The sequence below is a fragment of the Poecilia mexicana genome, unplaced genomic scaffold (assembly GCF_051168715.1).
Source record: "Poecilia mexicana isolate PSO_F unplaced genomic scaffold, ASM5116871v1 scaffold_4, whole genome shotgun sequence".
Classification (NCBI taxonomy): Eukaryota; Metazoa; Chordata; class Actinopteri; order Cyprinodontiformes; family Poeciliidae; genus Poecilia; species Poecilia mexicana.
Window position 1 is genome coordinate 29,912,423 of NW_028263373.1, and position 139,793 is coordinate 30,052,215.

At 41.0% G+C, this 139,793-nt stretch overlaps 10 protein-coding genes and 1 long non-coding RNA gene across 17 annotated transcripts; 6 read left to right on the forward strand and 5 right to left on the reverse strand.

The window, feature by feature from the left end:
• The first annotated feature begins 6,957 nt into the window (after positions 1–6,957).
• Positions 6,958–19,283, forward strand: exoc1 (exocyst complex component 1). Of its 2 annotated transcripts, XM_014997619.2 has the most exons (19): positions 6,958–7,059; positions 8,362–8,493; positions 8,572–8,702; positions 8,778–8,937; positions 10,460–10,647; positions 10,758–10,985; positions 11,090–11,222; positions 11,611–11,720; positions 13,457–13,606; positions 14,282–14,390; positions 14,961–15,005; positions 15,348–15,511; positions 16,220–16,333; positions 16,561–16,640; positions 17,519–17,747; positions 17,858–18,041; positions 18,129–18,328; positions 18,408–18,602; positions 18,685–19,283. In XM_014997619.2, exons 2-19 carry the CDS (start codon positions 8,370–8,372, stop codon positions 18,835–18,837), a joined length of 2,697 nt encoding a protein of 898 aa, XP_014853105.1. In that variant the 5' UTR covers positions 6,958–7,059; positions 8,362–8,369; the 3' UTR covers positions 18,838–19,283. The 2 variants fall into 2 exon arrangements, with proteins under 2 accessions (XP_014853105.1, XP_014853122.1); XM_014997636.2 differs by lacking the exon at positions 14,961–15,005.
• Positions 19,284–19,590: 307 nt separating this feature from the next.
• On the forward strand, positions 19,591–30,406 carry cep135 (centrosomal protein 135). The gene is made up of 25 exons (XM_014997575.2): positions 19,591–20,206; positions 20,313–20,503; positions 20,596–20,763; positions 20,840–20,981; positions 21,089–21,173; positions 22,019–22,147; positions 22,251–22,466; positions 22,555–22,620; positions 22,710–22,860; positions 22,943–23,172; positions 23,780–23,935; positions 24,025–24,159; positions 24,278–24,355; positions 24,437–24,588; positions 25,464–25,579; positions 25,698–25,852; positions 26,508–26,563; positions 26,673–26,841; positions 26,924–27,034; positions 27,130–27,315; positions 27,815–28,024; positions 28,150–28,352; positions 28,466–28,570; positions 29,815–29,940; positions 30,082–30,406. Exons 1-25 carry the CDS (start codon positions 20,094–20,096, stop codon positions 30,101–30,103), a joined length of 3,471 nt encoding a protein of 1,156 aa, XP_014853061.2. The 5' UTR covers positions 19,591–20,093; the 3' UTR covers positions 30,104–30,406.
• Positions 28,684–34,043, reverse strand: chst14 (carbohydrate (N-acetylgalactosamine 4-0) sulfotransferase 14). Its single transcript, XM_014997648.2, has 2 exons — positions 33,376–34,043; positions 28,684–32,258 (listed from the first exon to the last, which is right to left on the reverse strand). The coding sequence occupies exons 1-2, from the start codon at positions 33,670–33,672 to the stop codon at positions 31,431–31,433; spliced, it is 1,125 nt and encodes a 374-aa protein (XP_014853134.1). The 5' UTR covers positions 33,673–34,043; the 3' UTR covers positions 28,684–31,430.
• Positions 34,044–34,382: 339 nt separating this feature from the next.
• Positions 34,383–57,594, forward strand: cracd (capping protein inhibiting regulator of actin dynamics). Of its 3 annotated transcripts, none has more exons than XM_088005174.1 (10): positions 34,383–34,896; positions 46,451–46,536; positions 50,048–50,216; positions 50,459–50,591; positions 51,812–51,967; positions 52,614–52,826; positions 52,910–55,361; positions 55,622–55,812; positions 55,885–56,047; positions 56,278–57,594. In XM_088005174.1, exons 2-10 carry the CDS (start codon positions 46,470–46,472, stop codon positions 56,436–56,438), a joined length of 3,705 nt encoding a protein of 1,234 aa, XP_087861300.1. In that variant the 5' UTR covers positions 34,383–34,896; positions 46,451–46,469; the 3' UTR covers positions 56,439–57,594. The 3 variants fall into 3 exon arrangements, with proteins under 3 accessions (XP_087861300.1, XP_087861302.1, XP_087861301.1); XM_088005176.1 differs by having other exon boundaries at positions 50,459–50,576; XM_088005175.1 differs by lacking the exon at positions 34,383–34,896 and adding an exon at positions 34,964–35,583.
• Positions 57,595–57,633: 39 nt separating this feature from the next.
• Positions 57,634–65,619, reverse strand: aasdh (aminoadipate-semialdehyde dehydrogenase). Of its 2 annotated transcripts, none has more exons than XM_014990142.2 (14): positions 65,293–65,619; positions 65,094–65,214; positions 64,409–64,683; positions 64,145–64,337; positions 63,831–64,072; positions 63,301–63,407; positions 63,028–63,200; positions 62,063–62,297; positions 61,866–61,978; positions 60,639–61,281; positions 60,402–60,565; positions 60,137–60,262; positions 59,872–60,003; positions 57,634–59,135 (listed from the first exon to the last, which is right to left on the reverse strand). In XM_014990142.2, the coding sequence occupies exons 1-14, from the start codon at positions 65,526–65,528 to the stop codon at positions 58,746–58,748; spliced, it is 3,150 nt and encodes a 1,049-aa protein (XP_014845628.2). In that variant the 5' UTR covers positions 65,529–65,619; the 3' UTR covers positions 57,634–58,745. The 2 variants fall into 2 exon arrangements, with proteins under 2 accessions (XP_014845628.2, XP_014845627.2); XM_014990141.2 differs by having other exon boundaries at positions 63,301–63,437.
• Positions 65,620–65,685: 66 nt separating this feature from the next.
• LOC148160030 (uncharacterized) lies at positions 65,686–66,533 on the forward strand. Its single transcript, XR_015762730.1, has 2 exons — positions 65,686–65,824; positions 66,186–66,533. It is a non-coding gene; the product is annotated as an uncharacterized LOC148160030 (long non-coding RNA).
• A 22,062-nt stretch (positions 66,534–88,595) lies between these two features.
• Positions 88,596–92,472, forward strand: hjurp (Holliday junction recognition protein). 2 transcript variants are annotated; one of them, XM_014990133.2, is made up of 9 exons: positions 88,596–89,166; positions 89,274–89,337; positions 89,567–89,622; positions 89,708–89,741; positions 89,827–89,849; positions 89,933–89,996; positions 90,335–91,786; positions 92,066–92,108; positions 92,187–92,472. In XM_014990133.2, the coding sequence occupies exons 1-9, from the start codon at positions 89,071–89,073 to the stop codon at positions 92,197–92,199; spliced, it is 1,845 nt and encodes a 614-aa protein (XP_014845619.2). In that variant the 5' UTR covers positions 88,596–89,070; the 3' UTR covers positions 92,200–92,472. The 2 variants fall into 2 exon arrangements, with proteins under 2 accessions (XP_014845619.2, XP_014845618.2); XM_014990132.2 differs by having other exon boundaries at positions 88,600–89,166; positions 90,332–91,786.
• ppat (phosphoribosyl pyrophosphate amidotransferase) lies at positions 92,459–104,671 on the reverse strand. 2 transcript variants are annotated; one of them, XM_014990135.2, is made up of 11 exons: positions 104,061–104,671; positions 97,565–97,631; positions 97,175–97,381; positions 96,144–96,256; positions 95,916–96,061; positions 95,561–95,633; positions 95,331–95,482; positions 94,742–94,869; positions 94,441–94,662; positions 93,168–93,288; positions 92,459–93,075 (listed from the first exon to the last, which is right to left on the reverse strand). In XM_014990135.2, the coding sequence occupies exons 1-11, from the start codon at positions 104,186–104,188 to the stop codon at positions 92,918–92,920; spliced, it is 1,515 nt and encodes a 504-aa protein (XP_014845621.2). In that variant the 5' UTR covers positions 104,189–104,671; the 3' UTR covers positions 92,459–92,917. The 2 variants fall into 2 exon arrangements, with proteins under 2 accessions (XP_014845621.2, XP_087861304.1); XM_088005178.1 differs by lacking the exon at positions 104,061–104,671 and adding an exon at positions 97,815–98,005.
• Positions 98,093–108,932, forward strand: paics (phosphoribosylaminoimidazole carboxylase, phosphoribosylaminoimidazole succinocarboxamide synthetase). Its single transcript, XM_014990130.2, has 15 exons — positions 98,093–98,468; positions 99,139–99,636; positions 99,711–99,770; positions 100,785–101,375; positions 102,056–102,133; positions 102,379–102,527; positions 104,796–104,835; positions 104,920–105,117; positions 106,630–106,808; positions 106,887–107,066; positions 107,149–107,262; positions 107,355–107,438; positions 108,145–108,325; positions 108,409–108,567; positions 108,668–108,932. Exons 1-15 carry the CDS (start codon positions 98,108–98,110, stop codon positions 108,832–108,834), a joined length of 3,039 nt encoding a protein of 1,012 aa, XP_014845616.2. The 5' UTR covers positions 98,093–98,107; the 3' UTR covers positions 108,835–108,932.
• Positions 108,933–110,462: 1,530 nt separating this feature from the next.
• On the reverse strand, positions 110,463–118,679 carry LOC106919643 (GTP-binding protein REM 2-like). Its single transcript, XM_088005292.1, has 5 exons — positions 118,626–118,679; positions 116,731–117,040; positions 116,576–116,649; positions 114,272–114,449; positions 110,463–111,044 (listed from the first exon to the last, which is right to left on the reverse strand). Exons 1-5 carry the CDS (start codon positions 118,677–118,679, stop codon positions 110,752–110,754), a joined length of 909 nt encoding a protein of 302 aa, XP_087861418.1. The 3' UTR covers positions 110,463–110,751.
• Positions 118,680–121,601: 2,922 nt separating this feature from the next.
• Positions 121,602–128,967, reverse strand: nrl (neural retina leucine zipper). Its single transcript, XM_088005179.1, has 4 exons — positions 128,162–128,967; positions 127,790–128,071; positions 125,635–125,853; positions 121,602–123,285 (listed from the first exon to the last, which is right to left on the reverse strand). Exons 1-4 carry the CDS (start codon positions 128,777–128,779, stop codon positions 123,121–123,123), a joined length of 1,284 nt encoding a protein of 427 aa, XP_087861305.1. The 5' UTR covers positions 128,780–128,967; the 3' UTR covers positions 121,602–123,120.
• Between the last annotated feature and the right edge of the window lie 10,826 nt (positions 128,968–139,793).

Here is a 139,793-nt window from a genome sequence, read left to right on the forward strand (position 1 = left end):
AAATAAAGAAAACCACTTTGACCAGTATGAGCCAAATTATGTCACCAATATGCTGCAAATTATTCTATTACAAAAAGAAAGATTCCTTTATATACAGTTAAAGTACAGTTTGCTTGATATGAAACATGTTCACTAAAAAGTAAAATATTATTTGGTCTATTATTGTGTAAGATGGAAGCTGGCACCTTCAATACAAAGCCTTGTTGTTTGTTTTACTTTCTTTTCTCTCATGTTTGCAAGTTTGTTTCGTCTCCTAAAAGGATGACAACAGTGCACGATCAGCGTCCTCACACACTAATAAATATGATCTGCACAATGCAGCAAATTCGACAGCAATTTTTTCTTCCTGATTCTTTCCCGCTGCAATCAAGTCCAGCTTTCATCGAGATCTAGGACAAGATTATCCAAATTTGGGGATTTATGACCATCAAAAGAATATTTTAATAACATACTGCCTGTATAAAGGATCCAGACCCACCTGCATTTAGGGACTGAAGGCTCTGAATACTGCAGTGTGCTATGATTTCCTGTTTATGTGATTAGTTATCTCTTTGTGCATCATGAGTTAATGGACATTAACACAGAGTGATTTCGTGCTGTGATTTATGTGGCACCAGATTTGCTGAATATTATACTATTTTTGCAGTATTACAGACGTGCGCAACGTGCGACATGTTGCATTAGAGGTGAGGGCAGACAATTACCTGAAGGGCTGTATTTCTTCTTTTTTAATCTGGTACACATTTATTTCCATAAATAGCGGTTACTTCTGTAGAAGTAATTCAGAAATAATAAGCTCATTGTTGTAGATCTTTATTGAGTTCTTCTTGGTGGTTATTTACAGTTTTTTTTTTCAGTCGCTTCTCCGTCACATACTCAACATTTGCAAAAAAGTAAATTAATTTCTCAACATCTAAACATCTGTGTAGTAAAACATGTCAGAGCCTCAGAATGACATGGCCTTGTTTCATTGTGTAAGGATATGATTGATTAGTCATGTTGTCAATATGGCAGAGCACTCTGGAGGGATATTCTGTCATAAACTAAGACAGGTTTTAATGACAAGTACTGTAAATTGTAATTTTGGGAGATCAATGGTAGGAGATTGGACAAGAGTCACATTTGTGGTTTTGCTGTAATTTGTTGACAGACCGTGTCATTGTGATACAGAAATTAAAATACAGCACTGCAGAGCACAAAGGGAGAAAAAAACAAAAGTAGAAATGGGAACATAAGAAAATCTCCTTATGGAAAACATTGTTGTAGGAAAATCAGTTCAGTCTTCCTATGCTTTCCATCTCCATGCTGAGAAAAAATAGGGTGAGAAAAACGCAATCACCATCTTTTTAGAGGTAGCAAACCATTGCCTGGTGATGTTGGATGCCAAGAGAGAAATGAAGGGGGCATTGAGGTGGAAAGTCACCTCCATGCCAAACGGTAGATGTCCTGGACTTGTGTAGCGATTTAGCAAGTCTGAGGACTCCAAAGCAGTTTACTCTACAATCAGTCATCATCCCATTCAAACACACATTCACTCAACGATGGTGGTGAAGCTACAGCAGACCGACAGAAGTGAGGCTGGCATTCAGCCAGATCACCGATAATCAGAAGCTTTACCTGTAAAGTACAGTATAATCATTATTAAGTTGTACTGTCACTTATTTTCAATACCTTTCGTAGTGTACTCTTTGTGAATACACTTGATATTTTAGATGAAAAACGTTTGTTATTAAATCACATGTGGGAGTTTTAGGACCAAAACATTCGAACAAAGAAATACCAATAAATGAAAGGTACTGCAAAAATTGCTGGGTATATACAGTCAATAATGCAATAAAGATTTTTTTTTATATAAATCTCATAGAACAATAGAAAAATTGAAGAAGTTCATGTAAATGTAAAAATAAATAAGATTCCCCTCCATCACTAAAAAAGCCATTATGATATAAAAAAAGTCATTATGAAATGAGTGACTATAGATCATGACAGAACTGTTATAGCTGATGATGGTGCTAAAACACACAGTGAACAGCGCTGTTAATGAGTGGCAACACCAAACGAGCAATGCACAGACACGCCACATATAGTCCTGCTGACGGAAGAGGAAATAGAAATCATCAACATAACAAATAACCCCATCTCTAATGCATGCATTTCTGCCTTGAGCAAATGGTTATCTTTTTGCCCCAGCAACTTTTTGCAAAGACTGATGGGTCCATTGACAAAAATTTGCATTTAAATTATTTTTTTTAAGTCATGGGACTTGTAGCACTAATAGTAACAACGCTCCCAAAGATACACATATTATGAACTCTTCGAGCAAATCTAAGTCTTTTACTAAATGTCATGGACAAGTTAGAGGCAGATCCACTTTTATACCTCCTTGAAATAGAATTTCATCTGTTGAAACATATTGTACAAAGAGAGAGATCTGTTTTTCTCAAAAGATGTCAAAAGAAGCTATCTCCAGTGCTGAATCAAAGGATGTTGGGCCAGTATGACCTAGTTTTTAGAGATGATGGTGACATACTGCTACCAACATGGTACACCTTGGACGAAACACAGGCTATTGTCTTCTGCCACAAAGATGATATTATTTGTGTCACCGGACAGAGCTGCGGTGAAATCTTTCTCGCTAGTAAACTGAATTTAATTCTAAAATACCTTATTAATACAGAAAAATTGATAATAGTTGTAACTCAAGCTATTATACCTGAAAACTGTCTTTACAGATTTATAGGTGGTTGGGTCTTGAAAGGATCTTCTGTAGCGGCCTGTGTTACAGGAAGTCATCTCTTTCTGAAGTATTCAAACCAGCCCATCAACAACAAAGTTATTTACCTTTCACATCTCAGTAAATTCTCTAAACCACATATCTAGATCTGCTACCGTATGATTGACTGATTGGCTGATTTGCTATTTGCGTCACACACAAAAGTATCAAACTTATTAATATGTTTGTTCCCTTTAATTCATCTCAGTTTGATTTAAATTTAAAAATACTGTATTGTGCACTTGTGATAACCAGTACTAAATTTAATTCAGTTCAGTTTATTTGTATTATTATTAGCACCAATTCACAGCATGCCACACATACATTCCAGTTGATTCTACTTATCACACAGTCCGTTGAGTTCAGGTTATTATTCAGATTAGATTTCTATCTAAAGAAATCCAAGAGGCAGCGTTTACTCCTGGACTTTACAGCAATCCCTCATACTGAGCATGCATGTAGTGACAGTGGAGAGGAAAAACTCTCCAGCACAGCTTGGGGTCCGGCCATCTGCCACGACCAGTGTTCTGTCTTTGTAGGATCAACAACAAATCATGTCTTACACCAGTTTTATTCTCTTACTCTATCACATTGTAAAGGCATGCGAGTTTACATAAATTGCCTTTAGACAAATCACTTTTGAGGAGAAATTAAGCATTGCTTGAATGTGCTGTTAAAGGGTATCAACACATTTGTTTCATGAAAACAATATTTGTGATCTAATTCTGTGATTTCTCTTCCTCTATTGCTCTTTCTCTCTCTCTCAGATATCTATTCAAAAATTTTATAATTGTTTTATCTACCCTTTTGGCTCTGCCTTGCAGGCTATGTAAACTTATTTCATTTTATATAAATAGTGTGTTTTTAGCTTTTATTTTATTTTTTTGTACCTTTGTGTAATTTGGAGTGAAGAAATTACACCAAGTCAGAGCTGGTTGTCATTAGTCTACAAAGTTGTATTTACAAAAGTATTGCAGTGGTTGGGCATAATTTATCTGTTTAAAGTCACTAAGTGTTTGTCTGACATTGTCATCTAGGATTTTCTGGTAGAAAGCAGAATTCATCATTCAGGTCTTCCAGATTCTATTTAAGTGATTTCACAGGTCTGGCAGTAATTAGTCCTGTTGTGGTGGATAAAATTGACCTAAAAATAGAGTTAATTACTGTTAAATTCATTATATTAAACAATTTTTAAGTATGTTATTACACAAAGCTGCGTTGGGTTATATTTTTCCCCTTTATTGGTTGAAATCATCGATTTGTTTTCATTTTCTCATTGATATTTGTTTGATCTGAAACATTTATGTTACAAATACATCTTTGCCTGGCTGTATATTTTGTCGTAACCTACATGCAGAAGCTTTTATATCCACACAGGTGCAGAAAATCCAACAAATCAAGTCTAAAACAGCACCGATCATCTCTTATTCCAGCATATTAAAGGCTGACGAAAATGCCACCCAGATAGCAACTCCAATGTTTCTGATTCCAAGCAAAATTAGAAAATGCTATCTGCCTTTAATCACCGGGATGAATGTCAAATGTAGATTATACAGATGTAATCGCCTTCCCCTGACACTGCAGCACATCAGTGAAATGCTCTTTTGTTCATGTGTCACATCTGCATGTCACCTGGCATGCATGTAACTGGGACTCTCTCGTCGGTCTACTGGCCCAGTGATACGACAGGTTTATTTCGAGAGGAAACCTCTCACCTGCTAGAGCCGCTCTGTTTGCCTCACTCCACCAGTCGACAAACAGTTTGTCTGAAGGGTTTTTTTGTTTTTTTGTGTTGTCATTTTCTTGCGTGTCAGAATGTCAGTGTCAACACTTTTGGACGCTGCGAAGAAATGCGTGCTTGTTTAAACGTTTGTTTCTCAGACAGAGGTGGAAAAGTTTGTTGTAAGGGTAAGTTAAATTTATTGCTTTTATTGTAGTAACCTAATCGGACACTGATCCCTTTTGGAAAAAGGAAAAGCATCACATCCCCTTTGGCAGGTTTGGTGGAGGAACTGTGATGCTGTGGGCCAGATTTCTCTTCCACTGAAACATTGTGTGAGTGCATGTTACTATGAACTCTTTGACAAATCAGGACATTGGGTCATTAATAGCTGCACTTTTCCCCAAAAAATATATGGCTAAACCAGCACAGAAAGGTTTCATCAAATACAAAATCAACTTTCTTCCATAACTGTCCCTAAATCTCATGAGGTGAGCTGAAAAGAAGAGGACTTTTGAAACAAGCCTCTCTCTTTGCTCCAACAAAAGTGTTAACAATAATCACAATTGTGCCACCGATGATTTTATCAAAAACAAATATTTCAAGTATGAGTTTTTTTTAATAAACTAAAAGTTAGAATATTTCCATAAATCATTACCAATAAAATAAGTTCAGAAATGTTTTAGGCTTCTAGGAACTTCTAAATAGAAATTCATGATCTGTATTTCTCTAGGCTGGAAATGATCATTTGTTCATCTTATTATGAGATGGACAAATGGACATCATTTGGACATGAAGTCCAAAACAGATGCAGCTGTCACCTTTTTTGATTTCTTTTTATTATTAGCTTTACAGAGAACAACTTACTTTCTTATCTGTTCAAGTAAATACATGAGTATCTTTATGTATGTGTTGATCTACAGTCTGTGGATTTGAAATCCTCTCCTATTACCTGTATATTAACACCATAAATCAGTTACCAGGTGGCATATGATGTAGGTGAAACTTACAACTCATATGAATTGCATTATGGTTCAACATCCCAGAGGAGTGGGGGGAAATAAACGGAGCGCATTAAAGCTAAAAGACGCCAAAGAGACCTTTTGACACCTCAGTGACGCTATTGTGCTTGGATTAATAATGCATGATCTTTCTGGTTACAGCGTGAACATCTAAGATCACTCTACATGACAAGTAAAGAAAATGGAATAAAAACTTCCCCTGTTTTGAAATATCTCCACTGTGGTGCCTTGTCCATAAGCCAGCGTCACACACAAGAACGAGGCCGTGACTTTAACTATGCGTGACAGAGCATGACACATTGAGCAGCTGGGAAATCCAACAATGTCTCTGCACAATAACTTCAAACACAGAAGTTGGACCTCAAGGCATTGTGTGCAGATCACTGGTTAATCCCTTATTTCCGTCTACATCTCACGTATGACTCAGTGTGTTGACACTTGGTTGGTTCTTCCTGTCCTGTGGACTTTGAAACAAACTTGAAACAACTTTAGCATTTTTTGCTGTCTAAAAAACATGATCTATAAGTGGAACATCAACAGCACACATACACAGACATGTAGCAGGGAATAAACCAAACTATTTCTGGAAATACTAACAATTTTGTGGATTAACAATGCCACCTGGTGTTGTGAACAGATCATGTTGGTTTGACGTAGCGTGGGCTTTACAGCATGTGATTATTTACCAACATCAGGAGATCCCTGACTTGACACAGAAATGTAAAACTTCATTCACCTGAAGAAAGAAGCAGAATGTTATATGAATGATATCCTGAAAGAAGGATTTAGCAGAGAAGACAGCAGCTGTGTTGTTGTTCAGTTCTTTATTTTCATTAGTCTGCTCTGTATGTTTCCTTGCTGATTGGATTAAATTATGCTTTACTAAAGTCCTGCCTATGTGAATCCATGCTTAACTTATTAGACTTTAATAACCAATCAAAAAAGACGAACATCCTCTGATCCAGTCTTGTTAATTTAGCATTTTTTCATTATTACTCTCACTGTAGATATTACAAAGCTTGGGGCAAGAGGGCATGGGATTGCTATTTCATTACTTTTGTGTACAGCCCTTTGGTCTTGCGGGTGTTCAAAGTACTCTATAAATGAAGCTGGAATGGTATCAATTGACACCAACATGGTTTAGTTGCTGTTATTTTACTGGAATTATAGGGGGTGCTGAAATTGGAGCATCAATGATTTTATATATTGCTTAGCTGTTTTTGTTGCTAATAATAAGAAGCTCCTGCCAATAAAAGAAGAAAGAGAATGTTTAATATTATGTAAAAGTTGTTTTGCTGGACAAGATAGAAAAGATGCCCTCTAAAGTTATAATCTTAAGATTATCCTTAAAAATCATTGGTTAATACAAAGACTCATACCTTTTTGCTTAGCCCTTAGTTTTTATTTGTTAAATAAAGATACGGAAGGATGGTGTCAGTGGGAGTGGTTTCGGGTTGGAGGGCGTCACGTGACGGCTCAGCTCGTCAACCAGGAAGTGAGAGGGCGGTGCTTTGAAGGGCTGGTGGGTTGATAAAAAAAATAAGGTAACCATTGCGTTTTGTTTTTATTCTTTAAAAGGTTTGAAAGATGGTATTTTGCTCGACAAATTTTAAGGGACTCTAGTTACTCTCTCGTTTAAGTTGACGTGCTTTTTGCTCTGTATCTGCAAGCTGCGCAGCTGATGCTAATCGCTGTTAGCTCAGCAGAGCTAATCCGAAAAATTAGCAGAGAAGACAGCAGCTGTGTTGTTGTTATTAGTTGAGCTCTTGTGCTAAAATCGAGTCTAAACAGGTGTTGAATTGTCTAAAAAAAATAGGCTTTTTATTTCTTCCTGCGCACTTTGTTGTACCAATAGTCTGAGCTTTTTCCTGATAACATCATAATACAAGGTAGCGGAAAAGTACCAAATTCATAAAGCAAGATACATCCAATTAATCCCTAAACTAACTAGCATTTATAGCGGAGAATTTCCTGTATTCAAGAAGAAAACAAAAACATTCAAATGGGTGGGGAAGCAACATCAGAGCCAGTGACTTAAAAAGCTGAACAAACTAATAAAGAAGGTTGACTCTTTTCTTAGGACTTCATTCGTGGCTCACTGTGCAAAGAAGAATGCATGCAAAATAGAGCGTAATTATTCAACAAGATGCCATGTTCAGAACTAATGCAACACAAACAGGAGAATAACTACACCATTGGTTTTTCTTAAGGATTAAAAAGGTGTTATTGAATTGAATACTATTCGTTTTTGGTAATTTATGTTCTATTGGACATTCAAAGCCCTTTTATTATGATGCAAAACATAACCTTTAAAGAGTGATTTGAGAGGTTTCTTTCTGATTTTGACCAATTTAAATGTTACTTCTAAGGATTACACATAAAAGATGGGAAGTTATGAAGTAATACTTGCAATCAATCAGAAAATAAAGCTATTGCTAAAATAATCCTCATTCATCCGTTAACAATTAGGAAAAGAGAACCTCACTTTCATTAGCATTTGACTTACCAAAAGGTCGTTCAAATCTGATCTCAGGCCGATTGATTTGTTGATTATTTCTAATAAAGCTAAGCATAGTATTATAATTCGTGATTTGAATTACAAATTAAACATGTGGCAGCATTAAAGTTTTGATGTGTGTGTGTTCCTACTCTGTCCTTTGGTTTCTCCTTCGCTGTGTGCCACTGATGTCGTTCTGACGTGGTCAGAATGTTCTCACAGTCGTGGCTTATTGCTATGTTTTACTCTTCAGGGCCAATCAGCTGCCTGTGCTATGTATAAAACTTGAGGGCTTGTATTGATGGACACTGTGGTTCCTAGTAATCTTTTTTTTTTTTCTGTATGACAGCATCCACCATGACAGCCATCAAGCATGCTCTCCAGAGGGACATCTTCACGCCCAACGATGAGCGTCTCCTTGGCATAGTAAATGTCTGCAAGGCAGGAAAGAAAAAGAAAAACTGCTTCCTGTGCGCCACAGGTACGAGAACCATCTGTGAGTAATGAATTAATATAAGAAAAACTACATGTTTATAATAAATCAAATGTGTGCTTGCAGTAACCACAGAGAGGCCTGTACAAGTTAAAGTGGTTAAAGTGAAAAAATCTGACAAAGGCGACTTCTACAAGAGGCAGCAGATGTGGGAACTCCGAGACCTGACAGTAGTGGATGCTAAAGATGCAAGCAAGGTCAGAGTCTGCTCTCGTCCTACTGTGCTCAAATGTCATGGAGTCAGACGTAACGTACTTTGTGTTACATTTCAGGAGAATCCTGAGTTTGATCTCCATTTCGAGAAGGTCTACAAGTGGTTGGCTAGCAGCACAGCAGAGAAGAACTCCTTCATTTCCTGCATTTGGAAGCTGAACCAGCGTTATCTGAGGAAGAAGCTGGAGTTTGTCAATGTCAGTTCTCAGCTTCTTGAAGGTTTGTTAGTCACTCTGTTAGCAGCCATCGCTGGGACTGTGTTCCCCTTTTTGTAATACGAATTATATTTCTTTTAAAGTTGCATCTTTCTCCCAAGATGATTGCTTTAAGTTAAAATTCAGTCTGCCTCTTCAGTTTTAGTGAAAGGGGACAACTTTTCTGGATTATGTTTGAGTTTCTTTATTTGTAGCATGCTTAGTAAATCTGCTTTGTGTCTCAATTTATGTTTATTTTACATGTTAAATTCTTCTTTATTCTCACTTTTTTTCCTCTTAAACTTCTCTGGCCAGAACTTCCTAAAGCGGAAGGTTGGTAGGACTAAATTTCCCCTTCCTCATTTCTTTCCATTGTACTTTTCATAACATCAAACCATCATCCTCATCAGAGACCCTCACCGTTATATAGCTCCAGTAATATGACATGTGTAACTAAACATGGAAGGCTTTTATTTTATCTTTGTTTATTCTTATTTTTTTATATAAATGTTCTGTAGAACAATTTCATTTTTAATTACTTACGGACTTTTTCCCTTTTTCTTTTTTTCTTTCTTTTTTTTTTTTTTGCTATTTCACCTTAATTATTAGAATCTTTAGTGGTTTCATGCATTGTATGTTTAGTTTATCTTGACTTTTTTCAGTTTATTATTTGAGTGTATAAAGTGCCCTGCCAAAAAACATTTGTAGGACTTAAACTTTCCCTTGATTTGTCCCATTGCCATCACAAACTTTACTGCATTTTATTGGGAATTTAGTGACAAACACAAAGTAGAGCATGATTTTTGAAATAGAAGCAAAAAAAAAACAAAACAACAGCAGCATGGTTTTCAAAATAAAAAAGAAAAGGTATAGTCCATTACAACTAGTTACTTTCAGTGTTGAGAAACTCCACTTTCTCAACACCCGGTAGAGTCACATTTACTGGGATATCTTTTGTTAACAGCAATTTTGAAGACTGAAATTTTGCTGATTTTTCTTAAAATATCTTAAGCTCAGTCCGACTGGATGCAGAACATCTGTAAACATGTGGTTACAGATTTCCAGTTGGATTTAGGGTGAGACGTTTCCCGTCACTTCTCCAATAAGAGCATGCTTTTGTTTTTGTTTCGTAATGTTAATAACAAACTAGGTGCTGTGTCCTTTTCTGCTTTCTGTTGCTCTATTGCATGAAATCAAAATAAAATATATTGAAGTTTGTGGTTGTAAAGTGACAAAATGTGGAAGAGTTTAAAAGCTATGAGAACATTTTCAACCTTTCTTCATGCTACTACCAAATTTTGCTTTCCCCTTAACCCTACATTTTCATCAGTGGTTGGAAAAATGTCCTATCAAGATATAGTTTGGTAAAACAAGAAATCCATCAGAATAGTAGTACTTCCTTCTACTCAACACGACTTTTATTGTGGTTTTGCTGTTTAGAAATTTGAAACGTACGACTCCCAAAATACCCAGTTTTAAAAAGATTCACTCTTTGTTCTTTTTGATTTCACATCGTTTCTGTTTCATGGCCTTTTTTTTTTTTTTAGAGTCGGTGCCGAGCGGTGAGAGTCAGAGCGTTGCAGGCGGTGATGAAGACGCCCTGGAAGAGTACCAGGAGCTCAGCACGCGTGAGGAGCAGGACATCGAGAGCATGATGGAGATGTGCGAGTTCGCCGTCTCCAACGCGGAAGCTTTCGCAGAGAAGCTCTTCAAGGAGCTGCAGGTTTTAGACGGGGTGAGCAAAGTGACTTCCTGATAGTCTTGACACAGAGATCCAGAATGATGTTTGTTTGTTGTTGTGTTTTTTTTTGTTTTTTACTGGGTCTTATCTCTTTTTACTCCAAGGCCAACATTCAGTCCATCATGGCATCGGAGAAGCAGGTGAACATCCTGATGCAGCTCCTGGACGAGGCTCTGGCCGAGGTGGACACCATCGAGGGGAAGCTGAGCAGCTATGAGGAGATGCTGCAGAGCGTCAAGGACCAGATGGACCAGATCTCTCAGAGCAACCGCCTCATTCAGATCAGCAACACCAACAACGGCAAACTGCTGGATGAGATCCAGTTCTTAGTGGTGAGGCGTTTTTTTTATTTGTTTGTTTGTTTGTTTTGTTTTGTTCCCCTCTGACCAAAAGTTATCAAGTGTTTTAATGGAGAAATCTGATTGTCCTTTTGCAGAACTACATGGACTTGTCAAAGGGACACATCAGGGCCTTGCAGGAGGGAGACCTGACCTCGCCTAGAGGTATAGAGGCATGCATCAGTGCCTCTGAAGCTCTGCTGCAGTGCATGAATGTGGCTCTACGACCAGGTCAGTGACCACTAAACACTAGAAAGTCATCTAGTGGTTGTTGCGTCTGTCGCGTTAACAATTTCTGGATGGAAAATTGCTCCAGAAGTTATTGGAGCTTCTGGAGCAATAACTTCTGGAGCAATTTTTTGTCTGAAACAAAAAATTGTTTCAGACAATTTTTTGTTCATTAATGCAAGTACACCCTCTCCAAGATCAATAAACCTTTAACTGTTAAACATTTAAGACTGAAACTGGAAAACATTTTAAACATCCAAAATAAATAACCAGGAGAAAAGTCAAATCAATTTATCATGCGATTAATTGATTTATTGCTAATTACGTCAGGTTTTGTTGTAGTTTGGTTTTTATGTAATCAGCTGTAATGGTTAATATTTTCTTCCTACAGGCCATGAGCAGCTGGCGGCCGTTAACCAGCAGCAGAAGCTGTTCGCCGAGCTGAGAGATACTTTTGCTCGTCGCCTCACCAATCATCTCAATAATGTGTTTGTTCACCAGGTAACGGCCTCAGTGTCATTTTGACATCGCCGTCAGAGCCTTCTAGTGATTGACATTCAGTAAATGGTCCACATGATGTGACTACTCAGCATTATTCCCTTAAGCTAAGGTTTTATTTTGTGATATATATATATATATATATATATATATATATATATATATATATATATATATATATATATATATATACATATATATGAAAAATCTAGACTGACGGGCAAAGAAAGTGAATAGAGAAGTAAACCTGAAGGTTACGTGAAAAATACCTGACGAGGACGATGCACCATTAAAATTAGCGTATAACATCACTACTACAAGTTTTTATGTATTTTGCTACAATTTTTTGTGATGGACCAAGATGAAATGGTGGATGACTGTTTTTACAAATGAAAATCTGACGTGTGTGGTCCTGAAAAGTGATGTTCATAGATGATCTGTGTTCAGTTTGAATTCCATATGACGCTGCTGGGATGTTATACAGGAAAAGATTAACAGCGCCAAGACCCGCCTCCTGGCCCCGATTGGTTGTTTGTAGTTAGTGCTGGACGATGAGTGACATTTTTAACAAATATATAAAAAATATATTTTTTATAAGAGTTACACACTCTAGGTTTAAGGAACGTACTAGAAATGCACACCTCAGCGTTCAGATTTTTATTTGAAAAACATATCGAGAAACATGTTTGTGATTTTACACAACTTTGTTTTGGTTTAACACATAAAATCCCTTTAAAATACATTGAAGTTTTTGGTTAAAATGTGGCAATATGTGAAAAAGTTAAAGTGTTATGGATACTTCTCAAAGGCATTTCATAGTAGACCTGACAATCCTGAAATATAACTTCAAATGCATTCCTTTCCTCATTCTTTGACATATTTAAACACAAAAGCAAAATTGTGGGAATAAAAGTTTAAAACTTTGTGGTTTCCCCCACATCCACCCTGTACGTGTTTGAGCTGTGAAGCCACAGTCGCACCCCAGCTGCTCTGTTTCCAGGCTCTTTTCCTCTGCCGCTCATGAACGTCCTGTTTAGCGAGCACGCTCTTCCTGAGCTTCCTGTGTTTTTTTCCAGCCTGTTCTTGACTCTGTGTTTTGCTCACTTTGAATCATCCCACTCTGCTCTCTGTCTCTGTGTCAGTTCAACCACTTCAGTTACTTCAAAATGACCATCCCTCAGTATTATAGGTCTTCCTGTCTGTCACTTCCAGTGAGTACCCTCACGGCAACCCCGCCCCTCACCCCCTGCCCCACTTGCCCTCCTCTTGCTAATGTTTTCGCCTCACAATCCACTCCAGTTTCCATGAGATTCCAGGCTTTCCCGTCACACAGAACAACATTGCATGGGGTGTTTTTCTAATTCCTTAACATCTCCCATCTGATCTCAAAGCTAAAGAGGCTTGGTCCATTTTCCTCCCCCCCTACTGACTGTCTTGGCTGAGGACTTTTCATGTTTGGGTGCTCACATTAGCTTACTTGCAATGAACTCATGTCATAAAATGCTCTGCCTGTTTTATGCTCCGTGTGCATGTCCAGCAGTGAAAAACAGTAGAGAACAAACATGCTAACAGATTGAAGCAGAGATGAGGCCCGTGAGAGTTAAACACTTGGAAAGTTATGAGTCCAAAAGTTTGGGATTAAAAGCAACAGCGTGAGGCTAAAATGGATCTAAAAGAAAATGAGGATTTACACTTTTAATGGGGTGTTTTTGTTTGTTTTTCCCCGATCCTTTCCTCAGGGGCACGATCAGAGCTCCACCTTGTCTCAGAACACGGCAGAGCTGAGCCTGCCCAAACACAGCCCCCTCCACAGGGACCTGCTGCGCTACGCCAAGCTGATGGAGTGGCTGAAGAACACCCACAGGGAGAAGTATGAAGGCCTGTCGAGGGTCAGTTTACATTCACAGCACACCCATGTTGTCAATTGTGGTTATAAGCATCAAAAATGTAACTCGATAGTTTGATGATGTTGAACATTTCAAAAATGATGGCAGTGAGACTTTCCAAAACCATGATGCTTCCAACACAAAGTTCAACTTTTAGAACAGTCCTCATGGGAAGCATTCGTTTTACTATGGTCGCCACATAACTATATCTGTGACTCATCTCACCACAGAAAACCATTCCTGTCTGCATGTCCAGCTGTATGCCTCACTTGACTTAATGTTTTACTTTCTGTAACATGAATTTTTAAAAACCATGAATTATGGAAACATGATTTTTTTTTTAGCACGCTTCTTGATTTTTACTATTTTCTCCACAGTTTAATCAGAGATAATAGTAAGTACTGCAAAACTCTTCAGATACTTATTCTAAATCTGCTAAAGTCTACTTATAAAATAAGATTAAATAAATGTTCAAAACAACACTGCAGCTCCTATTTTATTGTCATATTACTTTAGCAGCAGTATGAATAATTGTTGCGTTTCTGCTTGAAATAAAAGCACTAAGATCACACTTTTGTTTTCAGGTTTCGTGTAAATACTGTCAAGCTGTCATTTCTGTTCTATTATGTCATACAGTACAAGTATAGCATATTAAGTTGGTGACATTTTACCTTTCAGACTTATGTCGATTATATGAACCGACTGTACGAGCGGGAAATCAAAGACTTCTTCGAAGTTGCCAAAATAAAGATGGCAGGTACATCCAAGGAAGCAAAGGGAAAGTTTGGTAAGAGCTTCTACCTCTCGTCACAGTCTGAATGGTGAAGCATGCCTCGTTTCTTCAGTACATTAACTTGTGTGTGAATGGAACTCTCTTCTTATATCATTTAGTCAAATAAATGTGAAAGAAACAAGCTACGCCTCACTCTTTTAGAGCTTTTTTCGCATAAGTTCTGTTTTCAAAGTATATTTCACCGACTTATACATGTCATCCCAGGGGCTAAAGTCTTGCTTTGTGTTTTATCTTTTAATAATGTCTTCTTTTCCCTTTGCACAGGCTCTTTTCATGCTCAGCTCTGAATATTTAATATCTGCATAGGATCCTCGGTTGAGCTTTGATGTTTGGCAGAAATGTACATCTCTGCTTCCTGCGCTCTTTATTAGCTTCTTTTTTCTTTTTTTTTTGGCCTATGAAAACAAGAATTTGTTTTCAAAAGGTTTGTCTGAACTACTGCAGCGTTTGTGAGCGTTAACATGAACTGGTACAGCTAACACCTAGCCCTCCTCTGTCCCATGCTGCATGTTTTAAGCCTAACCTGTGTCTGTCTTTGATGCCTGCCTTTCTAACTGGCTGCAGCCACGCTTCCTCGGAAAGAGAGTGCGCTCAAACAGGAAACGGAAAGTAAGTATGAGATTTGGATTGAGCTGTCTGTTACAATGTGTGCTTTTAATCACTGCACTAAAGAAAGAAGAAAAAAGTAATCCTATCTTCACACTCCACCTAATACAGTCCATTACCTTGCAGTGTAATTGCTTGGTTTATGTTGAAGCCTCTCAATGCTGTTTAATCGCTCAACGCACTTTGTAATTCTGTGGTTAATGCCAAAAGGACCCAACAAAATGACACTTTGTGTTAAAATAATTGCTGCTTGAGTTGTGCATTTTAAAAACAAATGTGTAGAACTCAAGATTGAACATTTTTCTTGCTAAACACCGACTTACTGTGTTGACCGTGCTGCGTCAGGCCTGCATGGCAGCTCTGGGAAGCTCACGGGCTCCACCTCCAGCCTGAACAAGCTGACTGTTCAAGGCTCCAACAGCCGCCGATCTCAGTCTTCCTCCCTGTTGGACATGGGCAACATGTCTGCCTCCGACCTGGATGTGGCCGACAGGACCAAGTTTGACAAGGTGATGGTGCATTTTTCAGTCTACAACAGGGAAAAGCTTACCGGGGGAAGAAAGTTAGCTGGTTCTTCCTGGAAGTTATTTAAACAAGTGCAGTTTAAATGAAGATCAAATACATAATTTATTTAACAATTATAGGGCTGAAATGATTCATCGAATAAATTGTGATTAATCGATGATTAAAAAGAATCAACTAATTTAGTAAGCGATTAATCATTAACGTATTAGTGATTATACAGACTCAAAAAATTGCCATTTGCTGAAATAACAAAATATTCAGAGCAGTGATTAAGCCAAAGCTGTACAAAAATATACATTTTGCAGAAATAAAAAAACTCTGTATATGTGCTACCCAGAACTGTAAAGGTACAATCAGTAAAAAATTGTACTTAGCTTCACTTGGTTCAAATTCTATGAAGAAAAAAATAATCTCCAATTAAGCAGCTTTTGCTATCTAGTTATTATGTGCCAGTTTTTTAATTGGATTAATTGATTAATCATTGGAACAATCGATAGTACGATTGATTACTAAAATAATTATTAGTTGTAGCTTTGAATAATGACAAAAAAAGACTAAGTGAACTTATCATTTCTGAGGCAGTATTTACATAGATTAAAACGTAATAAAATCAGAGTGTTCTTCTTTTCATTCATTTATTGTGTGCGTCTTGTTTTGTACTTGAGTTAAATGGAGTGTGGTTGTTTTCGCAGATATTTGAGCAGGTCCTCAGTGAGCTGGAGCCTCTGTGTCTCGCAGAACAAGACTTCATCAGCAAGTTCTTTAAACTGCAGCAGCACCAGACCGTTTTGCCGCCTCTCGCACAGGTGCGTCTGATGCCACACAAGACAAACCTCTCTCACATCCAAATGAATGACGAGCCAACGGCAGCATTCCTACGTTTTCGTCTCATGCCAGGACCTGCATCTCCTCTCAAAACAGAAAATATTGCAGTAGCGGATATTGCCATGTCGATAGTGACAGCAGCATTCGATACTTGTCACTAGACGCTTAATATGACTTGTCATTGTTTTATTTCTGTTCGTCCTGTCAGCCTGAAACAGAAGAGGTGGATGGAAGCGTCCCGTCAAGAGTGCCTCCCCAGGCTGACCACCGACACTCCGTATCATCTGAGTGAGTACTTTGACAAGCTTGTAGTAAAAATACCATCAATCCCTTGTTATTATATTTCATGATGTATTTTGTTGTTTTGTAGCAGGGAGGCAGATAGTGAGATCTTTCTTGTTCTTCCTGCTCCATATTTCTCAAGGAATTTTGTTTATTTTGTTCGTATTTGTCATAAGATGTGCTAAGGCAGTATTATGCAAAAGCTGCTTTTTTTTTTTTTTTTACTTTACATCATGTTGTGATGTTATTCCCTCATCAAAATCATACCTGGAGTGTTGATTTGATTCCTCCATGTATGTTTGAGAAATCCTTTAATCTCCCATGGCAACCATTCATGGCTGGACTTAGCTCCACCTTTGAGGTGCAGTTCCTCCTTAAAGCTGCAGTTTCCGAGCTTAAGCCTCACAGAGCTGCCCTCCCTTGCACCTCCTCCTCTCAGCTCCTTCAGACTAGCCAGCGGCAATTAGCAAACAGCTGATGGAACTGAAGATCTGCTGAACTCATTATAGGAGCTACTTCTCAGTGTAGTGCTGGTTAAAAACATTCCTGAAGGAGGAGTTTCAGAGAAAGCAGGAGCTTTTAAAGAGACAGAGGCCCAAATCCAAAGCGTCAAATTACAAATTCAGTTTTCTTCTAAGTCATATTTGATATATACAGCATTTTTTATAACAACTGAAGGTAACATGGTTACTTGATTGAGCTATAAAATGACTCTATGTGCTTGAAAAATACATAATAGTGCCCCTTTAATATATATATATATATATATATATATATATATATATATATATATATATATATATATATATATATATACACACATTGAAACGGGGGATGGAGGGGTGAAATGAAGTTAATTCAAACTTTTCCGTTTGTGATTAAAGGAAAGACCTGGTTCGGCTGATGATGAATAAAATCTTCCAGAGCATCGAACCCGAACTCAACAGCCTGATCGCCCTGGGCGACAAGATCGACAGCTTCCACTCTCTGTACATGCTGGTGAAGATGAGTCACCACGTGTGGACAGCTGAGAACGTTGATCCAGCCTCTTTCCTCAGCACCACCCTGGGAAATGTGCTGGTCACCGTAAAGAGGAACTTTGACAAATGCATTGTGAGTAGAGTCCGTTCTAGGCAGGAACAGTCCAGTCTTTTACTTACTTACTTATTTATTTATTTATATTGAATGGCTGTAGCCAGTTGAAATCTGTGTTCTTGATACAGTCAGGTCAGATTAAACAGATGGAAGAAGTGAAGATTTCGAAGAAAAGCAAAGTTGGGATCCTGCCTTTTGTCACAAGATTCGAGGAGTTTGCGGAACTGGCTGAGACGATCTTCCGTAACGCAGAGCGCAGAGGGGACCTGGATAAAGCCTACGTGAAGCTTATCAGAGCTGTTTTCATGAATGGTCAGACTTCTGGTGGCATTTAAAAAAAATAAAAAATCTCCTTGTAATGCCTGGAAGCAGAATATCTAACATTAGCTGTCTTTTCAGTGGAGAAAGTTGCCAGCGAAAGCCAGAAAACGCCCCGGGACGTTGTCATGATGGAAAACTTCCACCACATCTTTTCTACGTTATCACGCCTAAAGATTTCCTGCCTGGACGCAGAGAGACGGGAGGCCAAGCACAAATACACCGACCACCTGCAGTCTTATGTAATCAACTCCCTTGGTCAGCCACTGGAGAAGCTCAATGTAAGAATTATCTTCCAGTTCTACACAGATGTACATGTCCAGAGATGTTATAGTGGGTAAGATGTCGTCTCTCTCGCAGCATTTCTTTGAAGGAGTTGAGGCGCGTGTGGCTCAGGGCGTACGTGAAGAGGAGGTGAGCTACCAGCTGGCTTTCAACAAACAGGAGCTGCGCAAGGTCATCAAAGAGTATCCCGGTAAGGAGGTGAAGAAGGGTCTGGACAACCTTTACAAAAAGGTGGACAAACATCTGTGTGAGGAAGAAAGTTTGCTGCAGGTGAGAAACGTTCAGCGTTGTGAGATTTCAACGTCCACCCTGCTACTTCTAAAATGCTGCACTTTCTCATCTCCTCCACCAGGTGGTGTGGCACTCCATGCAAGATGAGTTTATCCGTCAGTATAAGCACTTTGAAGGTTTGATAGGGAGGTGTTATCCTGGTTCTGGGATCACCATGGAGTTCACCATCCAGGACATGTTGGAGTATTTCTCCAGCATTGCCCAGTCCCATTAGTTTGCCTGCTGAAAACTGTTCTCTGATGATTCACTACTGCCTCACTTTGGCTGAATATTCATTAACTATCGTGCTTGAAGTATGAACATTTCATGTGAGTGACTGTTTTATTAAAAGTGAGTTGTACAACAAGCGGTTACGCAGATGTTGCAGCACTACTTGTGTGCCTGTATGTTCCTTAAGCAGTTTTTCCATACACACTAAATTGTCACATTTTTATTTCACCATGTCATGTGTACAAAATAAATTTGCACTTGAAGCTTCCCAGAAATGATCTGTCAAAGTTTCATCATAGACATAGAAGGATACACCTTGCGCCTTTTTTGTTTGCCCGTAGAAAGTGCATGATAGCAGGTCCGCCATATTGTGAGTGGAAAGTATAACAGGTATGCTTGTAAAAGAACTATGAATAAAATAAACATGCAAACTTAGCTACTTTAAAAAAATGTTTTGTGAAACTATTACTTTTTATTAACAGTGTCTCAGACAGGAAAGGGACAATAAGAAGGGAGCAGGGAGTTTCTTTTTTATGTTTCAACTGCGTATAATGCCATACTGCCTCAACACTGACATGAACGGATTTTTTTAATGAAAAGGCATAGATACGCCGAATTTAAACATTTCAAAAAAAATTTTTTCCAGAATTACATTTTATTTCAAGCTGCCTTTATGTTGGCTCCATAATTTTTCCATGTGTTGCAGCAGAATTGCCACTCAACATATGGCTAAAACGTTGACATACGACTAATGTAATCCGCCCTCCACCAGGGCAACCCTGTTTGACAAAACACGCGCTCCTCGACGTTCACCGGGCCTTCTACTTCCATGGCGACGAATCCAAACCAGAGATCAACGGCGCTCTTTTCAAACCACTTTACCGCGGAAACCGTTCAATTTCAACACGTTTATCCTTATTTTACGTAGTTTGTAAATCCCACGCAGCCTTAAAAGAAGCCCCGACTAGCTGTTAACGCGAGGTGTGGCACCGTAATGGGTAATGTGGCGTTATGCTGACGTTTATTAAGCTAATCGCCGCTACACAAACTGTTTACCAGTAGCTAGCTCGATGTCTCCTCAGAGACCAAGGGATAGCAAAACGAGCTAATTGTGTTTTGCTCATAAATGCTAGCTTTATTAATTTGTGCAATTAGCAATAAAGCTATGTAATATATCCCCTTGCCTTCTCTAAAGTTCTACTTTATAAATGAACCCGTGGGGTTTAAAGCACTAGTTAGCGAACTGCAAGCAGTACAAAAATGAGCAGCAACGCAGAGAGGAAATTTGTCAATCTGCGGAAACGTCTGGATCAGCTGGGCTACAGACAAACTCTCGGAATAGAGTCGCTGCCGCTAGTGGAGAAACTGTTCAGGTGAAGGACCCCTCTGCACCTGCTAAGCCATTATTAACCTCCACCAATAAATCACAGGTTTTTAAAAGTGCTACCTCCCATCCCGTCAATCCCCTCTTTTTTGCAGCGACTTGGTCCACACAACGGAGAGCCTCCGCAATGCCAAACTGTCAGCAGGAAAGACTGAGAAAGAGAGCCGAAATGTTGATGCTCTGCTGGAGCCTTACAAGGCAGAAAACGCCAGACTGGTCAAGGAAAACAACAGCATGCATCTTGAGCTCCTGAAACTGAGGGAGGAGAAAGATCATTTCTGTAGAGGTAAGGATGGAGTCCTCCTTTAACAAAAACAAAAAACAAAATCCTTTTATAACCTTTAGATTTAAAGTGTGCTCACAATCTTCTCTTTCTAGAGCTTAAATTACAAATCAGGAAGCTGGACAACGAGACATCTGATCTCAAGTTTCTAAACAATCAGTATGTGCATAAGGTGCGCAGCTTGGAGAAGGACAGCAGGGCTAAAGCTGAGCGGATCCAACAGCTGCAGGAGAAGAACATGCAAGCCGTTGTGCAGACACCAGGTAACCTGTGGCTGCATTAAGGAAGGGATATTTGACATTCATACGCACACTTAAATCCCTTTTCATGCCTTCATAGGTGGGAAAATGCGCAGTATTCCTTTCAGACGACAGAGAATGCAGATTGATGAGCTTGCACCTCCTTCCTATATATCAGCCTATCCTGTCCCACAGCCCGATGATCCATATGTAGCTGACCTACTGCAACTAGCTGATGGAAGGTTTGCTTTTATACTATTAAGAGTCATGCTAATTTTACTTTGTAAAGCAGTTTCCTTGATGGTAATTGCATCAATTCCCCTCAGCTCATGATAACATTGATTTGTAGGATCCATGAACTGCAGGAAGACATTGCCAACCTCAAACTCGACTTGGAAGATTCCCAAGAAACTATAAAACATCTCAGCATTCAGGTGAGGGAAAACTAATTTATGCGTCTAGGGCTGCAAGTAATGATTATATTAGTTATCAATTATTCTGACAGTTAATTGATTATTGAGGCCTTTTTTATACAATATTACCATTACTTTGAAAGGTGCAATTAAATAATTAAATAATTTTTTAAAATAAGGAAATAAACATTTTATCGTATGCTTGTCCATTTGCAGCAAAGGATGCATTTGCAGTAAAAATGTTTTTTTTACTATCATTCATTGTGAAAAATGTTGATCTATTGTCGCAATAAATTTCAGTTATTGATGGCAAAAGGTGCGGTTTTGTTTTTTTTTTTATTTTATTTTTCCATAATCTTTATCATTATCACAATAGTAGCACAAAATATTGCGATAAAATTCTATGTCAATATCGACCACATCCACTAAAAACATCAGCCCTTTCTGATGACCAAACATTAATACAGCAAATGGTAATCTGTTGATTTTTTTTTTATCAGCTGACTAATAATTTGTTAGTAAAAGGTGCATAATGGTGATGGTTCCTTTTTTTAATAGGAGTTTGAACCATTCCACTTGAGTGATTGGTATTTCATATTTGCAGACAAAGATTTTCTTTTTAACTTGCATGTGAAATGTACAAATATGTATATATATTTTGTACAGTTCTAGCTTAATTATTTCCTAGTTTTGTTCTTTCAACAAATTGCCTTTTTTAGAGTCTGTGTATTCCAGTTAACGACTAATCGATTTTTAAATTAGTTGACGATTACATTATAGCAATCGATTCACCGCCATTAATCCAAGCCCTGATTGTTTGGCCGCGTAGAAATTAGTTTAAATCTATCGAGGCGTTTCTTTGAAAGGTGGACGAAAGGGACACGGAGGTGGAGCGTCTGAACCGCTTACTTCACGGAGGGCGGCCTTATGACGTCATTTCCCTAGAAGCCCAAAATGTCAGCAACGAAAAACTGATCGCTCATCTCAACCTCCAGGCAAGTTCAGCTGTCAATACCGATTTTAAAACACAAAATTTGCAGAAAACGATTGTGATGTTGGTAGATTCTTTGTGACCGTAGTCTGCTCTGTGTTTTATAGATCGAGTACTTGCAGGAGGCCAACAGTACCCTCCAGGACAGGATAGAGGGACTGCAGCAAACGAAGAAGGACGCCTCCACAGAGGTGGCGAACCTCTCCTTAAAGAACCTGGAGCTGTGTGAGGAGCTGACGCAGATAGATCACCTGGCACAGTGCATGGAGATGGACAAGGAGCGCGTGTTGGAAAATGTTGATATAGAGCTACAAAAAGCACAAGTGAGAGAATGTGTAAGATGGAAATGTGAAATTGACTATAAACACCTCTTGTAAATCAATTTTTTTTTTTACTTTTTTTGCTGTGTAGAAAGAAATTCAAAGGAAAGAGAAAATCATTGAAGACCTTGAGGATGTTGTCACACTGACAAGAAGGGTTTGTATATTAGATGTTATAAAGATGATTTATTTGTTTTTTGCTTTTTTCTAACAATATAAATGATTCAACGTAACGTTCGAATCCAGGAGCAATCCGAAGCAGAGTTTGAAAGAAACCGCTGCAGTAATCAGCTGGTGGAGCTGAAGGAGCAGAACGAAAAGATGGAGGCACTGGTGAACTTCCTGGAGGACGACAAGACCAGGCTGCAGAGGAAAGTGGAGATGATGATGGCGGCCGGTAGGAAGCGGTTTGCTGTACGCGTCGCCGAGACGTGCGTCATGTTTTTGTAACGGCGGTGACTTGACATGCGTTTACCTAGAGAAAGAGCTGGTGCTGGAGTTGGAGGCTTTCCGTACTAAGCACGGCGTCTGCGGCAGGGAGCGTTCCCCATCTCGTCTGGACGCCTTCGTCAGGAGTCTAGAGGAGGAGAGGGATTTCTACCGCCAAGAGGCTGAGCGGTACAAGAGAGCCAGAGGAGCCAGCGGGCAGGGCTCTAGTCCCAGCCGCAGTCCAGAGAGAGGCAGGAGTCCGAAAGGCAAAGTGACCAAGGTTGCTGCTAAGAACTTTATTCTGATTTATTTATTAACAGGTTTTTCCCAATTGATCCTTAATCTGAAAGGTTGCTTTTCCTCTGAAACTGAAAACTTGGCTTTTATCCCATACTAAGGTAAACTAGAATTTAAACAAAGGTGTCCAACTCATTAAAATATGAATTAATGCTACAAAAGCCAAAATCTGAAGAAGAAAATATTTAAAGAATTAAAAAATTTAATTAGAATTACCCAATTTATTTATACTTCCTAAATGTCACATAACACTAAGAGCAGAGAGTCTCCTTGTTAGATGCTTTTTAGTATCATGCTTGTGTTTCTTTGTTGAACCTCGCAAAACCTCGGTGAGACGTAATATAGCTTGAAGCAACTAAGATCTTGAGACTTTGTCGACTTTTAAAAACTTTGGGGTAAAAAACACCGAGAACCTTTCTCAATCAAATGTTTGAAATATAAACTGGAACTAAACAGGCCAACGACTGAGGCCGTAGAGGAACCCTGTGGGTTTGGAGAAAAGCTGTTGTTACTTTTGTTGGAAAAACTAAAGAGTACAAGATCTTTCAAAATCGATGCCAAACGTCTCGTCACAATCTGCCATTTCTCAGGGAAGTGTTCCAGACCCAGAACTGATCCTTGTAATCAAAGAAAAGAATGAGCTCAAGGCCGCTCTGATGGACTTTGAGAGGCAGATGGAGGACATTCAGAACAACGTTCAAGTCCTCAGTAATGAGAGAGACCACTTCAAGACCCTTTTGAAGCAGGTACGTTTTCAATACACATCAGAATATGTTAATTTAAAAAACAAAAAAAAAATATCCTGCATAATTTTCACTTATTCTGGCTCCTTCAGGCTCAAGACGACCTAATGTCGGCCCGTAGAGCAGATCTGTCGTCCGACTGCAGAATGCAGGAGGAGGCGAGACGTGTGGAGATGAAGTTTGACCAGATGACCTCTGAACGGGACTCGCTGATGGAGAGGCTAAAGGTAAACTTTATCTGATCAGTTGGTTTCTTTTAAAAGCTAATCTAGATATTAACTGATTTAAAACAAAAAACAGCCCACTTGTTTACTCGCTTATAAGGTCACTGCTATCAATCTGCAGGATGCCCAGATGTCAGCGCTCACTGACAGAGAGCGAGACGAGAGGAGGATTCTCGAGTTGGAGAATACTGTCAGGAATGTGAGTCTGATCGTCATTCTGATAGTTTCTCTATCGGATGCGTTATGTTTCTGCTGTAACTGGAGTTCTTTTGGGGTGCAGCTGGAGCGGGAGAGGTTGGACCTGCGGGCTCAAGTGTGCCTGTTGAAAGAGGGCAAGGAGGCCGTAGAGGGAGAGCTGAAGGTTCGCTCCATTGCTTCGGTCCAAGCCGCGGAAGAAGTGGCGCAGAGATTGGCCGAGGCCAACAGTCTGAGGTACGACATGCCGGTTTCCTGTTTGGATCAGCTACTGTAGCACCGCTGTTAATCTGCTGTTGAGGAAAATATCGCATTTTTATGAAAATGTATTACCAATTGTCTCCAGTATGTTTTTCTTTTTTTTTTCTTTTTTTTCCCCTGATATAATTTATTCAATTTTTGAGGACCATATCCCATAAAGCTCAGAGGCAAGAGTCACTGATTGAAGTGCTAATTTTGAATTCTACAGGAAATGAAGTAATTCAATGATAATCTTCATTTATGCATCAAATCAACTGTCAATTGTCTTTGTCTGATTTCTTGCTTTTCTCTTAAACTGAAGACAAAATGTTTCAAAATTAGGATTGGAATTTTATCATTAATCGCCATAAATTTCTTACAGGGATTCTGATTCAAAGTTGTGAAAAATTCCAATTAATAATTTTTAAAACCCTCAAACTGTCTGCATTGTTAGATTTGGTAGTTTTACTATTGATGACTATCAATACATTTGAAAATATTAAACGCAGTTATGGTTTAGTTTAGTGTTTATGTGACTGGTGTCTTGAAGTAGTGCATTACAACTGGGAATGTTTTCAAGAGCAGTGTTTGTGTTTGTGGGGCTGTAATTACTTTGACACACAGTTACCTATAAAACAAGTACTGGTAAATGGTTTTTATCATCACTTTTAAAACTTTATTCATTTAATGAATAGGGGGAAAAAACAGTTTGAATCAGAGCCAATCAAGAGAACATTTTATGATTTTTGATCTGTCGTTGTTTGGTGCATTTTAGCTTGATCCGTCAAATTGTTAAATTCATTTCCAAAGTTATTATAATTGTGTTAGGACAAGAAAGATTTGTAATTTCACATGTCTTGTTGTGTATGTAGGCTGGTGCAGGAGCAGATGGAGCAGTCGCTGTCTGACATCCAGCGAAGACTCTCAGTGAAAATAAACGAACTGCATCTGGCCCACGAGCAGATCGGAGAACTTCAAGAGAGATTAGGTGTGCTGAGCCGCCAGATGTTGCAAACCTTCAATACTCTGTTTTTTTTTCTTCTTTCTTTTTCTTTTTTTGATGCAGCAGCTTAAAAGTTAGCTTTTTTTTGTCCTCTTCCTGATAGGGGAGCTGAGTCAGCAGAGCTCCAAATGGAATGAGGAAGTGGAAACTCTCCAGAAGTCGATCTGTGTCCTGGACAGAGAGAAAGACATCCTACAGGACGAGGTGGATCAAAAGACAGAGAAGCTGGTTGCTCTCCAGGATGACCTGTCCCAGAAGGTACCAACAAATTCATCAGCACTTTTCGTTTACAAGGTTTTTGTCAAAGAAACACAATTTTCAGATAAAGCTTGTTTGTTTATTTTTCATGTGTGCGTCAAGAAATTATCTAGGATGTTCAAATATCAACAACTAAGCTAGTGAAATGTTGGAACAACGTGCGTCATGGCTGCTCTTGCATCATAATTAGCTCAAAAAATGGAGTGTCAGCAGTTTTTGAGGCGGATGTTCTCGACACGCTAAAAACAAAAAGCTCTCGCTGAGTTTAGTTTATAAAAATAAGAGAAGCATCCTCCGGGTTGAGTTCATAAAAATTCCAAATATAAATGATACTTTGCGGCAGAAAAACTGTTTCCATCCTCACTCATTCGATGCAAACAATCAAACCAACTTCAACCCATCTGCGTTTTTGTTTTGTTTTTTCCCTTAATTGAAGCAAGAGGCTGACTTGACCAGGAAAAAGTAATAATAAATAATAATGCTGTTATAAACCATCAAACATTTCAAAGCTGAAATCAAGGTTAAATGACTTTAATCAGTGATTTACTAATCATCACATCATCACGTAATCATCTGGAATAAATACTGTAATTTGTAAATGTCTCAGTGGGTTCTGGTGAGAACTAATGACGAGCAATCCTTTGGCTGTTCCCAGGAAAAAACCCTCGAAGACGTGAGACTCACTGTCAGAAATATGGACAATTCCTTAGCGTGAGTACCGCTTTTAACTGAGCCGTATTTCGGCAGCAGAAGCCGTTGCGGTAAGCTCGCTACCCTTTTCTCAACGGTGAAATTGATGCGATTTCTGTCTTCCGTTCAGTCAGCTGCAAGGAGCGCTGAAGAGTCGAGAACGGGAGATCGGCAGTCTGAGGAGGCAGCTGGATTCGTCTCAGGAGGAGCTGCCTGCTCTCCAGAGAGACAAAGAAGTCCTGCTGAGAGAAAACAGGAGGCTGCAGGACGACCTGGCCACTATGACCAGGGAGAACCAAGTAGATGGAGATTTTAAACCCCACTTTTGTCTTTTGTTGTTAGAAAGTCGAACACAGACCAAAGAAATGTCTCTCTGTCCAGGTTGTACATTTAGAAATGGAGGAGGCTTTGCAAGAGAAGGACGAGTTGAATTCCAGGGTCCAGTCGTACATTTCTGAAGTGTCCAGAATAGAGAAACTGATGGCCACAAAGGTAAGGCCACGCTCTCGTTTCTGTAGCTTTGGCTTGTTCTGCTAGTTTCTGTCATCTGTGGAAAGACTCTCTGTTGTTTAACCGGTGATCCCCAGGAACAGGAGAACAGAGACTTGCTGGAGCGCTTCAGGATGGCCCACTCTGGGATGCAGGAATGGGAGCAGAAACTGCACCAGGCAGAAGGCCTCAATAACTCCATCCGCCTGGAGCTGCTCTCCTTGGACACAGAGCGCAGGCAGCTCCAGGAGACCGTCAGACTAAAAGAGAAAGAGATCCAACAGGTGAAGCATTAAAAGAAAAAATTAGCTCCAAGCAGGGATACAAACAATCCACGTATGATTAATTTGAGTGCTGCACATTTTCACCTATATTATTATTTTCATCTTTTATTTTTCTATCCAGCAACTTCTAAGTTTAATAATGTGAGAAAACCACAATTTTCTTTGTTCAGACATTTAATGTACCTGATTAAAAAAAAGGTATTAAGTTTTAACATTATTTTCTTGTATTCAGCATGTTATGAAAAATGTAGCATTTCATTTTATGGAAAGACTGTCAACGTTCTTGAAATAAGAAAAAACTCAAGTGTTTAAGAAAATGTCCGCTTACCAACGGATCGATACATAAATTTTAGATTAACTCAATAATCGATAACTGGCATCTCTACCTCCGAGCATATATTTAAAGATTGTTTTCTTTTTTTTTTAGATCAAAATCGGTGTAATAAAACTGAAGTGATCAGTATCCTAACGTGGCTTCCCCCTCCTTCTGTCCCTCCAGCACATGCAGGCGCTGCAAGCTTATGAAGCCCAGGTGTCCTCTCTGACCCGTGGGATGTCCCAGCTACAGGAGGACCTGTACAAAGCCCAGGAGGAGAAGGCAGCACTCATTTCTGATCTGGCTTCTGTCAGGGAACTCTGTGTCAAACTAGACTCTGGAAAGGAACTCGCTGCACGACATTTGACCTCCAAGAGCATGGAGCTAGAGAGGGTGAACAAGACTTTGTTTTTTTTTTTTTTGTTTATTTAATTCCATCTACCATAATCATAATTCCACTCATAGCATAGAGAACTTTTTGTGATGTTTTTTTTTTTTTTTCGTTGTCCTGTACTCAGATCACTGGACAACTGGAGGATCTTCGATCAGAGATCGAGGTCCTGAAGAGGCAACTAGCCAGTGAGAGGCTGACGGTTCGCAACCTCGAGACGCTGCTGTCCACCAATCGGCAAAAAGAGTTCGAGAAGCACCTGGCTGCCAGCGAAAGGGAGTCCGAGCTGAGAGCCCTGCGCGACAAGCTCGCTCTGGCTGACAGCAAAAAGTAAAAGACAAATCCAGTCCACTTTACTGGTTTTTGAGCTCAATAAAATATTTTTTTTAATAAAAAAAAGAAAAAAAAAGGATGCTGAATGTTTATTTCGTATGTGCATAAAGCGCAGAGAACACCAGAGATGTGTCCCACCTCCGTGGGAAAGTGTCTCAGATGCAAACAGAGATGGACGTGCTGAAAAGACAGCTGACCACAGAGCGCTTTGAACGGTGAGTTTATTTATATTGGGGGGGGGGGGAAATCTTTCACTGTCGCATCATCTGCTGACACTTGGAAATATTGAAGCTATTATAAAAAGAAAAAGAAACAGAACTCCAACACAGCCTGGAAAAGTTTTGAATTTTATTTGAGTATTTTTCAGGTTTCAGGAAATCATCATCTATGTTGATCTATCCTTGTTTTCAATCCATTTTTTTTAGCAATTGTAACTGTTCATCCATCCAATTAATCGATGCTTCTCTCAAGTCGACCGTATCCATCTGCCTTTGAAGCAATCAGTCCATCCATCACTTTTTTACCTGTCTGGTCAGTTTGTCTTTTTTTCGTCCTGACCACTGGAAGAATATCTGAAGTACACTTACAGCTTACCTCCTTACTAATACTTTAAAAATGACTGAAAAGGGCAAAACACTTTGAAAATCCTGGAAAATGTTGAATTTTAACAGGAAATGTGTAGAAACTCTGGGTGAGGAAAACTTTTATGGTTTCACAAAAAAGCTCAGAACTTCTCTTGCATTTGTGTAAATATTAAAAAGATTATTTGTAAAGCTTTTAGATAATTAGCTTAACATGCCACTTTCACTTTGAAGGAGGGGAAATGTAGAAAAGCATTACTGTTGTATTTGGAGAAGTACATTGTTTAGATTTTGACTTCACTGACAAATCCCTGTTTGCGGTGAAGCAGGAGGAGTCCTGCTGTTGCTTCTACAAGCTGAAGAATATTGGCGAGGATTGGAGTTTGATTAGTTCATGCAGAAAAATTCTACATTCAGAATAAAAGCTCATTTAACTTGTAGGTGCATAAAACATGACGTGTTTTAGATGCATAAAGTGGATCATCTTGGGCGATTTTGATGCAATTCCACAGGGATTTCTTAAGTTTGTACTTTCTCTTACTCTTTGTTGGACATGACTGAGTTAATTAAATGCAAAATGGGTGTATTTTTGTATCGTTTATTAAATATTTATGTTGAAAACAGGTGAGGTTTTTTTCACCCCCCTAAATGTTAGCTGTAGATTTAGTTTGGTCAGTCAGAAATTAAATGAATAAATCTCAAATACGCCCGATAGTTTTTGACAATCACCTAATTTACTAATCAATATAGATTTTAATACTTGTAGATCCTAATGTTTGGCTCAGATAACTGACGTGCAGCTGCATGTACAGGAATGTAAATAAATGGAGATTAAAGGTTTAGTCCTAAGATGTGTGGCATTGTCCCTCTCTCCTCAGTGAAAGAGCGGTTCAGGAGATGCGTAGGCAGGGTTTGTCATTTTCGCCTCTCCAGAGCTCATCCAGCGGCTCTCACCACACGTCTGCAGAACGCTCCGTCCTCCGAAGTCATGAACACTCAGACAAGTACGGTTTGGTCAGGATCATAAACTTTTTTTTTTTTTACATAAAGTCCTTTGTTTCAAACTGCAAATGACACATTTTTATTATGTTTAAACCCTAAATGCTGAAACCCTTTTTTTCCCCCCCTCCCTTTCTCCCTTTTAGGAGCGTTAGCTTCAAGGATTAACGGCTAACGACAAGTGAAGTTGCAGTGAGTCAGATAAACACTTGAAGTTTAAGTCTGGACATGAAGTATGAAGGCTTCCACAGATCTTGGCATGAAGTAGTAGGCTGCAGCATTCCTGCTAAAGTTAACTTAAACAATGTCTCAGGACATGGGGGGGGAAAAAGAGCTGCTGTGAAACTTTTTTTTTCCTATTCTAACTCAACTTTCACCGTTGGCATCAGGTACAAACGTCTAAAAATGAAATGCATTCCTAACCTCAAGTACTTAAGTATTAAAATGTTGAGTTTTGTGGATTCTACTTAATATTTTTGTTTTTTTTATATATATATTTTAATAAATTATTTGTAAAATAAAGGGATTGAAAAAAATCGAAACAAGAAATGGTGTACATGATAAAAAAAAGTTTCTCAGTTTCATTAGATGGTAACAGTTTAATGCTCCATGAGAAGTAAGAGGAGGGGAGGGACATCGCTGTCCAAGATTAGAACATTAGATTGACTTAAAAGTATAAAAGTTCTGTAATTTAGTTTTTGGCAGAGTGTTGGTAACACAACATGCACCAAAATTTATTTTAGAACAGAACTGGGTGCAAATAAAGCTGAACTTTTAGGTTGGGTTTTTTCCCCCCCTAATCTACACATGTTCAAAGTTAAACAAAATACATCCCAAAATATTTGGTCAAATGTCTCTAAGCAAGCTGCACCTTGGCAGCGGGGTACCTATAGCCATCAAGATGGTTCTGGCATAGTTCTGGTCCTCTTATCAGAAATGGTAGAATGATTTTGAAGGGTACTGGTACATGGCACAAATTAGATGGATTACTGATGAAAGGTGAACTACCTTCAAACTTCTCCTCAAATCAACAAATAGTTTGAAACTAAGATATAAGTGGGTATTCTAACACTCCATGTTAGAAGAATGGTCAAATATTCAGCCAGATATTTGACCACAGCTGGTTGATTTTAAGCAGCTAGCTAATTAGCGGGTTAGAGAAAATATATTATGTTTGTTTAATTTTTCTTTGAAGTTGAATGTTGCTTTATCATTCCAACCTGACAAGAACAACAGTTGAGACAAATTAAAATAATTAAATTACTAAGATCCATGCCAGTGATGAACTAGCTGACACAGTTGTGACCTATTTACTGTAACAATTCATACAGGTTTCAATGACCTTTTTGAAGCTTTAGTGGTTGGTGTGACATCAGAAGTACATGTTTAACATCTCTCAAAATAATACTTTTTTTCCTTAGGAATAAAAATAATACAAAATGAATTTCTATACATATATATATAAACATTTAAAAACCAGAAAAAGGAACATGTATTAATGCCGGCAGTGCTCAGTGGTTGTGTTTGGGAGGGGGTAAGCAAACAGAGAGAAGTCTAAAATGTACTTCGGCAGGAGTTCCCTGAGTAGCTTCTGCGGCAAAGTGCACAAGTAATAGTGTAACGTTTGTGTGGTGACGGGCTTGTACCACGTTTGCCTCTCCGGGAAGTGAACAAAAGGCGGCGCCCCGATGCGCTGCAGCACGTACTCCGAGTCCCTTCCAAGCTGCTCATAAGAGCCTATGAAGTTATAAGAAACGGCGCAGGGCTGGCACAAGTTGTAAATGGGCATCCAGTGCTCATTCATGCGCTCCACGTCCTCGTCCAACAAGTAACGGACAAACTCTGCGAAGGTCACGTCGTCTCCCGTCACGGACGCATCCTTGGCACGGCCCTTCCTGTAGCGCTTCACGATCTCCGCTCCGTACTTCTTCTGGTAGGATTCGATCTCTCCAAACTTGTTCCTGTAGGCGGAAAGCAGCCGCTCCATGGGCTCCCGCACGAACATGAACTTGAAGTAGTGCTTGAGGCGGTAGCGAATTTCCTCAGGCTTCAGGGAGGACAAAAACAGCAAGTCGCTGCGGTGATCCATCTTGATGTTGACGTCCACGCTCTCCAAGGCTCCGCTCAGGACCTTCAGGACTCTCTTCCAGTTGGAGCAGGCCACTTTGGGGACGTAGCAGTAGAGGAAGCGGTACTCGTCGTTCACCAGGATGTGCTGCAGCACCGTCTTCCTCTGCAGGGGGCTCAGGGACCAGACGCTGTGGGGCATGTTCTTCTGGCTGCACATGGTCCTGATGGTGCGGTTGCGGATCTCCTGGAGGATCTACATGCGAAGGAAAAACCACCGGTGAAATAAATTTAAATTTTGAACCACTACTCGTACCCGGAGAACTTTTTCTGATTCATGCAACGTCAAATGTACGTCTATTTTTGGGTTTTTAGGTAATTGTGAAAGTCAAGTGGATATACAGTTTTTTAAAAAAAAAATTAAGCATCTCAAAAGTGTGCTATGCGTCTATATTCAGCCAGTCTGTAAGAACTTTGTATATTTAACAAAAAACACCTTTTGCTCAAATTACAGCTGCAGATCAGTTTTTTGATCTGCAAAGATCAAAGACTGAAACTTCGCTAAACAGCTCGAGCTCAGTCAGACTGGTTTTCAAGTCTTGCCACAAATTCCCAGTTGGATTCATGTCTAGACTGTGACTGGGCTGTACTAACACACGAATATGTTTTGACATAAATCATTCCTTTGTAGCTCTAGTTGCATGTTTGAGATGAACCTCCAACCCCAGTCTCAAATCATTTGCTGCCCTGTAAGATTTTCTTCCAGGATTACCTTGTGTTTAGCTCTTCCCATCTTATCAACTTCAAACTGATGTTCTAGCTGAAGAAAAGCATCCCCCACCACCATGTTTCACTACAGGGATGAGGGTCTTAAGGGTTTTCTGTCACGGTGGTTTGCATACAGGCGTAAAGAAAACAATCTGTGATTTCTCTGCTGTTCCCTTTACATGGCTTGTGGCAAACTTATGACATTGTTTAAACGGTGGCTTTTGCAAGCCATTTGTCCATTAAAAACAGATTTTTAAAGTCCACAATGAATAGTTTCCGTGTTGACTCTTTTTAAACCTCTGTTTTCTGAGAGAAGATGAATACAGAGCTGAACTGACTGGATACAAATGAATGGTACACTTTTTAGTGTTTAGTATGTTATAAATTTGAGGTACATTTAATTTCCCTTTTTGGATAATATTTTTGAATTTGAAATGTGTGCACAACTTTAATGACACAAAAAGCAGTTTAAAGCAAAATTTAAAACAGGGAGGGAAAAAAGTCTTTTCAGTTAACTTTTTTTTTTTTTTTTTGTAAATAAAATAAAGTAACTAAAACTCGATTGCTGGAAGAAGATGATCGATACAGGTAAACGCTTGAAGTACCTGGGAGTCCACGTCCGCGCCGTCTGCTCCGTGTTTCCGGGTCTCACCGATGAGCTCCAGCCGCCTTGCGCTGCCCCGGGGAGAAGGTGTCTCCACGCTGTTCAGCATTCCTTTCTCTATCATGAGCAGCAGGCCTCCGGAGGCTACGATCACCAGGAAGGTTAGCACCGAGGGCAGCAGGGCGGAGCTGCGGCGGACAGAGCCCGGGCTCCCCGCGCTCCTGAAGTTTATAACGGAGCCGCTCCGCACGCCGTCGCTCCTTCTCTTCCCGTAGTCCTGCCTGCGTGGAAGCATCATGACCGCGTCCTGCTCGTCTCTCCGGTGTCCGCCAGCTTTTTTTTTTTTTTTTTTTACTTTTAAATGCTGGCAGTTCTGTGTGGAAGTTTCCACTCGGTACCTACCACGTACCCATTCTAAGGCTCGAACTAAGTTTCCAAGCGCGTCTTGCCAAAATCCTGTGCGGACTATCACAATAAAATCCCGGAAAAGTATTCACATAAAGGGTGGAGAACCCACTCTAAATATACACTAGAGTGGGTGGAGTACATCACATCTCAGTCCTCTCTGCCAGTTTTCTCTCGTACTTTACTGTTAACACATCTACACGTAAATAATTTCAAAATAAAACCATCAAAATGATCGCTAACCTGAAAAGCGAACCATATTAAACATTTAATAATACACAAACAGAAAATGTCAGTGTGTATATATAACGTGTTTACTGCTAGGAATGTTTTTATTTGAGCAGCGAGTCAACAGCAGACCACCACTGTAAACAATGTGGTCCGCACAACTCCTCCTCAGAAATGTCCTGCTGGGATTCTGGGAAATGTAGTTTCTCAGCTTGTCATAACAGAACTTGTCATCCCACATTTCAGTTTAAGTTTCACCCTACGACTCAGTTCCTGTAGTTTAGGCAAGAAACATGTGATTTGTATTTTAGTCATTAATTCCTAACCCCGGCTCCTGTGTGTATTAAGATTTCAGAGGATTTTTCATCCATAATGAACCAGACTTACTCTTTACATCCAAATCCAGATTCAGCTTACTGCAATAAAAGAATATGTAAAATTATTAAATTATTCAGGTTTTCTAAGGGTAACAACATAAATCTGTCGCATAATCTAAGTTTTCTTTAAGTATTCCTATTCCCTAAAATAATTTTAACGTAATGACTTGGGGTGTTTTTTGTTGTTGTTTTGTTTTACAGCCAGACACATTTATCCTGGATCAAATACTTGAGATGAAACACCTGCTGTACAGCAACAGGTGGGGAAGGGTAACTTTCAAATTGCCAAAGAGCAAGCGGATAATTTCTCTGGCTTCTCGTGAAAAGGACTAGTGTCCATAAAAACTGAAAATTTTAGCTTTTAGTACCTTATGCCTTTAATTAGCTCACGCCCAGCTGCAATGACATTTAAAGTTTTCTGCTTCATGTGAATCAGAATGACGGCCCCCAGCAAGCTGAAACCAATATCCCCTGATTGCCACTTGGTTTAATTCACGCCAACTTCTACACAGGTGAATAACTTATTTTCACTTAACATGAAAATATGTTTTTCTGGAGCAACTAAAAGTGTCAGATTTTTTATTGAAAACTGAAAATCTTGTATCTTTTTCTTCCACTGTTGCCCTCTTTTGTGTTTAGCGGCATAATATGCAATTCAAGGACACTGATGTTTTGGAACATGACACAAAATGTTGAAATGTTTAATTGGGATAAGTCTGCTCTCTTTTTTTTAGATCCAAAATTATTTGAACACTAAAGACAACATTTGCGCCATATGATTTTTTTGACATATTTCCAAGATGAGGTCTTCTTCACAACCACACAGAGTGTAGCTTTCAGAGTTGATTATATTTTTCCTATCGGATTGTGGCATCATTCACCTCCTCGTTTCTTTAATGACTCCGAGGAAGCACGCGCCTTCGCCGTATACCGCGCTCGCATCGTGACGCTCGGCGCCGCGCCGCGCCGCGCTCCGCTCCGCCGCCACCGCTCGCTGTGCTCTGCTCTCGTTGCCACACCCTCCCTTTCTCCATCTCCGTCTGGCACGCGGGCAGCTGTGCGGGGAGCGTCTCTCGGTGCGTGCGTCTTGGCTGTCGTGCACCCGCAGCATCAGCAACACAAAAGGGCTCGGAGCTGTCGGGGGGCCAGGGTTTACCTCAGCGCCGATCGAAGGGGAAGAAGCGCGTTTTCAAACAAAGGTGCTGGGATTTTCCTCTCTTCTTCCATATTGTTTGTGTTTGTGCTGACTGTTTTTTTTTTACCCCCCTCATTTGCACGACGCTGGTGACCTTGTCACCACAGCCCACTTCTCATTTACAATTGACCCGCACTGATCTTCTGCTTCAGCCCTCCCACAGATGTGTGTGTGTGTGTGTGTGTACATGTGCTGTAAATGGGATGATATTTGCAATTTGTTGTGACTTGAAATGCGCAAACGCGTTTTGCATCAGGCCAAATTTGCATTCATGTTACCTCCTATTAAAACTAAAGCGATGATGATAACGTGGACGCTTTTCGAAACCCGTTCGTGACAATATGCACGAAAAACAGAAGCCAGATTCTTTGTTCTTCCTGCGCCTTTTTGGTTGGCAATTAATAGACCGTAATCCCCGTGCGGCAGCATCCGCTAATTTGCCATTAACGGTTCAGCTGGGTATTGATTGGTGCCTTTAGGGTCTACGTTGATGGAGTCTTTTGCCGAAGCAATGGCAGTCCTTTTTATTTATTTTTTATATATATATATACATATATGATGCTCCACAGCAGCATCTGAAATGTCAGGTTATTAATCAGCTTGAAGCCATACACGGGCCGTATGGTGCGGGCCTTAAACGTCTTGGACAAAAAAAAAAAAAAAAGAAATTATAGAGTCGCTCTTCCGGGTCATTTAAAGCATTTTAAATCAGTGCTGGTATTTCTGGCCTAGTCAGTAGACTTTGCTGCTGAGACACACAGAGGCAGGGAGAATGGATGGCAGTTTGCCAGGGATGAATTCACAGGGCTGCTGGTGTTGTGCTCATCAGGGTGATGGCGTTAAGTAAACTGGTCTGTGTCGTTTCTTGTCTTGAGGGATTTTGATTTGTTCCATGATTCTGACACGTACACCTAGACTGCACCGCATGCTGGGTGCTTTAGACAGAAAGGACTGAACACCATCAACCAGTTTGAGTCAGCCTGGTGGTTTGGGGAATCTGCCTTACCTAAGAGAGACATGGAGTCTTCTCCAGGCCTGAACTCTCATCCTTCTGTCTGCTGGAGTGAGTCAGACGTCTACGTTTGAGACCGACAAGGCAGCGTAAGGCACTCGCTTCATCATTTGGTTGTATTAGCTTGTTGGTGAATGCTAAACAATATATTTTTTTAATAATATTGTTATAAAAATGTCAAGATATTTCCAAAAATGTCTTACAGCTATCCTCCTTGTCATAAGTCTTCCCTCATGCTCCACTCTCCATCCTGCCATTATTTTATCCTCATCTCATTCCTACAAACTGGAAGATTGACAGTAAATGAAAAGCATTTTTAGCTATTACAGAAAGCAATAAAGCTTTTTTTTCTTTCTTTTTTTTTTTTTTTAGATATTTTGATGACACAAAATGAAAAACAAATGTGAAAATATAGTCAGGTTGTTATGGTAGTATATTTAAAATAAATAAATAGTAGTCAATTTAAAAAGAAAAGACCAAAAAGGCAAAGATTTCCTGTTATAGACCCATTCCCCCATTTCTTCCTCTTATTGAAGAAAAAATTGTGAACAATTTAAATTTACCCCCAAATTTATGGTAATTGCATCAACACTACATGACACAAAAAAAAATGTAAGAAATGACCGCATTCAATACGTCCAGTCCTTGCCGTTTCACTCCTCCACCTGAGTCCTCTTTCAAACATGCGTGTAATGTTCAGGTAACAGATTGTACGCCAAAACACACTCCTTCATCTAATACGCAAAAAAGATATTTGGTTTGCAAGCCAGTACTGGGCTCATCAAAGATTATTTGCCCCGACGTCCTCCGCTCAAACAAAGCTGCTTAATGTCTACCTGACACTTTCTCTGAAGATGGTCTTCATTTTTTCAGTTTCTTTACTGCAGCTAATAATGCCTTCAGATGCAGCTTCCCTGATGCAGGACGTCTTGCCAGATTGTTCACACTCTACTTTTCCGCTACAAATACAACTCTGAGTGTGCTTTGTTGGGATTTTATTTGATAGACGAACACAATATGGAGCTTAAGTTTGAAGTCTTGGAAAAAGGGATGCATCAGTTTCCTTTTTTTTTTAATACTAAGAATCTAAACATGGTCACATTTATTTGTGTTGGCCCACAATTCTACTAATACCCTTAAATAAAGTCCTTTAAGAAATGTAGGCTAAATAAATTTCATTTCAAATTACGACAGATTGTTTGAGCCACGCTAAGAAAAAATGAAAAAAAAAATTAATTACAAAAAGTTGTAAAATAACAAGAATGAATTAATAATATTATGACAATAAAGTTGATATATTAGAATAGAATTGTAGAAATATAAGAATAAACCTGTATCTGATTAAGGTGATAATGTTATAAGAATAGTTGTACAAGAACAGTCAAAAAATATGAGGTGACTATGACTCTCTTAAGGGGTGAATAGAGCTTCGCTCAGTACCGCTACGGCCGAGGAACGGGGAGTCACTAGCGCTTCCTTTTGTGGGGTCCTCGGTCACCAAACGGGGGTAGAAGTTGGGAGAGCTGCCCCTTAAGGCCGAGGAGCAGTAGTTACGTGGTTGTACCTCCTCGTGGTCCCGCTGGACGGCCAGACGCCGGCAAAACCAACCGTCCAGGTAGCGAGTCGACTTTGACCAGGCCGACTGTGAATTCCTAAAAAATCAATCGGAAGGACTTGCCCCCCTTTTGTCCTTCCGCGGCTGAGGTGTCGCAGGCTGTGGCCTTCGTCCCTTTAAATGCAGACATATAAGCGGTTGTGAGCTTCCCTTAGGGGAACCACGCAAATTTTTGGTCGCGCATGTGTTTGTGGTTGGGCATGTGTTGCAGCGTCTACAACCTCCCCAATGGCGACGGGACAGCTGTTGGGTGATTGGCGGGGTCCCACCCACTGGACTGGTGGAGCGGGGGGACTCTGCATGCTAGACCTTGGTTTGGTGTGTGGGGGAACTCTGTGTGAACCTGGCAAGGTGATTCGGGTTGCACACGTCCCTCGTGGCGGCGGTGCCATGGAATTGTGTGGCTTCGGAGGTAGGGTGATTCGAGTTAAGCACGTTCCCATGGCGTGCGCTGGATGCGTTGGGATAGTCGGCCCTCGTGATGATTATAACAGCGTGGGGCAGACTTCTGATGCCATGACGGACACGATTCAATCCGGAAAGCGGTGTGCGCCGCCAAAGTGTAGCCAAAGTCCTATCGGCGGATATTAGTAATTTCTTAGCATATTGGGCCAATATGAACAACCAATATTTATTTTCATTTGGTTGCTTTCCGTTTCCGGTTGTTTTGTTTTATTTCCCAAAAGTGTCAAAACTGTAGTGAAATATATATAATATCGGTAAATACCGGTTATCAGCCAGAACAGCAATATTAATATCGGATGCTGATATTAACCCAAGATTTCATATTAGTGCACCTCTACAATAAAGTTGTAATAATGAAATTAAAGTAATATTTCGACTTTATTCTCGTACAACTGTATTCTTATAATTTTATGACTCATAATTTTATGACTTCATTCCCGTAATTTTTTAATTTCTTAGCGTGGTCCATTGTATAAAATGCTTAATTAAACTCTGAATGGTTGCTTCACTGCATGTCAAGTCTAGCCGCCACACTGTCGCTTAGCTTAGCTGTGTGTGTGTGTGTGTCTCCCTGGCTTTTTATTCACTTAAGCACCGGTCGTTAAGAGCCTCCTTTGGCTGTGCGTGTGTGAAAACCTGTGACTAACTGGTGCGAGGGCATGTTTGCGCTGCTTCGCTTGGTGTTTCTATTCCTGCACATTGTCAGTCAGAGAACCGTCTGTCTTTGAAGTGCTGTGCAGCTCTAATATAGGCAGCAGTCAGGGCGGTAAAGCTCCATCATTACCATATCCCTGTGAGGCTACAGTGTGATCCTGCCAAAACTGGAGAACGGGGCGGGCGAGGGGAGTAGCCGTCGTCCTCACAGCCATTCTGATTCTGATTAAACGTAGCTCTGTACTGTACTGAGGATTTTGTTTAGCTATGCGCTGCTGAGGCATGAAGTTGTTGTTTGCTATTGAAATACATTGCAATGTTTGCTTTTACTGCCAGACTGTGCTCGTTTACCGCAGCTAGAGGGCAGGCTCTGAAAGCCAGAGCATGGCAGACTTTTAATATACTGGACATTTGTGGCCATAATGCACGTTAAGCAGCTGTGGCTTTTTGTGCTCAAAACCATTCTAATCACACGTGCATATTGCTGTGGAGCCACAATGCAAGGCTTTGTGCGCATCAGTCAGTAGAAGTGATGAATGCCACTCTGTTCTCCTGCACAGGCCTTCTGATGGGGGGGGGGAACAAAGTGTCACTTTGTGCCTCCTCAGCACAGCGGCACTAACAAACACTGAGGACGCCTCTCTCTCTCTCTTGCCCCCTCTCTCTCCTCAGTCAGCTCTGCCCCATCCTCAGCAGACACACCTCCTCCCCCTAAGACTGCACATGTGCTCCTCTCCGATGCACATGTGCACTCCTCAGACCCTTCACTCATGTGAGTTGATGTAACTATGCACTTAAATCCATATAGATAGGAAAATATTCAGAGGTATTTGCAGGGTTGTTCTAAAATATGCACACACACACACACACACACACACACACACACAACACACACAGAGAAACACGCAGACAAGCGAGTTCCTACTGCCTCTGACACCTGACTCCAGGTAATGGCCTAGATCCACAGTGACAGCAGGCAGGTGGAACGACCACACATTCTCACAGATGCCCTCAAACGCAGCAGATCGGTAAGAAGGAGCTCTTCTTTAGATCTCAGTGAGCTCTGTAGATTGTTGGGTTAGCTAAATTGCGGGTTAAATTAACTGGCAAGAGAAAAGGAAAACTAGTATTTTAGCAGCTACTTTTGCACACGATTGTTTATTTAAGTTAAATTATTCCGAACTGCTTTTTTGTTCCGTTTGCACCGAGTGAATCTCAAAAGTGACGGGGTTTTCTTCTGTGCCTTGTGGAGGGTTTTTTTTCTGTCGTCATGCTTAGACATTGTCACTTAGCTGTCAGCTGCAGTGGAAAATATAATGATGGTCATGTGATACAGGTTGCATTTGACACCCAAATCCATTGTTTCCTCTTAATTTGCCATATTGGATCTCTGCTGATGATCAATACCATATCTTTGATTAGTTTTGCGTCCAGCTTGTCTGATCTAAATGTTTTTTTTGTTCACAATGTTTGCTTGGTTTGGTAGCTGGTGAGGTTGATCGGGCAGCTGCTTTTCTTCTGGTGGACCAGAAAAAAATTGATCTTACTGACTTTGATCATTTCATAGCTATTTCCATTAATCCTAGCATTTAACAGCCCAATAATCACTTTTGGAGTTACTAATATTCATTGATGTGTGCACAGATAGAGTAACCATGTAAAATTATTCATACTCCTTAAACTTTTTTCATGCTGTCTGTTGTTAACACCACAAACTGAGGAGTATTTTATTTGGATTTTATGTAACAGACATAGACGTAGTACGTAAACGGTGGCATAAAGATTATACTTGTGTAAAAATAAAATTCCAAAAAAAGTGTCATTTACATTGTATTCTGCATTTGCTGTTAAATCCCTAAATAAAATCCTGTACTGTCTACTCCAAAATCCCATAGCAATCAAATAATCTGTGTGTAATTTAGTTTCAGCATATATGTACATGTGAATAAACAACATCATGTGACCTGAGAGCGCGGCAGGATCAGAACGATGGTGGAGAAGTTTAAAGCCTGATTGGGTTCTGAAAATATTTCCCAAACTTTGAACATCTCACTTCTCCACCACTTTGTGTTGGTCTTTCACGTGAATCCGTCAAAGTTTTGAGATTGTAATGTGATAAAATGCAATGTGTCAACGTTTAGGCGGAATTTAACATTTGCAAGTTAGAGAGCAGGTGTGCCTTTTTTGTACGTTTTCTCTCAGAAGAGACCTTTACGTATTTCACATAAGAAATGACAAAGACCTGAAGAATTAAACCGTACTGCTGACAAAATCAAAACATGACGCCTTAAAATCAATTTGTGAAACATAAGTAAAGGGATGGAGAGAGATCAGTTTTCTTGACTTCACTATTCATTTTGTTGGTAGACTACATTGAGTTAAGTTTTACATAAAATCAGAAATTAAAAACAATCTTGGTTAGTTTGTATCTATTGGATGTGATTTTTAAATATGGATTAAGACTTTTGCATTCAAGCAGGATTGCTAATATACAAAAGAAATTGAAGTTTTGATGTGGGATTCCCTATATGTGAATGAATTTGCAAAAAAAAAATATTTTTTTTCAATTTCAAGGGATGATTATAGCCTGTAAATTATCTTACTTTGAAATGGTACATTTGCTTCTCTCTCTTTTTTTTTTTTGTAGTGAAATTGTAGTTCTTGCACACTCACTTGTGCAGAAGGTACCATACTGGGACATATTTCTGTCTGTATATGTCAACCAGACCTAAAGGAACAAGCAGAAAACTACAATGCAAAAACAAAGATGGTTTAAAAAAAAAAAAGGAAAGAAAAAAAAAGGGAGAACTTAATTTCTGCCCGAGGATTTTGGATCTTCAGTAGCAGCTTGTCTGAAACCATTACTGCAAAGAACTCACAGTTTCTGTTTGGTTACGGACCGAGCAGATGGCGATTAATCACAGCAAAGCACCGATGTTTATTTTCCACGTTTAGACTTATCCAGCACTTAGATAAATGTCAAGTGCATTTACATGGAGCCTGATTTTCACTGTGCAGCCGCTGCTAACTGCACTGCATTGTAAGCACCTGGAGCTTTGGTGGTGTGAACCGTCAGAAACCCAACTGTTGGTTGGGTCCAAACAAACGTTTGCTGTGTGCGTCGGTTTAAGCGTCGTGTCTGTCCGGTCTCGGCCTAGTTGCTGTGAAAACACTCATCAGAGAACAATGAAGAACGAGATAAAAACACAAAACGAGGTCCTGAAGTGACTAGATCCTAAATGGGATCTTTAAAATGTTTTCTTTTTGCAGATTAAGTTTATTGGAATCTCCACCTCAAAATGTACCAGCAGGGTAGCACAATTATTGGTTCTGTTCATCCAAAATAGTTCCTTAGTTGTTCCTAGTTAATAATTTATGCATTACTTTTTAAAGATGATGCGTCTGTTAAATGTATTAATCCTTGACTTTCTGTTTCCCTTCAGTATAAATATATCACGTGTTTTATCTTCCTTCTGCTTGGCTGCATGAGGATCTTCTGACTATGCATAGTAAGAAAGCTGATATGGCAGCTTAGAGGAAGTTAAAACAAAACTCTCCAACACTCATTAGAGAGTTGCATTAGAGAACTGCAGCAAAGATTGGTATCATTTAGTCAACAGGTCTCCATGACAACCATTGGATACTATCTAAATGCTATTCATTAGCTTGAGTGGGATGCTAGGAAGTAACCCTTTCTGTCCTATTGTCACAATTCTAAACATGTAATTTTGTTAAGATGTGAAACTCATAACTTGTGATTTGGATGCATATATGGAAAGGCACCACCAAATATGGAGAAGAGCATGTGATGCCAGGGCCCGGTTTCTCTACCAAAAGCCTTGAGAACTTTGTTAGACTGGATGGCATTGTGAACTTTTTCAAATATTGGGAGCCATTTTTAGTCTTTTGTCAGAAAACTGAAAATAGGTTATTAGTGCGTCTTTCCTAAAGATTATGAGCCAAACCACATGTATAAAATTATAAAGACTTTAGACTTGTTGACTGAAGTATAAGTCCTTTATAAATCCCATGAGGTGAGCAAAAGAGAAGAATCCATAGCTCTGGATGCAGAAGAAATGTTCCCTCTCTCTGCATATGGCAAATACTGTCCTGTTGGCAAGGATATACGGACAATTATTTTTTTTAATTACAAGGGTGAGTGTGAGCCAGGCTTTCTCATCCAACATCAGCGTCTGACCTCACAAATGTACGGAATAGGATTAGGGCCACTGACAAAGAAATAATTCTGATTTTAATCTCAGAATTCAGACTTTTTTTTTTTCTCAGATTAGTCAGAAATTTGAGAAAAATAAATGAATCCCTTTAAGAATGGTACAAAAAAGTCCACAAACACACTCTGTAACCAGATGAGTGATTACTTTTGGCAGTATAGAGAGTCTTTATCAGCGCTGCCAAGAACATTGTGGGCATCTGTTTGGAAGAGCTGCTTCTTCTTCATCATCCTCCTCCCCCGCCTTTCAGTCACCTTTCGTGCCGTTTTCATGTTCCTCACCTCTACTGCACATTCCTACAACCCAAACCTGCTATTCTGCCTCTGTTTCTTTATTCATTCCCTCATTTTCTTCCCCCCTTCCACACCAAGGCCTCGATGGAGACGGCAGCGACATTCATCTGGGTAAAACGAGCTTTGTGATAAAGAGCAGATCGATGTTCCCCCGGGTTTTACTGCAGTGGTGCACGGCCGTCTCAAGCTGTGCTGCCGAAATAGGTAAAACGGTTTCCAAGGCGCCGCTGCGTTCGTCTGTCTGCTTCGTCAGCAAGCTGCTCGTGTTGTAAGGTTGTGACTCTTTGCTGCTGCAACACACAACCAGCACCGTCGGGACTCCAGTGGCTATGTGGGTTAAGGGATGTTGTGGTGCTGGGTTGTTTGTAGGATGCTGCACTGTGTTTACGCCACTGCCACGCTGTGATGTAAGGTGTGTATTTGTCAAAGAGCACATGCTTATCTCATCCCATCGCCATCCTCTGCTGTAGTTCACCAGCAAACGCAAATTCAGAACAGGGGAACCAAAAACACAAACAATAAAATGAGGGGGGGAGGAGAGGGAAATCAACAGTATCCTTCTTGGCAGCAGCAGACACAGTTGCACACTGGCTCTGTATTCATACACTCCTACTACCAAACATGCTTGTTTGCTCCTTGTTCTGCTCTGACTGGACAAAGAGCCTTTTTTTTTTGTTGTTGTTTTGCAGAGACATTTCTGAGAGTGTCCGTCTGTCTCCGTCCCCCTCAGGAAGGAAGTACACTGCGTTCTGGTCCCGCTGGAGACGGCAGACGTCTCTCTGGCTCTCTCAGTACTGTCTTACACGCCGTCTGCTTTTATGCAGCTGCTTTGGAGACGAGCAATGCGGTGCAGCAGAAAACCTCTAGCTTGAGTGATGCAGTGCAGGCAGGTGTTGGGACAGAAAAGGCAGGTTATTAGGAGGCTGTGTTGTCATGGGTTTTTGGCAGTGGCGGTTTGGGGGTTGGTTCTCTGTTCTCAAAGGGCCAGTATCATGTAAAATCGACTTTATTTTTCAGCTTTACAACATATTCTGTTATTCACTCATCAAAAACATATCTGGAGTGTTGCTTTGATTCTTTAATGCATATTAGAGAAGTCCTTGAATTTACAGGCTTGGTTTACAGGCTTCAGAGCAGCCGACCCTGTGACCACACAGCTCCTTCAGACTAGCCAGCAGCAATTAGCAAACATCTGGTGGAACGGTGCATCTGCTGAGCTCTTTATAGGAGCTGCTGCTCAGTGGAACGCTGGTTAAAAACGTTGTTAAAGGGTTAATAGAGGTGCCACGTTTTGATGACTTCCTGAAGGAAACTTGTGACATCATATATTTTAATATCAGGCAAAGATAACCAAAGTTAAAAGAAAAGGAATTTGCTCCTAAGCTTAATTGCTGGTTTTGCCTCTTTTCACTTTTAATCATTTAGTTTTTTTGATCAGTGTCATTCACTGAATTCCCAAATAATGAGAAATGGCTTTGTGGTAGAGCAGGGACACCATACAGAGAGGCTGCAGTCCTGAACATGGGTGTCCCTGGTTCGATTCCCAGGACCATTTGCTGCATGTCTTCCTTTTCTCTCTCTACTTTTCTTCCTGTCCAGCCGCGGTTAAAGAAAGGCCAGTAGAGGATCTTTTTGGGAAATGTTTTGACTTTAGCTTTCTGGGCATTAGTAGTGAAATTAATCTGAAGAATATGGTTAATCACAGTTAATTTATGATTTTAAATATGAGACAGTTATAGTTCCATACAGGGCTAGTTTTATTTAGTTTTACAGCTCTTTTTCTTTTCTTTTTTTTTACATTAATTTCTTATTCTAAAGCTGATGTTTTATTTATTTACTCAATGTATCTTTGATCTAAAAAGTGTTATAAATTTGTAAAGGGGACATACTTTTTCACTGTAGATATTTGAAACCAAACAGGCAGTCTTGTTGCTTTTTGGTCTAATAGATCTTATTAAACTGGGTTTGATGATTCAGCAAGGTTAAATGCTAATATTATTTGAAAGCTTTCCAAATTTAAATCTGTCAATCATTATAAATAACTAAAACAATCTAATGTTAGATAAATAAGTCCAGTTATGGGAGAGTTTGGAAGTGAAATATTCCTCTATCACTGAGTCATATGTCAACTCCAGATTTGTTTGGTTTCTTTGATTTTTGAAACAAACGGTTAAACACAACCCAAAAAAAGTAAAAAGAACAGTCTGTAATGTATTCAGATTTGCAGAATTACATAAAAGCTGTGAGGAAACACAAACATTTTGGATCGGACTTGAAAAGAAGTGAGCAAACAGAGCGGCCTCAGAGCGCTCGTGTTGCACTGCAAACAGCACAGGCTTTATCCGGCCGCAGTCACCAAGAGCCACTCTGCACAAGCTAACATAGCTAACCTTTTCCAATGTCAATGCTGGAGGCGGCAGAGGATTAAAAGAAATGCAGGACCTGGTGGAGGTTTGCAGCTTCTCCGTCTGCTTCTCTGCAGTCACTTTTCTCTTTCCTGTGTCGCTCTGCTCTCATTGTTTTCCTCAGTTAAAACCTCGTACTCGCTCTCTGCAGTAAATAACAGCAATATGCTCAACCTTCTTTTTCTCCCATTACAGTCAAAGTGTGCAGTTTACCATGGCAACGGATGCAACAGAAAATAACCATGAGGTGCTTTTAGAGGTAACCGAACCCAGAGGCTCAGGTAAATGGGAACTAAAGAGTGCTTCTAAGGGCTTTTTAAAGAGACAGTGGAGTTACATAAACTGAATCACAAAAAACAAACATGCAAAATCAATTAAAGGATGAATATGTGAAACTATGCTTTTCTAAAGGCCCTGGGAGACTTATTAGAGTGCATAAAATATTGGACTATTTGAAATATCAGGTGATTTTAAATAAATCTGTGATGGAAATGCGATTCTACTGGACCTTTATCCTGGGATAATGATCAACATAAAATGCTTCATGTGTAAAATAGTTCCAGTTTGGCTCACTGTCTCTTTAAGGGCTGCATGGTGTGGTGACGGGTTTGACGTTTTAGACGAGACTTGTGTGCTGTGTTCAAATTTCTGCTAAGTTTTCTTCCTGCCTTTCTTCGATCCTTGTAAGATGATTAATATGTTGATTTGAAGGCTTGGCCCGTGTTGGAAAAATGACTGAAGATTAGAAATAAAGTTGGCTTTTAATCAGAAAGCTACTTTGGTGCAAAAGACCAAATAGAAGAAATTCCTAAGATAAATAACATTAATCTGTGTTTTACATGCTGGTTGTTTGTTCACTACAAAATAAAAGGTACTTTTTATTTCAGAAATGGCATTTATAGAAAATAATCCTTAAAAAATCTTAACCATATGTGGTCTCGATGTACAAAGACCAGAGTTGCAGTTTGGATGTGATTTCAGCCAAAACCCCTGCAAGTTACTACAACTGGGAAGTGTTTCCTCGGTACCCTCACAATGCGTGACGCAAACATTAATATCGATTATATCAGGTCATAACACCTCATCAGTTCATGCATGTGTGCGTCTGATTTTTATGATCTAATTTAAAGTTAAAAATGAACCTGTATTCATAAAGTCAGCAGTGTTGAATACAGTTTGTTACAGTTCACAGCCTGGACTGTTGTAACTATTCAATGTAAAAGTAGTTCTGAGTACGTAGAGAAGTTTTAATCATATTGTTTTACTTGGAGTACCTCACATTAAAAAGATAACTTTACAAAAATGTCTGTTATGTGCATTTTACATATCTTCTGCTTGGTTTTAAATTCCCTAATCATCACTTTTAAATCGCTTCTGTTTGGTTAATGCTGCTTATTTTGATGAAAAAATTGGTTTCCCAAATAAAATTTACTTAAATGTCTGTCCATAACAATTCTACTGCATATATGTTAGCAAATCTTTCTTTACATTTTATTTAACATTATTTGTTAGTCCTCCAGTTCAAATGTGTAGGTTAAATTCAGCGTTTTACCTGCGGATATTTTAATTTACATCAACTAAAATTTATGTCTTTATATTGAAAGTGGATTAAATGACAATCTCCTAACCGGATAGTAAATAATCCTTCATCAGTGGGTTGAGTTGTAAAACCCAGAAAGGGTCTAAAGTGAAGACGTCTAGACAAAATGCACTTCACTGCGAGTTTACACAGAGAAAGAGTCGGTCTTCGAGTTGGGTTGGGCTGGAGCTCTGTGGGATCCGACTCCCGCGTTGTCTACTCTGCAGAAAAGGGACGAAAAGAAAAGAGTGTCCTGTCTTATTTCATGCATGAGCGTTTGAGCGTGCCCGTGGCAGTGCATTATGGGCTTTGTGCCACTGGATGGGCAGAGATGATGGGAGAACATGCTGCAGGGAAGCAGAACATCAGCGCTGCACCTTGGTATCGGTTGGTATCACGGACCGCTAAGCCACACCATCCATTTTCTCACTAATGCAGATAAGAACAAAGATCCAAGATGAAAACATCAGTGACCCCTCCAGCTCTGTGGATAGGTCTGCCGCCTGGGAAAAAAAAAAACAATCCCTTCATGTTAGTCATAACACAAAAAAGCCAGTCATGTTTTCTGTCATGTGGTTGGCTATTTCTGTAAACGCGTAAAAACTACACAGTTCCCCTCTGAAATCGTAACACTGAGTTTATTGTCTGTTTTATGGGATGTGACAGAAGAAATATATTTAATATATTATTACATAACTATGTAATAAATAAATATATAGCACACACTTTCTTCATTAACAAACTAGCATTTTCTATCACAAAATGCTAAGTGGAGTTCACAATCAAAAAATATTTCAGCTTCAGGTGCAGAGGGACATTTAATAACCCTTTTTAGATTAGCAAACTGAAAAGGGTTTTAATTTCTCTTTTTTTTTCATAGAAAAATGTTTTTAGCTAACTAAACAAACCAAGCTAGCTGTCAGGAGTGTTAGCCTTTTCAGAGACTTGCTTAAATTTAGCCATTCAACTACAACTTCTGCTTTATGTGAAGCATTTGGGCACAAAAATGGTTTTAATCACTGAGGAAACTTAAACTTGCAAACAAAATCACAAATCATTGCATCAAGCAATTTTCTTAATAACTGGAAACGAGTGCAAATCTAGCTCACGATTCCCATATTCCTATAAATATACATGTGTTAAAATCCACAATGCAGTGCAGATGCCCGTCTGTTTTTTCTTCCCACAGAAAAGATAAAGTTTAGGGTCAAAAGATCTAAGAGGAGAAATTAGTTTACTGTACCACTTCCCATCATGCCTCGGGTTCAGTGAGCGGGATGTGCAGTGAAATCCCACACCAGTTGCTACTTTTAGCTCTGAAAGGGATACCCACAGAGCCTGAGAACGCCTGTCTGTGCAGCGGTGTAGAGTGGCTTCGCAGCTCTGTAACCTCACCCACTTACTTCACAGGGTGCATCCTTACAAGTACACAGACGCCGAGAAAAAGCAAAACACAAAGGGGATTCAGGAGGATCTGAGTCATATTTGTTGAAACTGATGCGAGCGTGAATGAAACGCCAGTGGATTTTCTCTTTTTGCTTTGACAGATGTGAAGTTCTAGCTTTAGCTGAGAGTCCAAAGTTAATTTCTTGGTTTGGTTTAAGACTTCCTCATGAACCGCCAATAAAAAAAAAGTTTTACAGCTGCTTTCTCTAACTGGATATGTCACATGTTGATGCATGCTCTTCTTCTAATCTGACACATGAAAAGATTACTTCCAAACTGTGATGTGAAAACACTTGAATGCAGGTCAAAATGCGACATGAGTCAAACTTTTGGCACTGACTCTTGGAGCTCTGTGAATCACTGGGCGTTTGTCTCCCTGACTTGTTGCTGTTTTCTGCCTCTGGTTTTTTGTTTTTGTTCATTTCCATTAAACCAGGGATTTTCCCCCCCCCCCTAGCATTTCTTTTCCTGCTTTTAAGGCTTGAGATTTATCTTTCCCATTCCCTCCAACTGGAGCCCAAGGTTTTCTTCTTCACTTGTCACCTCGCTTATCATCTTATCTGCTATTTTCACTCATTTTATTTCAGCAGTGTCGCTCGCATTTCGTTATCTGCTCAGAGTTGCATGTTAAAAAAATACGCCCTCGGGCATCATCCTCCTCGTTATCTTTGCAAAAAGGCGTGATAAAAAAATTTAAAAAAAAAGGATTGATGTGATTGCATGGAGCTGTGATTATCGTCTACTTTCTTTTTCTCCCCACCCGGCAGAGAGAAGACGGCAGGGCAAATTCCAGCCGTTCAAACGGCTCTTCGGGAAGAAGAAGAAACGGGAAACTAAAAGGAGCTTTGATGGAGCAGAGCTAAAAGCAAGTTTTTCAACCGGGGAAGTGTGCAGTGGAGCTGTGTCCGACAATGAGGAGTCCAGTAAAAATCTGAGGTAGGTGCATTGATCATTTTATAACAAGGAAGTGACTCAACAAGTCATAACCTCCATTCAAATTGCTGTGTCATCTCTGAAGACAACTCTGTCATTTGAAAGTGAAGCTTAGAGTGAGACTTTGCACTGTGAACGGTAAAGTGAAGTGATTTGTAACGTGCCGATGGAAGAGCTGGAGTGTAGAAAGCTGGAGTAAAAACGAACTGTGGCGCACCTCTGAGAACGCTCTCAATCCTCTGCAGGGACCTAAATCCCATCGGATCTCGAGCTCTCTCCCACGACAGCATCTTTATCCCAGAGGAGCCGCCGGAGGATCTCGGTCTGGATCACAGCATGTCCCAGGAAAACGTTTCAGATAAAGTTAGGAACCTTCAGGTGGTCCTCGCACAAAATCCTACACTTCTCTGAGCTCGACATGCACGCTGCAGAGTGGAGACATGCATGCAGTGAGGTTCAGATGTTTGCATGCGCTCACAGTTCCCGTGAATGTCGATCTTTTTTTAGGATTTATCTGAGCTGTTCTTTGATGAGGTTAGACTGAATTTGCATGAATAAAAACACAATTTCAGTTATCTGTTTAAAAATAACAACTGGGTGGACAGAGAAGTGAGGACGGGTGAATTTTTCATAGATTTTCACAGATCCACGCATGTTTAAAATTCCACGTGCATGCCCATTAATATCTGATGAAATGTCTCTCGGCAAGTTGCACCAGACCACATCAAGAACAAGCTCGTGGTTCACTTCTGTTTTCTATGCTACCTGGAGTTCGTTGAAATGTTTCCGGGTGCTTGCTGAGCTTTGAAATACAGTGCATAAATTCTGAATCGGGATAAAATTGGAATAATTTCAAATGCTTAGTGGGGAACCTATTATGGAAGTTTTATTTTGCAGGTTTTGTAATTCCATTTGGTTTCTACTGTTTCTAAAAAAAAAAAAAACAACCCAAGTACTTAAAAAAAAAAAACAAACAACCCAAGTACTTAAAAAAAAACTAACTTTGAGATGTTCTTGGAAATAAATTAATGTCTTTTGGTTTATGTAAAACGAGCCGTTTCAAAAACCTCCCAATTGTAGGGTCCAAAATTCACTGTTGGGCGAGGCCAGCAGCATAATAATTTGTTGTAAAGTGTCAATAAACTCTAAAAGAGCTCATTCTGAAAGGAGCTTGAAATGGGCAGAATTGACCAGACTTAAATCTCATCAACTAGGAAACAACTGTGTGCAAAAACTGTAGTGAAACATGTTTTGTATAGCCCTTAGATCTATCCTAACCTGTTCAAGGAAGCATAGTAGGTCACCTTTAATGCAGTCCAAAATTAGCTTTGACATGTGTCTTGGGTTGTTATCCTTGTTGAAAACCCATCAGTGCCCAGATTTCATGCCAGGAAACCAACAAAGCAGATTAAATGAACCATGACTGATTAGAGTGGAGACACTTCAAGCCACAATAATGCAATAGCTTGTTGGTGGCTATAAAGGTTTGTGGTCAAGGTACACCCTGCTCAGAGACATTTATCCAAACGTATTCTCAAATACAAGACACGACTACTCCTGATGAGTGGATTAAAACATCTGACTTATTCACACCACAGAGGCAGATCGCACAAGGTATAAAGTTCGGGCAGAGGCCTCCTTCTCTTCGAAAAAGTGAGGGGGATGAGGGAAGCTCAGATGAGGAAGAGGTTCCCCGAAGCCCTCTGAAGGTTTTGGCCCACGTAGAAGCTGAGCCGCCCAAAATGGAACCAAAGGTAACGGCTGAACGTGATTTTCATTGTGAAGATTACAGTTTGGGGGAAAAGTAGGCTGTAGATTTTAACTTTCTTTGATGAAACAAAACGTAGAACTCGTCTACGTTTCAGAAGTATTAACTTTATGCTTTTTTCACAGTTATTGTAGTGTCCAACTGTAAAGTGGAAGAAAAATAATGTACAATTTAAAAAAAAAAAAGAAATCTGAATGACTTTATATTTAGGCACCCCTTTGTTAGAACCTGGTAGAACCACCTTTGTCATCAGATAAATCGTCCTATTAACTCTGACAAGTTTCCCCTTGCTGTGTCTAAGTGTTTAGTCTTATGCAAAAACATGTTTTCAGTCAAAAAGCTTAATTTTGAGCATTTTCATATTTGAAGTCTGCTAGTTATTACAGATTTTATTTTGGGAGTATCAGAGTGAAGGGGGGTGAACACAAGTGCGCGCTATGCCTAAAATATTTGAGTTTTAAAAACCATAAGTCATGTTTCCTTCCACTTTCCTGTTATGCAGAACTTATTGTTGATCTGCCAACTAAATCTCACTTACACACATTGAAATGTGACCTCAAAGTGATGAAATGATCAGCCAGAGGGGTGTCGAGACTTTTGCAAGGTTGCTGTAAATACATTTTCTGTTGCAGGTCCAAGGAGCTCAATCATCTGCGCAGCACAGTACGCCAGTGAAGTCCCCGAGATCCAAACGGGTCCTCCAACCAACTGGTACCATTGAGTCCATCAATCTAGACGCCGTCCCCCAGTCTGTCACTCGCCTGGACAACACCGCCGCCAAGCATAAGCTCTCCGTCAAACCGAAAAACCAGAGGATTTCCCGCAAACACCGGCGGTTCACACTGGTAAGGAAGACACTGATCTGTGACGTTTTCCACCAAAGTCCAAGGCTTAGAACTTTAAATCAATCCTGTCCCTTCATCCCCAGGATCTCCAGGAGGTGTCTATTCCTGGAGTCATGCAGGAGGAGCTGGAGGCAGCTGACCAGCGCAGAGCATCTCTGGAGTCCTCCAAGGAAAGCTTGAAGAAGCAGAGATTCTATGAGGAGGAAATACTGGAGGCCCGGAGGAGGAGGGAGATGGAGGAGCAACAGTTCAGAGAGGAAATGGAGGAGAGGAAGAAGAGGGCGGAAGAGCTGAGGCTGCGTGAACTGGAGGAAGAGAGGAGTCACAAGAAGCAACAGGAGGAACAAGAGAAGAGAATGCGAGAGGAGGCAGAGAGGAGGAGGAAAGAAGAGGAGGAGCAAAGGAGAGTCAGAGAAGAAGAGGAAAAACGTAAGCAAGAAGAGGCTGAGAGACAAAGAGAGGAGGATAGAAGGATGAAAGAAGAAGAAGAACAGAGGAGGCGAGAGGAGGCTGAAAGAAGAATAAGGGAGGAGGAAAGAAAGATGAGGGAGGAAGCAGAGAGGCTGAGGAGAGAGGAGGAGGAAAGAAGGATCAGGGAAGAGGAAGAAAAGAGGAAGCTGGAGGAGGAAATGAAAAGGCAAGAAGAGCGTCAACGGCAAGAGGAAGAAGAGAGGAGGCGACTGCAAGAGCAAAAGCAAGTAGAGGAAAAGGAAAGGAAGAGACGCGAGGAGGAAGAAAAGAGGAAGCGAGAAGAGGAGGCAGTGGCAAGGAGGCAACGGAAACTTGAGGCAGAGAAGCGCAAAAAGCAAGAAGAGGAAAGGAAGAAAAAAGAGGAGCAGAAACTGAGGCTGAGGGAGACGGAGCAAAAGAAACAGCTGGAACTGGAGGAGCAGAAGAAGATGCTGACAGAAGAGGCCGCTGGGGGCTCTGATGAACAAGAGAGGAAGCGGCGAGCCGAGGAGCAGCGCTGGAGGGAGATGGAGGAGCGGCAGAGACCCTTTTCCTTCAAGGTTTCCTCTGGAGAGAAACAGATTCTCTTCCAGAAGGTCAACCTGACCCCTGTTACACCAGCCACCAGCCATCAGGGCACTGCGGATGCTGATCAAAGGGAAGGAGATACAGCTTCCTCCCAGGATGGAAAAGACTCCCCCAACCTGCCGGCATCTCCATATGTCCCCCACACAGCTATCCTGGTGACAGGCGCCCAGCTCTGTGGGACAGCTGTCAATTTAGACCAGATCAAAGACACAGCATGCAAGTCCCTACTGGGTTTGGGAGAGGAAAGAAAGGCCCAAGGAACACCTTCCGCAACGGGCAAGAGCTCGCCGGACCGCAAATCCGGAAAAACCAAGTCTCTCAGTGAGTCTTCGGTCTCCCCGGATCAGTCGAGCGCAGCCGTGCTGGCGGAGTGGGCGAGTATCCGCTCAAAGATATTTAAGGGGGTCGAGGATGGGAAGTACGATGAGTACCCGGATCCTCCGAGCAGGAATCAGCCTCAACTCAGTGGCGATGAGCAGCCTCCGTTTGCTCACACCAACCTCAGAAAAACAATGTCCGCCAGTGCCAAGTTCTCCATCATCCCTGCAAAGAAGAAGTTTGGCGACTCAAACAGAAACTCTGAGGTCTTCAGCACAGATCACAAGGATGGAGGAGGAGAGGAAGCTGTTCGATCTGACAGTCCTACAGCCGCGTCCCAATCTCCAACCGTTAAACCTCACACCCGGACAAGCAAAACTGTTCGGATTGCAGAGAGAGGCTCAGAGGAGTGCATGTTTGCCAAAGACCTCCCATCTTTCCTGGTTCCCAGCCCCGGGGACAGACCTGAGGGCTCCGAAGTAAAGAGCCGGCTTCAGAACAAGACAGAGGAGGGGGAGGCGCAGGGACAGGACGGTGAGGACAACCCCTCACCTTTTGGAATAAAGCTGAGAAGGACAAACTACTCTCTGCGTTTTCACAGCGAACAGTCCACGGAGAAACGGAAGAAACGCTACAGCGCTGGAGACAGCTTCGACGGCATCCCTTCACCTCTCACTCCAATCGAGCCAGACTCTGATGTCTCCTCCGTCTTTTCTGACAAATCAACTCCCACATCGCCTCAGAAAGAGGGAGTAGTGAGCAAGTATCTTCATGCATCTGCATCTCCTGCCATAACCCGGGGTAAGCTAGGCAAACCTACTAGCCCCGTCCCGCACAACGAAGGAGAGAAAGTCCTATCCAAACCACCGCTCTACCGAAGACCAACAACATCGCCCAAGCCCTCCGGAGCCACCCCAACGCCTCCTCCTTCTCCGCTACCTAAAGTAGCCCTCGGGTTCCCCTGTGAGGAAGCGATCCAGAGGACGGGTAGTCCGGATCTATCCGTCCAGGAGCAGGCTAGTAGAAGCGAAGACTCATCAGCAGTGACTCAGCTGCACAGAGGCAGCCACAGTAATGTCCAATTAGAGGAGGAGCCAAAGGAGAAGAGGTCTTTCTTCCCCTCCATCAACATCCCTTGGAGAGAGAAGGCAGACAGGAAGGCAGAGCTCATCAGGCGAGGTCAGTGTCTCCGTGACCAGGCCGTATATTAGCTGAAATCATTCTGTGTTTAAGGGGAAAGAAATGTAGTGTTTCTAAGATGCCATTTGGGAAGTTGTAGATTCACACGAGGCACTTTAACTCCAATTTGCTATCGATCTGTGTCGTGTATGAAACTGTAAATGTGGCTCTACGGTAAAAGTGCTTAGAATTGTAGTTGTGACTAAAACGTTTAGTCTGTTTACTGTCGTCTCAGTAACAATCAAATGTGTGTTCTGCAGAAAAACCTTCCTTACAGGCCAGGCACTCACTGGACAGCGCACGGGTCCAGGAGAAGGAAGCCGGGCCCTTATGGATTACCCTGGCCCTGCAGAAGCAGAAAGGCTTCAGGGAGCAACAACAGACTCGCGAGGATCGTCGAAGCCAAAGAGAGGCCAAGCTAGCAGAGAAGCATGCCAGAGAGAAAGACAGTGTATGTGGCCCAGATCCCCATTTACCCACTGTCCTTTACTCTCCCTGACACAGTTTTCAATTCTTTCTGCAGGTTGCATTGGTGAGTCCTACAGATGGGAGAGAGAGCGGGGGGACCAGTCCTTCCTCCAAGCCTCAGACTCCTGAGGAGCCCAAAAGACCCGACAGCCTGCAGGGACGATTCGACCGCAGAGATCCGCTAAAAAAGGCCAGCACTTTACCGAGCTCAGTCACAGGTAGGGACCCCAACATACAACTGTTTATTACTAATTTCTTGTCATTTCTGAATGATGGTGACTTTCTGTTGAAGGATGTTTTTCTTCCACTTCATACACTTTACCACCTACTTTTGGCTTGGTCTTTTCCATTAAATCTAAGTAAAACAGACTGAAGTTTGTGGGTGAATTTCAAGGATGCGGTGTAGTACTCACCTTTTTTCTTTTTCTTTTTTTTTTTTTTATTCCAGTTGAAATCTCAGACTCCACACCGTCGCCACCTGCTGTCAAGGACGTGTCAAAGCGATTCCCCTCCAGCGACTCTCCCCAGGTGTCCACAGAGCCGGCCTGGCTGGCACTAGCGAAACGAAAGGCCAAAGCCTGGAGCGACTGTCCACAGATCATCAAATAAGCCCCACCACCCGATGCCAGTTTAACGCGGCATGCATGGGGGAACGCACACAACCCACGGAGCCTGAGGATCACTTTCTCCCGCCCACATGAAAACTCCTCATTGAGACACCACTGGCTGCTATAACCACCATGTTAAAGTGCGCTTCACTTTCAAAAATTACCAATAAGGCTGCGCAGATATATGTAAACAGATGAGAGCATGCATATATTGTATCCAATCACACCAATTGTACGTCCCCTAAAGACAAAGTCCTCAGCAGCCAATCACAGCCATGGCTGACCACCGCAGTAGCCAACCTTTTTTTTTATTTATTATTTTGTAACGTAGGAGCCAACTGGGTCACCATGGTTGTAATAAATTGTGTGCTCGACACAATCCGTGCTCCGAGGAACAGCAGCGCTTAATCAGCAGAGGGTATCCGTCTGAATCATGTTTTAAGGGCTACCAGTAAAAAAAAAAGAAAAAAAGAGAGAGAGAGAGAGAAAGAAAAATAACAACCCAGCATGGCCGCTCCTCTGGAAAAGCTTGTTAAAGGCACCTCCTCTGCCCTCTTCTGTATTATTTATGTACAGCAGCAGGTTTATCTACACTGAAACTGTATTGTAGCTTTTATCTGAGCCTTGTTTGTTGTGTAAGGAGGGAATATTGTGCTTTTTCTTTTTTTTTTCTCAAGTCATACTGGAAATAATAAATCTCACTGTGTCCGTGATGACTGTGACAGAACAACAAACTGGACTTAAAACGCGGCGTGAAGGACATTAAGCGCTGCGTCTGTGTGAAAATGGACTTTGGAGACAAACCTAACGCCTGCTACAATTCTTCTGGCATGTCCTCCTGTAGACTCACACCGTCACTACTTCTTCATTGGGACCCGATCACACAACATGTAAGCGTTTCCCGTATGACGCAGCAAAACCTCTTCATCATCTGTAAGTATGTATTTGCTCTGAAAGAGACCCAGGAACCTGAGTCGCTTTGTTTCTAACTTTGGTCGTGCACAATAGTGTAGTGTACGCAGTGTTATCTGTAACAACAAAAAAATGTTTGGTATTATTTGCACTTTTTGTCCCTCTTAGAGATATTCACGAGAAAGTTCTTTAACAGATCCAAAATGTTATTAATAATGTAAATTAAATACTGATGTCTGAACCGAGCCAACAGGCTGCTGTGGTTATTGTCAAATAACAGCCAGTTTTTGTTTTAAAAATTTTTATTGCTTCTTACAGAGGTTCTGGGCTCTCGGCTATTGAGAAACCATTGGACTCTGAGGTTTTATATTTTACCCAATCGCTAATGTTTGCCTGTGACGTATCTAAGGCGCCGGTTTGACCGGAAATTGCTGTAAACAACCATCCTAGCTGCCAGGAGAGAAGTGCTGATCCCAATGAAGTGGCTTTGAATGTTAATTCAGCATTTGTAAGTGTAGCCAACACGGACTGAACGGCTTTGTTCATTTCCTCCGCTGCCGTTTCTAAAACTACAATTCTGAAACAGTGCAGAAAATCACCGTTATCGTTCACAACTTCTCCTGTTTGCTGATTGGCCCAGTTGAAATTGAACAGAAATCAACTTCAATGGAAGAAAGTCCGGACATATTGCAGGAAAGCGAGGCTAATTTTTATATGGCAAATTTACTTGTATTTGTAGCAGAGTAATAGAAAACCAGCAGATGTACACATAGACAAAGTTGTTGGTACCCCTCTGTGAATGGCCACTGACATAACTTGAAACTGACAAAAGTAACAAATACATTTTTACTTAAAATTAACCCATTTAAATCAGACATTGCTTTTGAAAAGTGGTTCAACAGAATTGTTTTTTTTTTTAACTAATGAATAAAATTGTGTCTGTATGTAAAACAAATGCTGCCAATATTCAGTCAGTTATAAGTTATGGAGTAATCCATACTGTAACAATTACAGGAAGCCCAGGTGAAGCCTAGAGAGTACCATTTTGAAAAAACGAGCAGGTGGAATGGCCCAAAAATAAACTTTAAAGGTTTAGGAACCTCAAATGATCAAACTCTGAATTCAAGCCACAGCATGTTTTTGATAGTTTTTTTTTTTTTTTTGGGCTTTTGCCTAAAGAGAAATACCCTCAGAATGAGCTTTTTATTATGACAGTAATCTCAAACGGACCAATAAATGAACAGCTTCTCAGTTTCAGGTCAGGAACCAGCCCCATCCTTTACTTACACCTTCCAGAAGTTTGGTCAACTTCCCTGCTCTCCTCGCTTCATTTTCTACACTGCTATTATTATTTGAACAGAACTGTATAATCAGTGCAGACGTATATCACGACCCCCTACACATTACCAGTCAGGTTCAAACAGTACACATAGTCATTACGGCACCCGATCACAAGCGACTGTTCCCACACAACCGGCGATGAGAACAGCTCCCCAGGCAGGGCGGACGACGCCAGAACGCGGCCATCTCGTGCGTCCAGGATCCAGACGGTGCCATCCGTGGAGCCCAGGCCCACCAGAGCCCCCCTGCGGCCGACAGCAGAGCCCTGAAACACGCAGGGCGTGGAGTACACCTTGCCTGATGTCTGAAAAGTCCAAACTATAGAGCCGTCGGCGCAGCTCAGACAGTAGAGGCGGCCGTCGTGGGAGCCGCACAGAAGCCTCTGCTGTCCCGGTACGAAGCTCGGGGAGGAGAAAACCGGGGCCTCTGTTCGGTACTGCCACAGCTGCAGACAAAAAAAACAACCAACCAAAAACACAGGTGCACTAGTTAGATACTTTCAAAACAACAGATGTACGCATCAATATAAAATTAGCTTTGGGCCTTTATAGGATAATCTATCACTAAAATAGCAGGTTTTTATAGCCTGTTGGTTATAAAACAGGTCCAAGTAGTTTTAGGCATTTCAATCAATATGGGAAATAATTTTCTTCAGCTTTTAAATGTTTATTTATTGATCAAACTGATATGAACCCAAATTTGTTAGCAAACACATGCTGCTGCAGGATAATCCTAATTGTTTCACATGACAGTAGATCCTAGAAGTTACTAATTAAACCACTGAAAAAATGACCTAATGTACAAGCTCCTCAAGAGTTAAGTCAAAAGTACACTGCAAAAACACTAAATCTTACCAAGTAATTTTGATCTAGTTTCTAGTGCAAATATGTTAGGACATTTGGAATAAGTCAAATCTTACTTACTTAAAACTAGACATTTTTTCCCATTTTATATGTGAAACAATCTGCTAGTGGAACTAGCACTTCTTCATCCATATTAAGGAATTATTTACTTACAACAAGCCCCTATATCTTACTGAAAAACTACTTGTAAGTTAGTTTTGTCCAAGTGTCCTAAGATATTTGCACTAGAAATTAGACCAAACATACTTTTAGATTTTGGGTTTTTGCAGCACATACATCTAAGAGCATAAGAAAGGAGTCAACGTTTCATTTCCTCACCAGTTCCCCGGAGTCGCTGAGGCAGCAGATGTTTCCGTCCACTGAGCCGATCGCAATGTGTCCACAGGACGAGTTTGGAGAGGAGAAGAAAGGTTTGTCTCTACAGTAGGACCACAGGACGTCCCCGCTGTCCTAGCGGAGACACAAACACGAACACAAGGTGACGCTCTCTTACGCATTCCAGGCATGATCTCAAAATATTAAAGAAATGCGGACGAACAATTCTCATTTCAGATGTTTAGTTTCCCACAAACAAGAGTCTCACCATGTTGAGACACAGCAGTCGTCCTCCCAGAGTCGCCGCATACAGCCGTCGACGAGACGACTCAAGGTGCGGCGAGGAAAACACAGCTCCGCCGCCACAGTCTCGCTTCCACACACACCGCCGAAGCTAAACAGCAACGACACACATCTTCATTCACCTCCATTAAGCTTTAGTGCAGTGAAAAGCAAATGGTGAAAGACAACGACCACATATAAACTAACAGAGGAGTTCAAGCAATCAAAAAGTCAAACAAGTGGACACTAACCTGAGGGTCCAGGGCGTAAACGTGTCCATCGTGTGAGCCCACCACCACCAGGCCGGTGAAAGGGTCCACAGCAGGACAACTCTTCACCGCGTCCTCCGTCTTAAACACCCACTTCGTCTCTCCAGAGTCGGTGCATAAGAAGTAAACGCAGCCGTCGTAGGAACCTGAAAAGCGGCAAGCTGGAGTGATCCAGAAGAACAAACGCGTCAGAGAAACACTCGGAGAACCGACACTGACCGACGACAACGAGGGAGCCGCAGTGAGACACGGCGGCCGACGCTTCGATCCTGTCCCCGAGGACTCGCTCCCACAGGAGGTTCCCGCCGGCCAGGTCCAACGCCTGGATCCTGTGGGAGTGGGAGCCGATGAACACCGTAGCTCTGGACTGTTCGTCGGCGACGTCCCGGACCAGAATCACCGGGGAGGCGTCCACGCACCTGCCGGTGTCCGAGGACCAGCTCGGACCGAGGCGAACGCCGACGTCCTTTCCGTCCAGCGGTTCTTCTTCACCAGCATCTACGCTCCTGAAGTTCGTTCCTTGCACCTCGCCGCCTCGTCTCACGACTTTACACCCGAGTGTTTCCTGCTGTGTCCGGTCAGATCTAGGTCCTTTCTTTGCTGGAACCCCAGATGGAGCCTCAGCGGCCCGTTTCTTAGAGGACGACGAGCCGTCCGGTTCCGGCGGCAGCATCTGCGTTACGTGGCGTAGAACCTCTGAGAAGGACCTGTCCAGTATAACCTCCAGCAGACGAGGAGAGGACACTCCCACGGCGGCGAGGATGTCCTCACAGAGACGCAGTGCCTTCAGGGAATCCCCTCCACTAAACAGGAAGTTGGACCGCTCGTCGATGGACGCATCTGCAGGGAGGCCTAATGTATCCTGATGACAGAAGGTGTCATCAGAATGTAACTTTCATAAAAATATGTTCTCAACATGTTTGTTAAAGCTATAACAATGCTGTGGCTGTACAGAATGAGACAGATCATTTGTGGAAAAAATTGAGCCTTCTGCCTTCTTCCAGTGCCATTTTCAGAAATACACCGCTTTGTTATAAACAACCAATCAGAGTCAGGCTTTAGCGCTGTCAATCATGCATGTGTACTCTGCTCACACCGTCTGCCTATCTCTCTCCTAGACTACAGCTAGTTCACCACAACACAGTCTGTTGACGACATATCCACTCATGACGACAGATAAACAAATTTCCTGTAAAGGTAAGTTACAGCCTGATTGGCAGTGTTGAGATCCTCCCCCTGGCACTGATTGGTTGTTCCTGAATGGTGCATTTCTGCAGATTACAAGAGTAGCACTTGGATGGAGGAGCTCGATTTTTCCCCACATTATTTGTCTCATGCTATGCTGCCACGACATTGTGACAGCTTAAACAAATATGTAAAAAAACAAAAAAAAAACATATATAGTTTTATAAAAGTTATATACTGCAGCTTTAAACAGGGTAATACCTGCCATAGAGTCTCAAGAGTTTGCTTTAGCTTTCCGACCTCCAGCCGTGACGACCTTAACCACTCCCTCTGTTTTTCATATATTCTCATCAGAGCCTTCATGTCTGCTTTACCTGGTAAAATGCAAACATTAGAACTTTTTTATTGTTATTATTATTATTTAAAAAAGCCTCCAGAACTTGAGGATTAAAGCTCACCATGAGGAGTCAGGGATAAAGCCGGGACAAGAACCAATGCGTCGGGAATGCAGTGAGCGGACACCAGCAGAGACAGCTGCTTCAGTATGAGCCTCTGGAGATCTCTACCTGCGCCCTCTGGCTCCCCCTGGTGGAGATGGACTTCGCTAGCTGAAGCAACGACGAAGGCAAGGAGTCTATATTCTTTATAGAGACCCACAGCACAGGCTTCCACCTGAGGCAGACTCAGGATTAGCTGGAAGAGATGGGACAATAAAAAATAAATAAATACTCTGAGCTGCTCCATATGCTGTCGCTTTCAGTTCAGTGTGTCTTATGCAGCTTTCAAGCTACCTGAAATGAAGCTGGGTTTGACGTCAGACCTGAGGCAACAGCGTTCTGAATTTAAACATGGCGCCGTCCATAACCAAGTGTTTGCAATACTTCTTACAAACATGGTTTTAAACTTTAGTTTCCATAAGCAAACATCACTTTTAGTTTGTTCAGTTTGGAGTTGAAGGCGCTGCATTGATTTTAGATTAACTTTTACATGAGTCTTGTTAAACATGTTTCCAACCACATCTTACTACTGCTGAGGCGAGGAGCGGCCATGTTGAAACGTGAAGTGCACAAGTAACAACTGGGGGTAGTTAGAGTTGCTCCCAGTTTCCCAGTGGAAAATCCGACTTCAGAAAGTTAAAATTTCTGAATACAACTGCATCCCAGCATTAAAATAGTCACACAGCAATGAACATTCGGCACCAAACTTCATGGAGCCCTTCTTTGCTGCAATTGCTTATCTTTACGAGCTTTATGCATTTAGACATTGAGATTTTTGCCACTTCTTCTTCACTAAGTAGCCCAAACTCAGTAAGAATATCTCTGAAAATAAAAGGTCTAAAGCGGAGATAGTTTAAATTTTAAAAACAAAACCTTCCCAAAACAGCTGTCCACTCAAAATTACTCTAATTTCTCAGTGAACTCACTTGCTGCAAGCTGTCCAAGTTCACTCGCTTCCCGTTCCGTTTGATCATTCTGTCTCTCCGTCCCAGATAGTACAGCTGACCGTCTTTAACGTTCACCCAGTCTCCTGTTGCTCTCATCGTTCCGGGGACAACAGTGTCCTCTCCATCCAGGAGACACACCCTGTCCTCTCCACCTGTTCAAAAAAAGAATACATCACGCTGTCTCCAGTACAATTTATTTAAGAATGCAATGTTTAAAAAAATTATAAATAAATAAATAAAAATCTGTCCCACCTATGAACACCTGTCCTTCACCCTCTGTGATGATGCAGTCGTCTTCATCCCGGACTTCCACCACCGTGTCCATCAGGGGAGTCCCAAGAGGTACAGAGGACGCCGTGCTGCAAACGCCCGCAGTGTTTAATGCAGGGCTGAAACGATTAATCGTATAATCCTGATTAATCAATCACTGAAATAAGTCAACAAATTCAGTAATCGATTAATTGTGAACTTCATCATAGGCTTAAAAAAAGGCCAGTTTCTGAAAGAACATAGTCACAGTTTCTCAAAGTTCAAATTTACTAAATTTTTATTTTCTTATTTTAAAAACATATATGTAATTGTTCATTTGCATTTTTTTATGTATTTCTTTTATTGTACAAAAATGGTTTAATGGTTAAATGAAAAATCTGGAGAATGAGACGATAAAAAAAAAAATCTGATTAATCGATTAATCATAAGAATAAACGATTGCTAAAATAATCGTTAGTTGCAGCCCCAGTTTAATGATGACGAATCAATGCTGGTCGTGTCCAAACACTCACAGGCTGCTGCACAGCAGCTGAGGGTCTGGTACCCTGTAGCAGGAGGCCCAGCAGGAGACCTCGGTGACGCCGTAGATGTTATAGACGGCGGTTTTATTCTCCTCGTGTTTCCAGCTCCTCAGCTGAGCCGGAGAAGGACAGGCCTCTCCGCCCAGAGCCAACACCCGCAGCGAGGATCCTGGTGACAGCACGTCCCGTTTCAGAATACCGTGACCGAACCGCACCAGCAGAGTGGGAGTGACCTGAAAAAAAAAAAAAACTTCATCAACAAAGAGTCTCTCAGCTTAACTCTCAGTCTGCACACAGTCGCTTGCCTGAAGAACTGTAGCTCGGTGATGTTTGAACAACATCTGGGCGAGTCGACCGGGCATCTTCTTCATCACCGAGGGGACTATGAGGAGCAGAGCCCCCGAGGACAGGGTCAGAAATATGTCCACTACAGACGGGTCAAAGGTCAGAGGGGAGGCGAGAAAAACAACATCATCTGCGCTCATCTGAAACAGAGATCTGAGCAGAGAAACAAGCCGCTTCTTATTTCACATCCGCTCCTCTGAAGTAAGAAAAACAGCCAAACTGACCTCAGGTGCAGAATATTGGGGACGATGCACCTGTGGGGGACCCTCACGGTTTTGGGAGGACCCGTCGTTCCGGACGTGTGTAGGATGTACGCCAAGTCTGGGCGCCCGGAGTCCTTCAGGGGAACGGTTTTATCAGAGGGATCGCAGCCGCCGGCTCTCTGAGGTCCGTCCTCGGCGACTGGACGAGGCTCGATGTGCATCAAGGTTAGCCTGAGCTGGGGCAGCTCCACGCAAACCTCCACAGGGACGAGATCGACTACAGCCTCCTGAAAACGCTAAATGGGAGAGTAAAGGAGAATAAGAGTTTATATTCAAATAGAAAAAGACTCTAACAAAAATAATATTTGCAATAAGTGTCTTGCTTATACAGGGGAAAAAAAAGCTTTCTACACATTTAAATTTTTATGTATTTTGTTCAGCCATTTTACAACGGAGAAAATCATGTTGGATTCTGGGGAAAAAATGCAGTCCTGCAGAAACCACATAGTCACATCTCCATATTGTATTGTTCAGGGTATAAATGTTATATTTATTTTTTGACTTCATGCTCCCACTTTTCTAATGTCGCTCTGGGCCACCGCCAAGATTCCCAATCTTCACTGATTATATGTAGAGCTGTGACAAAATTAGTAAAAGTTCGAGGGGTGTGAAAACGTTTGCAAAACTGAAATTAAACTAATTCAACCTGCACAAGGTCCCGATTCACAGCGCAGTACTTGAGGCCACACTGACTCATTACTCTGGCAGTGAGAAGTCCTGGAGCCTCAGGGTCCAGGGGGACGTAAGCGGCAGAACTCTGCAGGATCCTGACGGATAATGAAGCGTAGTAAGGAGACAAAGTCTGAAACCCAGACAACCAGGAGACAACAGTGGTCCAAACGTACCCCAGAATCCAGGCGGGGACCAGCAGATCATCGCTGCAGTACAGGCCGACAGCACCGCCGCGAGGAGAACAGGTCTGAAGTAAAGCAGCAGAAAGATCCTCGGCGAGCTGGACCACTTCTCTGTAGAGCAGAGACCCTGGAGTCTCTCCCGAGCCGGAGTCATACAGGACCGCGGCTCGGTCCGGGTGCAGAGAGGCTGCGGCGGACACCAGATCCTGGAGGGTCCGAGCAGGCATTCCGATGAGGCGTTCACTGACCGCCTAATCATTCCTGTCCACTGGACGTACTGACACTCTGACTGAGAGCACTCTCATCACAGACGTTTCTGTTTTCACATGGGCGGGTGGAGCCATAGACATAATGTAAGAGTAGACCCCGCATTGGCCGCTCCGGCGCAGGAAATACGGCGGCCATCTTGGAGCGGTCGTCCCTCCTACTTTGCTCAATCAAAACAGCAGAAGATGCCTCAGCACTGAGGGATATTGTTGTTCGGATCTATGGATTTGAGGGCTTCACAGACAACATTTCACAAGTAAGATGGACATATTATTGTGTATATTTTGTGATTAGAATATTACTTTACTGTATTTATGTCCACCGGCGAGATACCAGCTAACATTAGCTACAGTGCTTGGTGTAATACGGGTTCAGCCCCGCTATGAAGGCTGAGTTTCCGTAAATCTAAAAAAGTAATTATTCTCCAACATTTGACTTAGATTATCTGACACAAGAGCCTATATTAGAAATGAAACAATATAACACATATTATAAAACTTATATTGTGTGTTATAACATTCACCAGCAAAGTTTACACAGATGGTAAAGGCTATTATTTATATGTAATTCTTTCACTAGTAAGATACATCCCAAATCTTCCGTTTTTGTTTTGAAAGTTTCCTAAAGACACGATGTGAGGAAGAAGAGGGAGATATCTATAAGGAGAGACGGATTCACTGCAGCACGGATGAATCTCACATCGGATTTTGGACTCAATCTCAGCTATGAAGCTGAAGTTGGTTTCCAATTCCAGCTTCCAATAGCTAAAGGGCGATTCCACTTAATTTTTCACTACTTTCCGCATCTTTAATCAACTCTAGTTTAAAAACTAAACTACTACACCTAGACACTTGAAACTTGGACTGGATTATTCTCTTCTTCAAGCTGAATATTTAAAACCTTGTTTGTGATTTGTGAAACCTTTTCCTGATTTGTGAAAACTCAATAAAGTTAGATTTTCACAATTTTTGTTACCTCTTTCATTACTAGAACTGCTCTAATTAAAAAACTACAACTCCTAGACCAGGGGTCACCAACTCCAGTCCTCAAGGGCTACCATCCTGCAACTTTTAGATTCACCTCTGCTCTAAAATGTCTGAATTCCCTCACCAGCATTCATTTCTCTCTGCAATAGGCTGGAAACGAGCAGTTTATTTGATCCAGGTGTGTTTGAGCAGAGACACATCTAAAAGTTACAGGATGGTAGCCCTCGAGGACTGGAGTTGGTGACCCCTGTCCTAGACACTTCAAACCTGGACTAGATTTAGAATCATGTTTGTGATTTGTGAAACTTCACTTAACAGACCCCTGCAAAAGATCTTTCCTTCCAGCAGCCATCACCATCTAGAGCCTCAGATCTGTCCTCTCACACACGTTCAATTACTTGAACCAAATCTTTTAAACATGACTTTAACTCTTGCCAAATCTAAATCTAGTTTTATGTAGGAGGTCCCAAAATCTTCAAATATGTTTTATTATTATTATTATTTATTTATTAAAGCTTTTATTATTAGAATATGTTCAGTTTGATCTCCATCTTTGTTGATCATCTTTAAACTGAATACTTTTTTATGCTTTGGAAATAATTTGATTTCAACTTATTTACCAGATTTTTATAATCTATATATATTTTTGTTTAGGTTTTTTTTTTACTTTTAAATTAATTTAGTTTACAGTAAATATTCACATTATATTTCTGTGTATTGTCGTATATAGATCCATTCATTATCTCTCTGCCTGCCAAAATAAACAACTTTTTTTATTATTGGCTGCCTAATGTGACATTGCTTCTGTCCCAGATTCCATCTCTGATTGGTTGTTAAAATAAAAATAATTAATCTGACTAGTAATGGGAATAAATACTAACATCGTTAGTAAGAGTTAATTGAAGAGTTAAAACAGAAGGCAGAGAAGCTGATTATGTGAACGGGCATCTTGAATGAAAACAGGACGTTTCCAGTGAACGGTGAAGCTGCTCTCAGTGATAAAAAATAATGATTCACTAGAATAATCTTCTCAGTTTGGGTTTCAATGGAACATATTTAACACAATTAAAGTTAGGTTTTATATTGAGGAGCGAACAAATGCTTAAATCACAGCAGAGCTGCATTAAAATTACTAAAATTGAACCTTTTATTTAATCAATGTACATCAAACTACATAATGTAGTGTAAATTCTTGTACCTCTAATTTTTACATCTCAAAGCTCAAAGTGCTTCAATGTCAATGTCAAATTTATTTATATAGCACTTTAAAACAGGTATAAAACTGCACCAAAGTGCTGTACAAGAACGACACAAATGACAAAACAGAGTATAAAACAATACATCAATTAAATGCCAAAGAGTAAAAATGAGTTTTAAGAAGTTATTTAAAATGATCCAGGCTGTGGGCAGATCTAATCTGGAAAGGTAAGTTATTCCATAAAACAGGAGCAGCAACAGAAAAAGCTCGATCTCCTTTCCTCTTAAGTCGAGTCCGAGGAACCGTCAGTAGTAACTGATTATTTGATCGTAAAGTCCTGGACACAGACCGGAAACTTAAAAGGTCCCAAAGATAAGGGGGGGCTAACCCACTTAAAACTTTATAAGTTAACAAAAGAATCTTCACTTGATAATCTAAAAAGTTTACATAGCCATCTTTGGGGGATGTAAAAAGAAACTATACTTTGACTAGGCCATTCCCAAAGCTTTTTGGGAAGGGCCCAACAGAGTTGGCCTGATGCTCCTAGAGCCACATGGAAACATTTATACCTGGTTTTCTTTGTGTCTCTTACTCACAAATATTCAGTTTTCAGGTTTACAGTGTTCTGTACTCACATGTTTGCATGTGGGAGTGAGTTTGTGGGAGATTAGGAGTAGAGAATAGTTTTTATTCTGACTTTTTTTTTTGCAAAACATGCGAGTGTCCTCCTCCACCTCCTCTGCCTCCCTCTCGTTATTCTTTATTCTTTGTCCAAAGAATGACCAAACTTGGGCTTTGTGAAGAGGACGTTTGTTCTGGGGAATCATGTGGTGACAAAGAAAAGTTCTGATATGTGATGCTTAATAATCTCAAATAAAACGACTTTAAAACTTAAATCCGATCGTCTGAGTTCTGAATAAAAGGTGTGCATCTTGTTACATCTGGCATAAATCTAACATAATGTAGAAATTCAAACACTCACTTGATCAAAAGCACAATAGATGGTCTGATATTGATTGGCTGAAAAAAAAAGGATTTGAAGTGGCCTAGTTAAAGCCCAGATTTAAATTTGATTGGTTTGGCTTTTTCAGGCTGCACAGTGGCACAGTTTGTAGCGCTGCTGCCTTGCAGCAAGAAGGTTCTGGGTTCAATTCCCAGACTGGGTCTTTCTGCATGGACTTTGCATGTTCTCCCTGTGCATGTGTGGGTTTTCTCTGGGTACTCCAGTTTCCTCCCACAGACCAAAAACATGACTGTCAGGTTAATTGGCCTGTCTAAATTGTCCCTAGGTGTGTGTGTATGGTTGTGTGTCTCTGTGCTGCCCTGCGGCAGACTGGCGACCTGTCCACCTCTCATCCTGAACGTTAGCTGGAGATCGGCACTAGCAACCCTCTTGACCCCCCTAAGGGACAAGGGTGTAAGAAAATGGATGGATGATTTGGCTTTTCCTTAAGCAGGCTGTCCAAGGTGGGACTGAATTAAAAATAAATCTTTAAAGAAGAAAAATAATGAGCAAAAATATTCCATAAGCCAGTTATTTCTGGTTACATTTTCCTAATAAATTACTTTTATTATTTAATTTTTTCAAACACTGCATTTAGATTTTTACTCATATCATCTTTACCTAAATTTAAAATGTGCATTTAAACATTTAAACATGACAAGAACAAAAACATTTTGATGATTTCTACCAGATTTATTTGCTCCAGCTCAGCACATTATCCCCAAAAATCACTTTTCAGTCTTCTGTGATCTCTACATACCAATATATACTGCTCAAAAAAATAAAGGGAACATTTCACTTTAATTTTTGTGTGGCTCCAAATCCAGGCCTCCATTGGTTAATAAATTTGATTTCCATTGATTTTTGTGTGATTTTGTTGTCAGCACATTCAACTTTGTACAGAACAAAGTATTCAATGAGAATATTTCATTCATTCAGATCTAGGATGTGTTATTTGAGTGTTCCCTTTATTTTTTTGAGCAGTGTATATTTTATAAAAACATTTTGAACAGTGCTGCTTATCAGTGAGGTTGCTCTGTGAGTTTAAGGCAGTGGTCCCCAAACTACGGTCCGCGGGCCGGATCCGGCCCGCCTCCACATTGGTGGTTTCTTCAACCACCAGGGGGCTCTTTAGCAAGAAGTGAATCATAGGAAGTCAAAATTGGAAATAAAAGAAGAAAGCGCCTATTAAAACAGACTTAGGTTTTAATAGGGAATTGAAATTTCAGAATGTTGTTGATCAGTTAAATCACATTGAGGGGAAAAAGAAGATTTTTCAGTTTTTTTTTTATAATACTGGGATCATTATGAGAATTTGAGGTATATATATATATATTAGGATCCAATAGATGGCAGTAGTGCAACAATAATGGATGCAAGCTGCCGTTGAAATCTAAAGATGAAGAAGGAAGTAGGGCTGAAACGATTCCTCGAATGATTCGAGTACCTCGATTACTAAAATTCCTCGAGGAAAATTTACCTGCCTCGAAGCTTCGTTAATTTATGTTTTATTAGTTAGCGCACCGTGTTCCGGCCGGGACTTCATTTGCGTTGCGCGGAGCTCTCACTTCCGCCTCTGAGTTGTTGACAAAAGCTAAGTCTCAGCGGCATAAAGTCCAATCTTCAAGATTGGCCCGTGGGGATTTTATTGATTGATGATAATGCCCGACTTTTTATCGTTTTTGGGGAACCAATAAGCATCCTTAAAATGACTGGGGGAATGCCTGGAGTACGGCAGCATTTCTCCTCCGGGGCTGCTGGTTGAAAGCGAACAGCGGGAAGAGCGCTGAGGTGAGCGGATAGACTGAACAGGGCGGGCGGCTGATTAGCTGATGCTTACCGTGTAAATGTAGCTTTACCGACGAACCGCACAATAAATTTCATATCCCGGTCTGAAGAAACGGGTGGCGGAGCGCATCGTACATGGGTGGTAGATGAGTTTCTGAGTGTGACCAGTGAAGGTGTCGTAAATATCCCGTATTGCTTCCCCCCCCGTGTTCGTCCCCCGGTCTAACGGTTCGTCAGTCCGCTGGTCTATTTCCTCCCCTCCACCCCATCTTACGTTCGTTCATTCGCCCTCTCCTCCCACTCCAGGCGGCATTTCCCGTATTTTCAAACCCAAAGCGTGACAGGTTAGGTGGCAAGGTGAGCTTAATTAATCTATTAAACTCACTGAAGATGAATACATAAACTAAAAGCTGGATTGTAGACATTTTTATAAGCATATTTGTGAGCCTGCCTCTTTGTTATTAAATTCAATATAATTTCAGATTTTTCTATAACTTTTCTTCTGGTTAACTTAGAAAGTGAGCTATTATTGTTACAGGTTAGTTTTCTAAACTACAAAAAAGCAACTGTTAGGGATGCTCAAATATGAAAAATTGGACTGATTGATATCTGATAGTAACACCGGTATTATGCCAAATTTACCAATATTTCATTTTATAATTTTTTTATCCGATTACTCGATTAATCGTAAGAATAATCGATAGATTACTCGATTACTAAAATATTCGTTTACAACAGCCCTAGAAGGAAGCGCCTATTTTCATTTAGCACATGCTAGTAGCAGACACGAAGGATCAGCACTTTTACTGTTACAGTTACCGTTCGTAAACTACCGTAATCGGTTCAGTTAAATCTGAACTTGGCAACTTTTTCTTTTTCAACCGTAATAAATGTGATATTCAATTGACCTGTTATGACTCAAATGTTGGCTGTACACCCCGCTCTGCTGCTGCATCGTTGTGGAAAACCTGGAGCGGCAGAGATGTCTGCAGCTTATAGCCCGGAAAATACGGTATTTATTTCATTAATAGTGTTATTATTTATTTCCTGGATTTTTTCTGTGAAGAACCCAGAGAGGGTTATTTGATTGTGCTTTCTGGAAAACAATACATTTTTACATTTAGGCACTCCTGCAATCGTCACACTTTTTCTGTTACAAACTGACTCCGGCCCCCAGCAGAGAAAGGAAAAATTATGTGGCCCTCACAGGAAAAAGTTTGGGGACCCCTGTATTAATGTCTATGGTTGCACCTAGTAGCCCGCTCTTTCCCACCGCTACAGTGTGTGCTAACCAACTACTATCATGGCCTGTTGGCTACTTCCTCTAGCCGCTGCTGGCTCCGAAACACAACAAAACTCGTATAATATCTTTTAACACATTACATTTCCTTAAACAATCCTCGAACAGTACCAAATAATAAAAGTACTTAGTTAAAATAAACTTTATGGTTATTCTCACCTCAAGTAAATGAGCACACGGGAGACGCAGTTTGTGTTACTCCAATTTCTCTCAGCTTATGAGAAACGGCAGAGCAACAGGCAGCTCAGAGTCCCAATACACCACCTACCGGTGAAACACCGTTACTGCACCCTTCGTGTTTAACCCCTGTATCTTATCATAACCCCATAAACATTTAAAGAAATGCATGCTCTTTTTTCACTTTTGTGGGCACACACCAGTGGGCATCACAAGACTGATAGACCGGCCCACCAGGTCGTGTTGTGGTTCCATTGACACTTTGCTCTATGCCTGTTAGGAGATGGAACCCAAATAACAAATAAAAATGGGTAGGGCGGTAAAGTGGAGGGTCCAATGGTTCCCTGACTCCTCCTGTTAAGCTGCGCAAATCACTGCCAGTTCAGACTTGTGGGAATAATGCATTTAGTGCACACAGATTTTTTTTTTTCATAGTGCATGCTCACTGCGTGCTATTTTTACCCTTAGCAACAGTTGCCATGCTTCTGACAATGATGTCATCAGCATGACTTCAAATGATGTCTGTGTCATGAGGCCCTTCTGAGGATGACTTTATGATGTCATAGAGTCCATGACATAACCAACTGATCAGTTAATTCTCTGATCAGTTACCACAAATCAGTCGACACAGGATTCATTTGAACGTTTTAGCTCGCCACAATAAAAATGACTGACAAAAGCCCACAGAGGCAAATGGATGTGAGGCCTAAGGCCTCTTTTTGGACAAAAGTCAAAAAGACATTCTCCAACAAAGTCCATCCTGGCCAAAGAAGCCCAGATTATAAGAAGAGAAAGTTTCTGAGCGAACTTCTGTGGGAGGTAATTGAGAAGGTTGCAGATGAACCAACTCTGCATCTTGTCCGACCCACATTTGAGGACCAACATAGCAAAATTTTGATTTTGCTATTGAGAAAAACTGGAGATTTAAATGTGGACGTACTCTCTGAGGTGTCAGGAGAGCTCGCTGAAAGAATTTTCCAAAGTGTTGCGAGAGATGCATTCCACTTTGCCAGTGAACTGCATTTAATCGCACTGCTTGATTATCCAGAAGGACACGAGGTCATCGTGGAAAAATTCAAAAAGCACCTGGAGAATCCCATTCGCCCAAAGAAGATGTTAACGTCCACAAAAAGAAAGATCCGAAAGACGTTTTTTCCTACCGAGGACTTGTACGCAGATGAAAACTGCCTGAGTGAAGATTATACTCAGGCAACCATGGACCCTGAACAATTTTTGAGGGACGCAAACAGGATGGGCTTCAGGCGAGGAACAGAAGATGAAAGGAGAGTTATGGTGCAAAAGATCCTGTGGAGATTGATTTACAAGTCCAGTAATAGATCGAGCTATGGGGCTTACAAACAGAAGGACACTGAACCGGTCCAGAGAAAGCTTGCTCCAGAAATCTGGAAAGAAGTCAAAGACATTGATTTTGTGTTTTTTGAGAAAATGCAAAAAAAAGTCTGCAGAGACATCTTACAGCTTCTCTGTGGCAATGAAGATGTAGTTAGAGAACTGCTCTTCAAAATGATCAAAAGCAACAACCCAATTGTGATTCACAAGGTTGTGGAGTGCTTCAAAAGAACCCTGGCACGACCGCGGATAATCAATCTCCGAGACACCTTTCTACAAAAGGCATGGGGGCTCATCAAAAAGGCTGCGTGTGGTGGAGACGATTCTGACGAAGAAGAGAGGCAAGAACCCGCCAAGAGTGAACCAAACGTTGAGTTTAGTCCACGCTTAGCTGGGCCTGTAAATTTGGTCAACCCAGAGATCGGTACTGACTCAGAGGAGTCAGGACCGGTCTCCGAGTCAGGACCTGCCTCCGAGTCAGGACCTGCCTCCGAGTCAGGACCCGTCTCAAAGTCAGGTCCCGTCTCAGAGTCAGGACCCGTCTCAGAGTCAGGACCTGCTTCAGAGTTAGGACAGACCTCTGAGACAGGACCCGTCTCCGAGTTAGGACCCGTCTCCGAGTCAGGACCCGTCTCAGAGTCAGGACCCGTCTCAGAATCAGGACCCGTCTCAGAGTCAGGACCCGTCTCCGAGTCAGGACCCGTCTCAGAGTCAGGACCAGTCTCAGAGTCAAGACCTGTCACAGAGTCAGGACCCGTCTCCGAGTCAGGACCCGTCTCCGAATCAGGACCCGTCTCCGAGTCAGGACCCGTGTCCGAGTCAGGACCCGTCTCCGAGTCAGGACCCGTCTCCGAGTCAGGACCCGTCTCCGAGTCAGGACTCGCCTCCGAGTCAGGACCCGCCTCAGAGTCAGGACCCGCCTCAGAGTCAGGACCAGTCTCCGAGTCAGGACCAGTCTCCGAGTCAGGACCCGTCTCAGAGTCAGGACCCACCTCCGAGTCAGGACCAGCCTCCGAGTCAGGACCCGCCTCCGAGTCAGGAGCCGCCTCCGAGTCAGGACCAGTCTCCGAGTCAGGACCCGCCTCCGAGTCAGGACCCGCCTCCGAGTCAGGACCCGCCTCCGAGTCAGGACCAGTCTCCGAGTCAGGACCCGTCTCAGAGTCAGGACCCACCTCTGAGTCAGGACCAGCCTCCGAGTCAGGACCCGCCTCCGAGTCAGGACCCACCTCCGAGTCAGGACCAGTCTCCGAGTCAGGACCCGCCTCCGAGTCAGGACCAGTCTCCGAGTCAGGACCCGCCTCCGATTCAGGACCCGCCTCAGAGTCAGGACCCGTCTCAGAGTCAGGACCCGTCTCAGAGTCAGGACCTGTCTCAGAGTTAGGACCTGTCTGAGAGTCAGGACCTGTCTCAGAGTTAGGACCTGTCTGAGAGTCAGGACCAGTCTCAGAGTCAGGACATGTCTCCAAGTCAGGACCCGCCTCCGAGTGAGGACCGGTCTCAAAGTCAGGACCTGTCTCAGAGTTAGGACCTGTCTGAGAGTCAGGACCTGCCTCGAGTCTGGACAGATGTCTGAGTCAGGACCTGTCTCAGAGTCAGGACCTGTCTCAGAGTCAGGACATGTCTCCAAGTTAGGACATGTCTCTGAGTCAGGACCTGTCTCAGAGTCAGGACCTGCCTCGAGTCTGGACAGATGTCTGAGTTAGGACCTGTCTCAGAGTCAGGACATGCCTCGAGTCTGGACAGATCTCTGAGTCAGGACCAGTTTACGAGTCTGGACAGATGTCTGAGCAGGACCTTTCTCCGACTCACGACAGACCTCTGAGTCCTCATGTCTAATGGTGTTTTCAGGATTTTTTCTCACCAACAGAGTGTCAAAACTGGATGCGTTTCCTCAGCAGAATTTTGCAACCTACCAGAGCGGATGATTATGGCTTTAAGAGTGCGTACAAGTTTTCAATCTGAGAATACCGGAAACCTTTAGTCATCCATTGTTACAGTCAGAGCAAGGTGGGTAGGATGTACCGAAGAGTCAGAATGGGAGGCCGAGGGAACGGTGGCGGACTGGAAGGCTAGAAGAGATTCGAAGAAGAAGGAGAGAAGGTGCGGGACTGACGTATCCTTAGAGAGGTGGGGGGTGGAGGAAGCGAAGAAAGAGGGAACGAAGGAGAGACATTGAGGGGAGGCTAGTGTACCATTAGAGGTACACTAGGCCCCCCTGAATGTAGAGGTAGATGTGAGGGGTCAAAGAGGGTGGAGGGCGATCTAGCGTACCGTTGAGTGGTGGGGGGGTGGATGGACGGCGTATTGCAAGAAGGGGGAGGAGGTCTGGCTGTAGAAGGAGGGGGGCAAAGGAGAGACATTGAGGGGGGCTAGTGAACCATGAGAGGTACACTAGCCCCTCTCAATGTAGAGGTAGATGTGAGGGGTTGAAGAGGGTGGGGGCGATCTAGCATACCGTTGAGTGCTGGGGGGCGGACAGACGGCGTATTGCAAAAAGGGGGAGGAGGTCTGGCTGTAGAAGGAGGGGGGCAAAGGAGAGACATTGAGGGGGGCTAGTGAACCATGAGAGGTACACTAGCCCCTCTCAATGTAGACGTAGATGTGAGGGGTTGAAGAGGGTGGGGACGATCTAGCGTACCGTTGAGTGGTGGGGGGGCGGACAGACGGCGTATTGCAAAAAGGGGGAGGAGGTCTGGCTGTAGAAGGAGGGGGGCAAAGGAGAGACATTGAGGGGGGGCTAGTGTACCTCTCATGGTACACTAGCCCCCCCTCAATGTAGAGGTAGATGTGAGGGGTCGAAGAGGATGGAGGCGATCCCGATCCCCCTACAAATGCTATTTTATTTATATAATTAGGGCTATTGTAAACAAATATTTTAGTAATAGCGTAATCTATCGATTATTCTTACGATTAATCGAGTAATCATATAAAAAAATTGACAAAATAAAGTACTGGTAAATCTGACATAACAGCAGTGTTACTATCTGATATCAATATCAGTCCAATTTAACAGTTTGAATATTTTAAATTAAGGGGAAAAAAAACTGTTAAATTATGGAATAATTCTGTTGAAATTCCGTAAAAAACGAGAAAATGTATTGGCAGAAAATTACCAGGACATTTCCTTGTTTTTTTTTTATGGAAAAATTGAAATAAAATATTGTTAAATTACGGGAAACTTCTGACGGAAATTCTGTAAAAAAACACTGAAAATATCCTGGCAGAGAATTACCAGGACATTTACTGTATTTTTATATACATTTTTTTTTTCAGAATTTCCATCAAAATATTTTCCATAATTTAACAGTTTTTATGTCAAATTTAGCAATATTTTGTTAACCCAAAACTGAAATTCTCTCTCTATTTACTCTCTCTTTTGTGATTTATTCACAAACTTTAAAAAAAAAAAAAACATTGGACTTTTCCAAATACTTTTGTCCTCCAAACCATTGAAGTCTGTATTCTATACCATATGTTAATTATAGTGTAAAATATATTAAAGTTAATGTATTTAATATATTCTTAACATAATTTTTCAACAAAATTTAATTCTAAGTCCACAGGAAATATAGTTGTAGAACACAAAACACTTAGTTTGACCTCATGCAAAGTGATGTAAAAATGAAACCATTCTACAATCAATTTGCAGACTTTATTTTGCAATTTAAGACCATAAATTGACACGTCATCTAGTTTTTATAACTAACATTTACTATTTAAGAGCTCAACATATTCTTGAGTTTGCTAATGTTTATCTTCTGAACATCACAACTAATTTCTTGCATTTTACTATACAAATTTTCAACATCTAAATTAAATGTAAAGCAGTCTTGACTCTAATCTTTGAAGTCAAATAAACAATTTTGTTCAGTTATTATACTACAAGATGGAACATAAAAAAAATTGCTTTTGAACATGAAAATCATAGTTGTAAACAGGACCAACATAATTCAAAATAAATGCCGAAAGTCAACGATTATTTTTATGAAATACAGGTATAAATATTTTGTTAAAAATCAAATGCTACATAAACCCAGCCGATAACACTTTATTTGAAGGCGGGTGAATAAGACTGACATGACACCGTCATAAACACCTGTCATGAACATGAATAAGTCTTCATGAATATTTATGAATGTTGTCATAAAGCGTCATTCGGTAAATCATGACACTTTTAATACAAAGTTGACATTATTGAAAATGTCTTTGTTTTGACAACTTTACATTAATCTAGACAAAAATGATTAGTGATTGATTAATAGTATTCAGCAGGTTGTTTTCTTGTCAGCACAAAGACGGTACTCTTATCTTTCATGATAGTATTATAAAAATAAAGCTGTGGTCAATAAATCCCCACATATGATTTATTTACAATATGTAAATAAGTTACCAGTTCAGACACTGCTAGGATCTCAATAGAGCTTTGGAGCTGACGTCACAGCGTATGACGTTTACGTCGCTCGCTGAAGTTGGTTTCCATTTCTAGCTTCCAAAAGCTAAAGGGTGATTCCACTTAATTTTTCACTACCTTCCGCATCAATAATCGACTGTAGTTTAAAATCTACTATACCCAGACACTTCAAACCTGGACTAGATTATTCTGCTCTAATAGCAGAATATTTAAAACCGTGTTTGGGATTTGTGAAACCTTTTTCTGATTTGTGAAAACTCAATAAAAGTTCGATTATCACCATTTTTTGGCATCTCTTTCACACCAGAACTGCTCTAATTAAAAAAATACAACTCCTAGACTCTTCAAACCTGTACCAGATTATTCTCCTCTAATAGCAGAATATTTATAACCATGTTTGGGATTTGTGAAGCCTTTTTCTGATTTTTGAAAATTCAATAAAGTTTGATTTTCACCATTTTTTGGCAACTGGATCACATTAGATCTACTCTAATTAAAAAAATACAACTCCTAGACTCTTCAAACCTGTACCACATTATTCTCCTCTTCAAGCTGGATATTTAAAACCATGTTTAGTATTTGTGAAACTTTTTTCTGATTTGTGAAACTTTAAAAAAGGGTGATTTCACTACTATTTTTTTTTTATCTTGGTCACACGAGAACTGCTCTATTTCCAAAACTACGACACCTAGACTCTCCAAACTTCAATTGGATTATTCTCAACTAAGAACAGAATATTTAGAACCATGTTTGGGAGTTGTGAAACTTTTATCTGATTTGTGAAAACTCAATGAAGTTCAATTTTCACAATTTTTTGGCATCTGGATCACCATAGATCTGCTCTAATTAAAAAAACGAAAACTCCTAGACACTTCAAACCTGCACTGGATTTTTCTGCTCTAATAGAAGAATATTTGAAACCATGACTGATTTGTGAAACCTTTTTCTGATTTGTGAAACTTCAATAAAGTTCTATTTTCACCATTTTTTGCATCTGGATCACACTAGAACTGCTCCAGGTCCTAAAATACAACTCATAGACTCTTAAAACTTGGACTAGATTATTGTGCTCTAACAGCAGAATATTTAGAACCATGTTTGCGATTTGTGAAGCTCTTTTCTGATTTGTGAAACTTCACTTTACAGACCCCTGCAAAGGTTCTTTCCTTCCAACAGCCAGCATGATCGACAATAACTCGTTGAAGAATTAATGAGTTACAACAACATTTAATTTCCCATTGGTTAAAGTGGTTAAAGTGGTTCATTAAAGCGGTTTTGAATTATCATTGAATTTGAAAAAAACCGCATGGAACATGTATGAATAATAATCTGATCTTTAGTGAAGTTTCACAAATCACATAAAGGTTTCACAAATCCCAAACCTGGATTAAAATATTCTACTATTGGAGCAGAATAATATAGTCCAGATTTGAAGACTCTAGGTGTTGTAGTTTTAGAGCAGGAGTAGCTCTCATGTGACCAAGATTCAGAAAACGTCTGAAATCAACATTTATTGAAGTTTCACAAATCAGAAAAAGATTTCACGAATCCCAAACATGGTTTTAAATATTCTGCTATTAATTGATAATAATCTGATTCAGGTTTGAAGTGTCTAGCTGTTGTAGCGTTGGAATTAGAGCCGTTCTCGTGTGATAAAAGATAAATAAAAGGGGTGATGTCGCCCTTTTTTGAAGTTTCACAAATCAGAAAAAAGCTTCACAAATCACAAACATGGTTTGTCTAATGGCTATTAGAGCAGAAAAATCCAGTGCAGGTTTGAAGTGTCTAGGAGTTGTCGTTTTTTAATTAGAGCAGGTCTATGGTGATCCAGATGCAAAAAAATTGTGAAAATTGATATTTTTTGACTTTTCACAAATCAGAAAAATGTTTCACAAATCCCAAATATGGTTATAGAGATTCTTCTTGAAGAGAGTAATCTAGTCCAAGTTTGAAGTGTCTAGATGTTGTAGTTTTTTAAGTAGAGAAGTTCTAGTATGAAAGAGTTCAACAAAAATGGTAATAATCAAACTTTAAGTTTTCACAAATCAGAAAAAGGTTTCACAAATCACAATCATGGTTGTAAATATTCTGCTGTTAGAGCAGAATAAATTAGTACAAGTTTCAAGTGTCTAGGTGTTGTTTTTTAATTAGAGCAGTTCTAGTATGAAAGAGATGCAAAAAATGGTGATAATCAAACTTTATTGAAGTTTCACAAATCCCAAACATGGTATTCATTCAGCTTGAAGCGGAGAATAATCCAGTCCAAGTTTCACGTCTCTAGGTGTAGTAGTTTTTAAACTAGAGTCGATTAAAGATATGGAAGGTAGTGAAAAATTAAGTGGAATTGCTCTTTAGCTATTGGAAGATAGAAATGGAAACCAACTTCAGCTTCGTCAGCTGCTGAATCACTCTGAAGCTAGAACTCATCGGGTGAAAAACATATATATATATATATATATATATATATATATATATATATATATATATATATATATATATATATATGTGTGTATATATATATATATATATATATATATATATATATATATATATATATATATATATATGTGTGTGTATCCAATATATATATATTATTCAGTATTAATCATTATTTATTTATTAGTGTTTGTATAGTTATATAAATATGTATTGATATTACTAAATAATTTATTAAATAAATTATGAACAGCTGTGTGCTTTGTAATATGCTCTTCATACATCGATATCAGAATATTCCATTCCTATTCTATTGTTATAGCCACTAAGCATATTTAAATATTATGAACTATGTATTAAAAACATACTTAAAAAATACAACTGTTTATAAATTGTATCTTTGATAGATGTTTGAATATGGTTTCCAGTAACAAAAAAGTGTGTTATGATCGATTAAATCCGCTGATACGTCATTGTGCTGCTAAACACATAACGCTGAGTGGAGTGGAGTACCGCTCCAAGATGGCCGCCCTAAATCTCGTCAGCGACAATAGGCGAGAGCGGTCCATGAGGCGTCTATCCTTATATTATGTCTATGGGTGGAGCACTACTGGCGCGTTCAGATGACGCATAAATGGAGTGACGTCTTAACGTCAGGGTGCATTCAATTCCCTACTTGAAAGCTCGGACATTCTACCACTTTGGACTTTTACCTTTATTCGGTTGCTGATAATTAATAACGGACAAAGTCAGTTTAGGGTTGTGTTTCTTTGTCAGAATTAGCAAAAATATTAAATAGCATGTGTAATAGGATGTATCTAACTATAAAAAAAGAGAATAAGTAAAATAAAACCTGTGCCGTTACTGGTGCATGTCTGATGCACAGGCTTTCTAACACCTTTCTCGTGTCACGACTCTGAAGACCGAAGGACGTTGTCAACAGGTTTAATGACAATTAAAAGGGTAAAACTGCAATGAAGACAAAAAATACAATAAATATGTGATCATATGCAGCATAAAATACAATACATTCGATTGTCTGTGAGCAAATCAGGCGTACACCAATTGCGCACCCGATAACCTCGCGATATCTACGCATCTAATTAACATAAACATACTCTACTACTTTAAAACATTAGAGCGCTATATCGCTAAACAAAAACAATGTTGCAAAGTTACAAACTTGATACATACCGGCAATGCAACCATACATGAAAGATTCCAACAGTAATTTACACCAACGGACACCAACGGTGTCTATTTCTGCCGTTTAATAAGTTTTGTTTTGAATGACAAAACTTACTATGTTGTAGTACCTTAAAATAACATGAGAGGGCAGGCTTTCTCCCTTTTTTCTTGTATAAAAAACAACATTTATAACTTCAAAACAGAACACTCCCCGTCTGGCGTGAATAAACGCCACAATTTTTTTTTTGTTTTTTTTTTTGTTGCAAAAACAAACAAACAAACAAACAAACAAATATCTTATGAAGGAACCAAAACTACAATTTCTGAGATAGGTCTTACAAGTATTTTTGAACCATCTGCTTTAGCTACCTTAACTTCTACTTTACGTACTCTATCATCTTTACTTGGAAACACCTGAGTTATGAGTCCAAGAGGCCATTCATTTCTTGGTACTTGACTGTCTTTGAGTACGACGACACTTCCTAAGCTCACATTAAGTTGGTTGGATTGCCACTTGCGACGTGGCTGTAGAGTAGGAAGAAATTCTTTCTTCCACTTGTCCCAGAAGACATTTGACAGATGCTGCACCTGACGCCACTGGTGTCTGTAAATGTCCGAAGCTGTGAAGTGGCCAGCTGGAGCCTGAAGAGGGATAACTTTCTGGGTAAGAAGAGTAGCCGGAGTCAAGATGAAAGGGTCACTTGAGTCTGAAGAGACTGGGACAAGAGGTCTTGCATTTATAATAGCTGCCACCTCTGCCATGAAGGTGATGAGAACGTCATCAGTGAGTTTTGTGGTCTTGAGTTTGAAAAACATAGAGTCCAAAATTCTCCGGGCCAGGCCTATCATTCTTTCCCATGACCCGCCAAAATGAGAAGCATGCGGAGGATTGAAAGTCCAAGTACATCCATTTTCCTTTAAGTAGGACTGTAGAGATAGATTATCCAAGTTTGAGGGTATTTTCAGTTCCTTACATGCACTGACAAAATTGGTACCCCGATCAGAACGAATAGTTTTTACAGGTCCTCTTATAGCCAGAAACCGTCTAAATGCATTAATAAAGCTAGATGTGTCGAGTGAGTTTATCACCTCGATGTGAACTGCCCTAATGCTTAGGCATGTAAAAATGACAGCCCACCTTTTGTTTTGGTTCACACTTCCTCTGGTACGTCGGTAAGACACAAACCATGGGCCGAACACATCTAAGCCAACATTGGTAAATGGAGGGTCTGTTGCAAGACGGTCTGGAGGGAGGTTTGACATTTTTTGCGTGCTCAGAGGAGCCCGAAGTCTTTTGCAGGTTACACAATTGTAAATGATTGTGCTCACCTTTCTTTTGCCACCCACTATCCACCATCCTGCAGAGCGTATAGCTCCTTCTGTAAACAAGCGACCTTGATGATGAACTTGACTGTGATAGTGCTTTATGAGAAGAACTGCAACATGGTGGTGGCCTGGAACTAGAAGTGGGTTCTTTTCACCGTGAGTCAAGTTTGAGTCAGTGATACGACCACCTACTCTGAGGAGTCCATTTTCATCCAGGTAAGGGTCTAAGTTCTTAAGAGGACTGGTTTTAGGTAAGTTCTCATGATTTTGTACACACTTGATCTCTTCAGAGTACACATCCTGTTGTACTGCTCGAATCACAACATTCTGAGCTTGTTTAAACTCGTCCACAGTGAGTCCTATCTCACAGTAATGCCAACCACAGCAGTGACTGTTTGTGTTTGGTGATGATTTGAAGTTGTGGATGACATGTAGTAGTCTTGAAAGAGCACGGGTAAGTGATCTCCAGGTAGAAAACTTACTGAATCTTTCAGAACCAAGTTGCCTGGTTGAAGTTGTAGTTTGGAGAGTAGTTACATGAGGTCTAACATCTGAGTCCATGTTAGGGTCTACAAGATCATAGGAGTCATTTGGGAACTCTTGGAGTTGGAGTAAGAAGCTGGGGCCAGTGAACCAGTTACAAAAGGGCAACTGATATGTAGGAACAGAACGAGTGGCGTGATCCGCTGGGTTTTGACTACTAGCTACATAATGCCACTGGCTTGGTTGAGAAGATTTGCGGATCCTAGTTATACGGTTACTGACATAGACATAAAATCTCCTAGTTTCATTGTAGATATAACCTAAGACTACTTTACTGTCTGTGTAGAATGTAGTGCAGTCTAGTTCAAGGTCAAGTTCATCTGTGATTAAATCTGCAAGCTGTACTGCCAGTACTGCAGCGCTAAGCTCTAGTCTTGGTATGGTGTGATCTGGGCGTGGTGCAAGCTTCGCTTTGCCCATAATAAACCCTACTTCACAATTTTTCTCTGCATCTGTCACTCTTAGATAAGCCACTGCTGCAATTGCTTTAGTAGAGGCGTCCGAAAAAACACATAACTCTTTTTTTGTGGCTATTGAGGGAGAAATGTTTGTATATGTTCTAGGAATAATCAGGTTAGATAGTTCTTTAAGTGAGTCCTTCCAGAGAGACCAGGACTCTTCCTTTTCTGGAGGTAATGGAGCATCCCAGTCTCCATTTTCAACTGTGAGTTCACGTAGAATAGACTTTCCTTCTATAGTGATTGGCGCTACAAAACCTAATGGATCATAAAGGGTGTTAATTGTTGATAACACACCTCTTCTTGTGAAGGGCTTTTTCTCATCTGGTATTTGAAAGGTGAAGCAGTCTCTACCTAAGTCCCAAAGGAGGCCCAGGCTGCGTTGCATGGGGACTGAATCGGCTTCAAAATCCATGTTTTTTAGATCTTTAGCATGATCTTGTGTAGGGAATGCCTCTAACACTTCCTTTCTGTTGGCTGCTATTTTATGCAGTCTGAGATTTGACTTTGCAAGTGTGTCACGGGTCCTTTGGAGTAGGGACACAGCCATTTCAATGGTGGGAAGAGATTTGAGTCCGTCATCGACGTAGAAGTCTCGTGTGACAAACTGTATCACCTCTGGATCACTGTCCGAATCGCTGCGTAGAACGGACTGATGCAAGCCATATATTGCCACTGCTGGTGATGGGCTATTTCCAAAGACATGGACTCTCATCCTATACTCCACAATATCTTTCGAAATGTCATTGTTGCGGAACCACAGAAAGCGCAAGTAGTTCCTGTCTTGCTCATGAACGTTGAAACAGTAAAACATCTGTTCAATGTCTGCTGTAAAGGCTACAGCTTCTTTTCTGAAGCGCATTAAAACACCTAGCAGTGAGTTGTTAAGATCAGGTCCTGTTAACAACACATCATTCAGTGATACACCCTCGTATTTGGCGCTGCTGTCAAAGACGACCCTGATCTGTTTGGGTTTACGGGGATGGTAAACACCGAATAGTGGCAGATACCAACATTCTTCTCCATCTTTTAGTGGAGGGGCAATTTCTGCATGTTTATTTTTGAATACTTTGTCCATGAAAGTCACAAAGTGTTCCTTCATTTCCTCTTTTTTTTCAAAGTTACGAACAAGTGATATCAGTCGCTTCAGGGCCTGCGGTCTGTTGTTAGGGAGCTTTTGGCGTGGCAGTTTGAATGGTAAAGGTGCTGTCCAACTGTTGTCATTGTCCTTTGTTAGTCCTTCTTTCATTATCTTTAAGAAGACTTTGTCCTGAATGGAAGGCGAGATGTAATTGTCATGCCTGGTTTGTTTGAACACATTACATCCTAAGTGGTCTGGTTCACAAGCGCTGTCCACAAACTGGGTGCTGAATGGGACTTGAATCTCACAATGTCTCTCTTTTATATTGAAAACATTGGGGCACGGCTCAAACATTGTGGGACGACCCTTCTCAGTGGCATTTGTGAACAGAGTCTTTACTGCAAGGGTTTTGTGGATATCACCTACACACACGTTCCCTACTACGACCCATCCGAGGTCCAATTTTTGTGCATAGGGTGCATTGTTAGGTCCACTTATCTGTTTACGGACTTTGTGAACTCTAATAATGTCCCGTCCAAGGAGAATTAAGATGGGGGCTTTAGAGTCCAGTTCAGGGATGAGGTGAGCTACTGACTTCAGATGTCTGTGATGCATAGCTGCACTGGGTGTGGGTATCTCATCTCTGTCATTTGGGATACCTTTGCATTCAATAAGAGTAGGCAGTGGAATGTGGACTGAGCCATCCAAGGCTTCCACTACATAACCTGTAGCTCTCCTTCCCATTGTACTTTTAGTTCCAGCACATGTCTTAAGTGAGTAAGGGGAACTGGGTCCACAGTCATTAAATACTTCAAAGAATTCAGGACGTACTAATGATCTGTTGCTTTGTTCGTCATGGATAGCATAGAGCCTCACTGCTTGTTGTGGGTTGCCTGCTGGATACACTTTAACAAGACAGATTTTAGAGCATGATCTTCTTGCTTTATTCATGCCACAAACCTGTGTGCAGTTGGAACTTATCTCTTCTGGTGCTGTGGAGTCGGGCTCCCCGCCATGCTCTACTGCAGGTTCGGTTTCTCTTAGCCAGGGAGCTGGTCCTGGGTGGAGAGCAGTACAGTGTTTCTCATTGTTGCACTCAGAACACTGAACCTTGACTTTACAGTCCTTTGCAATGTGTGAAGATGAGGCACAGCATCTGAAGCAAAAATTGTTCTCCTTTAAGAACGTTTTCCTATCGTCTATTGTTTTCATACGAAATGTCCTGCATTTTGAGAGAGAGTGAGTTTTTTTGTGAATGGGGCAAATCCTGTCACTATCCACAGCTTTGTTCAGAAATCTATGCATATCTGTACTTGAGTGAGAGACGACATCAGTTTTGTGCACTGAAATCTCTTTTTGTCTGTTTGTTCTCCAAGGTGGCTTGTCTGGTTTGGAAACATCAAGCAATGACACGAAGTTAAAGCTGGGATCATTTTTAGCATCCGCTTCTTGTGTGACAAAGTCTACGAACACATTAAATGGTGGAAAGGGCACACCTCTCATGCGTTTGTAGTTAGTTCCTACTGTAATCCATTTTTCCTGCAAGTAGAAAGGAAGTTTTTGGACAATAGGATTTACTCCTCTTGCTGTATCCAGAAAGGCCAAACCAGGGAGGTCTCCTTCTTCTTTAGCACACTGCATTTCCATGAGCAGGTCACTAAACTTCCTCAGTTTTGTGTAATCTTTGGGCGTGATTTTTGGAAATGTATCAATTCTTTTAAAAAGTGCATCTTCAATCACTTCTGCCGAACCATAACATTGTTCAAGTCTGCTCCAGATCATGTTGAGGCCATTGACTGGGTTATTGATGTGTATAGCCCTAATTTGCTCCACCTGCTCAGCAGATTCTTTGCCGAGCCACTTTAACATCAAGTCCATCTCTTCACTTGCTGTTAGATCCAAACCCCTTATGGCATTTTCAAAGGAGCGTTTCCAAGCTCTGAAGTTTTGAGGCTTGTCATTGAAGTGGAGAAGCCCTGTTGTTACCAATTCACGACGAGCAAAATATCTAATAAAATCACTTACATTAGAGTCTTGAGGCTCTTGGCGTGGGGGTCTAGCATTGTAGAAGTTAGATGCTTCTATGTGATGTGACCAGTTGGGTCTGAAATCTTTATTAGTATGTGGAGACGTGGTAATGACTGGGGGGTTTTGGGAGTTGTTGAGATAACTGGAAGGACAGACTGGAACTTGCCGTGGATCATCTTTTTCAGAGTGTAATAACTTTTTGCTAGTGAACTCTGGTTTATTTTGAAGTGCATTTTCCTCTTCTGCTTGCTGAAAATCAGTATTTTCTTCTTCTTTTACAAATTTAGCTTGGCTGATGACATATTGTTCAGTACGGTCATCTGTTAGTGAAGAACATGGGTTGCTGCGTGCTTCTATCTGTGTGGCAACAGCTGCTTCTAATGCCTCTGCTTCTGCAATAGCTGAAGCTACATCCTTTTCTTGTTGTAGAAATTCAATAGATGCCTCAATTTTGGCTTTTTCTACTTTTAAGTTAACTTCTTTTGCTGCAAAACTGAGACGGGCTTTGGCTGCCTCAGCTTTTGCTCTTGCCTTGGCTGCTGCAGAGCTTGTAGAGGAGACACTGGAAGCCTCGGACCGGGTCTTAAGGGATGACGTCTTGTTAGACATGGCGACGTTGATTAGGTGACGTTTGCAGGATCACTGTATGCCGTGTTGCGGTAAGGCGTAGTAGCGGTCTGCTTCACTCTAGCTTCAACAACTGCCTTATCTTCTTCGGTTAGGACGCTGCCGTTTTACTGTGCCGTTACTGGTGCATGTCTGATGCACAGGCTTTCTAACACCTTTCTCGTGTCACGACTCTGAAGACCGAAGGACGTTGTCAACAGGTTTAATGACAATTAAAAGGGTAAAACTGCAATGAAGACAAAAAATACAATAAATATGTGATCATATGCAGCATAAAATACAATACATTCGATTGTCTGTGAGCAAATCAGGCGTACACCAATTGCGCACCCGATAACCTCGCGATATCTACGCATCTAATTAACATAAACATACTCTACTACTTTAAAACATTAGAGCGCTATATCGCTAAACAAAAACAATGTTGCAAAGTTACAAACTTGATACATACCGGCAATGCAACCATACATGAAAGATTCCAACAGTAATTTACACCAACGGACACCAACGGTGTCTATTTCTGCCGTTTAATAAGTTTTGTTTTGAATGACAAAACTTACTATGTTGTAGTACCTTAAAATAACATGAGAGGGCAGGCTTTCTCCCTTTTTTCTTGTATAAAAAACAACATTTATAACTTCAAAACAGAACAAAACCCATAAAATGTCTTAATCAAGAACAAAATTAATACCGACCATCTGAAATTATAAGTCAATTTATCTACATATGTGTCGTAACTGTTACAAAACGCAACTTGTTAACAGCAGATAACGATTGTCTTCAAAGGTAGTGCTTGTAAATTGTCCAATCCCATTTCTTTAAAAACGTAAATTTTTATTATTAACATTTATCAGCCCCAGCAGCATAAGATCACACAATTTCTAATGATAAACTAAAACTCATACTTTTATTTTTAGCTTTATAATTTATTTAGGATAATTTTAGATCCTTAAATGTAAGTGTCGCAGTACATTGATATAAAACCGTTCATTTCAATGTACGACGGAGTACAGTACATTTCTGTCTTGTCTGAACATGAAGGTGTTTTTGTTGTGAAAGACATTTAACTTGTACACATAGGCATGTACAAAATTCACAACTGCTTGAATATATTGCTTCCGTAAGAATATGATTTGTTTCCCCCTTAGGAGTGACGCTACAAGAATGTAGAGTCCCTTGTTATTCTCTGCAATGACAAATATTCCGCTCTAAAATGCAGATTGTAGGATGGGGTGTGTTCACTGTAGAGGCGTCAGATCCGAAAAGGAAATAATAGAACTAATTCAAGATACCTACGGTAAAATATAAGTTTAATTTATTTGATTCATGGTAAATAAATAAATAAATAAATAAATAAATAAATAAATGGAAACGATTATATGCATTATAAGGCCGACTTGTTTGTATGCTTAAGATGATGCTCTTCCGTCCCCCATTCTGGTGTTGCACTCCATACCAGTAGGTGGCAGTAAAGTACTGGATACCGCATGTAACACCCAGAAAGAGGAGGAAGAAGAAGAAAATCAAATTGACAGCGCCTTTCTCCCTTGCTCGGCTATTGTTTGCTACATTTTCATTTATTCCTTGAACTTCCAGAAGGAAATGTTTTTAACGGACAGTATGGCACAATCTATGCGAAATATGCTAGAAGCAAACACCACCAAGTTTAAGAGGTCTCTGGACCGAATCGCTGAAAAGGTATGTTAGCGGAACAAGCTGTTTTTTTTTTTTTTTTTTTAAATCATTAGTTAACTTGAAAACATTGCAGAGGTGATGTTCGCTAATATTTACCTTTCTTGAGACAGTATTCAAAACTCAAAGATGAAGACGACATGCTAGAGGTGGACATCAACCAAATTGGCCTAAAAAGTGAGTGAACTCATGTTTTTGCCTTATACCGCCTTGATTTTAATTTAAAAAAATGTCAGTTTAACGCCACCTACTGGTGACTTACTGATATTGCACGTCAGCTAAAACTTAAATTGCTTATGGCATTTCACAGATTACATTAAAATTTGGCAAGTCCCTGTAAGAATTATTTATTGCTAATACAATTTTATTAACTCTATTTTTGTTTTGCTTTCTTGCCATTGTGCAGCTCTTTCAAAGTATTTAGCAGAGTCCAGAGACCACCTTGAAAAGTCAGCGGCAAAGGTTTGTTAGTCATTCATTCAATGCATGAGGTGTGTTTATTAAAGCTAAGTATAAAATCTGAATTCTACATGCATCCTCTCTTTAGAGCCAGTTGGATGTAAGCGATTGCTCTTTAAACAGTAAGTATACATATCCCAATATGAAACCAGTAAATATATTTTTTATTTTCTGTGGTTTGTATTAAACTATTTTTTTTCTTTGTAGCAAGTATCACAGCACATTCTCAGGTAAACATAATGGGTAAACAATTGATACTTAACTTGAAAATATCTGTTGTGGCTTAATTTCAAAAAAAATTTTTTCTTAACAGTTAAATTTGTCATGCAACGTTGATGAAGTGAAGGACAGCAGTGAACATGCTAATGAGGATAGCGGTAAGGAGACAAAAGTTACCACAGTTTGTTTAAGAGATACAGTGCATAGTTGAAGTGTTAATATCTGGAGAATTTGCCCTTTTTTGGATTACTCATAAAAATCAATTACTAAAATAATCATTAGTTGCAGCCCTAGTTGAATAATTTTTCTTCTTCTTTACATGCACAGCTTTCTCTTGGTCTGCCTTATAAAATCCCAACAGAATACTTTGAAGTTTGTGGTTGTAATTTAATTACCCATGCAGAAGTTCAAAAATTGTGAATATTTTCTAAAGTACTGTGACTCTCTCTTGTTCTAACGTAGATAAATTTTTGGTTTCTGTACTAACATCCAGCAGAGGGAGCTCTCAGGTCATTGGATGAGACATGGAGGAACCCGTCAGAGAGCGAGCTCCTGCCAGAGGACCAAGACGAAGAGCTGCAGATGTCTCTGAGCAGTCGGTCCAACTCCCTGGCCGAGCTCTACCCAACGATGGTTAGTCGGATAGAAAGAGCCTGGCATCGACAGACTGTCTTCACGGCCGCCAGCTCCGTACTGAGGCGGTACCGCCGGTGGAGGCAGCAGTCTAGGAGACTCAACACCACCTTTGACATCACAGCGAGACCCAATGACAGCCACCTGAAACCGTCAGCCAGTAAGAGGCTTCTCCGAGAGGACTCGGGAAGACCTGCAGAGAGGATGTGGACTGAGACGATTCCTCGTCCTCGTCCTGTCCCCTTGACACTGGCGAGCCTGCGTAACGAACGACAGTCTCCTGGCAGGGAAAGGGGATTGCTGACTGGGGACACCCCACGTCCCATCAGGGTAATGGACTTCTCTGACACCGCTAAGCCACAAGAGATGTCGTTGAACGAGGCTTTCACTGTGTCCGAGTATTCCCCTTGTAAACAAACCCACCTTGCTGATCAGATCCCCATCAGTGCCTCACCAACTCCCTTCAGCAGTGCCAAATCATCTCCAGATCCGTCCTTCAGGCTTAGGAGACTTTCCGTTTCCTCAGATCGAGCAGAGGTCTCCGTAGCAGACACTTTATCTGTGCCAGAGAGGCCCGATATCTGCAGAACCCCGGTCCATCACAGTCCCTTCAAGACAAGAACGGCTAGTGCCCTCAGTCGGTCTCCTCTTGCATTTTCCAGAAGAAAATACTATGAGGATTGGTCAAGAGAACCGATGAAGATTAGATCATGCTCCACTTCCATGTCCCCTCCTTCCAAGAGGCCTGTTGTGCTGGTGAAGATGGTTGATCCCCAAGACTCCACTCAGTCACCCCAGCAATGGCCCAGCTTGCCTCTGCCGGCCCGGGCGGAGACTAGCCACCGCGGGTTCAGACGGAACCTCTCCTACGACTCTTCTCTGCCACGCCACGCCTACCAACCGCCAAAGAAAGTCGAGGAGGACTACCTGAGGGTTTACCACAAGTTTGTGTGCCTGAACAAATTGGCTCCCTTCGACGCCCTTCCTTGCCGTCATTGTGGAAGAAGCTCGGAGGCCGGGAGGACCGCGTCCTTCACGTCGTTGGCAGCCCTCGCCTTGTCGCCCCACCGCTCCATCTTGAGGAAGCGCCACAGGGAGCAGAGGTGTGACGGCCACCCGCAGTCCAAACGCCTCAGGTACGAGAACTACGCCTACTCCCCGGGGTCCAAGCGTCACAGCGACGAGATGCTGAGACGCTGCCAGTCGCCCCTTCCCAGCGCCGTCCCTTACAGCCCCAGTAAACACAGATCCCAGGAATCTACAGCGTACCTGGAGGCCTGGATGGACCGGCACGAGCGCCTCTTCTCTTCTCCAGGTGAGACCCAGTTGGATCCGGCAGGTTATACAGGCGCAGTAAATCTGAAAGCTTTGGCTGGTATTTAACTTTTATTAAAACCTGTTTATTTTATTTTATATTTTTTAAATGTGTTAAAATCTCCCAGGAGATTTTAGAGCACTTCCTGCTGCAGACAGTTTTCAGTTGCTGTGAGCTATAACAAAACATAAACAGACATTTGAAGCCAGTCGGTCAACAATGAATCTGAAGTAACTAATAAATGTATGTGTTGAAATCACTTTTTCTGCCTCTCAACAGGAGGTCGACTTGAGAATGACGCATGTGACGGCTTCTCTCCCAGGTGATTTAAGTCCTTTGCAGATGTTCAGCTTTTCCCTCATCTCTACAGCTTTAATCACCAGCTTTGCTTTTTCAACAGAAACTGGAGATAAATCGAGATGAACAAGAACACGCCTACAGTTGCTCCTGTGCAGAAGAACCGTTTTCAGATCCAGTTGAATTATGTTTTTTAGGATGGATCCAGTGTGGCTTTCTTTTTGGATCAAAGTTGAATCTAAAGTATTCTGAATCCTTATTGCTAATTGCTAGTTGCATATAAAGCACATATTGTTAATCTCATTGTTGATGTTTTTATGTTTGCCTTTATTAAAGTTTCAAAAAGTATCAAGTTGGCAAAAAGAATAAATTCAATTTAAAGACGTTGAGTAAGAGAGTTTAATTGTTTTTGGTCTCCAGTTGTTTCTTACACATTTTAATGCTCTGATATGAAAATACTTGGAATACAAAGTTTTTTTGTATGTTTAAACACATTTGATGTTTAAACATACAAAGGAAACAAATGTACATAGTTATTAGTGTGCTTAGAAAATTAATCACACATCCAGTGATTTAGGAAAAGTAGTGTTGTAAAGCTTAACCAAAAGCAGTATTTTGTCACCTTCCTAAAACAGTGGTGAGACTCATTTTTTTAACCAAAAGACAATTTAGACAAAAATAAAAATTACTTAAACCATTATTTTAGGAAGGTGACAATTTTCAGTTTAAAGTTTGGAGCAGAGACTGCAGAAATGCCTGCGCTGTAGTTGTGGAACAGTTTCTTTCCTTCAGATGGCAGGACTGAGTCCCTCCACTACGCTGCTGCTGTCCCAGTTACCACTCCAGTTCTATTGGATATTTCCCAGTTAGACAGGCGGTGCAGTGGCCGACTTCCTTGTGGGAGCTGACGTTCTCCTTCTGGAAGGAGGAGATTCCCTCCTGGACAGCAGAGACGAGTCCCTCCACGGTCAGATACTCGACACTGTCGGCGCCTGCGCAGCAGAACGAGCACGAGCAGAGACGAACATTTAAACACGTTCATGTATTTTAAAAAAACATATACTGTATGTTTATTAAGCCTTACCAATATAACCAGCGATGTCCTTAAACTCTGGCTTGTTGGCGATGAGCTCCTCTTTGGTTGGGATGTTGATGCCCATGTAGCAGGGGAACCTGATGGGTGGAGACGCCACCCTGATGTGAACCTGCAGACAAGAGTCTTCAGTCACCATCGCGGTTTTCTTTATATCAATCGGTAAACACTGAAGTTATGTAAAAGTAGTGAGTGCTATTTTTATCAGTGATTTTTTTTCACTTCATACTTTAGTTATAAAACATGAGATTCTTTGTGTATTGTCGTTTATAGAATGAGATGTCATGTCTCAGAGATTGACTGTACAGAAAGGGTAAAAAAAATTAAATTGCATTTTTTTAATAGAGATCAATTTATGTGTGATTTTAGTGGAATGAAACAAAAATCTGTACTGCATTTGCTCATAATTAAAAATTTCTAGCTTTTTAATTATTCTATATGTGGGGATTAAAAAAAGTTGGCATGTTTAGTCTATCAAATGTGCTGTAGAAAGAAAACTCAATCCACCCAGCATTGTAACACTAGTTTTCTCATTTTTTTCCTAACAGATAAATGCTTACAAGTTACTGAAAGCTGCAGTATGTAACTTTTATAAAAAAAATGTTTTTACATATTTGTTTAAACTTCACACTTAAATTCAGTGAGTTCAGATTTTGACATTTAAAATGTCTAATTATTTTTCTCTTTAACTTGATCTTTACTTCAGTTGAGGCTTAAATGTGTACTTTCATCCATTCTTTTGATTATTTAGAAGATAGCAATAATTTTTCAAAAAACAAAAAAACATATGAAAGGAAGTAAACATCCTCTCATAAGAAATGTAATCAATTCTCATGATTTCTGGGAAAAAAATGGCTTATTGTAGTTTCTTCAGGGAATTAAAGAAAACTATTCTTGATTATTATCAAGATATCAGCTTCTTTTGTCAGGCAAAAGTCTGTATTTAGCAAAGTTTATTTAGCTTAAAATTGTTTACAGCACAAGTGTAAAAGTACTACAATCATACAGAGCTAAAAAAACAAAAATGTGGGAAAAAATTATCCATGCTTATCTGTAACTTATTTTATTATAATTTCCTTTGATTTATTTATTTCACAATTTTAAAATGTCCTAAAAAGAGCTTCATTAATACAAATAGAAACACTACAATAACAGAGCCAAGCTGGTAACACTTCTCTGCATACATCTCCATGTAAATAAATAGAATGAAAACTAAACGGACACTATAAACTAATCTGCATCGCTCCAACAACAGGAAACCAACCTCTGTCGCCCCAGCTTCCCGCAGCAGTTTAATGATGGGGGAGATGGTGTTGCCCCTGACGATGGAGTCATCAATAAGCACCACTCGTTTCCCTGCGAAGTTGTCGGTCAGCACCCCAAACTTCTTGGCCACTCCCAGCTGCCTCAGGCGGGTATTTGGCTGAATGAACGTTCTTCCCACGTAGCGGTTCTTGCACAGAACCTCCGTGTATGGGAGGCCGGACTGGGAGAAGGACGACAGGGAGATATTATTGTGAGTGTTGACGTGTTTCCATCTTTGAGCAGATGATTTGCGGACTGACCTGCTGAGCGTAGCCCAGAGCAGCAGGGGTGGCGGACTCCGGCACCGTGCTGACCAGGTCTACGTCCGTCGGAGCTTCGATGGCTAATTGGCGGCCGCAGCGCTGCCTCACGGTGTACACCATCTGCCCTGCGGTGCGGTAATATCCGGTCACTACACAGCGGCTGCGTTTCCATTACAAATGTGCGCAAAAGGTTTTCGATATTCCCCTGATGTCGACAAAATTGTGGGGTTTCCATGGAAACGCAATTAAAATCACATGAATAAGTTTGTTCACGCGGGAAAAAAAAGCATACCGCGTCAACAACTTCCTGTCATCTTCTTTGTCTTTTCCGCCACTAGTAACATCTGGTTTTGATCACGACTCGTGTGATGCGAAGAAAAGTGTTTCCATTGTCATTTTGCAAAATACACTAACTTCGATACTTCAGAAAATCCACCTTAGCGCAGAAACTTTTTGTTTAATAAAAAATATGAGTTTTTTTCTTCTTTTTTCTAAGTTTATATTTTCATTAAGCAAATTTATTTTTTCGTACTTCCAATTTACGCAATTATACGCGGCTTAATGCTTAATACAGAAATATTCATACCTTCAAAAATGGAGTCTGGTCTGGCAAAATAAACGTATTCAAAGATACAGAAGGCGGGCAGGTCTCCTTCAGGGCGAGGAACGATGCTTAGAGATTTCACTCCAAACCTGGATATCTGAACTATTTCTCCTGGTAAGACCTCCCTGTAATACCTGAGATGGACTTGGCAATGTTAGAAACTAATACAGACCAGAGTTATGGACATATGGAGAAACATTAAAAGCAATTACTTTGCTCCGATGGACTGGAAGCTGCAGGACTCTGATGACACAACCCATCCCTCAGTGTCCTCTTCTCCTGCACCTAACCAGGGAGCAAAGGGTCAAGTTAATCATCCACCAGCAGCTTTCTGACCTCTGACGAAATCAAATCCCAGGGTGCTGAACCTCGTGTTTGTAAGAAAATGAGTTCAGAGGGGAAAGACGTGGACGCCATGATTGAAATGCTGATCCGATGTCTTTGTTAGAGATCTTCAACTGGCTTCCCGCCAGCCTGGACTAAACTTTCACTTCTCCCAGTTTCACAACTCAATTAGAGCAATATTCTAAACAAGTGAAAATCAAACAGCAAAATCTACTCAAATACCTGGACTGTGGAGCCTAGAGATGGGAACAAGCCTTCCTATGGAGAGGGGCCGGTTCCCATACGGGTCACGCACCGCGTAGATGACATCTTTGAACATGACCAGCAGCGAGTAAGAGGTGGGCGTTTCCGTCATGAGGTTTTTAATTCTACAATAGAAGAAAACTAAAAGTCAGGTGAGGAAATAATGCGAGAAGGTGCATTTCGGCAGCGTCCGGACTTGGTAGTCACCTGGCGACCCAGTCAGGTGTGTCCAGCTCCTCCATGGGCGGAGTCAGCGCCAGCAGCTGGGTGATGAGCTCGCTGTCTGAGCTGGTGGAGAGACCGACTCCATGGCGCATTACCTGCACCACAAAGTTAAGACTAGGGGCATTAGACGCAAAACGTGCTCAAAGCTGCTGTCCTGATAGGCGTTAAAGAGGCAGTATTATATGTTTTTCAGGCACATAGAATCACATCTATTGGTTGAAGTAACTATGTTATAAAAATGCTACATATATAAAACATGACTTAAAAGAAATTTGATTTTGTAATTTAATGCCGTGAAATTGGGTCTCTGTCTCCTTAAGAAACTCCTGCTCTTTCTGAAACTCCGCCTCCAAGATGTCATCACATCATACCTCCTCAATTAACCCTTTAACAAAGTTTTTGCCAGTGTTTCACTCAGAAGTAGCTCGTATAAAGAGCTCAGTAGATGTGCAGTTCCATCAGGTGTTTGCTTGTTGCTGCTGAAGGAGCTGAGTGGGGGAGTCATGGGGCAGGGCTGCTCTGTGACACAGAAAGTAAAAAAAAAAAAAAGCTCAGGAGGTCTGAACGCAACGCTAGGTCCACTCAGGTGTTTTGCACAGCTGAATGGTTGCCATGGGAGATTGAAGTATTTCCCAGACATGCATAAAGAAATAAATGCAACACTTTAGGCATGGTTTTGATGAGGGACTGACGATATAACATGACGTAAAGCTCAAAAACATTAATTTTACATAATACTGCCCACTGATTTTTTTATAAAACATAATCGGTGTTTTAACAACTCAGACTCAGCTTTATAGAATAGAATAAACTTTATTGATCCCCAAGAGGAAATTGCTTGTTGTCAAACTAACAACTTCATGTCAGACTGGGTTCTCTGTGAATGCAGTGGCTACAAACAACCATGGAGCTGGAATAGAATCAGCAAGTAAGTGAAAAAATGAGAGGGAAAAATGTATTTATGCCTAAAGCATAAATACTAATCACAAATAACATATAATGCTCGTCGTCACCTTTTTCCTTAAGGCGCGGGCGTTGACCAGCTCTCCATTGTGCGCCACGGCGATCCTGCCGTGCAGCGTGTCGACCACAAAGGGCTGGCAGTTCTGCAGCTCCGAGAACCCGGTCGTCGAGTAGCGCGTGTGGCAGATGCCAAGGTTCCCGTAGCGGAGCTTGAGCAGAGCCTCTGGTGGGAAAGCGGTGCTCACTAATCCCATGCCCTGAGAAATGCAGAGAGGGATCATTGGTTGAAATCAGATTATTATTCGAGTGAGAAACAAACCAGGAGAGGCCCGAGCGGCCATTAAAGTGATCCAGGGTGAAGCGTTTACGTATAAACCGAACGTCATGTGTGCGATCTGAGGCCACGTTTGATGCGTGTGTGAATTAAACAACTCGTTCACCTTGTGGCTCGTGTATGTAGGCGGACTGGCTCCATTGCTTGTGACAATCCCAGCACTTTCCTGACCTCTGAGGAAGCAAAAACAAAATCGTCAATTTTGCTAGGATGGAGTCCTGATAAAAGATTCCAACAGGACCGGACATGCTCCAACAAACTCAGCTCTGATAATGCGCCTTGAGGCGGTTGAAACCGGTTTGATTTAAGCAATGAAGAAGAAAAGAGGAACCAGAGCTGGAGGAGGGGACACACACACAAAAAACAGAACAAAGGAGCTTCTCATTTGCGGAGCTGCCATTCATGGAGAGTCGTCTTGCTGCAGTTTCAGTCCATTTCACCAAGCTGCTTCTCAGATTACACTTGATCCCGCCCCCTCTGCACACAGCTTAAGCCAGTGGTGAGGCTGCTTTTCAGCACGTAGGCGTTGCTCTCAGGCTTAACCGCCTGGTTGCCTAGGGAACCGGGCAGCAGAGACAAAAAAATAAATAAAAAAAAGATAGAAAGGGGGGGCCGAGGAAACGAAAACGTTTCCAGGTCAGCTCGAAACATGGAGAGAGGAACAGAGAGACAAAGAGGGGCAGACGGGGAGGTGGTGGTGGAGGAGCACGGCTCGCCGGAGAGGCCGTGGGGGGAAGCAGAGGTGCTGGCTCTCGTGTCAGTGTGGGATGAGGTTGGAGCTCAGCACGGCGCAGAGAGCAGGGGCACGTTCGAGTTGATTTCAGAGCGGCTGAGGCGGCTCAGCGTCGCGCGCGGCTGGAGGGAGTGTCAGGCTAAGAGCAGGAGTCTGGGACTTCAGAGCAGGAGGGCTGACGCGGCCGCGGGCACGTCAGCCGGCTTTGCCCCGGGACTGGATGGAAGGCCGGTGGAGGCCATCTACATTTCCTCAGTCTCAGTGCCAATGAATGAAGGTAAATCTGGGGTTAGCACAAACCGTAGCACTGCCTAAGATGTTCAGCTTTGCTTAAAGAGCAAGTATGTTATACAAGTTTTTTTTTGTTTGTTTTTGCCTGCTTGCTCTAAAAGCTGAATTATTTCCCCAATTCAAAAAAAAAGTTTTAACAAATGTAAAAGTAGAGATGCACTGATTTAGAAAATTCTAGATCAGGTATCAGTGACAATGTGCTCGATATATAAGGGCAGATCTATTCAGTCTAATTCTATGCTTTTTGCTCATGGTTTTTTATTTTGCATTATATTTAGAATTACTAGTTCAAAGAAAGTTTGTTACAGTTTATTTTTACATGGTTGACCAAGGTGGTGAACCTATTGTTTTTATTTATTTTACATTAAGTTGTTGTACTCCTCATTGAACTGACTGAACAAATTCAAAGTTGTGCTGTTTTTACTTGTTTGACCAAGCTTGTGAGGCTATTGCAGCATTTAAATGTGTTACTAGTGCAGAATTATCAAATATATTTGTAACGCAGTACATGTTTATGTTTACAAAAAAGAAACGTTTTAAGTCAGTTCAGCACTAATTTTCTGTAGTGGTACACATCAGCCAAAACCAAACCTCAGATATAGGCAGTGAAAAAAGTGGATCGGTTCATCCCTAGATAAAAATGTCTGTGTCTGTAGGAATAAAGGCTAGAATGCATCCCAGTCTTCCTCTCACACCAAACGTGACCGAAGAGGGCGGCCGCCACTGGACGGACGACGAGGTGCGGGCGCTGCTGTGCGTCTGGGCCGACCGCAGCGTCCGCGAGCGCCTGAAGAGCACGCTGCGCAACAAGTGCATCTTCCAGGAGATGGCCCGCCAGATGCAGAGGAAGTTCGGGGTGGTGCGCAACTGGAAGCAGTGTCGGACCAAATACAAGAACCTGAAGTACGACTACAAGACGGCAAAGAGCGCCCACGCCGCCGCGGGCAGCGGCGCCGGGGGCCCTGGGAGGTATATGAAGTTTTTTGAAGAGGTGGAAGCCATCTTGCTCAACCAGGGACTGGAGAATGGGACAGAGGAGATGCAAAAGAGACTATACAACGGAGATGCGCCGGCGGGCCAGCTACAGACACCGCCGGGCAACACGAGATCCATCACGACGTCAGACAACGAGATCATCATTGAGATTGAAGACGGTGGGCATTACTGATGGATTACACACCATACAATCGAATTCAGGAAAATTAATTTTTCTGTAATATATTTTCAGACGACAACAGTGATGATTATGATATTGATGGAGACATAGAAGCACAATGGAGAGGCACAGGTATGATGTAATGTTTCGGTAACACTTTATTTGAAGGGCTGTGCATAAGACTAACATGACACCTGTCATGAACATGAAGAAGTCTTTAAGAATGTTTATGAATGTTGTCATGAAGTGTCATTCGGTAAATAATGACACTTTTAATACAAAGTTGCTCTAAAAGTTGCACTGAGAGTCCATTAAAAATGCCAACTTTGCATTAAATTGTCATTATTTACAAAATAATGCAAAGTTGGCACTTTTAATGGACTTTTAATGCAGGTGTTATGTCATGTTTATGACAGTGTCATATCAGTCTTATGCACACCCCTTCAAATAAAGTGTTACCAATGTTTCAATCCAATTCACTGTGTAATACAAGGAAGATGTTTACATTTCTGACCTTCATTCATCTTCACATTACCTAAAAGTTTCATCCATCCATTCATCCAACAGCCATCCATATTTGTTCAAAATCCAACATCCACCTGTGTGCTAAATCCAACCGTTTGCTCATTTGTGTATTCATCCATCCATTGTTCTCCACAATGTATTCACCTATACGTCTGTTTGTCCATTGAACGTTTACCAATCAATGTTCATCCATTTCCATCATCTGTTCCATGCAGTGTCAATTTATCCATCCAACAACATTCCATGATCTATCTAAGACTGAAACAGTAAATTAGATTAATTGTGACGACTCGATTCTTTAAGTAATTGTCATCTAATTTAGTAAATTGATTATCATTAACTGGAGTATTCAGACTCTGCGAAGAACGGAGTCAAAGCTGATGTTAAGCCAAAACTGCAAAATATATACAATTTGTATTTAACATGAAAATCCTTTGTTTGCAAATATGTTTTAACGAGGAAGTTGGTAAAACACATTTGCCATAAATTTTTTGATTTATACATTTAAGTTGGTTAAAAACAACCAATAATCCCCAAAAATTATGAATTTGTAACACAGCGAAATGTGCAAGAACTCTGGATCAAAGAGATGTTTACTACCTCTATTCTTCTGCACCACAGAGGCCCATCTGACACAAGCAGACTCCCCAAGCTCAGACCAGTTCCACGTGGTCACGGTGTCGGACACTGGCCGGAACTGGAGCGACCAGGAGGTGCAAGCTCTCATCCAGGTGTGGTCCGATGAACGCGTGTGCAAGCAGCTGGAGAGCTCGACCAGAAAGAGGGACATTTTCGTCCAGATCTCCAACCGGCTCATGCAGCAAGGCATTGAACGCGACTGGAAGCAGTGCCACACCAAGTACAAAAACCTCAAGTACCTCTACCGGTCCCTTCAGAGGAGCAAGACGGACGAAGCTGAGCGGAAGCGCCTCATGAGGTTTTATGATGAAGTGGACGCCATCATGACACACGCCCCAAACGGCTCGCTAAGTGCCAGGGGGGCTGCTGACGCCTCGCATTCGGGCCCACTCCCAGTCTTGCAGATTTGTGAGGAAAAGCGTCGGGTTGACGTTTGCTTAGCAAAGTCAAGCAGAGGAGCAGCGGTGGAGGAGAAAACTTGTCGTAGTGATTCTGGCCTAGTCATAGACACTGATGATCTGAGGCTGCGAGAAATCAGGGAGCATCAGTCGGATCAACATCGCACCCCAAAGAGTGAGCTGATCATAATTTGTCTAATTACTATTAAAAGACCTTTAGTTCTTTAGCTAAACAAGAAAAAGGGACTTAAACCAACCATAAACATGAGGCCGCACTTTACCCTCAATATCTTTATCTGTTATAGAATAAAATGTCAGTACTGCATTGCTTTAATAAAGTAATGTGTTCTACACACTGACCTTAAAATAGGGTCGGTAGGGTTTGGACTTTTATCTACAAAGTAAAAGTCCAAACAATTTAACATGCTGACTTACTACATTCACGACATATAGTTTATAGTTTAGCTTTTATATCAAAATGAGCTAAAATGTTAATGTTATTATGACTTTTCGTAGCATATTAACCTACACTAACATATTTAATTGAGTAACAATAGTGTGAAGGCTAAAATTTTAACTTAAACAGTTCTATCATCACCATTTATTAATATTAACAACTTACCACCGTCATTATCGTAACGTTAGCTAAAATGCTAATTTTGACTATAAAGTTAATGTTAGCATGAGGTACTAGTCCAAACATATCCCCAATATTCAAGACTTAAAATTATGCACCAACTTATTGAAACATTCACAGTATCAATATCCTGAAAAGCATAAAAAACTATGTTTTAAAAAAACAAATTAAGCTGTTGAGTTTACTTCCTCACTGTTTTTGCTGCTTGGTGTTTGCAGGCCCCTCTGAGACTCTGGCGGGAAAAGACGTCAACTTTCCAGCAAACAGAGGAACGAAGAGAAAAGCTGTGGATCAAGGTTTTTAAAAATTCCTCCTTTCTGTCATCACTGAGCATGTCCCATGATGTCTTGAATAAGCGAGGGCTCCGTCCCCGTGATTTGCTACACAGAGGCTGGTAACAAGATGAGGATATAATTGTAGTAACAAAGAAAAAAAGAAAAAAACAAAAGACACACACAATGCCAGATTAGGTCGACTGTGACGCAAACTATGTATGAAGGACAGTAATGACATCAGAGCTTGCCGATGTTTTTACTTTCAGACTCCACATACCAGAAACCAGCGAAACTACTGAATACAGGCCGTGCTCAGGTGGAGGCACTGTGCAAAGAGGAGCAGGAGCATGTTCCCATAATAAAGATCAAATCCGTCTGCTCCATGGCCCACTCTAATCCGCCCCCGAAAACACAGGTAATCATTAGAAACCAATGTCACTTACAGTAAAAAAAAAAAAAACTTCTCAAGTACAGGCTGATAATTCAAATAGAAAGTGTGTTAATTCCTATTTTTGCCACTACTGGTCATTACCTGCACTATGAAATGTAATTTTGAAGGACATTAGTCATGATATTGATTTAAATCATATGCAAATCTAACATTGATTTAAAACTTTTAATTAAGTGAAAATGATGTTTCAGCCAACAGTGATTCTCATTCATTGTGTCTCATTCAAGGTTGTATTATGAATGAATATCAGCTTAGTAAAATTAAAGAAGTGTTGATGGTTGAGGTTGTAGCAAAAGGAAAAGAAAAGTGATGTTATCACAGCACATCTCAAGGGGTTTTTCTATGGATTATTTGCGTGTCCAGTTAGTGGAAATCCATTTAACCATCTCTAGCTTAAAATTGTACTGATACTCACAATATCTGGATTACTGCACACTAGTTACAGAGTTCGATCTTTTTTCTTATATAATGGGCCTCATCAGATAAGTGTGTGTGTGTGAGGAGGCAGGGGGGGGGGGGGGCTGCAAAAGGAGCCTGTCCAGGGCACAATTCATCCTAGGACCGCAACTGCATCAAGTCAAGCTTACTATGAAGCAGAGCTTTTTAATCCTGAGGCAATACATAGCACACTTTGGCTTCCTGTTTCTGTCACAGAAAAGGGTTATATGTCACTTAGGTATAATAAACACATTTTAAAAACTCATTACAATTTCTTTTAAATTTTGTGTTAATTATGAGTTAATTTTTATTTTCTCTTCTTTTTGAGATGAAATCAAACCAAGTGGAGAAGATGTCCTTAGAAACTTGTTAGAAATGAACTAATGACATTAAAAAAGATTAGAATTTAATCAATTAGTTTATCAAACGTAGACAAACCCTACCAATCCTGCAGTTTTCTTTCTTTGTGTGAATTACATCACACATGTTGAAGTGGTTACATGAAATTAGGAAACTCTTTTGTAGAATAAAGTTTTAATTGATAAATGAAGATTAACATTAAAAAAACCCTGCAAAAATGCAAAAGATGTGCACAATACTGATCAGTTGCCTTATGTGAGGTCATCAGAGGCAAGTCCACCTGGAAGTTTGTTTTTGAGAGGGTAGACTCTACATTGCTTAAATAGCTATTCCCGGCAAAATAAAAATATCACATGTACTGTATGCGAAAACCTAAATATAAAGTACTTTGATGGCTTTTAAAGAAACAAGTCTGAGTAGTAGCTTTAAATGTTTTACAGACTTTAAACCCGCAGTTTCTACTTAGAAATACTGAGTGGACTCAAAACGTCACACAAACACTCTAACACAAATAATAGCAAATTTTAAATGTATTAAATATTTACAGGTTTGAGTTTAGGTAACCGTGCCTGCATTATTATTTTTATTTTTTTCTCCTGAACTTGACACTGGAGGGGGAAAAAAGCCAGTCAAGAGAGAGCCATTAGCCAAAAGATAAGTTATCCTCCGTTACTCAAGGCAAACCTTCACGACGCTTACCTGTGCTGTAACGCCACCAGTCCCAGAGTGAGAACCTGAGCCACCTCTAGCTGCGTGGGCCACTCTCCGGCAGCCACGCAGCCGAAAACCCCGCACTCTTCCCCAATACCGGACTCCTCAAACTCCATGCTGGCCCCGACGCTGTGAGTCCACCGGTTACCCCGTTAACCCGAACTGACCGAGCGAAGCAGCGTGCGCGTCCACGTACACTGTTGAGTGAACACGTGCTTTGTGTGACACAACGTGGCGAACAAAAACAGGTCAGCTGACACCGTTTTTAACTCGCCATCACGAGGCCGAAACACACTAATTCAATCAAGGGTAAGGAAGGAAAAAAAAAAAGATTGAGACGGTTTTTACCGAAGAAACAAGACGTCCTAACTCTTATCATGAATGAATAAACCCGGATTTGATCACAAACACAAGTGTTTGTACTATCCTGCTTGGTCACTAGACCTGCCGTCTCGTGTTGATCTGGTTTTCGACAGATCGATTGTCTTATCGAACTTAAAAATGGTGGCACTCCAAAGTTTTTCTCCTTAAAATTATGTGTTGGAGCGTCCTGAACCCACGTGATCGCAAAACGCTGCTGTGATTGGCTGAGGGAGTCTGTGGAAGGCTGTGATTGGCTGTCAGTGAACGTAAGACAGGGCTCGGTTTCTTCCTCTCTCCTGCTGCATGCCTCCACGCCTCCCTGCTGCTGCTCCTGACAACTTTCTTTGGCTTGTACTCTAGGACAGTTTAGGACCGACCAACGCGATGGCTTCCAGCACAGGTACTGCACGAACAATCAATTCATGCTTTAGTTATTAAACGCCACCAGCTTGATTTCTCTTTTCGCTCTTGTGCGTGATTTCAGAGTTGAACATCGGCCAGAAGCTGAGTGAGGGGAAGACAAAGCAGATTTTCGAGCTGGTGGACCAGCCGGGACTGGTTCTGGTGCAGTCCAAAGACCAGATCACCGCTGGGAATGCAGCGAGGAAAGATCAGATGGAGGGCAAGGCTGCCATCGCCAACAAGACGACTTGCTGCGTGTTCAAACTTCTCCAGGAATCTGGTGAGGACTTGGTGACGTTTGTGAACCCAAAGGTGCTGGTGCTGCAGGGTGCAGCGTGAGCTGGTGCAGATGTGTCACATTTGCCCTCAAGCAAGTTTCACACAAATTCCTCAAGATATTTCAGGAATATGATCGTTATTCATCCCACCTACTCTCTGACAGTACAAAGAAAAACTACCTTAATTAGGACCTGTCACGATAACAAATTTAGCTTGACGATAAATTGTCACAGAATTTATTCCAATACACAATAATATTGTTGTTTAGAGACCATTTTCAAGTAATATAATGGTTATGGCATAAGAATGCAAAGGCAGATTCTCAAATCAATAAAATTAAAATTATAATGAACATTTTGCAATAGAACTAGAAGACATTTTATATACCTATAATAAATAAATAACATTAATTATGAAGTTTCTGTAGACAAAACTGTCTTATTCAAAAAAGGGCTGGTTGACACCCATGCAATGGACAGAAGAAACAATAAATCAGGCAAAGGGAAATTATTGAATTTGTTTTTTCAATTTTTCAAGCGATTTATTGCTTATTGCGACAACCTTAGTCTTATTAGCAGCTGAGTACTAACGATTGCCATGAATACTGGAGTGATTCCGAACGGAAAGGCCAGAGATCAGTAAGGTGACCACTAAGGACAAAGAAGACCACTTGGCTTTGACATGTTTGCCCTGCGGTAACATCAGGCATTTGCTATCTGTAAAGACAAAGTACAGCTACGAATGAATTTATCTCCAAATCACTCGTTTTCTCTGCCTTTACTCAGAAGTAACTGGGTAATTTTCTGCCATGTGCCTCTTCAGTCTGGTGTGTGTAAATCAAGCGGCAGTCGGGTCCGTCTTGTGACTTTCTTATTCATAATTCACCAGAACTGGGCCAGTCACGTTCTAATTAAGCAGAATTGCATTGAGGGATGGAGCCTGTCTTTACACTGCTGATGGCTTTTTGAAGTTCTCTCTGTTTAAACAATCAACCAATCAGTTCTTGTAATGATGTTTGAGCCATTTTAGGCCATCATCTTTTGCTAACTGCTCTGGAAAGGCTGGAAGTTTATTGGTGTATTTTATATGTCAGGAATGACAAATTAGATCTGCCCTAACCAAGCCACTCATCCCTTTGTTTTTGCCCATTCTTCCATTCATCTAAATAATAGATTTGAGTTAGCCATTTGGAACGAACCATTTGTACAGACGTTCATTTGTCATGCCCTTCCATCCCTTTATACATTTGTTCACTCGTATAGTTACTGATGTATCTAAGTTTTGTGTTTTTAAGGCAATACAAACATACATATTATTTTCTGTTTAGTACTTTCACACTTATGCTAAATTTGAAAAATATGGTCAAGAATCTACTGCTGTTTCTGAGTTTGAAAAAGTGTTGAATTTGAACATTAAAAATGTCTGAAACTCTTTCAAAAACCTGGAATACATTTCTAAAGTCTAAGGCTGGCGTTAAGCAGGAGCGTTTCTTAACATCTGTCTTGTTTTGCAGGCATTAAGACTGCCTTTGTGCAGCAACATTCGGAGACGGCATTCACCGCTGCCCACTGCGAGATGATTCCCATTGAGTGGGTGTGTCGCAGAGTGGCAACTGGGTCCTTTTTGAAGAGAAACCCGGGAGTCAAAGAGGGTTACCGCTTCACCCCACTGAAGATGGAGATGTTCTTCAAAGTAAGCGCGAAAGCTCACGATGATTGAAATCGGCCGTCTGTAAATGGGGGCGAGCTGAATGACTGTTGTTCTCTTTAGGACGACGCCAACAACGATCCTCAGTGGTCCGAGGAGCAGGTGCTGGCGGCCAAGTTCAGCCTGGCGGGGCTCACCATCGGTCAGTGTGAGGTGGACATCATGAACCGCAGCACAGTGGCCATCTTTGAGATTCTAGAGAAGGCTTGGGCTACTCAAAACTGTACGCTGGTGGACATGAAGGCAGGTAGTCCCCCCCCCCTGCTGGTTATTTACTCTACCCAACAACAGAACTTATTTTATTTTCCTATTTAAATCTTTGTAGATCGAGTTTGGCGTGAATGTTAAAACACGGGAGATTGTTCTCTCTGACGTCATCGACAACGACTCGTGGAGGCTCTGGCCGGCTGGCGATCGGAGCCAGCAGAAAGATAAGCAGGTCAGAAACTGTAATCGTCTTTATTGTATGATGACGTACCTTCAATGAACTGTAAAGGCTAAAATGTTTTGGGTTTCTCCCCCCGCCCCCAGGTGTATCGAGACCTGAAAGAAGTTACTCCAGAAGCAATGCAGATGGTGAAGAGGAACTTTGAGTGGGTTTCTGAAAGGGTCCAGGTAGGATTTACTTGATATCAGTACCTGAGGAATGCTTTGGTTTAGTGCAGCAGATGGTTGAATATTTCAGCAAAAATTTTCACATGCTAGCCACTGAAGAAATTCAAGATGGCAGCAATTTTCCAAGATGATCCCTGAGCAGATGAGTAATTTTGATGGCAAATCGTACACAATTGGACCCACAAATCATATTTACTGATGATGTTTTGATTTTTCAAGATGGCCACCTTTGTCATCATGGGAAATGATTTTACGTTTTCCAACTAGGTGAAAGTGTTTAGTGTCAAATCGTAGCCTATATATTTTGAGCAATACAAATCATGTATATTTTCTTGATTTTTACTTTTTTTTTCTTCTTCTCTCTGGACATTTTTCAAAATGATTATAGTGGAGCATGTATATTTTCACTATAATTGGTAATGGTTATTGTCAATGGTGGTCACAGCTATCCACTGACATCCAAGTCATAAAAATAGGGAACAGTTTATGGCAATAATTGCTTTTAGAGTCAAACGGCGGCCATTTGGAAAATGACTGTCTTTCTGAAATTCAAGTGGATGGGAAAATATGAAAAAACACGACCAGAAGCATGAGCATGCAGATTGCTGTTCTTGTATAGTACTCTGTAGCACTAGTTGGTGTTCTTCTTAAACATTAACGCCTGCAGTGTGCTTAATGTGGGTATTGATCCCTGTGTTATTGGTAGCTCCTCCTGGAGCCCCAAGCCAGCGGCCGGGTGGTTGTTCTGATGGGCTCCACCTCTGATATGGCTCACTGTGAGAAAATCAAGAAGGCCTGCACCTCCTATGGACTCCCCTGCATCTTGAGGGTCACGTCTGCTCACAAAGGCCCAGATGAGACCCTCCGTATTAAAGCAGAATATGAAGGTATGCATTTCTTATGATGAAAGGGCTAACTGATAGGTGTTCCCCTATGTGTTTTTTTTTTTTAACTTATTTTTCACCCCTAGGTGACGGGGTTCCTACTATATTCGTGGCTGTAGCTGGCAGGAGTAACGGCCTGGGGCCGGTGATGTCTGGAAACACCGCTTATCCCGTCATCAACTGCCCCCCTCTCACTCCAGACTGGGGAGCACAAGACGTTTGGTCATCCCTCCGTTTGCCGAGTGGTGAGCAGAGCACTCGGCGTCCTGTTTGCTGTACCATTAACAAGAGGCGGGTTGATCTGTCACAGCCTCTAAGCTTTCTTGTCTTCCGTGTCCTCCACAGGCCTGGGCTGCTCCACGATCCTCTCTCCTGATGCTGCGGCTCAGTTTGCGGCCCAGATCATCGGCTTGAGCAACCACCTGGTGTGGTGCAAGCTGAGGGCCTCCATGCTCAACACATGGGTGTCTCTGAAGCTTGCTGACCAAAAACTACAGGCTTGTAGCCTCTAAGTAGCTTAGACCGACTTGTGCCCTAAATCCATATCATGCCTTTGTCCTTTAACTGTAGATCTTCCTGAATCATTCCATTAAAACAAGAATTAATAAAATGGCCATTTATTTTGTCTGTTTAATCCATCGACTTCATCAGCAGAATGTAAAATGCAGCATTATAAGGTTTCCAGGGTTTCCCCCAGGGCATTATAAGCCTGGCGGGCCATCAGGCTTTACTTGTGCCCCCACCAGGCTAAGTATTGCTTATTTAAGTCTTTAAATAAGCATGCAAACATTTATTTAAAATGTTTGCATTTTTAAGACTTTATAGTTGGTGTTCAGGTATTAATTGTCCAATATTTCAATAACACATCAAATTTTCTGTCCAGTTTAGACATTTTTTAACTCAAAAACACAACGGGGAACTGGATGAATGACTTGCATGACTTAAAGCACACTTGGATTTCAACAGCGCAATTCTGCATTGTAATTGCATAGTAAGAAAAATAAATCTTAAGACAAATTTTGTACACTCTTCACTCAGGCAAATGCCCATTTTTGGGAGTTGACCTCCCAGTTTCTCATATCTGCTGTGTAATTTGTTGTTGTGCCTTCGATAAATTACTCTTTTAAAAAAAGACACACGGTTGACATATATTTTTCCTCCTCACTGCTTGTGTTAAAACTCCCACAACACCATCTGCATGACACCTGGTTTGCTCTGAGTATCACTACTGCTGCTAAAAAAATAAATAAATTAAAATAAGAAAAACACTTTGCTATATCTCTATCTCCTGTGCTGCAGGACTCCAGATAAACCGCCAGAGGGCGCCTGAGGCTAATCCTTTCCTGTGCAAAATCTTAACCTTTCATTTCATTCCAGTAGTTTGTAGCCAAGAGAATGACTCATGACTACTGTGCCACCATTTTCTGTTCCTTTCTTCTATGATATCTCAGCTTTTCTTCTTGATAAAAACAAAAGTATAATGATCCAGGATCTTTGCATGTGTGGGTGGCCGTGGGAGGACAGAAGTACTGTGGGCAGAGTGTACAGATGAGTCCATGAAAAATGAAGATCTTCATTTTTAAAAATTATTTTAAGTATTCACTTTAAAAATACAATGCAATCACCAACACCCAACCTCCTTGTTCCCTAACCGAAGAGCAGAGACAAATCCAGAGAGCTAGAGTGGACATAATGTCCAAGTCTCTGACTCCAGGTTTCCTAGACAACAGTAACATGGCAACAGTTGGTCTATATACAATAATCTGCTTTTCTTTTGCATCTCCTGCCTTGCTGTTACTCTGTGGATCTCTTTATTTCCTGTCTGTCCTCGCTGCCCTTTGTGGCTCCTCCGCCGTCGTCATGGATGCAATTACAGCTTAAAAGAAATGAGCGCAATGTGAGGTCTTACCCGGTAAAAGGTTACGGATATCTGCAGAGATGCCTTTATGCTGTGTGTTTCTTTCCAATACTTTGATTACTTCCCATCCGCTCCAGGTGACAACAGAAAAATAAAGAATAAAAATAAAAACTCAAGGCCAACGTGAAACAGCCATTTGAAGGCTCAAAAAAAAAAGCAATTTATTTAGCTTTTAAAGCTGTGGCAGTTAGGTATCACATCTACAGCTTATTTACACTAGTGTTTTTCTTGTTTTTCTTTAAACTTGTGTACAAAAATTCGCCATTTGACATGATAGCTAGTTTTTCTTCCCATCTCCTCCTGTGCGCCGGATGATCCTTCACACCATACTGCGATACCTTCCCGTTTGTTTCTCCGGTAAATTCGCACACCCCCTCCCCCATCTGTCATTCACATCCTACATCTTTGTCCACTAAGTGCTGCGTCACTCCCTCCCTCCTCCGTTCTGCAGCTTTACTACATCACTTCGAGTTATTTCTGCTAAGCTATTAAAACTCCTCGCCGCGTGCGATCACAGCGCCCCCAGGTCGTGGCACGAGCGGGACTTCTGTCTCAGGAACTTGCCCACTTCCCTCTCGCGCGGGTACCGCGGCATCAGGCTGGTGAGGAAGCGTTTAGCACGCGAGGTGATGCTCTCTCGCTGACCTCCTCCGCACATGTCCTCCGCGCTGGATCCCGGAGGCCACGGCGGCTGACCTCTGGCTAGTCGCACAGTGGACTCCAGGAGCTCCGGTGTGCGGTGGTCCAGGGAGGCAGAGATCTCCAAATACAGGCAGTTGTAGAGGGCAGCGCTGGACATGGCCTCTGACGGAGACGACAGGAAGGAAGTCAATAAAAATCATGTCGCGTGTTGTCAGAGCAAAGAATCTTTACCATCATCTACTTAAGAGGTTTTAATGTGATAACCCAAGCCTTTTTGGGGCCCTAAGCAGATTTTAATTTGGGGCCACCAATACCAACACGTCGAAGCCCAGATACTTCATAATTTCTAGGCTGCGCTACACATGTAAAATACCTACTACGATTAGCGTCATTTGTAATTAGCTTACATCATAGAGGTGTTATGGCTGTTGATTGGGGAATAACAAACAAGCAGAGATGCTCTGATTAATCTGCATTTTGAAATGCAGAGTGGTATTTAAGTAATGGCATATTAACTTGAAAGTAACAACTGCAGACAAACACCGAATATGCAGTAAGCAAAGTTAGCAAATTGAATTTCTTCCGTTTTAAAAATTTTGCACAGCTGTGCAAAAAATGTGCACAAGGTGAAATCTATCACCACAAAAATAAATCAAAGGATGCTCTTGGGGGCCCCTAGTGTTGTGGAGGCCCTGAGCAGCTGCTTAACTTGCGTATCCCTTGGTCCGGCTCTGATGATGACATTTAGAGTTAGATTCTGGGCGAAAAGTTTTTAGTTTTAAGAACATTTTCAGTGTTTTTCAAAAATATTAATAAGCCCTGAACTTTTTCATATATATGTTTTTGCTTTAGAACCACAAGCTTCATGGTGTTTTATTAGGATTTTATGTGGCGGACCAACTCTAAGTAGTGGAATGAAAATGATGCAAATATAAAGATGAAGCTATTGCTTCACAGAATCAGGTTTCACTGCTCTGTAAGTTATTAACATCTTTATTAGGTTTTTTACTCTGACTGAAATTTATTTCTGTTCTCTTCAGCAAAATCATTTTAGCTCAGCCAGTTTGGATGGAGAGCATCTGTGAACATAATTTACAAGTATTATCTCAATTAGATTTAGGTCTGGGCCATATTAACACAGATCCAGTGCCTATTAGACATATTGACTTAAAGGTAGTGAATTATAATGCAATCCTTTATTTTATGTTAAATATTTGTAATTATTTGTCATTATTTTTGTTGAAATCAGTTTTCGTGTTGACATTAAAGGTTTTTCTTTTTTGTCAAAAAGCTAAAATAAAAAAAAGCAATCATGTAGAAACTTCACACATTAGACAACCCGTACATGATTTGAAAACAGACATATGAATATGTGCAGCTGTGGATCAAACGGAGGCAGAGTGGGTGAACAGAGGGTCAGCACTCCAAGGTTTGCGTCTTTAGTGTATTTTGGAGTCGTTTTGCATCGTACTAGAAGGACATTTTCTTTACAAACAGAAACAATGTTGCTGCGCTGATTTTTCTGCTATTAGCAGATATTTTGGCGCCATTAGCAGCACGAACAGTAATCAATATAACTTGCCTCAAAGACCCCAGACAGTCGTTACATTAAGAAGCTTTTACATAATGAACAGTGCAGTCATTTCCCACGGCAGGGTGCACTGTGGTTGATTTAAAACGCGACATTCTTTGACTGTTCGTGTGTAAATCTGGCAAATGTTATATAATGTCTAAAGAAAGTACCCCGTATTTCAGTTATCAGGACATGTGACTCATAGAGCCACATTAGCTGCAATAACTTGCAAAAACATCAGTCAAGTTGAGATCTGAACTTTGACTGAGCCATTGCAACACCTTGATAGTTTTCTTTCGCATACAGCTCATCCAGAAAGCATTCGCGGCGCGTCACTTTTCTCACGTTTTGTTTTTGTTGCAGATTTATTCCAAATTCTGTTCAATTAATCTCTCTGCTCAAACTTCCATGCAAAATATGACATTACGACGACGAGGAAAAAGAGTCTGGGGCTGCCCAGAATATTTTCAACTTCTGAATAATCTTTCTCGCTGTTGAATAATGAACTTGTAATTGTTAGCAAATGCTCTTATAACCTATTCCAGGCTGATAGGCAGCAGAACTCACCACACTTGCTTAATTAAACAATTTACAGGGCACACTTACTTGGTGAACCCCAAGCCGCTACTTTCCCTCTCAAGTCCTATAAGTAGGAAGGCTGTAATTGGTTTTACCACACATATAATCCTCATTTTGTTTTTTGTTTTTATTTCTTTAAGGCATAAATTATTCTTTAAATAATTTAAGACAATTGTTAAAGAATTTATCATTTATCTTGGTGGTTATTATAGTGGGGGGCTGGAGGAAAAATAAAAAAAAATAAAGATGAAATGAAAAAATTTGACTGAGCTGAACTTTTCTAATTATAAACAGAATACTAGACCCATGCCATTAAAAAAAAGAAAATAAATGAAGTTGTGAGAATAAAGTTGTAATAATAGGAAAATAAAGGCACAACATTACGACTTTAGGCTCACAATACAACTTTCTCTGGTATTAAAACGAGTTCAAACTCATACGACTTTATTCTGATATTTATGACTTTATTCTTGTGATTTTATGACTTTATAACTGTGATTTATTGTTTTTTATTTTTGCTTTTAGCGCGGCCGTAATACTCCATCATAATTTTTCAATCAATATTATAAAGCAAAAATAATTAACTGTAACGTTATTTGCCACCTTAGTGTTTTTTAATCTTTGCTCCTCGAACTAGCATAGCAAGTGCAAAATGGGCAGGAAAAAGACTCAATGGAACCGTCCATTTGCTAAACATATGTAATAATCATTGATTAGTGAATAAAAGTGAGGAAACAAAACATAATAGTCGATGTCTCTTTACATATTTTGTAGAACTGTCTATGGGTTTGCTAAGCGGTTCTGCGCTGTTTGGGGCGGGAAAGTTTGTGAATCCTTGATTTATGTAAGTGTATTTCCCGATTGATAAAAAAAAAAAACATGCACAGCACTTACGCCATTAGGATGTTGTTGACTTTAGTGCCACCGGTGTTTATCAAAATCGATGTGATGTTTAATCTTCGCGTAATGGAGCTAATAACACACTCTGTCACACAGCCTGAATGCTGCGAAAGTGTTATGAATGTGAAGAGGCAGCCGCACACTCACTACAAACGCTCTCCAGCTCTGACTGTAATTGTGGCACCCTCTACACTCCCACACCGCGGTGAGACACGCAGTTTTACATTCACGTCGCTGTTTACTGCCATTACAATAGCAGGAAATCCCGCCACCTGGGGTGAGAGCAAGAGGCGCATGCGAAACCACGGGGAGAGGCGGGCGGAGAATGGAAACGCACCTTGAGCTGTGACCTCGCGCGAGCGAACCAGGTCGCTCTTGTTACCGACGAGGATTATGGGAGTCTGAGGCTGCGTCTCTCTCAGGAGGAGACGGAGCTGGGCCGTGCGGTGGAAACTGCGCCTGTCGGTCACGGAGAACACGAGGACACACACTTCACACTGGAGAGCCGACAGGTCCTGTGGGAAGGTAAAAACAGATAAAAAAAAAAATAACTAAAAAAAGGTGGAGACTCAGTCATTTACACGTCGAAACACTGCACTTCAACAAGATGTGGAATAAAAACACACAGCTGTTGCGAGGAATCCCCAGCAGATGCTACTTTTATGGAACGAGGACGTCAAAGGGAAACAGGACATTTTATTTCAAACCTTAATGAAGAAACACAGCATTTCAAAGGTTTTGGAAAAACACATGCTCTGGTTATCCATTGTGCTTCTGTGATCAGTCGCCTTCTTGGATGAGCTGCTGATTTGAGGTGAAGTTAAAAGATTTAGAGTTGGTCCTCCTCCTTCGCCATTCTACCAACTTTGTGCAACACTGTCAGTGAAACAGACCCTCAGCATGATGTCACCACCACCATGCTGGGCAGTTAAAGTGTGTTGTTTACTTTTCTAATCGATTTCTCCTAACATACTTATTTTCATTGTTGCCTAATAGTTCAGAAAACCGATTTAAATGCAACCTACCTAACAATCTAGCCTAAAAATACCTCTGTCAAATTGCTTTTTAAAGCTTGAAAATCAGTGTAACATTCACGTTATTGATGAGTATATATAAACTTCTGAATGACACTGAAATTAACGTAATTGAGAAAACTATTTTAGTCAATGCTGCCATTGCTCTTTCTTTGTAAAAAAAAAAAAATCTCTGTATTTAAGGACTGCAGCTGCTAGAGGTAAAAAAAGACAACAACAACATGGAGGTCCAAGTTACTAATAAAGCTGTTATATATGTAAGGCTTACAAATGCAGATATACAGTGCTTTCAAATGCACAAAGCAGATATTAGTTGGATGTGTTGATTTATGGTAGTCAGAGGGGCCCCATGTTAAAAGCTGTTGGGGGCCCCATACGGGCCTGGACCGCCACTGCTAAGCACCAACTGGTGATGATAAGCACGGACAATGTCTCCACTCCAAATTTAAGAGCCGCCACCCCAAAAAAAGACGGAGTGCAGCAACAAAATCATGAGCCTTCGGTATTTTTCACACATCCGTCTAAATCAGAAACACTAACGCAGTCAGCTGGCACTCCCAGGCTGTGGGCGGCTCAAGCCAACATTCACACAGACGCCTCTGAAACGCACTCGAGGGAAAAGAGGAAGAGATATGCAAACAAGCCGAGAGCGAGCGCTCCTCGCTGGAACAGATGCACATGCTGCAGATTTACTCTCCTCTCCTTTTTTTATTTTTTGTCACGACACCTCTCCAGCCTGGGCAATTATTTTTGCCACAGTGCTGACAAGAACAAAACACGAAAAAAAAACAACAAAAACAATGATCTCCTGGTACAGAATGGGAGCAGATTTTATTTCACTTGCTTATGCATACAGCAATAATACTCCAAATAGCACCTGTTTTCTTTGCTTTTTGTTCTTTTAGATGCTTTAAATGTTTGTACTGGTAGCCTGTCTAAAGCATCGTGCATCCAGGGGGTGAGCTGAAATAAAAAATTTACGTGCCGCTTATTTGGAGTCTATTTTCATCCTTCGCTACACTGCAAAAACACAAAATCTTCACAGAGGTAATTTTGGTCTAGTTTCTTCTAGTGCGAATATCTCAGTACATTTGAAATAAGATAAAACTAACTTGCAAGTAACCTTTCAGCACGATAAGTCGATAATTCCTTAATAATGATTGAAAAGTGCTAGATCCATTAGCAGATTATTTCACTTATAACTTGGGAAATATGTCTTGTTATAAGTGAAATACTCCACCTATGGAACTAGTAGTTTTCAGGAATTATTGATTTAAAACAAGCTCTTATATCTTGCTCAAAAGTTACTTGTAGGCTCATCTTATTTCAAAATGAGAAATAAGATATTTGGAAAAGAACCTAGACAGTATATTACTGGGTAAGATTTTGTATTTTTGCGGTATAAACCTTAAATAAAGGAAGGGAAATGAAAACTTCTCCCTTACCAAACCAGGAATTAGGTCAAAAAAAAAAAGAAGAAAACATACAGTTCTGTGAAAAGTTTGAAAAGTAGGTGAGCTCATATGGGTTACAGCTGCAGAGAGGTCTCGGCCGGCCTAATGAGGGAGCTGGGAGCAGAGCGGACCCTGAGGTGTTGTTTGGCTCACCTGTCTCCAGTTGTCATAGATAACGATGGTGCTCTCCTCGTCATCCACACTGACTGTGCGCACGTAGCCCTCCCCTAAGGATGGAGGACAGCCTCTGTTAGCTCTCGGACGACACACGCTGCTGTTTACTTACCATCTCTGTTAATCTTGCGTACCGTCGGAATCCACCGACGCAGCCCGGTCCATGTCACCGGCAAAGGCGAGAGCCAGGGAGGACTTCCCGACTCCGTTCTGACCCAGCAGGGCGATCCGCAGCGGCCCGTCGTGCCTGCCCTCCACGGAGACGATGGGAGTGTCGTCCAGGGCCGGGCTGAAGCCGAGCGGCGAGGGGGAAGGCCCGGCAGCTCCCGAGGCCCAGTCCACGTCATCGTGAACAGCTTCTTCTCGTCTGAGCTGGTGCTTTATGGGCAGAGGAGTGCTTCCTCTGCGGACAGTGGGGGTGCTGGGCAGAGTCATGCTGTCACACTGAATCAACAAAACACACAGTAACACACTTTCAGTAAGTTCCAAAACTTTCTTCCTCTCATAGTTTATCTAGAGACATGTTGAAACCAAAAGAACCAAAAAACAAACAAAAGAAATCTCCAACAACTGTCAAGACATGAGTACAATTTTCACACATTGAAAACGTGTGAATTTTGTCTCTTTTCTCCTTCGTCAACAGAGCAAGAGTCATCCTCGTGGCACCAGTTCCAAAACAGCAACAATAAAAATACACGAAGGAAGAAAGCTAAGAAAATTGTGTGCATGGCAGACTATGCCAATTGGCAATAAATCTTAAGCAATTTTAAATCTTTCTCATTTCCATTTGCACAATCCCATGTTTGTTAGGAAATCGTGGTTTGAGCAGCAGAATTGTAGACGTGTCGAATCTTCCCTGCCATTGGCAAAAATTTTATTTTGCTATTGACTCTTGTTTGATGGCATTTATTGGATCGGATGATTAAAGCTTGAAGACAAGCAATTCATTAATTCAATAAACAGCAGCCTCTGAAGTGTGTGAGTGGCCCATACGCAATGAGTACAGCCTGGTACCTCCCCTTAATGCTGGTCACCAGTTTGGTCACACACTGGAGTGGGACAGCATTGCATTCTTCAAGAGGATTAGTTTTTTCAAATAAACCCTGCAGCCAAACCAATAAATACTTTAAGTAACTACGACCGATAATTTTTTAACACATCTGTATTGATCTGATTAAAAGTGATCCGATATTAACAACCGATATTTATCTCCGTCATCGTTCCCGTTTGTGATCAATTTTAAATATGTAACAAACATGTACTGCACAGGTAAAGGTTTTGAACAAAACATATTTTGCAATGTTTTTCTAAAATTGTGAAATTGTGTAAAAAAAAAAATTATATATATATATATATATATATATATATATATATATATATATATATATATATATATAATATATATATATATATATATATATATATATATATATGTATGTATATATTACTCATTTACTACTAATTTACTACTAGCCAGCTAGTTGCTAACCGCTCTGCCATTTGGTGAAAAAACTTTGACAACTGTGTTCTAACATACTTGTTAAGATAACAAGAAGTCATTGTACATTAGAGAGACAAACAGTGTTAATCAAAAATTATTTTACTGTATTTCTTTTTCCATAACTTGCGAAATTGTGTGGAAATATATGAACACTAATGCAGGACTAGCTTGCCAGTTGCTAGCGCTCTGCTAATTGGTGCTAACTCCTTCAGATGTTTTCAGAGGAAAACAGTGTTTAATTTTAAATATTACATATAAAATATATTATTTTGTATAAATAACATAACATGAGAAAGCACTTTAATTTTAGTAGACAATATTGAAAAATATATATAGGCTATATATAAATAAAAAACTTAGGGACACCCACTCTCCACCCACATTTAACACTCACCTATATAGAAAACCCACCTACATACAGAGTCTCCGTGACTCTGAGCAGTCACAACAACAGCGCTGATAATTAATGTGTTTGAGTCGTTCCAGAGGGGTGATAGGGGGCTCTCGGTGCCCCCATGCCCTCCTTACCTTGGCGGCATTCTCCTCGATGCTGAGCCTGTCTTCGGGCACATCTGTCGGCATCTGCAAGCTGAAATAAAGCGATCGGGAGTGAGGAGTCCGGAAGACACAGAGTAACGCCAGGAACGACCCTCTGAACCCCCAGCCCAGTCATTTAATGAGCCCCAGCTCCACCGGCCCGGTCTGGTTTCTCACCTCTCAGGTGTCTGTCGGCAACTACAAAGTAAGCACGGATCCACTCTCTCTCTCTTTCTCTCTCAATCTTTCTCTCTCTCCTCCCTTGCGTCCTCCCTCCTACTCTCTCTCTCTCTCTCTCTCTCTCTTGTCTCCCTGCTCTCTCACTGCTTTCTCAGGTTATAGGGCCCGGGTCCAGCTCCGCAGGCAGCTCGGTAATTCATCACTTCAGACTGACTGCTGTGTGACTCACACCTACTAAATGCTTTCCGGACCCAGATTTCCTGCTGAGGAGGAAAGATGAATCTGGCCAATAAAAAAGGAAGACAGGAAGAAAGGAGCTTTTCTGCAGGTATCTGCTGCAGATGCATGTAGTTAATTAATTAAAAGGAGAGAAAACAGAGCTGGGGTGTAGCTTGAGAAGAAGCAGAACTGTGGAAGGATGGTCAGTGTCACGAAGCTCTCATTAACCTCTGGTACCGGAGACGGGGACGATGCAGAACACGGCCTCTAGAGGGCAGTACAAGACAAGCGTTTTCCCTATTAATTGGTTACAGAGTGAGCGTATCCTTGGGAGATATGTGCAATTAAGCAATTTATTGGGTTGTTTCTTTAGGAACACAGAGTTATGACAGTCTATCTGACTCCCAGAGCCGATCTGGGATTCTACAGGACCAGAGGGAGGATCTGACATGATGGCCACAACTACCACCGCCACGGCGGTCCATTTCATCTTTTTATATTGACCATGTTTGATGTGCTGTAGTCTACTTTCATTAATGAATTAATTACTTAAAGCAATGTTCAGAGGGTTTTTCTTTTAAAAACTGTAGTAGATAACTCTTGGAATTTTTATTTTGTATGAATATGTTTGTTTTTCCGAGGCTGAAGCTAATCTGACCTGGGCCATGAGCAACGGTAATAATTTTACTGATTAAAAGTAAAAAGTTTCATAAACGAATTTGTACCATTCTTGAACTGCAGTTGGGGGTGGGGCATAAAAAAATCAGTTCAAGGTCCACAAATTGCCTCTGGGCTGCACTTTAGACACCACTGCATTAGGTGGTGCTACAGCATCTGCTTGTTTTCCTATTGACAAACACTGCCCTTCTGAATTAAAAATAAAAATAAAAATTTACAGTGTAGTGTGTGGCCTGTAATAAATCTCACACTTCTAAGGCAGCCCATGTTTCGAACTGCCACACAAGGTAGCCTTTTTTTTAATACACTATAATTTTTCCTCCAAAATATCTGGGCATGCCACTGAAGAACGGCCACTTACTTATCAAGCTCAGAGGTTTATGACAACTCTGTTTTGTGACGCACTAAGCTGACGTTTGAATCATGTCTCTACAACCAGAACATTTTTCATCTTGTCCTCTGAAACCTAGATTGCCCTTGGCGCCTCCAGGCCAGCAGGGGGCCTTCAGTGGCCGCTTATTGCACTTCTGCCTTGGGCCGGCTCTACTACAATACTCTGTCTCCTGCTTTTGAACACCTTTAGATATATTTGCCACACATTTGCATGAGCACAGGTAGATTGATAGATTATTCAAGATGTGTGTGTTTTGGATGCATTTTGTGTCAGAATATGTCTGACCACTAGCAGTCGTGCTATTCACCCCCCCCCCCACGCCCTCCGCCAGCCCCCCCCCCCCCCTCACAAAGCAACAATGGACGCCGGCAGTGAACAGCCATGGTGCTATTATAGCCCTAATCCTGCTCCTATTATACAGGCCAGAGAGAGAACGAGAGACACACACACAGAGGGGGAGGCAGAGCCGAAGATGAGGTCATCCCAAACAGCACACACCCAGGGTCAACGCTTCACTATAGAAGCACAGAGATAAAGGGAGGGATGGATGGGCATGTGGCTGCCAAAAAAAAAAGAAAAAAAAAGAAAAAAAAAAAAGGCCTACCGGGGACAGAATGTGGGAGATACACGGATATGGGAACGTGAGAGGAAAGGAGGTTAACACCTCGCTGCAAGGTGTGCAATAAAACATGGACACAATGCAAGGTTGTTTTCTTTTTTTTTTTTTTAAACAACTTTGTTTATTTCATACACGTATGAAACCACACTACAATGGGAGCGGGAAACCATGGCGATGGTCCTCGCTTCTGTAATAATGTTAATTCTAGTCACGACAGAGTAAAATGATAAACTGTAGGAAAGTAAAAATACACACTAATGGAATGGAAACCAGTGAAATAATTATAAGTACATAAATAAACATTAAATACTGAATAAATAAGTGAATAAATAAAAGAACAATTGATTTCTTTTCTTTTTTCCTTTTTTTTTTGTACCTACACTCACACAAAAATAAATAGCCTCTAACGAATGAAATCTGGCGTTGTAACTCCAGCTCAGAAAATATCTCAAGAACAGTTTGTGTTTCCGTCTTTGTTTTGATCCCTGAACTGTTAATTAGTCCCACAGAGTCCACAGTGACCAGCTCTGTGGTGTCACATTTTGCTTTGGATAAGGAGACCTGCAGAGGTCTTCCCCAAAAAACATCTTCCTATTTACACCAAGCTTTCTGTGTCTTTACTCTGCGATGGATTGCTTCGAAATACATTTCCAGAACCCTACATCTCTGCGTTAGCAGAAAAAAGCAAAAGACAAAACTTGATTGTTTGTAGCAAACAGCAAGTCTGTACTTTGTTCTTGGCTGAAGGCCACTAACTAATATGTTCAGCTAGTAAGAAAAGGAGCTTCCTTTAGCTAAAACACAAGAGTAATGTCACAATCACTGACGGATTCCTCTGAAAGGTATCCTTGTACATTCTTTAATCTATGATTATTCCTTTTTTTTTTTTTTTTTTGCATTTTATTTATTTATTTGTTTATTTTACAAAGAATGACAAGTGTTGGTGAGCTTAAAAACTTTGGTAGGCAACTGTGAAATATTAGCTGGCAAATATTCAACTGCATACCATGGAAACGTGATCCAATCCCATATCACTCCACGTATCATCACTGCACTACTCAGACCTCTGCAGCTTTAGCAGCTTATTGTAAAAAAAAAAAAAAAAAGAAGAAGAAGAAAAATGCTACAGTGAGCCTTGGTTACTCATTTGGACATATGGAAATAGCAGATATATTCTATTATTGCATAGATGCCACGCTCAGCAGTGCGAGGGACTGTGAAGCTCTTTTGATCTGTTGCACTGGTTTCAGGAGAGCTCTCAGGAGGTTTTTGTGCTTTCACAGAAAAATGTATATTCAGTGCTTTGCAAAAATGTGAATATCCCCTATTTTTTTTCCTTTTAGATTTTGTAGCTTAATAACCACATACTTTAAAGAGTATGTTTTTCAGGTACACAGTGCCGTTATGTAGAACAGTCAAGGATGTTATCTTGAGTTGCTATAAAAATACAATTTTACTTTGTAATTTAGTGCCTTGAATTTGGGTCTTTGTCTCTTTAAAAACTCCTGCTCTTTCTCGGAAAAGTCAATTTTACATTAAAATACCCCTCAAAGGCGTTTTAGAGATTCTTTTTTTGTGTTGGACCAAAAGAAAGTAGCAAAACTACTGTGAAGTGGAAGGAATATGATCACCAAAACCAGGACATTCCTGCCATACATACTTTTTTTCTCCATCTGTTGGTTAGAGCTGATGGGAAATGAACAACAATAGAGGAGAACTAGTTGGAGCCTGCAAAAGCTTAAAAACATGAGTGGTAAAGCCGAATGGTTTGGCTCCAAGCATACCGGGTTGCTAGAATGGCTCAGACATGAAATGAATAAAAAAAAAAAAAAAAAAACCTGTGCTGAGACTTTAAATTTTGTCATTGTATCTGACTGAGCTGGACTCAGGCTGGAACAATTTCAGTTCAACCATTTAGAGAAATACCCTGAAAAGACTTGAGCTGTTATTGCGGCAAAATGAGTTTCTACAAAATACTGACTCAGATGGACTGAACAACATTTTTTTTTTGATTTAGAGAAGAAAAAAGAACTTCTCCTTTCAGTTCGCAATTATGCACTGCTTTGTGTTGGTCCAGAATAAAAATGTCAATAAAAAACATAATGTTTGGTTTTTATGTGTCAAAATGTAAAAAAAAGAAAAAATGTTCAAGGGATATGAGAACTTTTGCAAGGCTCTTTACCTACAAAGTCAGATCGCTTAATTTTCTTTCCGTCACTCAAAGTGTGTTTTTCACAGTCGTAAAGCCCAAAAACTACCTGAAAACGCCTCTCTTTAAAATGCCTCTCACACATAAACACAACAATGCACACACACAGATCCTGCGTCCCCCAGAGTGTCATCACTCATCAGTTATTGCTCCATGTTGGCTGGTCTTGTTAAAATGCTTGATAAACTCAGAGGAAGTAGTCGGGGGGCGGGGATGGCGGGTTACTGGTGCGTGTCTGAGGGGCCGCCTCGCCGCCGGCTCCCGGGTTTGTGCTGAGGAGTTTCTCGTAGCGAGCCTTGTAGGCGTCCCTCTCCCTCAGCACCCGGGTCAACTCACACTGCAGCTGTTCCAGCTAAAGAATTGGGGGGGAAAAAAACAAAAAAAACAACAGAGAATTATTGCTTCTTTGAGTTTTTCTTAATGGCGCTGCAAGGATTTAATGAAATAGTCGGTAAAATACATCAGCAGAATGTTCCAGTAAGGTCTGCATTGTTTCACGTTCCCAAAGTTTTAACTTCCCGTTCATTGAAACATTGTAAGAAACGTCACACACACATCATTGCTTGGATGTAGAAGGATATTATTATTACACTGACCCACCTAAAGCTGGTCTATGTCTATGAGATCTGATGCAGTTTATACAGAAATATTAGGCATTCGCTAAGAGGGTCGAGGGATCACTTCTTCTCTATCTGGGATCCAGTGCTGACGTACCGACACAGACTCAAAGTCATACCCTCATAATCTCATCAAGCATTTTTAAAAATCTATTATGTTATATATTTAATTATTTGAAAGTTATTTTATTTCTTCATTTATTTATTTTTTGCTATTTTTGTTTTTTGTATAAACTATGGTTTCCCAAACAAAATATTTTAAGTAGTTTGTTCCCGATGATAAAAATGATTCAATTTTTACATTTTATTTACAACCTTTTGGTTCAACTGTAGCTCTAGGTGTCCAATTGTAATGGCAAAAATAGTTCAAACAGTTTTATTTTGTTTTTAGTAAAAAAAAAAAAAATCTAAATTCTCATTTGAATTTACTTTGACTATATGTGTTGATTGAAACCATACCAATGCAGTCTGTGTGCTTTAGATCGTTTTCCAAGTGAAAAATACAGATTCACCTTCAAGTGTTTCATGAAGATAAATCAAGAAATTTCTTTCAGCATTTATCTCCATCCACCTTCCCATCCCACTGGCTTCCTTCAGATTTCTCCCCACAGCATGATATGACCACCACCATACAGTGGGCAGGTTGAGGTAGATGTGCAGGTGTAAGTTTTTAGCATTCAGGCCAAAAGCTTCAGTTTTTGTCTCTCTCCCCAGAACATCCTCCTTCACATCTTGTGCCCCCTACATGTCTTGCGCCAAAATGCAAACAAGACTTTTTATGACTTTCTAGCTTCTCATCTATCGTGGCCAGATTTGAGGAGTTCAGGAGAAAAAGTTGCTCTGTCAACCGATTGTCCCACCTGAGCTGTGGATCTTAACATCTCTTTTTCAGAGACACCAGGAGCTTTCTAGCTGATTCTCTGATTATTGCTTTTTGTTTTGTGTGAAAGAGTAAATAATACTCAAAGCTTGGGATTATACTTCCACAACATACTGTTTTAAACTTCTCCACACTTTTCTGTCTGACCTTGTCAGCATCAAGGTCTTCGTGATGCTGCTATAAGAGCTTCACAGAACCTCTGGATGCATACTGACGCTAAAATGCACACAGGCGGACTTTAGTTTCAAGTTAGGTGACTTGCAGAAAGCAATAAATTAACATCATGATAAATCAAAACAAACTCAATAATTTCAAATTTCTCTCTCTTTCTACCAAAACTGGATGATAAAAGTCTTCAGTCAAGCCCTTATTTTGAAGGGCAGTTTTGCTCACAGAAACTTCATAATTCATTTTATTTGTTGTTTCTGTTTTGTTTGTTTATTTTTTGATATTTCAAATGTCTTCCAGTCCCAGTGGTAACTGTTCATTAGAATTTAAAGTTTATTAATCTCTGAAAACGTGTCCTTGCATTATTATGCCATTTCCATAATGTTACTTGGAAATGGTCTCAAAGCAACAATGTTATCGTTTATCGCAATAACTTTTGGGACAATTTAAGGTCCAGCAAAATTTGTTATCATAACAGGCCTAAATATGACCCTATGGTAAACTTTTCATATCATTATTTTCTTTCCATTTTACAATGACCCTTTAGTTTGTGTTGGCCTATCACATTAAATCCCAATGAAATGCACAGAAAGTTGATGTTTAACACTGTGGTAACACTTTATTTGACGAGGTGTGCATAAGACTGACATGACATAACGCCTGTCATGAACATGAAGGAGTCTTAGTGAATGTTTATGACTGATGACACTTTCAGTGCACTTTTCACGCATTGAAAGTGCATTAAAAGTGTCAACTTTGCATTATTTGGTAAATACTGACACCTTTTACAGCAAAGTTGCATTAAACCTTGCATCAAAAGTTCATTAAAATTGTTAACTTTGCATTAAAAGTGTCTGTATTTACTGAATCACACTTCATGACAACAGTCATTAGCATTCATGAAAACTCCTTCATCTTCATCACAGAGGTTTCGTCACGTTTATAACAGCGTCGCGTCAGTCTTATATGCACACCCCGTCAAATAAAGTGTCACCTACTGTCAGTCAAAGTTTCAAACATCAGTGTGTGTGTCCACCTGTTGTGTGAGCAGGTGTTTCTCTGACTCCAGCGCGTGCCGGTGCTGCAGGCGCTTGTAGCGGCAGGACTGGGCGTAGCCGCGGTTTTTGAGCGTGCGACGTTTCTGCTTCAGGCGCACCACCTCGTCCTTGCTCACGCCACGGAGGTGTCGGTTGAGCTCGCGCACCGACAGGCTCACCAGCTGCTCGTCGGAGAAGCGCTCGTTCACCCCACATGGCTGAGCAGATGGGCAAAACACACAGTTAGCTAGCTGGCAACAGTTTCAACGCCGAGAGGAGTGTGCATGTTAAAGGAGTGTGAAATAGGTTTGGGAAACATTTAGACTTTTATGTTACTATGATGTTTTGGCTACGTGTGATGTGTTAAACGTGGTGTGTGTGTGCGTGTGTGTGTGTGTGTGTGTGGGTGTGTGTGTGTGTGTGTGTGTGTGTGTGTGTGTGTGAGTGAGCACGTCTGTCTGTCAGGATGCACATTTCGGCACCACATGTCCATAATCTGTCATGTAATCTGACTAAGTGTGGGTGACAGTTATCAGGATTAGGTACAGCAATAATAGCAGATATTATCGTAAACTCACACTGTGCTCTATATAAAGATCCATCGAGACATCTTGATCAACCAGAACACAGCTTATAAAGTTTATTTACCTGTGGTACTGCATTCACTGAAGATCATTTCAGAATGATTTAATGCAAACTTGCTTTAGTGTAGTAGCAAACAGAGGCTAATGCCTTTATCCTGATGAGTCTATCTCTGTGGTCAGTAATACAAAGGCTACAAACAGATAAAGATTGATTATATTGTAAAAGACATTAAACCTCTTTACAGTTTAATGTTTTTTTTTATGTATTTACATTATTGTGACTATATATCTACTTGCAAACACAAATGATTTAGCAGTGTTGTGCTTTTAAAGGACTTCTTAAAGAAAGTTTATGGTTTTTGCTTTGGTTTAGTTGTGACTTAATCTTGCTTGCAACTGGAATCTGTGACTTCTGTCACCTCTAGCTTAAAAGTGTTGGAAAAAAACCAGTAGGAGTTGCTTATTTCTTCATTCTAAATGACAGGACTGCAAAACAAACAAATAACAACAAATTTCCCCAAATTTTAAGCATTTAAACACTGACAAAGCACTTCCTCTGCCATCAATTAAACTGGATTGTCTATAGCTGATAAATATGCAATACAAATCCATAGAAGTGCAAATTAACAGTTAATAACTGTGATTAGTAACACATTTCTATGTGTGAGGCAGCCATATTGGAATTTGAGGCCTGAGTTGGTGAAGAAGGTGCTGCTTTCTGCATCAGAATACCAACTTCAGGACATTGGTATTACAAATTAAAGTTTAGTCTAAGTCTAACATGGTGATTTTGCCTTAGAAATCATTATAGCTCTTGTCATAAACTTTTAGTTAAACTTTCAATTGGTAGTTCTTTGAGTTTATTTGGTCTCAGACATGATACTTTAAAGCTTCTATTAAAGAAACACTTCTATGATCTTTGAAATCATAAATTGTAGAGTGTTGTTACCTGTTTCCATTGCTAATATTACTTAGTGCACCATTTTAGGTCTCCAAAGGCAATGAATGGCGAGTGCCCATCCTCTATGACATGATTCAGATTCAAAAAGTTTAAAGAAAACCTCAGATACCTAGAAGGAATCCAACATGAGTGGTTATTTTGATATGAACACATGATGATAAATATTAACTTTTTTGACTGAAAAATTTTCCTATTTTTGTAATTGAGAAAAATATTTTGAAAAATGTTTTAATGTCCTTTCTGAATATGACCTAAGGAAAGATCTTGAAAACAAGGGTTAGTTCCCTGGTTTTACCCCACTCTAACTTTTCACCTACTCTCAGTCACAGTCAGTCTTTATGTGGCACATTTTCCTTGTTTACTTTTTAATGAAACTTTCACGATTCACAAAAGACCTTCTATAAACACGAAGGGTAACATGATAGTCTGTCTTTTCAACAACTTTCTACAGGTGGGGAAAGGCTTAAACTTGTGAGGACCTTGTCACCTGTCAAACTGGTGGTCAAAAGTCTAGACCATTTGTGTAGAAGTGTGTTGCATCTTTGATTTCCTGTTGTGCACTTTCAGCGAACCATTATCACGAGGACAAGTCTGATACGTGACGCATACCTGGTTGACTTGTGACTGGTGATGATGGTGGTGGTTGGCATGCATGGGATGGTGAGGATGATGATGGTGATGTTGGTGGTGATGAAGGCGGCCCTGGGGGCTGAGTGGCTGTGGGTAAGGAACTGAGGCAGGGGCACCATTAGGGAGCGTGGGAGGGGCAGACGACAGGAAGACTAGCGGACGATGGCACATGTCTGCCGCCTTGGTGCAGGAGATGTCTCCTCCACTGTCACTACTGGAGTCTCCCAGGTTGCTGTTTGAGCTTTGAGAAAGACCTGGGAACTGGAAGATTGAACAAGAAGAATAAAGTCACCCCTTCAAAGGATACAGGCGCAAGAAATGAGAAAATAGCCCTGGAGTTGTTGCCGTCACCTGTGAGCTGACCGCTGCGGCAGCTGAGTTCAGCAAAGCTTCCACCGCATCTTCGCATCCCAGAAAGCCATTCCCGGGTCCCCTCTCTCTGTCGCCTCTCTCTGGAACTCCACCCAAAGCTCCTAGCAAAGTGGCGGGCCCCGTCACCTCCCCTCCAAACTGTTGCTGCAGCGCTGCCAGCCATATCAGGTCCTCAAGGGAGGCAGGAGTGGGGCCTTGAGAGCCACCATGCGCGGGACTGCTCTCCACGTTCCCCTGGGACCCAGAGCTAATGCCAGAGGTGAAGCTGTTGGATATGGACAGAGGGAAGGAAATGGAGGAGGACGATGACGAGATAGAGGAAGAGCCCGAGGGTGGCGGGTGTGCATCGCTGAGAGTCGGCGAAGGTGGCAGCGAGTTGTAAGGACTGGAACTCAAACTGGAGTCATGTGGAGGGTTGCTGGTGTACGGAGAGCTCGAGGGGTCATGGGGCAGGCCAGATTTGGGGTACGAACATGGAGGAGGAAGTGGAGGCGTGTCCGATTTCACCTCAAACTTGAGAAGGTCAAAGTCGTTGAGGTACTCCATGGCCAGAGGGCTAGGGGGCAGAGATGGCATGGGGAGGGAAGGAGAAGACATGGCGCCTGCTGCTGCTGCTACTGGGAGCTTTAACTGGGTTTCTCCGTGTGTCAGGATTTCAGGAAAGCCCTCTCCGCTGCCACGGCGCAGCTCATAGACGGCAACAGTAGTGGTACCAGGTGGTAAAGTGATTGAGGAATTTCCACTGTGAGAAACCGTTCGTCTCCTTGATCTCGTCTGTGATTCTTGTGTCCTGAAGAAACAAAACCAGGGCCACAAGAAAGAGATTGCGTCTTTACTCTCCATTTAGTCAGATTCACAATAACTCATATGGTAGTTCTTGAAATATACAACCAGACATGCTTTCTCACTGTCAAAATGTTTTGGCAACCAGTAGGTCAGCTTGGGATTGTTCAAACAAGAATAACTTAACAGGTGCAGGTTGTAGAATAGCTCATACAGTATTTATTTCTGTTTTAAGCTTGTACTTTGACATTGCAACAAACCTTTTAGAAAGTTTGCTGCAATGCCATTAATGACTTTTCAAACTAAAACTCACCTCACATAAAAATGTTATTTGTACGTCTCATAAATCATTTAAAAAGCTGAAAAATTTCAAATGTTTCAATTAGCACAAAGCAACTCAAAGACTAATGAGCTAATTTTTAAAAGCTAGAAGTTTGCTCAGACTGACCAGACAGTACCATCGTTTTGCTGTCACTTTATAAACTCAATATTTTAGTACTTGTACAAAGGACCTAAAAGCTGCACACGTTTGTATAAAAGTGATACCTTTGTTTAAGATAACTTTGTTTATTTTAAATTATCTAATCAAGAAATTGCCTACCTTTCCATAAATAAATAAAGTAGATACTCTAAACTACTTTTCAGAATGGTCGCATCCTGAGGTTTTATCTTTACATACCTACTGTACAGAAGACAGCCCAATACATATAACATCAAATAATAATAATAATAATAATAATAATAATAATAATAAACATCCCACTCAACTCAGTACTAACTTGAGCACAAAAATTAAATGGGCCTAATCATTTTTGACAGAAAGATACACGACTCAAGACACCAAATCCAATTATCAAGAGGTTCAGACTTTAATCCAGGCCAAGAAACTTTCAAAAAAACAAAGTGAAAAACATTTTTAACATGGCTCAGGAGTCAGAATATGACTTGTGACAAACTTGATGATCACTGAAAAAGTTTTACGCTATAATTTTAAATCTTGGAAACCAATAATCTCACATTAGTCCAGCAAGGCAATCGCTCAATTCAAAGAAATCACCACACACTGCGTTCTAATATCACCAAAAAGCCCAAACTTTTTAATCCAATCTGCGCCACTAAGGATATCAAAGAAAGCTCGAGAAGAACTAAGCTGTTTTCCACCTACACTAATTACAGACCTTCAGATTTAATTATTGTAATTACCCAAATGAACACCTAATTAAAAATCCACCTTCAACGTGTGCCTTTGGTGCACAGCCCATTAGTCCTGCACCCCTGCGGCTTGAAATGGATTGTAAAAGAAAGCAAACAGTGTCAGGGCTTCATGGAGGCCTCAGTCTGGCTCCGGACCAGAGTCACGGCAAAAACACACTTCGCGAAAGAACAAAAGTGGAACGAAAGCGGAACGAAAGGAAGGCCTGGAAATCAGACAGGCGTCAATCAAGGAGGAAGGAAATCGTCTTACCGCCGGTCATAGAGATGAAGGATGGTTACGAGCTTTTTTCAGGCATCCCCACCAGACACACACACACAAATAATTGACTGACTGGTTGACTGACACGTTTGGAAAGAGACACAGAGGAAACAGAGTGTGTGTATGTGCGTGTGTGTGTGTGTGTGTGTGTGTGTGTGTGTGTATGGTGTGTGGGTTTAGCTCCCTGTCACTGAGTGCCACTGCCCCCTTTCTTCCCCCCCCCTCACTGCAAATCCCTGTTTGCAACAACCCCCTCCCCTCTTTGCCTCCCCCCTCATCCCTCTCTCATGGTTCACAGGCATGTTCACACACTCTAGCAATGTCTCGCTGCCTCTCTATCTTTTATCCTTTTTTATTATCTTGGTTTTTGTTTCTCCTTAATGCTCACACAGACAGACTTACCTTCACGTTCCCATCTCACTCTTTGGGGTTGCTGCCTATCAGTCAATAAACTCTTAGAGACGTTGTGAAACTAACTTTCTGCGGGTACCAGTTCATCACTATTCCATCAGAAGTTTTCTCTCACACCTTTATGTCATATTGCTAAATCGGACTCTGCCTGACTCAATACTTAGCTGAAAACACATTTGTTGTCATGCCTCTAGTTGCACTACAGACTCTGTGCTGCCTCACCGTGGACAGTCCCTCTGACCAAAGTGTTAGTGTTGGCGCTTGGACCTGATTTGTGCAAAAGTCATTGTGCCCCCTTGAGCCTTTGGACATTTTGGCACATCAGATCTACAACACTCATTTCATTGTGGTGTAAGAGAAGAACGCAAAGTTTTCTTTACAACCAAAAATCTTTAAGGTCACTCATTTTGATCTGATACCCCTAAAAAACCGATTCCCTTCATACCAGTGTGTTATTTGGTGTCCTATGAAGACCGTGAAGGTTTGCTGTCGAACATATGTGAACAAACAGAACCATGAAGACCAAAGAATACAGCAGACTTCTATAAATGTATAAGGCAGAGTTAGATCCGAATATATCTCAAGCTTTACCCTGTTTCATGGAACACTTATCCTGAAAACTGGAAGAGTATGGCTCAACAACTACAAACTACCAAACTACTGAAAATGACACTCCAGGCAGGGAAAGTATTGATCCCACAGGCACCCGAAGGCTCAGGGCCAGTGCAGTCCTTGCATAAATCCCACCTCAGGTGAGTTTTTCCATCTAAAAATATAGTTTTTTTGTACATTGACAAACAGAATAGAGCTTTATTACTGTTAAATGTAGTTTTAAATATTTGTATAGAAGGGAACAATCCAGTTTAGGCTTGGCCAATCTAAGTATTTTGGATTTGAAACAAGAAAAAACTAAGAAAAAAACAGAAGCCATGTAGATTATTGCTTATGTGAACCAGACACAAAGCATCAGTGTATCTATTCAGCTGTAGAGTGAGATGACCTTTTTGAGTGCTAATGCCACCCTGTTGGCCATGTCATCCTGGGCACGCTGCCCATACCCAAAACCACCACTGGTAGCTCTGGAGGAGTCGGAGAGATCCAAAAGTCAGTTGACAGAATCAGTTGCACTCCATATATGTTGCCTTTTTGGGTGAATGGCAATAGGAGAACTATTATTGAAAGGAAACTATGACTAATACATTTTACTGTTTGACACAGGGAGAATGTTGCTTTGGTCAGAGGAGAACAAAACAGACATTTTTGGCCAACATGCATCCCACTGAATATCGCCCTGATCACACCATCCCCAGGGTAAAACATGGTGGTGGCAACATTATGCTGTGGGGCTGGAAACTGGCATGAGATGATGATAAGTTGGGTGAATAAAAACCTGCTAGAGGCTTTAAAGGACTTGAGGCTGGGACAGAGACTCACCTTCCAGCAGGACCCTGAACATACAGCTTGAGTTATGATGTCATGGCCCAGTCAAAGTCCAGAACTAACTGTAACCGACTGTAGCAAGACAAGAAAAAAAAATTATGATCATACAGCAGTATGTTTTATTTTTTACTACTAAAATGTGTCAATTTTCTGTAGATTAGACTTGCAGCAGTGATCATAGTGAAACATGATTTTACAAAGTCTTGATTCAAATGGAAAATGCACAGTAAACTTTTGAGATTTTTTATTTTACTTTTGCAAAGAAAGAAAGAAAGAATTGAAACCATGTACCATTGTTTTTCACTTCACAATCATGTGCCACTCTGTCATCTTGGTCTATTTCATTAAATCTCATTAAAAAAATCCTGAGTACTTTGCTCATGCAATGCCAATAAGTGTGGAAAATGTAAAGAGGCATTAATTATTTTGCAAATCATTGTATAACGACAGTCTAAATTATAATATAATATAATAGGCATTTTCTGAGAAAAGTGTTCAGTTGGAAATATTTTTCTTCTCCATGTACTTGGTGAAACCATTCAATATTTTGCTAGATTTCCTTGTTATATCTGCCATTTAAATAAAAATAAATAATTTTTTTTTTCTAAAGTTGGGTTAAAATATCAATCCAACTTCTTCCCTTTCTAAGCCTCAGTACATTTATATTTTTTTTTACAAGGATCAGCGTGTTTCAACTTCAGAAATGGAGCTAATAGCGAAAATTCAAACTGGAAGACTCCATCCCCTCCATTCGTCCATCGGCGTCATGCTCATCTCCGACCTCAGCGCTGGACCTCACCTGGCGTGTCCAATCATCAATCAAGTTCAGCATAAAAGGATCCACACCCAAGTCATCGGCCGCTTCCCAGCTGCGTTCAACCCACCACCTCCCCTTCTCCACCCTCATCCTTTGGCTCCAGGATGGCACTCTTTCCAGACCTCCACCACCAGTGTCGGGCCCCGGGGGAGAGCATCCCTAATCGGTTATCGGGATGTTCATCGAGTTCACATCAAATCTCAGCTCAGATCAGCTGCCGGGGCCCGAGCGCCAAAGAACTGTTATTCATTGCTGTCATTAAATCTTTTAATTGTTCCTTTTTCTTCGTCTGAGTCTTTCCAGATTGAATTAACAATGTAATTAACACATCTAGACAACTCTTTGAAAAACGTCATTAAATGCTTTATATTAAAGGTATTAAATAATTTCACACTGACAGTAAGTGTCTCTCAGTCATGTCCCATGCCTCTTGGACTTGGGATAAAAACCTTAAATGTGAACATTTTTAGCTCAGCGTTGTCCCTCTAAGAACCCTCAGCGGGGAAATGCACAACAAGCATTTCTCGATGCTCCTTAAAAGCTAAACTTGTTAATCCTGAGTCTCTGCGTGTCTTAATAGTGTCTCGCTGTGGAATCAGTGAGTTAATAGTGCCATCACAAATCTGATTTAGACAGCAAACAAAACCTTTAATGCAAGCAGACATGCTGAGTTGTGGAAAAAAGATCCCAGAGAAGCACAAACAAAAGTTTCAGATGGAATATTTCTGAAATCTACACAACAGAAAAGAACTGAATAAATACATTATTTAAGAGGCAATCTAGCCTGAATGAAGACTGGTAAAATTACATCTGTTCTCTTTCAGTGTTTCTTTTACGCTCCCTGTTCCAGCTTCTCTATCTGACCATCATGTGTTTCCAGGGAAAGCTTAGCAGCTAAACCAACAGGGCCTCCGGTGAGGGGGTGAGACAAAGACAGGCAGAGACACAGAGGAACTTACCTCATGCTCTACTGAAAATACTACATCCTCTGCATCTGCAGTCGTGCATGCATTTATCCTATCGATTTTTAATGCACATTCAGGTGAGACCTTTGAACCCACTGTTTTTGCTGTTTAGCCTCCTGTTGCTGTCATTTAACTACCTACTGACCGAGATTACCGTAACGATTGAAAATACGAGCGGATGAGTTGTCAGAGAGCAGTGCTGCATGCATACAGGATGACAGCGAGAAGGCCGAAACCGTCCAACTGGGAATAAAATACAGATATCATATATCCTGAAATCTTTCCTGTATATTGAACTGTGCCTCTATCATCTTACAGAAACAGTAAAAATGGCTATTTTGTCCTTAGGTCACGATAACAAATTTTGCTGGACGATAGATAATCCTAGATCTTATTACGATAAACGATAATATTGGTTTTTTGAGGCCATTTTCAAGCAATATAATAACACACCCTGCCTGGCCTGCACTATAAAGGCTTTTCACATAAACCTGACCCCAGAGTCAGAAAAGAATGAGAGAGAGAAAAAAGGCTTTTGAAACATTCAGTTCCTGTTTCATGGAGTGGTTTTAAAAAGATGTGAAATGGTCAGAACTGGTTGCCAGGGAGACGTTAACGTCCACAAGCTTACCGAGGAGAAATGGCTGCACCAGCATCAGTTCATCAAAGAAATCGACTCTTTATATTAATACAGTTACACCCTGGAACCAAACAGAGAAAATATATTATTTACTTGTTTAGTTTACCTTTATTTTCACAATTCTGCACAATTTGCACAATCTTTTTGTGTGTGTGTGTGTTAAAGCATATTTCTAGTTTTTGTGTCATACTGATTTAAATTACTTTCATATATGTGGGTATAAAAACTACATGCTTAAGCTCATCAAATAAACACAATTCTTTGTTTGAAAGTTCTGCAGATTAAAAGCAACAGCAGCAGTTGAGCTTCAAGTTGGCTTAAAAAAATATTCAAAACCCACAACAGTTTTCATAGTTAGTTAGTTAATTTAACTGCAATGACCCTTTAAGCCAGAGCATCTCCCATTGTTGCTACAAAAACCCATGAATGGGACGCTGCCCCCGCTGTCACCCTGCTAGCCCAGGTCTCACATCCTTCAGCGTTTATCCTTTGAGAGGCCATGTGAGGTCGAGTGACATGAGCCCTTGGAGTTGGAGAAACTGAGGAAAAGGCTTCGATGGAAGTGCTGGCCCGGGTGGCCGCAGTTGACTTCAGAATCATCGCTAAATCAATAAAAAGGGAAAAAAAAAAAAAAAAAGAGGAGACGTGCACACAGCCGGGTACGCTGAGAACGAGAGAGTGACGGAGCTAATGGCGGACCGGCTCTTTTTGGACAGATGGTGTGATCTGCAGGGTCTCAATAACTTGGCCTTATCCCACATATACATGTCCTAATCCCCACTAACTCTGCTACAAGCAGCAGGCTTACACGTCTCACCTCACAAGAGCCACCACCTCCCTCACTCCCATCCCTTCCTCAGCCTTCTTCACTCATTACACATACAGAAACACACACAGACAGGTGACACTGGAAAGGTTTCTGTCGTGGGGTCACACTACAGAAACTGATCACATTGGTAAAAATTGATACTCCAGTCCAATTAATTAGTCAAATAAGGTGAAACATGTAGGATCTGAGATGGTTTGATATATATATTATGCTGCCTTAATGTATTTTTTTTATTTTCTTTATTAATAAATGTTTGGCCAGGTTTTGAAAAACGTTGATGTTGTTTGTCATTGTCCCAAAAAGTGAAAGATCTCCACATCCCTCGCAGATTTGTTATGTTTGCTTCTTTATCACATTATAACGCTTCAGATAATCAAAACAAACAAACAAATAAAGGTTATTATCAATCAGAGGTAACCTGAGGAAAAACAAAAGTTGCTTTTCAAATGATGATGCAATTTATGAAGAGAGAATTAGTTATCTAAATCAATCATTATGTGAAAAATAGTAATTGGCACCTTTAATTAATTGTCATTAACTTGTTGTAGTTGGATCAACTTCAATATTGACTCAGATATTGAAGTTGATCCAAATCTGAAAAATCATGAATTTATCTGGAAATTCATCTACCCAGTCTGTCAATTCATACAACGTCTGATATTAGAGCACACCATCACACAACCACCACCATGTGGTATGATTATACCACATATTGGTATGATTTTTTTCCCCAAAATGTGCAGCTTTTTTTTTTTTTTTAAAGAAATTCCACTTTATATTTTTTGCTGTTTTAAGATGCTATCATGGGAAACATTTGTTTTTGCCATGTGTCTTTTTTATTGTTGCATTAGTAAAGAATAAATGTGAATACAATACGCACCTCTGCTTCCTACTGTGTCATAACTTTTGTTTAATACATTTTTTTCTTTGCATAAAATTGTGGAAATGTTATTCCACAGTATTCGAGCTGCACTTTGTCTGCAGCTTGAAATATTGTAGTAATATCAGCAGGATGCCTCTCGGCTGTGCAAACACAGCCCCAAATTCAGTGTAATCATAAAAAAAATGAAGTGAAACTATTGTTTTATTACAGCTTACCGAAATATTATGTAAATATACCCTTGGATGATCTATGTTTATCATTAAAACTCCCAAACTGTTAACTTTTCTAATCTCTCTGTTTTTCTTTTTTTTTTTCCTTCTTCATCTTCTAATCCATCACTTCAAGCTTTAAATTGCCCATTTCTAAATCTGACTTTGAGCTCGTGTAGCTTTGAGATTAAACATGTTCATACTCTTAAGGTATTTACCGGACCTTTATTGATTTTCTTGCCTGGCCAGACCGTCTTACATCCTGCATCTGCGTGTGCACAATGTTCCGTGTTTACTCCTGCCTGCCGTTCACACGTGCGGTCTGGTTGTGAGCGGACTTATCGGGGCTAGTCATGAGATTAGAGCTGATTCTCCATCAGAAAACCCAGTGTCAGATTAACAGAGAGCAGTTCACGTAAGCTGTCAGCGCTCCCGTTATTACCTCACCTCACGCACCGTATCGTATCGTCCCCCACCGTCCGTCCCCTCCTCAGATCAGTGAGCGGTTTTATCGTGATTAATTATTTAATTTCCCTTTATGCGCGGCTGATTCTGCCGCGGGGGAAACTATGACATTTTAGTCTTTAATCACGAGTCCGCCGATGTAATTTAAGCCAACAATTGTTGGAAACGCTGATGTTTGAGGTAAGGTAGGGAGAGGTAATTTTATTTATGTAGCACATTTTCAACAACAAGGCGATTCAAAGTGCTTTACATAAATTAGAAGGAAATGCAAACAAAAATAACAAACCAAAGGACAGAGCAAAAGAAGAAAAAGTATAAAACTACATATTAGTTCCCCATGTTTAAGAATAAGTAGTCCATAATTTATAAGGTAGAAAGGTGAGTTAATCTGGATTCTAAGTTTGTACTAATTCCTTTTCTGGGTTGCAAGATAATTATAAGAACTCCATAATTTATAATTTATAAGGAGTTTCCCTGGAAGAACAAATAGGAGTTTCTCTGCATAATAATATAAAAAGTATAATACTGGTCTGAATAGTGAGTACTCCACAATTTCTAAAAGTAATAAAATAAAGTATAAAGCTAAAGATTGATGTAAAGTAATGAGTATTGCTTATTCATGATGCTCGAAACCTTCAGCTTGTGGCAGGGGGCTTGAGTGTTGTCATTTTTCTTATGATGATGAAAATTAGCATGCCTTTTAATTTGGGATAAGGCCCTTTTAATTTTCTCTCCCTCTCTCAAGTGCATAGCAACCGTTCTAGCAGATGTGCTGCTGGGCGCCTCCAGATCTGACCAGACAGCTTAAAGTTTCCAATGCTTCAACCTCACGTCAACAGTGGTTATATTAACAAACAAAAAGTATTAGACGACTTTAATCTTAACGGGGGTTGGGGGGGAGACAAACACAAAACAAAACAGATGAAATCTGGTTTGGCAGCAGACAGGGAGACTGAGACTTGGTTAGGGAGGATGAGGAGGAGGAGGAAGAGAGGGATGAACGGATTAAGGAGGTCGATACTTTGGCTGCTCTCCCAGACTGAGAGATGACACTAAATCTGTTAATTCATCCCCCTCCTCCTCGCTCACTCTGATTCCTCTCTCCTCCTCCCTCATCCTCCTGCAGGATTATGATATTTCCACTGTCGTCCTTAATGTCAAGTCGATAATCAATGAGATTTGGACTTGCTGGAGATTTGACAAGATGATTTTCACAGCACTTTCAAGGAGATCAAAGTGTGTTTGTGAGCAGCAATGGGACTGTAAATGGGGCTGCTATAAAAATTATGATTTTAGCAATTTCTTATAACATTTGTTCGATTAGTCTGACTGCTGTTGTTGTGCGATGAGCTCCACTTGTTTGCCTCAGCCAGTGGAAAACTGTTAATTCTACTTGCATCAGTCTGGGTGAGGGTTTAGATAGCAGAGAGCGGCAGTTTCTGGTACAGGCGTTGTGGCTCTTTGCCCAGGGTGCCACTGTATCAGGGGGCGGCACCCTAAACAAGTATTTTGTTGCTCATTCGGTCAAAAAGCATGGCCTTTTTCTGGCATCCATGCAACTCTATGTCAAGACTAATTAGGAAACCTCTTTATACAAACTATTGTTTGAGGACAAGTAGCAGATTCTTCATAATACGTTTGGTTTTGTGCAACCTGTAAGGAAGTTGAATTATTACAACTCTCGTCACATGGTTGTAAGGATAGTTAAATGTGATATTGTGGGGAAAGTCAAGACATCAGTTATTATCATGATGCAAATTGTGGACCGTTACAGGCCTGGTTCAATATTCAAATGCCGGAAGGTGCCACGTTCATCTGCTCAAAGAAAATTACATGCTCAGACATTATGTGAGCCAGGAAACACACCGGCTCCAGAGAAGACTCTTCTTTGGTGTAAAATTTTGTGCTTCGGCGCCAGAACAAAAGCAACAAAAACTTTGTGGAGATACAAGCTGAAACTGGTGGGTGACGGTCAACATCCACAGTGAAACGAGTTCAGAAACAGCATGGCCTGGAAAACTGCTCTATGAGGAAGAATCCACCGCTTCAAAGAAAACAGAAAAGACAAGAGGCTTACAAATATTAGCCTCTAGTTTTTGGAGACATGACGTGGAGGAACATCGGTCCACATGTCTTGTGACAAGACAGAACTAAAATGTAGGTTGTTACATTTGCAACCTGAGAACACCAGTGAGGCTGTTTGAGCGGCTCCATCTACCAAACAGGCATCTAGGCCAAAGGTGACATTAGGAGGCTGAGGTCCATGTCACCTGTTGTAGAAACAGTTTCTATGGCGACCGCGGTGAACAGCTCACATGTGACCTTTGCCAGCACGAGCTTTATCACGTTAAATACAACCGAGACGCGTCATGTCCTGCTTTGGTGAGTCATCCACTCACGGAGTTACGTTTCACTCAGGCTCGTTGACATCTCACAGTGAGCAACCTCATTCTGCCGTATTTCAAGAGGACTATCACACGAGGAACAGATCTTAAACCTTCAAATAATGAACAGAGAGGCTGAAGAAAGACTTCCCTACAGTGGCTCCAAACCTAAAGAGGCAGCAGAGCATCTGGCTCCCTGTGTGAGAGGTGTGTCTTTTTGGTTTCAAGGGGGTATTCTTCTACTTTCGGAGCACCATGACCCCCCATTTCTTCGGCGCTGTCTCCATCCTTTTATGCTCTCGCGTCTTACT

Bases quoted from the DNA above. Each gene is read 5' to 3' on its own strand.
- exoc1 (XM_014997619.2), top strand. From the start codon at position 8,370: ATGACAGCCATCAAGCATGCTCTCCAGAGGGACATCTTCACGCCCAAC. The intron at 8,938-10,459 runs GTTTGTTAGTCA...TTTTTTTTTTAG, and splicing joins CAGTTCTCAGCTTCTTGAAG to AGTCGGTGCCGAGCGGTGAG. The intron at 18,603-18,684 runs GTGAGAAACGTT...CTCCTCCACCAG, and splicing joins AGGAAGAAAGTTTGCTGCAG to GTGGTGTGGCACTCCATGCA.
- cep135 (XM_014997575.2), top strand. From the start codon at position 20,094: ATGAGCAGCAACGCAGAGAGGAAATTTGTCAATCTGCGGAAACGTCTG. The intron at 20,504-20,595 runs GTAAGGATGGAG...TTCTCTTTCTAG, and splicing joins GAAAGATCATTTCTGTAGAG to AGCTTAAATTACAAATCAGG. The intron at 20,982-21,088 runs GTTTGCTTTTAT...ATTGATTTGTAG, and splicing joins CTGCAACTAGCTGATGGAAG to GATCCATGAACTGCAGGAAG.
- chst14 (XM_014997648.2), bottom strand. From the start codon at position 33,672: ATGATGCTTCCACGCAGGCAGGACTACGGGAAGAGAAGGAGCGACGGC. The intron at 32,259-33,375 runs GTACTTCAAGCG...CTTCGCATGTAG, and splicing joins GCGCGGACGTGGACTCCCAG to ATCCTCCAGGAGATCCGCAA.
- cracd (XM_088005174.1), top strand. From the start codon at position 46,470: ATGGCAACGGATGCAACAGAAAATAACCATGAGGTGCTTTTAGAGGTA. The intron at 46,537-50,047 runs GTAAATGGGAAC...CCCACCCGGCAG, and splicing joins AACCGAACCCAGAGGCTCAG to AGAGAAGACGGCAGGGCAAA. The intron at 52,827-52,909 runs GTAAGGAAGACA...CTTCATCCCCAG, and splicing joins AACACCGGCGGTTCACACTG to GATCTCCAGGAGGTGTCTAT.
- aasdh (XM_014990141.2), bottom strand. From the start codon at position 65,528: ATGCCTGCTCGGACCCTCCAGGATCTGGTGTCCGCCGCAGCCTCTCTG. The intron at 63,438-63,830 runs GTGAGTGTTTGG...TAATCGTTTCAG, and splicing joins CAGCTGCTGTGCAGCAGCCT to CCCTGCATTAAACACTGCGG. The intron at 60,566-60,638 runs GTCAGTGTCGGT...GCCGCTTTTCAG, and splicing joins CGGCTCCCTCGTTGTCGTCG to GTTCCTACGACGGCTGCGTT.
- hjurp (XM_014990132.2), top strand. From the start codon at position 89,071: ATGTTTTTAACGGACAGTATGGCACAATCTATGCGAAATATGCTAGAA. The intron at 89,167-89,273 runs GTATGTTAGCGG...TTCTTGAGACAG, and splicing joins TGGACCGAATCGCTGAAAAG to TATTCAAAACTCAAAGATGA. The intron at 89,850-89,932 runs GTAAACATAATG...TTTTCTTAACAG, and splicing joins GTATCACAGCACATTCTCAG to TTAAATTTGTCATGCAACGT.
- paics (XM_014990130.2), top strand. From the start codon at position 98,108: ATGGAGAGAGGAACAGAGAGACAAAGAGGGGCAGACGGGGAGGTGGTG. The intron at 99,637-99,710 runs GTGGGCATTACT...ATATATTTTCAG, and splicing joins CATCATTGAGATTGAAGACG to ACGACAACAGTGATGATTAT. The intron at 107,263-107,354 runs GTCAGAAACTGT...CCCCGCCCCCAG, and splicing joins GCCAGCAGAAAGATAAGCAG to GTGTATCGAGACCTGAAAGA.
- ppat (XM_014990135.2), bottom strand. From the start codon at position 104,188: ATGGAGTTTGAGGAGTCCGGTATTGGGGAAGAGTGCGGGGTTTTCGGC. The intron at 97,632-104,060 runs GTAAGCGTCGTG...TTGCTTCCTCAG, and splicing joins CTGGTGGCGTTACAGCACAG to AGGTCAGGAAAGTGCTGGGA. The intron at 96,062-96,143 runs GTGACTACCAAG...CTTCTATTGTAG, and splicing joins ACACCTGACTGGGTCGCCAG to AATTAAAAACCTCATGACGG.
- LOC106919643 (XM_088005292.1), bottom strand. From the start codon at position 118,679: ATGCCGACAGATGTGCCCGAAGACAGGCTCAGCATCGAGGAGAATGCC. The intron at 114,450-116,575 runs GTGAGCCAAACA...ACCTTCCCACAG, and splicing joins TCTATGACAACTGGAGACAG to GACCTGTCGGCTCTCCAGTG. The intron at 111,045-114,271 runs GTGCGTTTCCAT...CGTCTCCGTCAG, and splicing joins GCGCGAGGTCACAGCTCAAG to AGGCCATGTCCAGCGCTGCC.
- nrl (XM_088005179.1), bottom strand. From the start codon at position 128,779: ATGTCTTCTCCTTCCCTCCCCATGCCATCTCTGCCCCCTAGCCCTCTG. The intron at 128,072-128,161 runs GTGACGGCAACA...TCAATCTTCCAG, and splicing joins CCGCAGCGGTCAGCTCACAG to TTCCCAGGTCTTTCTCAAAG. The intron at 123,286-125,634 runs GTGGACACACAC...CCAATTCTTTAG, and splicing joins AACACCTGCTCACACAACAG to CTGGAACAGCTGCAGTGTGA.